General features: G+C 44.3%; 2 protein-coding genes across 6 annotated transcripts; one reads left to right on the top strand and one right to left on the bottom strand.

Moving 5' to 3' along the window:
• The first annotated feature begins 22,460 nt into the window (after window positions 1-22,460).
• RAB1A (RAB1A, member RAS oncogene family) lies at window positions 22,461-52,293 on the top strand. Its single transcript, XM_030557897.1, has 6 exons — window positions 22,461-22,685; window positions 41,767-41,839; window positions 44,513-44,608; window positions 48,603-48,698; window positions 50,514-50,645; window positions 50,988-52,293. Exons 1-6 carry the CDS (start codon window positions 22,663-22,665, stop codon window positions 51,183-51,185), a joined length of 618 nt encoding a protein of 205 aa, XP_030413757.1. The 5' UTR covers window positions 22,461-22,662; the 3' UTR covers window positions 51,186-52,293.
• Window positions 52,294-52,798: 505 nt separating this feature from the next.
• On the bottom strand, window positions 52,799-86,980 carry CEP68 (centrosomal protein 68). 5 transcript variants are annotated; one of them, XM_030557893.1, is made up of 8 exons: window positions 86,904-86,963; window positions 78,652-78,757; window positions 74,853-75,285; window positions 71,152-72,696; window positions 68,473-68,595; window positions 65,996-66,092; window positions 63,844-64,013; window positions 52,799-57,363 (listed from the first exon to the last, which is right to left on the bottom strand). In XM_030557893.1, exons 3-8 carry the CDS (start codon window positions 75,231-75,233, stop codon window positions 57,313-57,315), a joined length of 2,367 nt encoding a protein of 788 aa, XP_030413753.1. In that variant the 5' UTR covers window positions 75,234-75,285; window positions 78,652-78,757; window positions 86,904-86,963; the 3' UTR covers window positions 52,799-57,312. The 5 variants fall into 5 exon arrangements, with proteins under 5 accessions (XP_030413753.1, XP_030413754.1, XP_030413752.1 ...); XM_030557894.1 differs by lacking the exon at window positions 78,652-78,757 and having other exon boundaries at window positions 68,473-68,580; window positions 86,904-86,980; XM_030557892.1 differs by lacking the exon at window positions 78,652-78,757 and having other exon boundaries at window positions 86,904-86,980.
• Window positions 86,981-114,322: the final 27,342 nt, after the last annotated feature.

The raw sequence follows: 114,322 nt of genomic DNA on the forward strand, positions 1-114,322 counted from the left end.
TGGTTGGTCAACAACAGGTAGCAAGTGACTTTTTTCAAAGGGAAAGTATGTAACAGACAATGCAAGAGACAAGCTTCTACTCTTCTGTCCCCTGTAACTGCCTCCAGAACACCCTTGAGTCTGCAGTCCTTCAGATCTTCCAACATTCTCAAGCACAAAATCATACACGAGAAGATCACACACCTTTCTGTGAATGGAGTGATGGAACCAGTGCCTCTAGAAGAGAATATTGTTTTAGTGAAAAGAAGCAACCAGTGGAGGGCAGTCTTGATTTGAAACTAGTCAACAGATGTATGAGAGTGCAAATTCTGGATTAAGGGTCAAATTGAGAACTGGTGTAAACAGATGCAATTTTACTGACTTGGGTGGAATTATATCAGTTTATACTAGGGTTAAATTTGGTCTAGACACTCTAGCATCTATGGTGAGATCAGTCTTGTAAGAAACCCACAGGAAGATGTAGTCCTTGTTCCCAAGGTATGTACTACCTAAGTAATAGTTTCAAGTTACATCTCTTCCATAAAGTATTCCTGGGGGAATTTTGTGCCCCCTCCAAAAAAAAATCTGTGCACAATAGTTTAAAATTCTGCATATTTTGTCAAAACAACACAATATAGTCACACCAGTTTCAATTATTTTGGTCATTTATTTCAAAATTCCTTGCAACAAGTATGTCTGTAATAATACAGACAACAAAAAAGATTCAGGGAATGTTTTTTTACAAATAGATTCCTTACTAGGCATATTAATGGAGAACTTTGAGTAATACTTCATTTAAACTCCAATACAGAAACGTATTTCCCATGCCCTTCAGAAGTGTTCAAAGGCTTGGGTGAGTAAAGGGTCATGGAAGAGCTGAGGGAGAGGGATGTAGTTGCTAGGAAGGAGCCTGGGAGTGAACCTGGAGGGTTGTTGGGTGTGGATGAGAGAAGTATGGAACATTTGGGGGAGGGGTGAAGTGGAGAGGGATTGTTGGTGTGCAGACCCTGGCTGACCCCTGGCTGACCCCTGGCCTCTCCCAATCAGTCAGGCACATCTACCCCATCCCTTGAGTCCCTGCTCCCTGTGCCTCCCATCCATGTGTCCCAGCACTCCCACTCAGCCACCCTTCCCCCTATCCCCATGTATTCCGGCACCCCCCACGCCCATCCCCAGGCACCCTTTTCCCCCTGTCCCCATGTGTCTCTGCACCCCCACTCAGCCACCCCCTGCTCCCTGCCCATGTGTTCCTGCATGCACCGTGCCGATATCCATGCACCCCATCCCCCATTCCCATGTGTCCCTGCACATCTCAGGTCCCCATATGTCCCTGCTCCCCCTGCCCCTGTTCCCATGTATCCCTGCACCCCCACTCATCCACCCCTCCCCCATCCCCATGTGTCCCTGCAACCCTGTCCCCATGTGTCCCTGCCCCTCCTACCCACCAGAGTCTCTGCACTCCCACTCAGCTGCCCCCATCCCCATGTGGCTCTGCAACCCCCACTCCCATTCAGCCCCCAGGCCTGTCTATCCCCCCCACTAGTCTTTCTGAACCCATCTATGTGACACACGCACACCCCAGCAGCCCCGTGTATCCGCTCTGTCTGTTCTCTCCTGTATCTCATGCTTCCTCACCTGGCCCCACAGGCAGGGAGCTGTGAGAAATTCAGCCTCTGCTCTCTCCCTATCAGCAGCTGATTGCTATGGCAGGTGAGTGATGAGCCCCCTCTCTCTGTTCTGATGCCACAGCAACCCCTGGTGGTCAAAAGGTATAACTGCAAAGCCTCTCCAGCAGAATGTATTTTCTGTAGAGAAATGGGACACATGAATTCTGCACATGTGCAGTGGGACATAATTCCCCTAGGAGTAATAAAGGCATGTGGATGACCAAATAAGTCTTGTCATGCTGTCCTCTTGAATATATCATTATGTTTCATCTCAAGTGAAATCTTGTGTCACCAGTATGAAGTTTAAGTGTTTTTTATTCCATTGCCACTTAATGACTCACTTATTTTAGATTTATATTAGTATATTTTTTAAATTTTAATTTCAAAAGTACTTAAAATGTGGCATAAGACGGTTCTTACATTGTGGAATATAGTACCACCAATTGGCTGGATTATATTTTAAACTAATCTCATGCGTTCAAAATATGACCTTTTGATGTGGTATAAAAATAATCTCATTAGTTAATGAATGTAGGCAATGCATAAATTATATAGTGATGGTGTCCTATTAAACTGAACTGTGTATTACTTGATCTTTAAATAGATTTTTGAAAACTAAAAGAATAAATAAATTTAGTAAATTATCTTGCTGATTTTTCACCACACTAGCCAGTGAAAACTCCACAGTTAGTCTTTAATTAGTGATGAATTTATAACTGCTGAGATTAGGTGTCTATTTTTATTCCTTTTGTTTTCTGTCCTAGGGAGAAGCCGGAGCTGCTTAATCAGTACCATTTTATACTGCGTGTGGTCTCAGGGAAAGGACTCAATAGAAGAATTAGTGCAACAACCCTACTAGAGATGAAAAAATACATTAAAAGATAATTCTTCTGTGTCATACTGGGCAGATTATGAACCCCTTACTCGCAATGGTGAGCACTACAATTAGTTCCATTGAGACTCCTGAAAATTCATCTACTTATTTAGGTAGCCCTAAATAAGGATTTTGGAGTTAACTTTATGTAACACTTCCCCTCCTCCCCCTTTTTAAAATCTTGACTGGAATATTTTAGTCCTGAATCATGCTTTTATAGCCGCAATTCAGGAATGTGTGTCCTGCATCTCATTAGCTGTTGGACCTCTGATTATTCTTCATTTTCTGACAGTCATCACATAGTGCCAGTTTGGGGCCCAATTCTGCCACCTTTCCTTCTGTTGAGTAATACTGTATCTTACTCCATTAATAGTCTCAATGAGTAAGGGTGGTGGAATTTGACCCTTCGTTATTAACACTGTTATCTTTTAGCTGTAAAATGAAATATTTATTTTGGCTTTAAGAATTGCATGTTTCATTTTTGTTGTGTATATAAGAATATGACCATCTACCAAAATCCTGCATTTAACTGGTATAGCGAAATCTTTTTTTATTTTTTAATTAAAGAAAAATTGACGCAATCACTGAAGATGTGAATTACACAGAAATAAACTCAGGGTTGAGTTGTTTGTTTAATTTCTTTATAACAGTGATAAAGGATTTACATTTATACTCACCCTTTAGAAATCTTGCAGCTATAACTTCAAAGTTCACAAGTTATTAATTGATTAAAATAGAATTTGAGCTTTATTTGTTGAGTGTCTCTTAGTATATGTTGTACAACAAATTAATGCTAGGTTCATTACATTATTGAAGTATACCATATAGACTCAAGAATGTTTGTGAAGTTCTCACTTCTCAACTAAATTATTCCTATTGCTTGCTGAAGCTACACCATTGAAATTTGTTGAATAATGTATTTTGGATCTTCAGTGGAAATTTACCCTTTATTCATCTTGATTCTCAAAATCTGTTAAGTGGTACAAGTATTAAAAAAAAAAAAGTGTACACCAACAATTTTTCAAGGCTTGGTCCGAAACCATTTTTGCTAGGTCTATGAAGATTTGTTTAAACCAATCAATGTCATCCTCACCAAATAACTAAATCAGGAGCTCTAAATATAGAGAAAGATGCAATATGAACCCAGAGACTGTTTGATTTAACCGAGATGCATACTGAATAATGTATAACCCTTTCTCTGAATTGATTGCTCAAGGATTTAAAATATAGTTATCGACTACAGGTCTATAGGTTATAGCTGCCTAGTATCAACAAATCAAGGGTAGAATAAAGATAATAGCATTACACTCTTCTAACAGATTATCCTAAGGCTGAGTTGTTTTGGGCTTTTGTTGTATCGACCAGACAATCTCATGCTTAACAAAAAATCATAATTTAAAAAAAAATGCATCTGGTTTTCTGTTAGTTTAATGTAGTATATGACTTTGGCCAAGGTTTAGTCTATCAGCTAAGGAAGCTACCCAATTATAATTGTTGATAAGATAAACTAGTTATACAACCTTCTTTTCAGATCTCATTAAATCTTAGAAAAGTTCCAAATCCTACAATATTCAAGCAAAACTGTTGAGATGAAGGTCATCCATGTGCAGAGGTCCAGTAGCAGGCCTATGCATCACTTAGGCCCTACATTTAGGGCTTAAGTGGGACATGCTAAATAGGCCTTGTGCTGGTTTTCTACACAGGATTAATTTCATCCCCGAGACAGAAACAGGCCTGGGGAGCTCAGGGAGAGAGACTGAGCAAGAAACACAGGGTTGAGAGAGAGATTTTAAGGACAGAGATCTTGGGAGGACCAAGGAGTAACAATATAATATAGAGATAAGCATAGTGGAGACTGAAAGATCAGAATGGGGGAAGTAAAGGGGATAGGAACTAGCTGTATCTCTGAACTAGAGCAGTGTTTTTCATCCTAGAGGTGTGTGCCTTGCCAGGGCTCAGACTAATCCAGTATAGGGCACAGGAAAGCAATAACCGAGGTGGTAAAAGTTGCATGACCTCAACTGTGTCCTTCCTCAATACAGATGCACTTCAGTAAATGAGTAAAGCAATAAGTGACTCCTTGAAAGCCACCTACCTTCCACCCCGCTTCTATAGAACTGAATGTACACCTGTTACAAGTATCAGAGGGGTAGCCGTGTTAGTCTGGATCTGTAAAAGCAGCAAAGAGTCCTGTGGCACCTTATAGACTAACAGACTTATTGGAGCATGAGCTTTCGTGGGTGAATACCCACTTCGTCGGATGCATGTGACGAAGTGGGTATTCACCCACGAAAGCTCATGCTCCAATATGTCTGTTAGTCTAAAAGGTGCCACAGGACTCTTTGCTGCTTTTACACCTGTTACAGAAGAAAGTTATATTTACAGAATTACAGGCACAGGTGTATCCCCAAGATGCAAACCTCTCTTTTACTCCCCTTAAACTTAACTTAGCTGTATGAGGATATGTGAGCTTCATGTTGCTCCACTCCAAGCAGGCTCTTGCCTTCTGCTTCCTGGGGCTGACTGAGTGGGGGAGCCAGGAAACAAAGTAGATGGGAAAAAAAGGCAACCATTTTGCCAGGCTATAGTGGAAAGGGATGCCCATCTGCATTCCATCATATGGTGGAGCTTCACCAGCACAAGGATTAGGTTCAGTGAGCTAGGCATATCACTCCTGGCAAAGAGGACAGATATTAGCACAGAAAAGAAACCAAGGGGATATGAGACTGACAAATGGGAGGACAACAAAGAGTGTGAATATAAAAGGCAGAAAATGAGAGGAAAGGGTACTGCTTTTACAAGTAAAGAAGCAAGTAAGAAAATAATGTCAAAAAGGGGGAAATGGCCCGGAGATGGAAAAATAAAAATAAAGGGACAATACAAGAAAACAGCTGCATGCGTTAGTTTGGTGAATTTCATTTTTGCTCCTCCTGGCAGTAGTCCTGTGTTTTGTTTATTTAAAAATGTATTTTCGTACCCTTTGGCAAATACTGTATGTTTATAAAAATCATTAGAAAATACCAGCCTCTGGTCTTAAGGACTAACCACGCATATCCCCATTCCAGAGCAACAACATAAAAAACCCCAAGTCTCAGTATTATGTGAAAGCAAAACTAATTTCAGTGGATTGAGCAAACTAAGTAAAACCCTGTGCCCTGTAGCTAGTGGACTTTAGTGGGGTTGCAGAAAATGTGAGTCCGGGCAGAATTTGGCCTTAGTGTTATGTGCCGAAATGATATCTTGACCCCCCACTTAAGAGGCATTTTTCAAAGGTAGCTCCAAGTGCACTGTGGTACAGTAATCTACGTTACAGTTCACAAAGGTCTGAGTCACTATACCAGGGTCTGCATCGTAAAGAAAGAGGCACAACCTCTGGACTGATGTTAGGTTGAAACAGACACTGTGTCCAGGACCCTGGAAACTCCATGACTCTGCATCCATATAATCTAACCTATGCTGCAAAATCATGCTTCAGAATTTAAGCTTTCATTTAAAAAACCAAACCAGCTAGGTCCTCAGCTGATGTGAATTGCCATAGGGGCACTGAAACACGGGCACTATGATAACTTATGCCAGCTGAAGATCCAGCTCAATATCCTCTTTGTCCTCATGGCTGTGAAAATAACATTGAAAATGTGACCCAAGTGTAACCAATGCAGTGATGTCTGCCTGAATCTGCAGATGATCGCCTGAAAGAAAAGCTCATAGAAGTGTGAACTCATCTGTAGCGGGTAGCAACTCTGAAAACCTAAAGATAGCTTAAACATCAGCATTGTTAACTGAACTGAATATCAAATCAAATAAAACACTAAGTAATGTACTGGTTGTATTGTTTGCTTTTATCTTTCTTTCAAGAAAATCTTCCATTTTCAAATGTAAACTGAAGCTGCCACAGAATTTCCAATCTGCTATTGTACAAAGCCATACAATCTAGGGACCTTGCTGCAAAATTAGGGTCCAAGTTGCTACAGAATACATGGAGCCTTCTCTTTGTCCTAGAGCTGCTACCTGAGAACTTAAGAACTGAGATGGCCCCAATCTCTTGGCAAAAATGAGACATACAGTCCCAAAGGAAAATGCACTAATCACCCTTGCTCGTTCCCCAAAATGATTCACGCCATCTATCATCATAGACCCTGACTCCATGGGTGCTCTGGGGCTGGAGCACCCATGGGGAAAAAGTAGTGGGTGCTCTGCACCCACCGGGAGCCAAGTTTCCCGCCCCATCCCACCTCACCTCCTTGCCCCTTCCCCTGAGCGCACTGCGTCCCCACTCCTCCGCCTACCTCCTGGTGCTTGCTGCTTCCAAACAGCTGTAGCAAGCTCCGAGAGGGAGGAGCACTCAGGGGAAGAGGCAGGACAGGGGCGGGGATTTAGGGAAGGAGTAGGAATGGGGGCAGAGTTGGAACGGGGACTTTGGGGAATGGGTTGAAATGGGGGCAGGAGGGGGTGGGGCAGAGGTGGAGTCAGGGTGGGGCCAGGGCGGGGGGGGGGTCAAGCACCCACCAGTGCCAATAGAAGTCAGTGCCTATGCCAATCATCATTAGTTCTGCCTAAGATCAGGACTGAGTCAAAGCCAGTTTGGAGTCTATCCACTTCCCCTACCCATACACCCCAGCATGCACTGGGAAAGCACAGAATCTGCTGTATCAGGACTGGACAAAAAGAAAATGTAGATCTGAGTGTCATCCACACATTGGTGACACTGCAGGTCAGAATGTTTCACTATCTCTCAGTGGCCACAAGTGGATATTGAACAGGAGGGGCGACATGATAGAACCCTACAGGTCTAGGTCCTTGGAAAGGAATATATATTTGTTATGAATGCATGACCTGCTGTTTCTAGTCTCTGGAGAGCTGTGATCACCCTCCTATATAGAATTACCTACAGTCCCTGGCCCACAATGATACGTAAAGTTAATATAGTAAGATCTCCCAAAGGTATTGCAAGAAATTGCAATGACTGTCTCAAAGCCCTTGAAAGATTAGAAGTCCTATATTTGTATTAAGTAGCATGGGAGAACTCTGAGCACTTCAATAGTGGCACTATATTAGTGATGCACCAAAATCAACATTTTTTCTGGTATCAATCAAATTTATTACAGTATTTCAACTAGTTTTTATGTATCCAGAAGTAAATTTGTGACCTTCCCCATTGGTGGATTATATGCAGGAAAAAAACAACTATTTTCAGCTACTCTGTTTTTATCTAAAGTGCAGGGAGGAGAGAACATGTTGACGTTTTGGGGTATAATCACATCTTCCCATTGCAGCATTAATGTGGGCTGTTTATAATTAGGCACTGCCTTTGTCATATGCACGCTGGTTTGGTTTTGGTTTTCTTATGAGGAACAATTGTGATTCTTCTTCCTTTTTTTTAGTCAAAAACTGCTACTCAGCATAGAAAAAAATACTTCAAGTAATAATTTAGAATGTGTTAACGAAGAAGAACATTAGAAAGTCAGTGCGTGCAAGCCTTCCAGTCACTACATCCATGACAGCGCGAGTCCTTTTGTATTGCTAAGAAAACAACTATGCTGTTTTAAGAAAAGAGGTGGGTAACTCCAATGCAGATTACTGTTTCTGTCAGGCTAAATTCTCCTCTAATTTACTCCCTGGCAGCCACACTGAGTGCAGTGGGGTTGCACGGAGTGTAAGCATCGGAGCCTGTACCACTCATATCAATGGGAACTTTACAATAGGGGTAGACTCAGACCCAAAGTCAGAGCAGAATTCAGCCTTCAAAGGTTTACAAATAATATTTCCTAATTAGCATAACTGAATCCAAAATAATGTATGGCTCCTTCCTTTTTGTGACAGAGTCATATGAATAAGAGATAGACAAGGCCTCTCAAACCATCCAGTGCTGCTTAGTGTCAGACACAAGCTATGAACCCACAGCTCCAGGGGTCATAGCAGGGTATATTGCACATCAATTCCCGCTCAGTTCCAGTTAAGGACACAGGCAGGTGTCATGAGTTGGTTCGTCTGTTTGAATTTATACACAGACAGGGACACACTAGTAATAAACTGACTGTTGAGTTAATTAGTTTCATCAGCCAGGAGAGAAACATTACTACTCATGCTATCATTATTATTATTATTATTTATTTTTAATTATTTTTGTTTGGTCAGTTCAAATACAAACCTTTCAAATTCTAAAGACATAATTTGTCTGAGATGAAACATCCTCCCTATTTCCCCCAGCTATCTCCTACGTCAGGTGTAAATTTAATTTGTCTTGCGTTTACTAACTTCTATATAATCATTCTCTGCTATTGTTGGTTTGTGTGTGTGCCTACTGTAAGCTATCGGGGCAGAATGTATTACAACTTTGTACCACACCTAGCAAAATAGGGCCAAAGAGGATTGTGGTCTGTAGCCCATAGCCCTAGTTTACATTTGAAAACAGTCTCTTCCTACCACTAACAGGTCGGTAAGCACACTACTGCAATATAAATATTAAAGGATAATAATTATAACAACAACAATCAGGATACGAGATAGAGCCTTTAATTTCAGTGGAGCAATGAAAAAAATGGGAGCACAACCTTGTTTCTAAATGTTAAAAATTCCACCCTCAAAATCACTCTCAGTCCAGCAGAGATTAATTTAGCACAAAAACATTACATCTTTTTCTGGCTGACAACACAAATCACTGTCTGCTAAACAAGAATTGCATTGTGGGACACTCCTGCACATCTCATCACCTGCTATACCGTGTATGTCCCATATACATACATAATATATCAACATTTGTTCCAAGAGGTTATGGGGCTATTACAGGAGTGTGTGGGTGAGGTTCTGTGGCCTGCAATGTGCATGAGGTCAGATTAGATGATCATGATGGTCCTTTCTCGCCTTAAAGTCTATGAGAATTCAAGGATTTACAGGGTTTTATAATAACCATTAAACAAGAGGACTGTACTTCCCTTTTATTATTTTGTATATATATCTATATTAAACTCCCTGACTAGTAATACAGGGAAGATCTTGTAAAAAATGTAAACAAATCCAAACCCTTTTAAACTAATGTTCAATATTTTTAATTATTAATAGTACTTTTTACACTTCCTTTTTATTGATTTTCTAGGCCCCTCCCCCCCCCCCGCCAGGCATATAAAAACAAAAGTAAACAGAGAGGTGTCAGATGTGTGACCTTCACTAACTTACTGAAACAAAAAGCTATAGGGCAGGGTGCAGTTGCAGTTCTCACTCGAGACTCACTCCTGTTTTCATTGCTGTCAATAGAAAAACTTCCTTTGACATCAACAGCAGGCCTTGGGTAGTCCCACAGTAGTCAGTATGTCTATTTACATAAATAATGGTTTTCAGGGTTGTGAAATTGCCTGTATCACTTGTTAACAGCTATGTTATAACTGCTGTGGTCACACTGTTAGTTTGTGGTCTGAAGATGGCAACATTACTGCTTATGTTTTTCTACATGGCAAGTTTCAGTGATCTTGCAATCAACCTGTGGATTAGTCTCCCCCTTCTTAGGGCAAGTTGCAAGACAAACTTTGGTCAGCTCATTATAGTATGCCCTTTGTAATGAAATAACGTAAGATAATATGTGTTTGGTGGGGATTTAAATTCCTGAGCTGATTAAAAGGAGCTGTTAAGACTTGCAAAGTTTAAAAATGTCCTAGTAACGATACTTATGGCACTTTTTAAATGGTGTGTTCCGATGGATAATTTTATACAAACTAATGCCTCATTCAAAAAGAAAAAAAAAGATAGGTATCTACAGGGTCAGACATGTAACTGACTTGGGATTTCTTTTAAGAGTCAGAGTAGGGGACTGGGATTCAGGAATCCTGAGTTAATCCAGTTGTGCCACTGACTTACTCTGCAACCTGAACCATATTGCTTAACCTCTCCATGTGTCCATTTTCCCAAATGTAAAATGAGTGTAATGAAATGTCTCCTACCACAAAGGAGATTGTGAGGCTTAACTAATTAATACTTCTAAAGTGTTTTGAGGTCCTTTGATAAAATGTGCTATGATAGTGCAAATTATTATTAATATTATAAGAAAGAGTTCCCGACTTCTACAGCTATGCTGTGTTATCAAACATACTTTAGAGCACGGGTTCTCAAACTGGGGGTCGGGACCCCTCAGGGAGTTGGGAGGTTATTACATGGAAGGTTGCGAGCTGTTAGCCTCCACCTCAAACCCCGCTTTGCAGCCAGCATTTATAATGGTGTTAAATATATTAAAAAGTGTTTTTAATTTATAAGGGAGGCCGCACTCAGAGGCTTGCTATGTGAAAGGGGTCACCAGTACAAAAGTTTGAGAACCATTGCCTTAGAGACTGTAATGTAGCCAACCATCCACATCATCCCTAGTTTGTAGCAAAATATTTTTCCATTTTGCATTCCAGTGCATTTCAATCGGAGTTAAATAGGATGTCTTATTCCCACCCCCTCCAATGCTACTATTAATAACTTTTAAATGTTTGCAGACATGTCTTTGCTTTCAAAGATGAAATGTAACAACTCTCAGTGCACCATAACCTGAGCACGGGCACTCATAAAATATTCATGGCCAATTTTTTAAAAAGTGACTAATGATTTTATGTGCTTCCACTTTTTTGGTGCTCATTTGAGTCATCTTAAAGGTGGATGCTCAGCACTGTTTGAGAACAGGATCTTCTTAAAGCAGTGGTCCTCAAACTGGAACGTTCCCCTAGAGGGGTCTACGGGGGGGCGTGGTGGGGTCTGCGTCGGCCCCCATGGAAGCGGGGATGGAGCATCATCCAGCCTCTCTCCGCCCTCAGCCACAACTCTGCCCTCATTCCCTCTCTAGCTAGGCCAGCTCCACTTGTAGTGCCAGCTCTTCCCTCATCCCCAGTTCTGCCCCCAGCTTCACCTTCAGCCCAAGCTCCTCTACTGATCCAACTGTGCAGTAATGGAGGGGGGTGTCATAAACAGATAGCTAAGGGTTAATGTCTCTTTCACCTGAAGCACCTGACCAGAGGACCAATCAGGAAACCGGATTTTTTCAACTTTGGGTGGAGGGAATTTTGTGTCTGAGGTCTTTGTTTTCTGGCTGCCTGCTTTCTCTGAGCTTTGGAGAAGTAGTTCTGTTTTCTAATCTTCTGTTTCTAAGTGTAAGGACCAAGAGATCAGATAGTAAGTTATATGGTTTCTTTTCTTTGGTATTTGCATGAATATAAGTGCTGGAGTGCTTTGATTTGTATCCTTTTTGAATAAGGCTGTTTATTCAATATTCTTTTAAGCAATCGACCCTGTGTTGTGTCACCTTAATACAGAGAGAACATTTGTATGTAATTTTTCTTTCTTTTTTATATAAAGCTTTCTTTTAAGACCTGTTGGAGTTTTTCTTTACTTCAGGGAAATTGAGTCTGTACTCACCAGGGAATTGGTGGGAGGAAGAAATCAGGGGAGATCGGTGTGTGTTGAATTGGTTAGCCTGATTTTGCATTCCCTCTGGGGGAATAGGAAAGTCCTTTTTGTTTCCAGGACCGGGAACGGAGAGGGGGAGTCACTCTGTTTGGATTCACAGAGCTTGTGTCTGTGTATCTCTCCAGGAGCACCTGGAGGGGGGAAGGGAAAAAGGATTATTTCCCTTTGTTGTGAGACTCAAGGGATTTGGGTCTTGGGGTCCCCAGGGAAGGTTTTTCAGTGGGACCAGAGTGCCCCAAAACACTCTAATTTTTTGGGTGGTGGCAGCAAGTACCAGGTCCAAGCTGGTAACTAAGCTTGGAGGTTTTCATGCTAACCCCCATATTTTGGACGCTAAGGTCCAAATCTGGGAATAAGGTTATGATATGGTGTGCAGTGGTGGGATAGACAGAATCCAGAAGCCAGTAGGAATATTATATTTTTCTTTTCTCTGCTAAGGGCTTTTTAGCAGAGAGAAACAGGTTGGTTTTAAAAGGGAACCAGAGAGAATTTTTTTTTCTGCTCTCTCTGGCAGTTTGTGGCTTGCATGTTAAGCAAGAAGTCATTAAGGTGCTATCACGAGTCTTTTGTCACACAATAGCACTCCCATTGAGAGTCATACCAGCACTATATAAATGCAAATAAAGTGGTTTTTCAGGTTTACTTAACATTGAAGATTAGCTAAAGGCACTGTTGCTAGGCAGACTTCAGGAGGCAACAGAGAGCCTGCAGTTCAGAAGAGAAACACTGGAGGGCACCCCAACACAAGAAAACAGGAACCATGTCTACCAAGGCAAAAATTGAGGCCGAAGACCAATTCAGAGAAGCTGAACACAGGCGACAACTGGAAATAAAACAAACAGAGATGGAAATAAGAGAGAGAGAAAGAGAGGCAGCCTACCAAAGAGAACAGGCAGCCTACAAAAGAAAACTAGAAGAAGAAGAGTTGGCCCACAGAAGGAAGCAAGAAGAAGAAGAGGCGGCCCACCGCCGAGAAATGGAAAAACACCCAAAAGAAATGGAAAAACAACAAAAAGAAATGGAAAAACAACAAAAAGAGTATGAAGAGAAGGAAAAACAGAGAAAACATGAACTGGAGTTGGCAAAAGCTGGGCTGCATGTGCCAGCCAACCCTAACAACCCGGCGCCAATTATTGCTCCACAACACAGAAAATTTCCCACCTACAAGGCAGGTGATGACACCGAGGCCTTCTTGGAAAATTTTGAAAGAGCCTGTCTTGGGTACAGCATCCCCGAAAACCAGTACATGGTAGAATTAAGGCCACAGCTCAGTGGACCTTTAGCAGAGGTGGCAGCTGAAATGCCTAAGCAGCAAATGAATGACTATAAACTTTTTCAAACCAAGGCCAGATACAGAATGGGGATAACCCCAGATCATGCCCGTCGGCGTTTCAGAACCCAAAAGTGGAAACCAGAGGTGTCATTTCCCAAACACGCCTACTACATTGCAAAAAACTATGAGGCCTGGATAACAGGAAACAACATTCAAACCTTGGAAGAACTGAACCTCCTCATACAAATGGAGCAGTTCTTGGATGGTGTTCCTGAAGACATCACACGGTACATACAAGATGGAAAACCCAAAGATCTCGCTGAGGCGGGGGAGATTGGAGCCAAATGGATGGAACTGGCAGAAAGCAAGAAAGCTACTGTCAAGGGGAACGATTACCCCAGGGGGCACACAGACCATAAACCCTACAACCGAGGACAGCCAAAGACCCCACATACCACCCAAGTAAAGCCACAGACACCCTACCCTTCCACCTCACCAGTCTCCAGTAACTCACCTCGGCCCAGTGACCCATCAGATGGAAGATGCTTTAAGTGTAATGAACTGGGACATATCAAGGCCAACTGTCCCAAGAACACCATGCGAGTGCAATTCATTACACCACCATCACCCCAAAGATCCCCAGGCCCGGATGCCTCTCAAATACCCTTGGAGCGAAGGGAAAATTTGAGAGTGGGCGGAAAGAAGGTTACTGCGTGGAGAGACACGGGGGCACAAGTGTCAGCTATCCACCAATCCTTCGTTGACCCCAAATTCATCAACCCAAAGGCCAAAGTTACAATTTACCCCTTCATGTCACAAGCTGTAGACTTGCCTACAGCTCAACTGCCTGTCCAGTACAAAGGCTGGTCAGGAATGTGGACTTTTGCAGTCTATGACAATTATCCTATCCCCATGCTACTGGGGGAAGACTTGGCCAACCAGGTGAGGCGGGCCAAGAGAGTGGGAATGGTTACACGTAGCCAAACCAGGCAAGCTTCCAGACCCATTCCTGTTCCTGAGCCGTCCACAGAGGCCCCGTCTGTGTTACCAGAGACCCAGACAGAGGTAGTGGACCCGGATTCCATGCCTACCACTGAAACAGCCACAGCATCTCCAGTCCCAGGCCCGGAACTGGAACAGCAACCAGCACCAGTAAGTGCAACCACATCTTCAAACTCAACGCCAGAGGGCGCCAGCGAGCCAGAACTGGCAGAAGCAAAAGACAGCCATACCCAAAAGGCTCAGCCAGAGCCTGAAATACCCTCAGGTGCACCAGCGGAGAGCGGTTCACCAGCAACGGAAATAACCCCATCACTTACATCGCTTCCAGAGGGACCAAGCCCAAGTCCACAGTCTGAGGAAGAACTGGTGACCCCAGCCTCAAGGGAACAGTTCCAGGCTGAGCAGGAAGCGGATGGCAGCCTTCAGAAAGCTTGGGTGGCGGCACGGAGCACCCCACCGCCTCTCAGCTCTTCTAATCGATCCCGGTTTGTTATAGACCAAGGACTTTTATACAAGGAAATTCTTTCTGGTGGACACCGGGAAGAATGGCAGCCGCAAAAACAGTTGGTGGTTCCAACTAAGTACCGGGGGAAGCTCTTAAGCTTAGCCCATGATTATCCCAGTGGCCATGCTGGGGTGAACAGAACCAAGGACCGGTTGGGGAAGTCCTTCCACTGGGAGGGGATGGGCAAGGATGTTGCCAAGTATGTCCGGTCTTGTGAGGTATGCCAAAGAGTGGGAAAGCCTCAAGACCAGGTCAAGGCCCCTCTCCAGCCACTCCCCATAATTGAGGTCCCATTTCAGTGAGTAGCTGTGGATATTCTGGGCCCTTTCCCAAAAAAGACGCCCAGAGGAAAGCAGTACGTACTGACTTTAGTGGACTTTGCTACCCGATGGCCAGAAGCAGTAGCTCTAGGCAACACCAGGGCTAACACTGTGTGCCTGGCCCTAACAGACATCTTTGCCAGGGTAGGTTGGCCCTCTGACATCCTTACAGATTCAGGGTCTAATTTCCTGGCAGGGACCATGGAAAAACTGTGGGAAACTCATGGGGTGAATCACTTGGTTGCCACCCCGTACCACCATCAAACCAATGGCCTGGTGGAAAGGTTCAATGGAACTTTGGGGGCCATGATACGAAAATTCATCAACGAATTCTCCAATAATTGGGAACTAGTGTTGCAGCAGTTGCTGTTTGCCTACAGGGCTGTACCACATCCCAGTTTAGGGTTTTCACCATTTGAACTTGTGTATGGTCACGAGGTTAAGGGGCCATTACAGTTGGTGAAGCAGCAATGGGAGGGGTTTACGCCTTCTCCAGGAACTAACATTCTGGACTTTGTAAGCAACCTACAAAGCACCCTCCAACACTCTTTAGCCCTTGCTAGAGAGAACCTAAAGGATGCTCAGAAAGAGCAAAAGGCCTGGTATGACAGACATGCCAGAGAACGTTCTTTCAGGGTAGGAGACCAGGTTATGGTCTTGAAGGCGCAACAGGCCCATAAGATGGAAGCATCATGGGAAGGGCCATTCACGGTCCAAGAGCGCCTGGGAACTGTAAACTACCTCATAGCATTTCCCAATTCCTCACTAAAGCCTAAAGTGTACCATGTTAATTCTCTCAAGCCTTTCTATTCCAGAGACTTACAGGTTTGTCAGTTTACAGTCCAGGGAGATGATGCTGAGTGGCCTGACGGTGTCTACTACGACGGGAAAAAAGACGGTGGCGTGGAAGAGGTGAACCTCTCAACCACCCTGGAACGTCTGCAGCGGCAACAAATCAAGGAGCTGTGCACTAGCTTCGCCCCATTGTTCTCAGCCACCCCAGGACGGACTGAGCGGGCATACCACTCCATTGATACAGGTAATGCTCACCCAATCAGAACCCCACCCTACCGGGTGTCTCCTCATGCCCAAGCTGCTATAGAACGCGAGATCCAGAACATGCTACAGATGGGTATAATCCGCTCATCTACCAGTGCATGGGCATCTCCAGTGGTTCTGGTACCCAAACCAGATGGGGAAATACGCTTTTGCGTGGACTACCGTAAGCTAAATGCGGTAACTCGTCCGGACAACTATCCAATGCCACGCACTGATGAGCTATTGGAGAAGTTGGGACGTGCCCAGTTCATCTCTACAATAGACCCCATCTGGAATACTGTGTGCAGTTCTGGTGTCCCATGTTCAGGAAGGATGAATTCAAACTGGAACAGGTTCAGAGACGGGCTACAAGGATGATCCGAGGAATGGAAAAACTGCCTTATGAAAGGAGACTCAAAGAGCTTGGCTTGTTTAGCCTGGCCAAAAGAAGGCTGCGGGGGGATATGCTTGCTCTATATAAATATATCAGGGGGGTTAACGTTAGGGAGGGAGAGGAATTATTTAAGTTTAGTACTAATGTAGGCACGAGGACGAATGGGTATAAACTGGATATTAGGAAGTTTAGACTTGAAATTAGACGAAGGTTTCTAACCATTAGGGGAGTGAAGTTCTGGAACAGCCTTCCGAGGGAAGTAGTCGGGGCAAAAGACTTTCCTGGCTTTAAGACAAAGCTCGATAAGTATATGGAGGGGATGTTATGATAGGATTGTCAATTTGGGCAATTGATCTTGGATTACCACCAGATAGGTCTGCTCAATGATCTGCGGGGAGATGTTGGATGACATGGGAACTGAGTTACTGCAGAGAATTCCTTCTTGGGTGCTGGCTGGTGAGTCTTGCCCACATGCTCAGGGTTTAGCTGATCGCCATATTTGGGGTCGGGAAGGAATTTTCCTCCAGGGCGGATTGGCAGGGGCCCTGGAGGTTTTTCGCCTTCCCCTGCAGCGTGGGGCACGGGTCGCTTGCTGGTGGTTTCTCTGCAGCTTGAGGTCTTCAAACCAGTTTTGAAGATTTCAATAACTCGATCCTGGGATAGGGGTTGTTATAAAATTGGATGGGTGGGTTTCTGTGGCCTGCCTTGTGCAGGAGGTCAGACTAGATGATCAGATTGGTCCCTTCTGACCTATTAGTCTATGAGTCTATGAGTCTATGAGACTTAACCAAGGGGTACTGGCAAGTACCACTAGATGAACCTGCCAAGGAGAGGTCAGCATTCGTCACCCATGCGGGGGTGTATGAATTCAATGTCCTTCCTTTCGGCCTTCGAAATGCACCCGCCACCTTCCAGAGGCTGGTAGATGGTCTACTAGCTGGACTGGCAGAATTTGCAGTTGCCTACCTCGATGATGTGGCCATTTTTTCAGACTCCTGGCCCGAACACCTACTACACCTGGAAAAGGTCTTTGAGCGCATCAGGCAGGCCGGACTAACTGTTAAGGCCAAAAAGTGTCAAATAGGCCAAAACAGAGTGACTTACCTGGGGCACCAGGTGGGTCGAGGAACCATAAACCCCCTACAGGCCAAGGTGGATGCTATCCAAAAGTGGCCTGTCCCCCGGTCCAAGAAGCAGGTCCAATCCTTCTTAGGCTTGGCCGGATACTACAGGCGATTTGTACCACACTACAGCCAAATCGCTGCCCCATTGACCGACCTGACCAGAAAGACCCAGCCAAATGCAGTTAAGTGGACTGATGAGTGTCAAAAGGCCTTTACCCAACTTAAGGCAACACTCATGTCTGATCCTGTACTCAGGGCCCCGGATTTTGACAAACCATTCCTAGTAACCACAGATGCATCTGAGCGTGGTATAGGAGCAGTGCTCATGCAGGAAGCAACAGATCACAACTTCCATCCTGTCGTGTTTCTCAGCAAGAAACTGTCTGAGAGGGAACGTCACTGGTCAGTCAGTGAAAAGGAATGCTATGCCATTGTGTACGCCCTGGAAAAGCTACGCCCATATGTTTGGGGACGGCGGTTCCAACTACAAACTGACCATGCTGCACTAAAGTGGCTTCATACTGCCAAAGAGAACAACAAGAAACTTCTTCGTTGGAGTTTAGCTCTCCAAGATTTTGATTTTGAAATGCAACACATCACAGGAGCTTCTAACAAAGTTGCTGATGCACTCTCCCGTGAGAGTTTCCCAGAATCCAGTAGTTAAAAAGTGTTCTTAAAATGTAAAAGTCTGTTAGTTATATACTTAGTAGTATATGTAAAGGTGCATGTGTTGTATTAATCTGTTTATTTTCAAGTTCTAGAAGGAAATCGCCGCCAGTGAGCTTCCCCACTGTCTGCAATTTGGGGGGTGTGTCATAAACAGAGAGCTAAGGGTTAATGTCTCTTTCACCTGAAGCACCTGACCAGAGGACCAATCAGGAAACCGGATTTTTTCAACTTTGGGTGGAGGGAATTTTGTGTCTGAGGTCTTTGTTTTCTGGCTGCCTGCTTTCTCTGAGCTTTGGAGAAGTAGTTCTGTTTTCTAATCTTCTGTTTCTAAGTGTAAGGACCAAGAGATCAGATAGTAAGTTATATGGTTTCTTTTCTTTGGTATTTGCATGAATATAAGTGCTGGAGTGCTTTGATTTGTATCCTTTTTGAATAAGGCTGTTTATTCAATATTCTTTTAAGCAATCGACCCTGTGTTGTGTCACCTTAATACAGAGAGAACATTTGTATGTAATTTTTCTTTCTTTTTTATATAAAGCTTTCTTTTAAGACCTGTTGGAGTTTTTCTTTACTTCAGGGAAATTGAGTCTGTACTCACCAGGGAATTGGTGGGAGGAAGAAATCAGGGGAGATCGGTGTGTGTTGAATTGGCTAGCCTGATTTTGCATTCCCTCTGGGGGAATAGGAAAGTCCTTTTTGTTTCCAGGACCGGGAACGGAGAGGGGGAGTCACTCTGTTTGGATTCACAGAGCTTGTGTCTGTGTATCTCTCCAGGAGCACCTGGAGGGGGGAAGGGAAAAAGGATTATTTCCCTTTGTTGTGAGACTCAAGGGATTTGGGTCTTGGGGTCCCCAGGGAAGGTTTTTCAGGGGGACCAGAGTGCCCCAAAACACTCTAAGTTTTTGGGTGGTGGCAGCAAGTACAAGGTCCAAGCTGGTAACTAAGCTTGGAGGTTTTCATGCTAACCCCCATATTTTGGACGCTAAGGTCCAAATCTGGGAATAAGGTTATGATAGGGGGTGCGGAAAGATTCCATTACTGGTAATGGAGTGCAACAGAAAAAGTTTGGGCACCACTGCTTTAAAGTTTCTCAAGCAGCCAAAAAACAGAACGGCCAGAAGAGCACTGGTGTTAGAACTAGCAATACAGCGTATTCACACTTGACGTAGTTTTGGGTGCAGTTTTGCCCCTCGTCCACATATGTACTACACCATCACACTGTTCACTTCTTCCTGGATACATTCTTCCCATTTCTCAGCACAGCTTCCTGAAGCAGTGATTTGTGGGAGACTTTGAAAGGCCCTTCTAAGAGCCCAGAGGAAGTGTCAGAGTAGTGGTCAAACTCTCTTCAATCTCTCAGAATCGCCCATACATTTCCAGGAACTGGTGATATTTTCAAGTCCTGTTCTCAAAATGGAGGCCAGGTGGGGCACTCAGGCCTTGCTTCTTGCTCAGAAAGTCTACTGGGACTTTTGAAAAGCAGTTATGAGGTGGCTGCAGTGTTCCATGTTTTAGTCCGAGAACCTGTGGAGAGTCAGAAACCAAGGGCAGCAGTTCACAGAGTTATTTTTGAAACAGTCTCATAACTCACATTGCTTTGGGAATATGTACATCTGTGTGGAACTTGAGCAGGATGTTCACTGTGGGTGGAGCACTGGGTCTGAATCAGACTGAAAAAACAGTTGTTCTCAAGATCTAGGAAAAACACCAGTGGGAATAAACACCAGAAGGAATAAAATGAAGAAACTTTCCTGTACATCTCTGTTGAAATAGCCTCAACATTGCAGAACAAAACTATGAGGAGGAGAACTCTATTTTCCACAGAAAGGAGAATGGAGATTGATTCTTGGGAGCTAGCTGTTCCAGAGAGTTAATGGATAGTTGAGCACCAGTTTGGGTTTGGGAAGACCACGGTGAGTTCTGTTGTCATGGAGATCTTAATGGTGCTGCATTGACAGGTGGCCAATGTGGTAGCAACCACGGAAGGATTTAAACAATTGCTGTTCCAAAACTCTGCTGCAGATATTGATGTCACTATTCTGTGCCACCGCCAGGCTCAGAAGTACATGAACGGAAAGGGGGACTAAGTGGTGATGCAAGCCTCAGTGGATCGTCACAATAGGCTTCTCACTGTCAACAAAGAAAAGCACGTCACACTAGAATTTTAAAAAATTCTAAATTTTTCTAGTGTTCAAAGAACTGTCTTCCCACAGATCAACACTGGCCTTAATGGTGTGTCTATTCCCATTATAATTCTGGATGACCCTGCCTTACACCCATTTTTGCTCATGAAAACACTCAGATTCCACAAACCAAAAAAAAAAAAAAAAATTCTGCTGTTGGGAGACTGAAAGCAAGATGAGATGAAAGTTCAGTGACTAAAGTAGCAGTTACAATACGGGTATGTTGCATTTTTTATAATAAATCTGTAAGTAAAGGTGACATCTTCAATATACAGTGGAACAAGGAAGCAGTAAGATGTGTAGCAACTTATGCACAGATACGCTAACTACTATAACCGTCTCCATTCTACTGTACTGAATTGCAAGTCTCTTAACTATTTCATGGCCCTTCTTGTCAGTCTGAGTGTTGCTTATCTCAGCTAGACACATGGAACCCCATTCATAAGCCAGTATGTTGCAAATGGTTCAGTTCCGCTTGATCTGGATTTCGTTACTACCCTAGGTAGTGACCAGTGCTCCCACACAGCTTCTGATCATCTCGCAGCATGCTCATCGATAGCATCTTCTGAGACAAGCTAATGATCAGAATAGAACCAAGGAGCCCCATGTTGAAGACTCTGATGCTGGCAAAATAAGTATCATGGTGTGTTCAATGCTATGTGTACAGGTAAGTGGCTCTGGCATCTCAATGTTGGTCAGAAACCAAAGGAGACGGTGATATAACAATGACCAGTGCATTATGGCACAGCAGTATTTAGTATTTCCCTAGTGGTTCCCATCCCAGATGACCACATGCTGGTTAAGTTTGGCACAGAAGAGAACTGTGATAGTTGGCCTTGCTCAAAACCACACCAGTCCAAACGGGTGTGTAACTGCCTGGGCACTGCTAGGTGCATTGCTGCATGCAGGTGTGTTCCACACTGCCGATCCCCCACTCTATTCCCAAATGCCGACCATATTCCTACTCTTCCCTTGCTGCCCCAATCCCACACTCCCTACCCTGCTCCTCTCTCCTCTGCCCACTGCAGCTCCTCTACTGCCAGGCCTTCCTACTCCTGCTTTCCCCCCCCTCCCTCTGTTGGCCTGCCCCCTCAACCCACTGCTGCCCTGCACTCCTGCTGCCTCACCATCCTGCCTCTGCTCCCTCCAACCCACTGCTGCCCTGCCCTCCTGCCCCCTCTACCCACTGCTGCCCTGCCCTCCTGCTGCCTCACCATCCTGCCTCTGCTCCCTCCAACCCACTGCTGCCCTGCCCTCCTGCCCCCTCTGCCCACTGCTGCCCTGCCCTCCTGCTGCCTTACCATCCTGCCTCTGCTCCCTCCAACCCACTGCTGCCCTGCCCTCCTGCCCCCTCTACCCACTGCTGCCCTGCCCTCCAGCCCCTTCTACCCACTGCTGCCCTGCCCTCCTGCTGCCTCACCATCCTGCCTCTGCTCCCTCCAACCCACTGCTGCCCTGCCCTCCTGCCCCCTCTACCCACTGCTGCCCTGCCCTCCAGCCCCTTCTACCCACTGCTGCCCTGCCCTCCTGCTGCCTCACCATCCTGCCTCTGCTCCCTCCAACCCACTGCTGCCCTGACCTCCTGCCCCCTCTACCCACTGCTGCCCTGACCTCCTACCCCTGCTGCCCTGCCCTGCCCTTGCTCCCCCTACCCACTGCTGCCCCGCCCCTCCGCACCCCGCGGCCACGCCCTCTTCTTTCCGTCCGGTTAGTGAGTCGCCCGAGCTGCCACGTCTCACGGCTGACGTTACCCGGCCGGCTCCCTCTCAGCCAATCCACTGCCTGGACAGCAAAGCCGAGTCAACCGGGGAGAGAAAAGAAAGGCTCCAGATTGCGCATGCGCTGCATGAGGCGCGGTGGTTGCCGGGAAGGCGAGTTCCTACCCCTCTAAGTCTGCGGCAGGATGTAGGGAGCGCGCCCGTGGCTGGGAACTCGCTTTCCCAGCGTCCCCCGCCGCTGCCCTCCCACCATGTAAACCCTCCTTGGGGAGAGGTTTCCCTGTTTCCTGGTTCGGGGCTGGCAGCCATTTTGGGTTGCGGAGCTCAGAGCGGAGGCTGCCGCCTGCGAGGGGACGGGGGAGAAGCTGCTGCCTCCGCTGCCCCGTCGGACGCCTGCATCCGCGGAGCTCCCGCTGCGGGGGTCTGGCCGCCGCCGCTGCTCCTCAGAGCGAGCTCGTTCTCCAGAGGCCGCGGGGCCCCCACTGATATGTCCAGCATGAATCCCGAATAGTGAGTCCGGCCGGGGGGGCGGTGCTGCGCTGCGGGGGGGCGCTCGCCCGGTGCGAGGGGCGGGCGGGCGGGCGGTGGGCCTCATTGTGTCCGCCTCCGGCGAGGGGCGGTGCGAGCCGGGGCAGGGATGTGGTGGGGCTGGGAGCGGTGGGGGTGCTGGAGGAGGAGGGTGGGGCTGGCCAAGGGGTATGAGGAGGCGACGTGCGTCCGAGGGGCTGGTATCTCCGGCTGCGAGAGCTGCCGTGGGAAGCGCTGTGCAAGAGCCAGGTGGCGGCATCCTCCCTCCCGCTGGGGTGAGTGTCCCCGGGCACCTCATTGGCCTGCGGGCTTGGCTACAGCTTTTTTTGGTAATAAACATCACCTGTCTGCCTGCGAGGGGCAGGGCAGTGTCTCCTGGGCCTTAAGAGAGCGTGTACGTCACAGGGGTTTGGGCGAGGGGGATGAGAGGGGAACCGGAGGTCACCGGGCTAAGCTCTGGGTCGCTGCAACCTGTCAGACCCCAGGAGTGATTTGTGTACAGCCCTGGCAAACTCAGATCCGTCTTGATTGGTTATTAACAGGCTGTAAAGCAAGTGATCACCTCTTCCTGTCAATCTTTCAAGTGGATTTTGCTCCATACAAAATGTCACTGAACACACAACTTAGAGGAATGCAAAGAGAGGCCATTATGGACTTTTATGCTCTCTGGAGAGTTTGGGTTACACATGGCATTTCTCACAGATGGGAGTGAGGAGATTTCATGACTTGTTATGAAAAGTTAATGGAATTTTCTCCACTGACCTGAGGAGCAGTAGACCAGACATTCATAGTAAACTTTGTTTTTAACTTTGATCCAGGTAACCATTACAGGAGAAGGAAGAATTTAAATTTGATTTTCAAGCAAATCTCACTGCCATTGTATACTTAAGACTCTGCTAAGGCTTGTTTGGTCCTTAGAATATTAAGCTTCTCTTGGAGAGGAAGAGGACCAAGGTTTAAAAACCTGGAAAAAATCAGTTCTTGTGAAAGTGACTCTTTCTGTTGGCAACTTTAACATTCAGAAGTCCACCCTTCATTTTAGCTGCAAGTCGTGTGTGTCACATGGCTCTTGCAAAACACATTCTTGCTTATGTAGATTTTGCAATACTGTGGCTTGATAGTGAAATATTCCTATAGGTCAGGGGATCTCAACCTTTTTCTTGCTGAGGCCCCTCCAATATGCTATAAAAATTCCACAGCCCACCTGTGCAACAATAAATGGTTTTCTGCATATAAAAGCCAGGTTTGGCATCAGGCCCCCCACAAAGCTACACTGCTTAGGCTTCGGCTTCAGCCCTGGGTAGCAGGACTCGGGTAGCAGGGCTTCAGCCCCATGCAGTGGGGCTTCAACTTTCTGCTCTGGGCCCCAATGAGTCTAATGCTGGCCCTGCATGGTGGCCCCCTTGAAACTTGCTTGTGGACCCCTGGTTGAGAACCACTGCTACAGGTGATGCCTTGAACTGGAAATGAGGCATTTATGGATGAAAAGATTGTATATTAGGTTATAATGGTACTATTATTAACTAAGTGAGAGTTTATTTGATCAACTGAAGTTGGTGGTTTTTGTGTGTTTATTTTAGTAGTCACTACTTTGGGAGTAGAGCTGACTGAGGTCCCTAGTTACTGTTTCCAGCAGGCTACCTGATTGTTAAGAGTAGTGTGACTTTGCCGCTTCTAAAAAGTCAGACAATAAATCCTTTTTTTTTTTTTCTCTCTCTAATCTTGCCAGTGTACAAGAGAACAGAATCAGTGAAAATGTGAAAACGAGCTCTGTTATTTGTTGCTAATACTGTAGATACTGAAGTGAATTTTAAAAAGCCTTTAGTTTTTTCTGGCATTTTTTTGCATTTCAGATTGGGATAATGATGCTAATTTACCTTGCTTTCCATTATCACAAAACTGCAATGTTTTGGATATTGGAAAGCAAGGGTGATTCAGTTGTGGACTTAGTCTATTGGCTGTGTCTAGATATTTCTTAGTAAAGTTAAATATCAGTAAATCCAGAAACAAATCTTTCATTGTTCTAAAGGTTTGCTTTTATATAGTGAGTGCTGCTCTGTGGGTATGTCTTCACTACTGGCCGTATCAGCGGGTAGCAATCGATTTCTCGAGGATTGATATATCACGTCTCATCTAGACGTGATATCAATCCCCGAACACGTGCCTGTCGACTCTGGAACTCCACCAATGCCAATGGCGCTAGCGGAGTTGACAGAGGAAGCCGTGGATGTCGATCCCATGCCGTGAGGATGGTAGGTAACTCTATCTAAGATACTTTGCGTATCTTAAATCGATTTCCCCTACCCCCCAAGTGCAGACCAGCCCTGTGATAGTGGCTTTTGAATTCCTTACTTGACATATGATCACAACCTTGTGTTTTTTGTGCTGGCTAATTAGAAGCAGCCTTGAAATGAGAAGCACTTCAGAAATCTCCTGATAAATGGTAAAAATCCTTTGAAGGGTAATTAATTGTTGAAAGAATTAATTTAACCCCCAAATTCAAGATTAGATTGGTTCTGGGTCAGGTTTAATCTTGGACTTCAAGACAAACCAGGATGTTTGGCTTGTTTCTGTGAAGCTGACTAGCTTTGCTTCTTGATAGGATTATGTAACAAGTTTTAGAGTGGCTTCAGCAAAAAACACTTCTCAAACAAGGTAGTGATTTAAGTACCATCATTGAGTATAAAGACTTGCATATTATCAAAACATTTTTGCAATCATTTGACTTTCTAAAATATTCAGTAATCTGGACAACTGCCTACAAGATCTTAAAAAAAAAAAAAATAGGCTAGAGCAAATGCTATAATGAAACCTTGTTAGTGATTCCAACTATTGGAGAATTTCAGAAACATTTGACTAAAACGTAACATTGGGGGTTGGGGGGGGGAAGGATGGAAGGATGGGAAGTACTTGCACAGACTGGCTTTTCAAATAAAACAATTTACACATAAATATTTGATCTTAATATAACTAGTTTTCCAGTGACTAAGGGTCTCACTGAGAATTACTTGCCAACTTGTAAAATTTAGTAAGTAAACAAAACAAGGAGGTAACATTACAGCTTTAATCCTAATTTTAATTATAAGAGATTTCCTGGAATGAATGCTCTGCATTACTGAGACCAGTGGGCAGAAACTATATAATACAAAATCTCTACTCAAACATTTAATAACAGAGTCAGTGTTTCTTGCAGGGAATTATGAGGTGTTAGATGTATTAACTTTCATTCTGGTTTTGTTCTGCTTGTGGGAGCAGTTGTTGGCAGACCTGTATGTATCAATGTGGATGTAAATCTACCTTTTCAGAAGAATAGCATGTCTGACAAATCCCTGGTCTATACTGGAGGAGTGGAGGGGAAAGAATCAATCTAAGATACACAACTTCAGCTGTGAGAATAGTGTAGTTGAAGTTGACATATCTTAGAGCGACTTAAATGCGCACAAGATGCTACAGACCTGTAACATGCATGATTTCAGCTTTACGCGGTCAGCAAAAAAGAGACAATTTTAATACTGTACCTGTAGTGCAGGCGATTCCGCCTGCCATTCAACCCAATGTAATTTTTACTATACACGGTTTTTGCTTTACGCGCTAACTGCAGAATGGAACCACCACATAAGATGACTCTCCTTTTCTTCACATCCTCGTGGTGCAGAATCAATGGCCGTCGCTCCCCCGTCGACTCCGCTTCTGCTTCTTGTACTGGTGGAGTTCCAGCATCAATAGGAAGCGCATTCAGGGATCAATGTGTTGTGTCTCATCTAGAGGTGATACATCGATTCCCTGATAGATCAATCACTACCCAGCAATCTGGTGGGTAGTGTAGACATACCCAAAATGAGATCTTGCATACTTCAGTTTGAGAAACTGGCATTTAATATTAGAATTAGCTAGCTTCAATATGGAAAAAACTTGTACAAATGGACAGTTTAGATTAGATAAACTGGTTCTTTTTGTACTATTCAAAGCTTTTCTAAAATGAAGACAGATGCAAGAGTCCATTAACAGCAATCCGTAGTTTTATTTTATCATAGAAATTAGTTAACCAGATATAGCACTCTTCACTCTGTGGCAGGGTTGGAGGTTGCTGTATACTACTCTTTGGCGAATAAAGGATTTTCATTGACTTCCAAAGTGACCAAACCATACCACTCTTAAATTAGAAAGTAACCATCTCTGAATGGAAAAGATTAAAGGGGAAGAGTAAAACATACCCCTTACAGGAAATACAACTTGAATCATGAGTGTTAAGTTCCTTTCTGGACTTCTACCAAAGAGTATATTCTAGAGACTTCACTAATCCATGGCTTAGAAATTGCTTACTCATTACTTTTCTCCTATGAAACTTCTGATACTTTTAAAACTTAAACTGCCTTTACTTTCTTTTATAAGCTTATTAAAATGGTCCATCCTAAAATTTCTTAGTCCTTAAACAAGTTCTTTCTGTTACTGAATTTCAGGTCTGCATAAGCAGGTATTCTTGCAAGTTAGAAAAATGCTGCTTTCTCCAGTGCAGGGCAAGTTCATGTTTAAAGTGTAAATATTGTGGGTTTTTCCACTTACTGTTGGAGTGCAATAAATAACTTTAATCAATCATAAGTTGATTTAGCTCTGTTTTTAATCTTCCTTGAAATGAGATTTTCATCTTTTCACTTTATTGTACTTCTAAACAGTGCAACTCTTCTCTTGCTGCCATGGTAGAACTAATGGTACCTCATCTTTCAGAGTAACTTTCACATTATCTGATAAGTAAAATCAGAGCTTAATGATACTGTAAAAGAAAACCAACCAAGATCGCTTCCTAGCCAAAGGCTGATAGCAGAATAAAGAGAGTTTTGGGATTGCAGTAGGTGTATATCACCAAGAATAAATCTATTCTTTTTATAACAAAAATCCTAAAGAACACTTTAAATCAGGACACAGATTTCCACTAAGTTATCAATTTTGGCCTTAACATAAGGGATCACGTAGCCCCATGTTCTGTCTGCATTAATTGTTATATAACCAGTGTGCCTTTAACTTGTGTGGTCAGGAATACTCTTGTTGTGTTGCAAAACTGATCTAGACAAACCATGTCTTATGCATCAGTAACCCCAAGCCCTCCTTCCCAACTGCCTTGGTCTGTCACTTTAAGCATGGAAGGACCAAAGAATCCTACTTACACACATTTTTGATGTGCGTATGCTGGATGAAAACAGATGCTGGCTGATTGGAAGTCTGTGGTCCACTCTTTTTTTTTCTTTTTTTTTTTTTTTTTTAATACTCCATTTGTTGCTATTGAAGTGCATAAAACTCTTTGAATTAGCTCCTGAAGGGCATCTGAGTAGGGTGCTGTGTTCCTTATGTCTGGCTAAACTCTCTGATTTCTACAACATTATGGCAAACTAGAAATCTGGTAGCAGGCTTTTAATGAATCAAATATGAAAATGCATAATGTCAGCATAGTATTGTATTTTTTAGATGCAGTTACATACCCAAACTTTGTGTTGGGCTTTTGTAATGTAAATATATAATGACATTGAAAGTAGGGTCAGAAATTGGATAGGGACGCTTTTTGAGAAGCAGCCTTGATACCTTTGCTACTGAGGAGGAAACTGAGGTTCTTGGACACGGAGAGGGTAAGCATCTCCTTCCCCTCACCTTCTTGGCAGGAGGAGATTGGCCATAAACTTACCTTTAAAGTAAGGTGGATTCAAAAGCCTTTGTTCCCTTCAGCCTAGTAATCCTTTGGCAGGGATACCTGTACTGTTGGGGTATGCAGAGGTCTCCTGGGGGTACATCAACTCAGGAAAATATTTGCCTAGTTTTACAACAGGCTACATAAAAAGCACAAGCAAAGTAAGTACAAACTAAAATTTCATATGGACAATGACTTGTTTATACTGTTATGTACTTACATTTCAATATTCCAACTGATTTATTGTATAATTACATGGTAAAAATGAGAGAGAAAGCAATTTCATAAGTGTGTGACGCTGTTTTAAATTTTTTATTCCTGATTTTGTAAGCATGTAGTTTAAGTCCGGTGTAAATTTGGGGTATGCGAAACAAATCAAACTCCTCAAAGGGTACAGTAGTCTAAAAAGTTTAAGAACTGCTTTATGGCTTGGAGCTGCCATGCTACACCTCCCCCTACAACTTGCTATATCCCACAATGGACAGTTACATTAGTTTGTTTATTTAAGGTCCAGCACTGAAATAGTTAACAGTGAACTTGGATTTAGCATTAACTCCCCATCATGACTGGGAGAAGTTCACGCTTCCCAGCTGCTTCAGAATGTCTGCTGACATCATTTCATCCACTTACATTCGGTACACTTCATGAAGGTTCTTTTCAACCATAAGGGCTAGACTTAACTTTCAAAAAAAGCTTCCATTACAGAACAAATTATCCAGCAATTGCATATGGGGCAGTCATAGGGCTATCTGTAGCTACATGAAAGCATTATGCACAGGTTAAGCTATGGAATCCCACATAACCCATCTAAATACAGAAATTCACCTGTAATGATGTTAAAGATACTCCAGCCCGATGTGTTAGCCAAAAATCAAACAGATCTGGCAACCAAATATTTTACTGTAGCTTGCTAGGATTTTGTTGCTGATCTTCCTCCAGAATTCAGAAAAATGATAAACTCCAGCTGTTCTTCCGGGGCTGTACAGGTGCTCTAAGTGTTAATGGAAACTCTCCCGTTAGCCATGTATTTGTCATAACAATCATGTTAGGCTCTTACTTTTAATCCAGATTCATTCATATAGAGAAACAGTCTTCAATTCTGTTTATGGCTTTGTGTCCATCATAGCTATAGATACAGAAGTCACTTGAGGATATCTGTGCACTTCCTTGCATACAAAGAAGAGGTTCTTCAGGTGTCCTGATGCTCCCCTTTAGAGCACAGGGGCAGACCTCAAGTTTATATCACACCAAATTCCTTCCATATGAGTTGCATCAAAATGCATCTTTCTTTTGATAGTTTGATGTAAGTATCCAAACCTGGACAACTTATCCCTAAGGAAACTCTTGGTGTTAGTAACATTGTCACTCTTTCACAGTGACATTAATTCCTTCAAAGTGTAGTGGAGGCGGGCGGGGGTGGGTGGAATACACACTTTCACTTTCTTTTTTTTTTTTTAATTGAAGTAATGCCTTGAGGCCTCAGTGTGCTTCCCTTAAGACTTCTTTCTCTACTAGGCAAAAACCAACACCAGCCCTGACTCAGTTAATATAAGCTAAAGAGGGAAAACACATAAAATAGAAGCTGGCCTGACAAAAGGAAAGGTCAGCTTCCAGGCACCACAAAACATGGAAATGCACAGCGAAAGTTTCCCAAAGAACCTTAAATCTTTCCAATTCCTGATGATTACAGCCCTGTGTTGTTCCCAAATACAAAATAAAACACAACTTAGAAAACATGATAAACTCACCTGCAGCTTGGCACCCTACCCTGGAAGTTGAGACCTCACATGCAGGGTCACAGCACCACTCAGGTTTGGCGTGGCCTACCCCATTATGGGGGAGGAGTGGTTGCCAGGTCAAATTTGATAGTAGCATTGTGATCAGCAAAAAGCTATTACCTAAAAAAAAATTATAGGGCTCCATGGCTGACCATGAACGCCAGCATATGAAACGGAGGCACTTTTAAAGGAGCTTTTGGTACTGTGTGCAGCCTATTCTGGCCATCTTAATGTATGGTGACTAACATGAGGAACGATCCTAGTGATGACCAGGCAGCTAGCAGGTTGAGGTATACACTAGAGCTTAATTTACCTATGCCTGCTAACACATTAATTTTACAGCTGTCTTGTTGTCTTTTAGCTTTTAACTTGTTAGCTAACAGTTAGCTTGTGTATTGCTAGAAGTACCTTGCTGGCTTTATAGAGGAGAGAAGACAGTTACTCACCTTTGTAACTGTTGTTCTTCAAGATGTGTTGCTCATATCCATTCCAGTTAAGTGTGCGCGCACCGTGTGCACGTTCGTTGGAAGACTTTTTACCCTAGCAACATTTGGTGGGTCAGCTGGGTGCCCCCTGGAGTGGCGCTGCTATGGCACCGGATATATACCCCAGCAACCCTTCAGTTCCTTCTTGCCGGCTACTCCGACAGTGGGGAAGGAGGGTGGGTTTGGAATGGATATGAGCAACACATCTCGAAGAACAACAGTTACAAAGATGAGTAACTGTCTTCTCTTCTTCGAGTGATTGCTCATATCCATTCCAGTTAGGTGATTCCCAAGCCTTACCTAGGCGGTGGGGTTGGAGTGAGATGTGGCAGAGTGCAAAACCGCTGAGCTAAAGGCTGCATCATCTCTAGAGTGTTGGACCAGAGCATAGTGCAAAGCAAAGGTGTGGACCGAGGACCAGGGAGCTGCACGACATATCTCCTGGATTGGTACATGGGCCAAGAAGGCAGCTGATGAAGCCTGAGCTCTGGTAGAATGTGCAGTGAGATGGCCCGAGGGAACATGAGCCAGGTCATAGCACGTGCAGATGCACGCTGTCACCCAAGAGGAGATCCTCTGGGAGGAGACAGGTAGGCCTTTCATCCGGTCAGCCACAGCAACAAAGAGTTGGGGTGATTTCTGGAAGGGCTTCGTCCGATCGATATAAAAAGCGAGCGCCTATGGACATCTAAGGAGTGTAACTACTGTTTCCACTGAGATGAGTGAGGCTTCGGGAAGAAGACCAGAAGGAAGATGTCCTGATTGGTATGGAAGGCCGACACCACCTTAGGGAGGAACGCCGGATGCGGTCGCAACTGTACCTTGTCCTTGTGAAAGACAGTATACGGTGGGTCTACCATTAGCGCTCGGAGACTCGTCTGGCCGATGTAATGGCTACTAAGAAGACTGTCTTCCAGGACAGGTATAGCAGGGAGCAAGTTGCCAACGGCTTGAATGATGGAAGCATAAGCCTGCTTAGGACTAGATTGAGGTCCCAGGTAGGGGCAGGGCAGTGTACCTGGGGTAGAGGTGCTCCAGGCCCTTGAGAAATCTAGTAACTAAAGGATGGGAAAACAGAGTGTCCACTCTCCCCTGGATGGAATGTGGAGATGGCCGCCAAGTGCACCCTCAGAGATATCATCGCCAGGCCCTGCTGCTTAAGGGACCAGAGGTAGTCCGAGATAGTGGGGATTGAGACCTGAGAAGGAGTAGTATTCTGCATTTCACACCAGCAGGAGAAACGTTTCCACTTGGCCAGATATGTTGACCGAGTGGAAAGCTTTCTGCTACTCAGGAGTATATGTTGTACCGGACCGGAGCAGCATAACTCTGACCTGTTTAGCCACGCAGGAGCCACGCCGTGAGGTGTAGGGCCTGCAGGTCCAGGTGGCGAAGATTGCCGCAGTCCTGTGTTATGAGGTCCAGGTGGAGAGGCAGGGTAATTGGGCTGGCTATGGACAGGTTGAGCAGTGTGGTGTACCAGTGCTGTCTGGGCCATGCTGGCGCAATCATAATTAGGTGCGCTCTGTCCCTGCGGAGTTTCCTCAGGACCTTGTGAACCAGGAGGAACGGAGGGAAGGCATAGAGCAGCCCGTGCTTCCACGACATGAAAATGCGTCTGAGATTGATCCCGGTGAAAGACCCTGGAAGGAGCAGAACGCTTGGCATTTCCTGTTTGGAACAGGTCTATGTTGGGAAAGCCCCACTTCTGGAAGACTGAATGAATAACATCTGGTCTTATCAACCATTCGTGGCAGAGGAAGGATCTGCTCAGCTGATCCATTAGAGTGTTCCAAACCTCTGGGAGAAAGGACGCTATCAGGTCTATCGAATGGGCTATGCAGAAGTCCCAGAGTCGGATGGTCTCCTGACAGAGGGGGGAAGATGGAGTCCCTCTCTGTTGATGTACATGGCCGTTGTGTTTGTAAACACTGAGACACAACGGCCGTGTAGATGCTGCTGGAATGTCTGGCACGCCAGGTGGACCGCTCTCAGCTCTTGGACATTTATGTGAAGTGTCAGCTCCTGTGGTGACCAAAGGCCCTGGGTACAAAAGTGTCCAAGGTGAGCCCCCCCATCCGAGAGATGACGCATCAGTCATCAGGGACAGTGTGGGTTGTGGCGGATGGAACGGTAGCCTTGCACATACCAGGGAGGCTGTTAGCCACCTGTCGAGGGAGCATAGGGTGCTTGGGGGGGAATGGTGACTATTGTGTCTATCGGGTCCCTGCCCGGACGGTAGACTGAGTTGAGCCATGTTTGGAGGGGTCAGAGGCGGAGCCTGGCATATTTGGTCACAAGTACAGGCAGTCATGTGACCTAGGAGACCGAGACAGGTGCAAGCCAAGGTCATCGGGAAGTTCTGCAGACCTTGAATGATCATTGCCATTGCCTGGAATCGTGGCTGGGGTAGGTAGGCCTTGGCTAGATTGGAGTCCAGGGTAGCTCCTATGAAGTCTAGCCTTTGTGTGGGGACCAGTGTGGATTTCTCCACATTGAGCATCAGGCCTAAGCATGTGAATAGGTCCCTGACAATGTCTATATGCTGTCTGACCTGTGTCTCGGAGGTCCCTCTGAGCCAGTTGTCCAGATACAGGAATACTTGTTTCCGACATCAGCGGAGGTGTGTGGTGACTACGGCCATGCACTTTGTAAACACCCTTGGGGCCATGGAGAGGCCAAAGGGGAGGACCGTGAACTGGACGTGCTGGTGGTTGGCTACAAAGTGAAGGTACCTCCTGTGTGGAGGAAAAATGGCGACGTGAAAGTATGTGTCCTTCATATCGAGGGCAGCATACCAGTCTCCAGGATCCAAGGATGGGATAATGGTCCCTAGGGAGACCATGCAGAACTTCAACTTTATCATGAACTTCTTGAGGCCTCGCACGTCTAGGATGGGCCTGAGGCCTCCTTTCGACTTGGGGATCAGAAAGTACTGGGAGTAAAACCCTTTGCCCTTCTCGTTTTGCGGCACCTCCTCTATTGCTCCTATGGCAAGGAGCGTCTGCACCTCTTGTAGGAGGAACTGCTCGTGAGAGGGGTCCCTGAAGAGGGACCAGGTGGGAAAGCGGGGATGAAACAAATTGGAGGTGGTACGCTTGTTTCACAGTGCGTAGGACCCATAGGTCTGAGGTCAATTGGGACCACACCAGGAGGAAGTAGGAGAGGCAGTTGGAATGCAGCGAATTCCTGTCAGGAATCCGGGGGGGAGTAGCTCTGTATATCTCCCAACTTCTGCTCAGATGTTGTAGCTATAACGGCTCAGTAGAGCCTGCTGATTTGCCACCTGGAGCTGTTGGGTACCTGCCAAATACACCTTGCGGCCGAGTAGGTCCATTTGCCTAGCCTCCTTTGACTTTGGGGCTGGTGCCTGTTGGCCATGGCGCTCCCTCTCGTTGACCGATTGGACAACCAGGGAGGAGGGTGGACATATAGATACTCGTACCCCCGAGAGGGTACCACGTATTTGTGCTCGACCCCCTTTCCCGTAGGGGGGATGGAGGCTGGGGACTGCTATAAGGTATCTGCATTAGCCTGGATGATCCTGATAAAGGGCAAAGCCACCCTAGTGGGGGCATCTGCCGACAGGATACTCACTACAGGGTCCTCGACCTCCAGGACCTCCTCCACCTGGAGGTTCATGTTGAGCGCCACTCTCCTGAGGAGGTCCAGATGGGCTCTTAGGTCTACTGGAGGTGGCCCCGAGGAGGAAGTCCCTGCCACTGCCTCATCTGGCGAGGAAGATGATGAAACGCCGGGGACCAGCAGGTCTTGGGACCAGCAGGTCTTGTATGGTCTTAAGACCTGCTGGTCCCCGGCGTTTCATCATCTTCCTCGCCAGATGAGGCAGTGGCAGGGACTTCCTCCTCGGGGCCACCTCCAGTAGACCTAAGAGCCCATCTGGACCTGGAGCATCTGCAGGATCGTGAGCGGTGCCAGTCAGCCGCACCGACAGAGGGTGGTCTAATCAAGGTCGGCTTGCCTATGGATTGGATTACCCTCGCCGGGGGTAGAGGCAGTGCAGAGTCTCAGGGCAATCAGGTCCCTCGCCACTGAGAGCGCCTCCTGCGGGGATGGCATAGTGAGCTCTACTGCAGCACACGCTTGGGAGCTAACAGGTGCCGGACTTGACGGCCCTTGTGGGACCAGAATTGACGGTGCCAATTTTAGTCGGTGCTGCGGTGGGTGTCAGCGCCGGGCGGTCTGACTTAGGTGTACTCTCTGGCTGCTGTGCAGTTGGTGCCAAAGCAGCAGGAGTCTTGGCCTTTCTCAACCTCGGGTAGAGGCAGTGTCGTTGAGCCGACTTCGGTGCCGTGAGTCCTTGGGTGTACCGGTGCCATGGAAGCGCTTCTGCTCACCGACTGACCAGTGCTCGGTGCCGAAAGTGGAGGAGTGATGGCCGCCTCCATGAGGAGCTGCTTAAGCCTGATGTCCCGCTCCTTTTTTGTTCTCAGCTTGAAAGCCTTGCAAATGGGGCACTTGGCTGTCAAGTGCGATTTCCCCGAGGCACTTCAAACGAGTCGTGCGGATCTCCTGTCGGCATCGGCTTGTGGCAGGCCAAGCGTGGTTTGAAACCGGGTGAGCCGGGCATGGGCTCCAGCACCAGGTGCGGGGAAGGGGTTAGTCCCTGAACCCCACTAACTATTACAAAACTAACTATACTAGTAAAGAAACATAACTATATAATATAAAGGATTATAACTTTATACTATATACACAATAACGAACGAGAACTATGAGTAGCTAAGGAAGTGGAGGTCAGCTAAGCCTCACTCCACTGTTCCAATGACAGACACGGGCAGTAAGAAGGAACTGAAGGGTGGCTGGGTCGGCTGGGGTATATATCCGGTGCCATAGCGGTGCCACTCCAGAGGGCACCCAGCCAACCCACCGAGTGTTGCTGGGGTAAAAAGTCTTCCGACGAACATGCATGTGGCGCACGCACACCTAACTGGAATGGATATGAGCAATCACTCGAACTACTGCATGGTTCACTTTACTGTTCAGTCTAAATTAGAAATGAGCAGAATTACTCCAAAGTTTCTCAGTTGAGCTGTTGAGTCAGTCTCAAATTTCATTTATAGTTGCTGTTTCTCTTCTTGGCTTACAGCAGGGCCCTTTGACCTTAAGGGCCTGAAGGCCTGACCCTCATGGTCAGAGGACAAATAGTGGGCCACTTGTCATGTACTTTGTCCTCCACTCCTCACTGAAACTGCCTGCCTTTCTGCTGCTTCAAACCTATTGCTAGTAGCAGTACTTCTCTCAGGGTATGTCTACATCTACAATTTTGCACCGCTGGTTGTTACAGCTGTATAGGGCCAGCGCTGCAGAGTGGTCACACTTACAGCAACCAGCGCTGCAAGTGGTGTTAGATGTGGCCACGCTGCAGCGCTGTTGGGCGGTTTGCAGGGGGGTTCAGGGAACGCGACAGCACACCGCGGGGAAGGAGACCTGCTTGCACGGGGGTTCAAAAAACACCGGAGCAAACCGCTGGGAAGGAGACCTGCTTGCCAGGGGGGTTCGGGGAACGCGAGAACAAACCACGGGGAAGGAGACCTGCTTGATTACCAGAGAGGCTTCCTCTGGTTTGCTGGGATACCTGTTTATTCCACGGAGGTCAAGAAAAACGCTGGTGAGTGTTTACACCTGATGACCAGCGCTGGATCACCAGCGCTGGATCCTCTACACCAGAGTTTCAGCGGGTGTACGGCCAGCGCTGCAAACAGGGAGTTGCAGCGCTGGTGATGCCCTGCAGATGTGTACACCTCCTAAGTTGCAGCGCTGTAACTCCCTCACCAGCGCTGCAACTTTGTGGTGTAGACAAGGCCTCAGAACAGCTGCCTTCAGGTGGCTGCCTGCCTGCCTAATCTTTTTGCATGTTCCTCTTGTTTTGATGGAGCATGAGGCAGAATTGTTGGGAAGGCTGGAGGGAGAGGCAGAGGCTCAGAACAACAGGATTGATATAAGTAAACATTGAAACAAACTCCTGAACCAGTATGACTTTTTCTCTTTAAAATGTCTAAGTCAGTAGTTCTCAAACTTTTTTTTGTGCTGGTAATCCCTTTCACATAGCAAGCCTCTGAGTGTGACCCTCTCCCCCTTAAATATATTTAAGTGTTTTTAATTGATAACACCGTTATAAATGCTGGATGCGAAGCAGGATTTTGGGCAGAGGCTGACAACTCATGACCCCCCCCATGTAATACACTTGTAACCCCTTAAGGGGTCCCAACCCCCAGTTTGAGAACCCTTGATCTAAGTCCTGGTCAAGGAACAGAATTTAAAGCTACTCTGACCATTTTATGGTCAGCATGCTAGCCCTAAGCAGGATACTGTAGCTAATAGTCACATTTCCAGTAATCCAGTCTTTAGAGAAGTCAGATTTAGAACTTGTTACAAGTTTCAGTCTGTAAAACCTTAATTATGGCATCTGCTTGGTTTACTTGTCTCCACTTCCAAATTGGTAGAGATTTTTATTAAAAAAAAAAAAAAAAAAAATTTGGGGCAACACTTCTGTAAGCAGGTACTTACTTATCTCTAGCTACTATGAACACATGACTTGTGGATGACATAGAAAATGCTGAGAACCCTTGAACTGTAAACTCCTGCTTCCCTTTCCTGACCTAGAAACTTTTATTAAAAATCTTAAATTTCCATATTTGTAATCTTGATTTTAAAAACAAATCCCTAGATTCTCCCAAATTTATATATGTGCTAAACCTTAAAAGGGAAAACTACACCACCTTGTACTTCTAACTTGGCTTTGGAATGACTAGCCTTTTCATATTTAGTTCATAAAAAAGAGATATGAAGCCTTCACCTAGCTATCATACACTTGCTAATCCCTGCTAGGGCCAAAGTGGAGTTTCCTAAGCCAGTGGTCTCCAAAGTGGGGTGCCCAAGAGGGTCCTTGGCAGTGCACTGGAGGAGGAAGGGGTTTTTTCACATCGGCTGTTCAGGTGGGAGTCCAAGCGGCTTTGCTTTGGCAGAAATGGTAGAGCTGGCGTGGCAGGAGGTGTGTGCTCAAATTTACTGATGGGGTGTGCGATCAAAAAAGTTTGGAGACCACTGTCCTAAACAACACACAGGGACAGCAAAGTGCTGGAGATCTTAATATCTGGATTTTACCTACAGCTTTTTCCAGATGTTGTGGAGATGGAGGGAATGTTTAAACTTCCTCCAGCTAGTTGGTGTCTAGCTGATGAGCAGTACTAAAAATTCATATAGGTAGTAGCAGTCAAGCTAATAAAGTTAAGACTGTCCTTGACTTGTCCACTTGAGAAGATTTCAGATGTCATTTCTATATTGTGAAACTCCTGTGGCTAAGTAAATGAGTGGTCAACTTCAAGTCTGTCTTCCTGTCTCCAGCAGCTTAACTTACAACTTAGCTATGTACAAGAGGCTATGCTAGAGTAATGTCATCTCAAGTTGATGGCTCTAAAGGTAAGAGCTCTGCCTCACCTTACTAGGCTGTGGTGAGCATAACTCAGTACTCACTTTTTTTGTCTAGAACACGCTTACTCTATACTTCAGATCATTCTAGAGTAGTTAGTCTACAGTCATTTGTTGGTAATCTAATAGGCAGTTTCAGTTAGAGGGCTATTTGATTCACTTGTAAATACTGAAGGAATTCATCTCCATGTGATTCTTTACTTGTTGCTCAGCCGTGAGATTAGGTCCCATTGTGTTCGAGGCTTTACAGACTTGTAAGCTTTTTGGGAAAAGATGATTGATTACTATCTAATCGGTGGGAGGTCAAGTATCTGATCTTGGAATAGAACCCAGGTCTCCTGAGTATCCATCCATGCCCTATCCACTAAACCGTGGTGGAGGTTGTAAGAGAATACCTTTTTGTGTTTCACAAGGGGGTCTGATTTTATTTTATTTTGTCTCCCACTGATCAGGCTGGAATACTAACTTCAAAATATAATGACATTTTAAACATTAAGCATTTTCTTCCTGCTTATCCATTCAGCAGATGAAATGGAGGTGAGGTGGCACTACAGCCCATAAAGATGGGGGATCTGGGGATACTGCAAGGAAAGAAATGCAGAGGGAAGGTAGACAGATGAGAGAAGCCGGCAGAAAGTGGTGCATCTGTTTAAGCATAACTGATATTTGGAAGGCTGTAACCTTTTTTTAAATGAATGCTTAAATTCTACTGAAGTTCATGTCATTTCACCCTCAGTGGTCAGGAATATCTTCTGGGCAAGCGGATTGTTCAAACAGTGGTGTGAAGAGTATGACCAAGCTAAATGTCCATTCAACTTAAAGTATTGCAGTATAAATACTGCCTGGTTCATTGCAAGTTATTAACTGTAGTTTAGGCTAGTGGTTCTCAACCAGGGTACCTCTGGCAGTATAGAGGTCTTCCATGGGGTACATCAACTCAGAAAGACTTGTCTGCTTTTTACAACAAGCTACAAAAAAAGCGCTAGTGAAGTCAGTACAAATTAACATTTCATACACACAATGATGTTAACTGCTCTATATACTACACACTGAAATGCAGGGACAATATTCTAAATGATTTTATAATTATATGGTAAATGAAAGTAAGCAATTTTTCAGTAATGTGCTGTGACACTTCTGTATTTTTGTCTGACTTTGTAAAGCAAGTCGTTTTTAAATGAGTCATAACTTGGCCATCCACAAGAGAAATCAGTCTCCTGAAAGGGGTACAGTAGTCTGGAAAGGTTGAGAGCCATTAGTTTAGGCTGCTATAATACATCATGGCAATATCAAGCAAACTGTGTATCACTTAAGTTTAATATCTTGATGTTGAACAGTTCTCATAAGTAGGTGTTCCAGATTTTAACTTCAAATTGTTTGCTGTAGTGATTAACTTTAGTACACATTTCCTTACACCAGCATCAGATCTGTATAGCTGAGAAATTTTAATGTTAGCAGATGATAAAGATGTTTGTTAGAGTATAATTGTCATAAGGTCTCACATAATTATATTTCCCTACACTTAGTCTCATTTAAAAGTAGTCAAATGACTTGCAAAAAGTCTCAAATGGCACCTCCATACTTTAAAAAGAGTATTTTAAAGTCTCTCCCTGCCAGAGTATAGGAATGACCAATGTACAGCTCCAGATGTACCAGAGACGAGCAGGATGTCCTCCTATGCTAGCAAACATTTCATCACATAAATAGATATTTGAAAATCACTGACAACTGTGTCCCAAAATATAGTTCTATACTTCAGGGGTGGCTTAATGCCACTGCCCTATAATCTTCATGACTGTAGGTTTAAAATAGGGCATTATCAGTGTAGACCAGGGGTAGGCAACCTATGGCACAGGTGCTGAAGGTGGCACTCACACTGCCTGGGTCCTGGCCACCGGTCCAGGAGTCCCTGCATTTTAGTTTAATTTAAAATGTTTAAGAAGCTGCATTTAAAAAACCTTATTTACTTTACATACAACAATAGTTTAGTTATATATTATAGATTTATAGAAAGACCTTCTAAAAAGGTTAAAATGTATTACTGGCACGCAAAACCTTAAATCAGAGTGAATAAATGAAGACTTGGCGCATCACTTCTGAAAGGTTGTTGACCTCTGGTCTAGACTGTTCAGGAGAGAACAAAATGCTATTCTTCAGTACAATGCATGTCTCCTAAAGAAGCTTTAATCTTAGCATTACGCTGTCTTATTTGTCTTGAGTCATGACTGACTTATATTTGGTTCAACAGACTTAGGCTGATAGTTCTAATGAAACAGAATCTTCATTTCTCTTTAAGTTGAAGCTTATTTAAACAAATAATGGTATCTTACATTCTTTGCCAAAGGGAGAAATCTCAGAACTCAAGGCTTTAACTTTTAGTTGAATACCAGACAGCTGCCACTTACAAGCAATCTTCAGTATAGTAATATTGGCATCAATACTTTTTTTTGAAAAATGTACAAGTTGTAGTTAACTTCATTTTTCAGGTTTGAAGCCTTAATATTGCTGGTTTCAAAAGTAAAATACCATAGAGCAGTATTAATTCCACATTCCATATTTGTCATTTTGGTGGCTGGGGTCTTTAGCTAATAGTTCTGACCTAATACACTTCGCTAACAAGGGGCAGAGTAAAGAGTTAATATTTGATTACTCTGTGGAGCTGCCTAGAACTAATGTCACATGGGACACCTTTGTGAAGCATGAAAATCTCTGTTCTGGTTTGCCAGTAGCAAATGTTCTCTGTCTAAACTAGAAGGCAACGAGTGGAATGAAATGGATAATTTTCTGTCCTCTCTAGCTCTTACTCAGTCAAGACTATCAAATACTCTTGTATTCATTAAGACACTGATAATACGATCACTTACATTTCAGTGATGGCTATAGCAAATTTTTTCAATTGCACCCTACACTGTTAGCCTTCCTTCTGAGGCTTAAAGACAAACTTCAGCCAGTTTAAAAAAAAAAATTCATTAAGATATCTGACAATGTTCAATTTTTTTAGCAACAAGGGTGTAATTTAGATAGCACAAATCCAGTTTTGGTACTGAGTAGGTACATTTTACTGATTCCAGAAAAGGAGGTGGAATCAAACTTTACCCTGTCTAAATTTAAAAAAACTGTCAGTTCCCAGCTTTTCTTTCTTCTGTGACCAGGTATTTTGGTGTACAGGCTTGAGTTGGCTCTTAGATCTTAGCAGCAAGTGTTAATCTTTTTGCTAGTTGACTCATCCTTAGTATAGTTGGTGGTAGGATAATAAATCCTTCCATCTGAGAATTTATGCTATTTAGAAACATGAGTATACTGACTGACAATTGACTAATGTATTTGACTTGAGTGCACAAAAGAGAATAAGGTCTAGTTTAAAACAAATCGTGTTTCTGGTGCCTGACAACTTTACATGAGTACTGCATGTATGAAGAACATACTTCAGACACTGAATCTTCCATTCTAACATGTCAGTTTTTATTTCTATTTAAAGAAAGTATACTGTAAAGAATAGTAATCCTCGTGAGGGAGGAAAGTACTCAAATTTCCTGACAGTCACAGTAGCAAATGGCTATTTCTTTGAAATTGTATTACTCAAACCATGTAGTTTGGTGTAATTCAAGTTCTTGAACTATCAGATTAAATTTCAGTGGTATATAAATACTAACATATATTTCTCTTTGCAGTGACTATTTATTCAAGCTACTTCTGATTGGAGACTCTGGTGTTGGGAAGTCTTGCCTTCTACTTAGGTTTGCAGTAAGTTCAGTTATGCTTTCAAAGCTATTTTATCAATGATACAATTGCTTGAATGCAGCTTGTACGTGAGGAGATGGTTTCCATTTGAGGAGACTGATACTTGACTTTCTGGGAGTTGGTGTGCCAAGGGAAGATGGGTGGTCCAAGAGGGTACTTGGCTTATTCTCTTCCCATATTTTACTGATAACAGCTAATTGGATTGTTCTGTCACAATGACTTATGAATGGGTAAGAACTGAATAAATCAAAATGGCAACTATAAGTTAAGGAAATAACTACTTGATCTAGTCTACTTTTCACTTTAGAAAACAAGGTATTTGGTCTGTCAGACACAGTTCTTATGTTAAGGTTGCATTCACAAAGGAAATAATCAACAATTATTAGAAATCAAGGAACATGCCAGTAAAGGCAATAGTATCACAGCAATCTAAGGTCACATCTTAGTATTTGTATGGTAGTACAAATACATTTGAACACTTACCTGTTAGATTACTTTTCATGTCCAACGTACAGCCGCCTACAAACGCATCCAATTAATCTAAACTGTATGCTTTGGGAAGACTGTGTTGAAAAATGTTTTTTTTCAAGTTTGTTACTAATACCTTAAAACTCAACATAGTTGTATCTTTGTCCCCAGAAGAAAATGTTAACAGACTTTAGAACAAGGGTTCTCAAACTGAGGGTTGGGGACCTCTTGGGGTCACAAGGTTATTACAGGGGGTTGTGAGCTGTCAGCCTCCAGCATTTATAATAACTATATTAAAGTGCTTTTAATTTAATGTATAAAGCAGGTTGCACTCAGAGGCTTGCTTTGTGAAAGGCGTCACCAGTACAAAAGTTTGAGAACTACTGCTTTTAGAACCTGTTGGATATATAGCAGAGCTGTGGAATATTGAACTATCCACAGGCCAGAAAAGACTGGATACCCATCTTTGTAGTTACTATGTAACTGGGCTTGTACACACCCTTGGTAAAAGGTGGCCTTGAACCTGCTGGGAATCTGGCTTACGATAGACAAGACAAACTATCATTCTAGCTACAAGCTGTAGCAGGTCACTTCAAGCACTACCACAGTGGGGTAAATCTTCTGGGTGTTGACTGACTTGGTGCCTTATAAGAGTTGGTTAAGCCATTTAGCCAATATTCATTGAATATTGAACTAGGTTCAGTATTCATTGAACCTAAAACACGTAATTGTGATCTTCTGGTGCTCACTCTACAGGACTCCATTTCCTTAAGGAAAGGACACTAACTGCATTGCTCCTCCACACTGTTAGTGAAAACTGAAATCTGTTTTTGGTGTTTCGGTACACACACACAAGGTCTGCCTTGGGATGATAGCTCAGAAGTCACAGTATGAGATGTATTTGGTTAGCATTGGGAAAGCTGAGGGACTTCCTGATGCAAGAAGTCGTCTTTGCTCTCTGGAAGAATGTGGCAACTGCCACAATGTCAAAGAAGTAGAATAGTCACAGACCACTAAAGACAGGGGCTGTGTTTCTTCACCATATTCTTGCCTTAAGCCCAGACCCACTTCATTTGTAATAGTGTTCATGCCAAAACATTTGACATTTAGAGCCTGTCACTGTCTAATTCAAGTGTGCAAAAGCCTATCTGTAAGGGTTCCAAGTCACTGACAAATTAGTAATTCTCCAGAGTTGCATAGCTTAAGTCAATTTATGTGCATAAAGCTAGAGTTCAGGGTAAGGAGGCCTATTCAGGCAAAATACATAATAAAATACTGAGCCACAGCAGCAAATGAAGCTAAGGTGCAACAAATTCTTCTTGGAGTAATCTGTCTAGCTTCTCTCATTGTAAGTTTCCACATGATATTTATCTTGGATTCTTAACTTCTATTCAATGTATATTAACTTCACAATGGAATACTATACCATATATACTTGTTCATAAGCTGAATTTTTTTAGTTTTGAAAAAAAAGGAAGCACCAGAGAAGGGGGTCGGCTTATGAACGGGTATAGAGAGGGAGAGATGGGACACAGCCCCTCCCCCCAACAGAACACACCCAGAAGGGAAAAGGCGGGGCCAGAGTCTCTCTGCATCTGGCCATGGTGCTCTTCCCCCAGCCTCTGAAGCAGCCCAGCTCTGGGGCTGGCACGCTGCGGCTCCAGCCAGGCCAGAGACATCCTATCCTGGCCCTTCATCTAAACATGTTTAGAAAATGAGTCTTTCTTCTGAGTAACCTGAAGAAGTGACTCCTAAACAGGAGATGTTAAAAACGAACTTCACTATTCAGACAGGGATCCTAATAGAATGGCGTTAAACTGTTTGTTTTTAGAATTCCCCATTTCTTAATGAGACCAGGGAAAACTTTCAAAAGTGACTTGGGTACCCAAGTCCTAATGACTTTTAATGAAATCTAGGCTCCCAAATCTGTCAGTGGGACTTAAGTCAGTTCCAAAAATGGAACTGAGTACCTGTAGGGAAAATTTTCAAAAGCTCCTGTTAATATGCTGGTAGTGTTGAAGGGGCCTTGTTCATGGACCCCATTGTACAAAGACTCCATTAACATAATGGAGTAGTAGAATGGGGGCATTTTATGAAGCAAAATACAAGGCTTGATTGTTTCTTCACCATAGGTATCTGAGATTCCTACAGGAGAGAGTTAAGATTTCATTGGCTTATCATTAAATTAATTCTCTTCTCTGGTTCTAGGATGACACGTACACAGAAAGTTACATCAGCACAATTGGTGTGGATTTTAAAATCAGGACTATAGAGTTAGATGGGAAAACAATCAAACTTCAAATAGTAAGTATGTCTTAATTCTTGAATAATATTCAGAGGCTATTAATAGTAATCATGTAAATTCTGATTAATGTGTACTGTGCCAGACCAATAAAGTTACACATTTCTGTATGTTTAGTAAAATATTGGGAAGATTTGACAAATGTTTCAATAAGCAAGTATGAACTAAATTTTTGAAAACCAAGTTGCATAGTTATTGGTACATTGTAAGCAAGCATATGCTTTTGACTCTAAATCTTAAGATTTCTCACACGAATATCTCGCTTAGCTCTAGATAGGATTGTACCACCTGCACTTATTACAATAGCTTGTAGACAATTTTATAGGATGCACAGAGGTGCCTTTCTCTAAGTCGAAAGGTTAAATAGCATCTCAGAGTTGCAAATTGCTTAGATTATGAACAAAAATGAAGCATAAGGAAAACACTTGAGCTAAATCTAATATCAAGATGGTTAAAGAATAGTGGAGGACATGTCATTTAACAAATGCAGGTTCAGGTACAGATCTCTTAAGACACAAATAGCCTGAAAATCTACCTTACATTGTAAGGGACTGCTTTGTAGTAAGTATCTTTGCTCTCTGTGCAAATGGCAGTAACTTCAAACTATTGAATATAAATTGCCCAATACGTACATTCTTTGCTGGTACTCTTAAATGCAGCAACCTCAACTTGGTTAGTGTTTGGGAAACTGATCATTGGTCTCTAGTGTACAACTAGGCCTCATACTGCAAGATGTGAACTGGAAGGTTCAACCTGAACACTTGAAGGTAAACACTCTTAACCTGCATTGCTAAAATTCTTCATACTAAATTTTTTCTGCTAGCAAGAATGTTCAGATTAACCTTACACCTTGGGTTTGCTGAAACACAGACTTGGGGATGTAGTATTAACACTTAGTCTTTACAGGCTTTACCTTTCGATCTCAAAGCACTGGAAAACTGACACAGGTTACCCACATTGGTATAGTAGAGTTAATGTTTAATTTGCCAAAGTCAAGTAATAAGTAGGTAGACCTCAGTACCTTCTGTTGCCAATGGATGTCTATCAAAATACAATGATCAGTGCTATAGCAGTAGCAAACCAAACACACTTTTGGGGGGGGGCGGAGGAGGGGGAGAAGCATTCTTTACTTTGCACTAAGAGCAAAAATGGCCTCTCTTTGAAGTGTGTGTTAGGGCTTTGAAAAAACAACTTGTTTAGGAAGAGCAGAAACTGTGCAGAGTAGATTGAGGGAACGGCTATCCACCCCTCCGAGTGGGAAAGGCAAGGAGAAGAATGGCTCAGATATTACTGATCCTGCAGGAGAAGAGGGGAAGGAAAGCAAAGTGGCCTGCGAGCTGTAGCTCTGTAGAAAGACAGATGCAGAGGGAGGAGTTGGCAGCTCAAGGACCAGCATTTGCTGTGTGCCTGAGGGCATCCTCTGTATATGAGCTGCATAAAGAAGGGGTGGGAACAGAAGTTTTGGCAGAGTGTAGAAGAGAAGATGTAACAGTGTGAATTGTGTATATACAAAGGGGTACAGGTATCTCTCTTTTTTTACCTGGACTCATAGGCTTAGTCTTTGTGTGAGGAGGTATTAAACACTCTTAAAACCCTGCCTTTATATCAAGCAATGTGTGTAAATTACACTTGTTTCTACCAAACTGCAGCTTCTCCACTCTGACTTGGACTTTGCCATAGTTACAGTAATCTAGCTAAGGTGAAACCATATTACTCTGCTTAGAACTGAAGGTTCTGGATGTTCCTCAAGGACATCTGGGTGCAGATGCAGCAGCCTATCTCAATTGCATTTTCCCCCTATTGGCATATAGAACATGTATTGTACTAGCCACTTATTTGAGTAAAACGTGAACTTCATCTTTAAATCCCTGAATGGCCTTCAGCTGCCTACCAGGAAACATGACTTTCTCCTGTGTTTTTTGTGACACTTACAAGCTCCTTTGGTTTCTGGAATAGACCCAGTTTTCAATAGGAAGCTCTTGCCTACAAAATTTGTTCTCTTGTCCACTTTAGGACAGGTCAAGGATGGCCTGTCTAGCAAGATATTTAATGGCTACCATAACATGGCATGCATAGGTAGGGCTAATAAATGGTGGTAACTAATTTTATTTGGGATAACTTAAGTATTCTGTGTAAAGTGCCCAGATTCTGTGGGGATAGGAGCCAAAAATAGTTAAACTAAAACAGTTGAGTTTGGAATAGGCCTAAAGCAAGCATTAGCAATAGTCCATGCATTTCAAGCTCTGGACTATCTACAGCATACCTTCCTTGCACTACAGTCTCTGCTCTTAGAGTGCCAGTAGACAGGGGACAGTGACATCAATTCAGATTGGAAAGTAAGTGCATTGAGCTATGCTACTCTGCAATAATGGAGTTAGTACTACCATGACATGGGCACTCCTAATATTGATCTTAAACTTTGAACTGAAGTATTGCATTAGTACTGAAAAAATTGAGGAAAAGGCTTAAATCTGGAAGCAGCTCTTCGAGTGAGAACAGGAGCCTTTTGGAAACTCACTCTAGCCACTTACGGTCAGAAGTTGTCTAGAACACTTCAGGCATAGTTGGAAATAGAACTATTGTAGGTGGTGGTTTCATAATTTAATTTTCCCATGCTAAATGTACAAAGGTATTTGTAGATGGTTTGCTAAAGTTAATGACTAATACACTTAGACAAATGGATTTGCTTCTATGAAAACCCTTGAAAACCAAAAGGTACAATTGTTAAGGCCTCATCTATACTAGTAAAACTGTTGCTGAAAAGGAACTGTTCTTATCCCTGCACTGAGGGGTGGGAGGGTTTACACTTCCCTTTCTTGCAGGCTGATGCATCCTTCTGTGCAGTTTAGGTCAGGTCTTGCCTTATTGAGATGCAGGATTGTCTTGGTCCTGTCCCTCCTTCTCCTGGCCTGAGTCTCCTCCCCCCCCCTTCCCAGGAGTGGTGGCGCTGGGTCTGCCCTAGGTGGGTGAGCCTCCTGAATCAAGGCTATTACCAGGGAGGTTATGGCTGTCTAGGTGGGGCTGCTCTTCACCAGCCTAGCTGACATTTGAGCATTGTAGCAGAACAGTAAATCTAGCCCAAGGGGTGTCAGTAACAGTTGAGAGAGTTTGAATCATACATTTTGACAACTGCTTCCAAAATGATGCTAAACATAGCTTATTTTGGGGGTACATCTGCAGTTCAGCTGCACTTCTGCTGAAACAGTTGACAATGGTTCTTTGCTAATGTAGACAAGGATTTAGTGAAGTAGCCTAACATGACTTCAGCTGCCTTCAGTGGTATGCCCTTGACCTATTATGATAGAAATTGGCTTTAAACTAGTTTCTACCTGCTTTCCAGCCTTGCCTGTGCCTCAAAGGCAATCCAGTTTTAACATTTGTTTATCTTACATCTGGGAAGCAAAAGGCTTGACAGCTATTTTTTGAGTGGGCTGGGATAGGTGTCATTACTGCTGCAACTGATCTGTGACCTAAACACTGGATACCAGTTGAAGGTGATTGCCTCAGTAGTCTTAACAGCGTTGTGTTGGCTGTGGGTGGTGAGTTTCTTTGGCTATCCTACTTTCATTCAGTTTCTTAGGAGGAAAGAGGATGCCTGGTTAGCATCATCAAATTGTAGGAAGGTGCAAGTTTTTTTCTGTCTACTTGCAGTAGTACTTCTCATGGACTTGCAAGGATCATTTTAGAGTCTTGTTCCACTGCAGTAATCTCTTGTATTGGGGAGGCTGCTTCATCACACTGAAGTTCTAAAACATGTGACCAGACTAGTGTTCAGTGAACAGTTATTGTAAAGCGGTGGTCAGATGACTGACGTGTCTTATCTAAGGGTGTTAAGGGATGTTTATAGTCCAACTGATTGTGTATAATTGGGGAGCGTCAGATGTTATGACCATTAGATAGTCTTAACTGGATTATAAAAATCCAACTTTAGTCTCTCTGGTACAGTTGCACCTTTTTGTTTAGACCTCTAACAATCTTAATTCTCACACTTTGCAGTGGGACACAGCAGGCCAAGAGAGATTTCGAACGATCACCTCCAGTTACTACAGAGGAGCCCATGGCATCATAGTTGTGTATGATGTTACAGACCAGGTAAGGTCTAAATTAGATACTCGTGTAGTGTTTTACACCTTGAGAAACAACTTAGGCCAATATACATACCAAGTCAGTTCTTTCAGATGTTGTAGATTTATTTGGCTCTTGAATTATGCTCAGACACCTTAAGCTATGAATTGGCATTTCTAAATGCTAAAAATAATCTGGTCACACTTGCTGAATATCTTTAACTGATAAATTTGTGTAATCTTGGTGCAAGTCTGAAGAAAACTGAAGTTAGACACAGCTTCAAACTTCTTAGTTCTGCCAGACTTAGTCTTATGGCTGATTCTTCTGGGCATCAAGTTGGGGGAATGGCACCAGGTGAAAATGGGAAAAACTTTCAACAAAACTTGACAGGCATCTGAGACGGATGCATCAAAATGTACTGGTATTGGCAGCAGGAGCAAACACCAGCATGAAAGGGTTAAAACTACTTATACTTTAAGTTAACTGAAAGAAAACTCCTACTTTCCAAGGGCAAATGCTTCTGCTTTCTTCCATATGTACTCGAGCTTTGTGTGGTCTAGAGTCAGAATTGCTGTAGTAGGATTTACTACTATCTGATACTCCCAGGGTGAGAGCTGTCATACTGTTTTATGTTCCTTCGGAAATAAAAGCTAGTTGAGAATCGTTAGTGACATGGGATTTATTTCCATCTCCTAAATGAATAGGAAACACCTTAACATCAGCAAATTTACTTCCATCACACATGCATACATTATCTTGGCAAACTCTTATAATAGGCTTTCCTGTAGGCTGCTTGTCTTGTAGATTTAATGAGGGCATCTAACACTATGAAAACCAACTTCTGTAATATGCATATTGCCCTCCTATTCACTTAACTCTCCTTTGAATTCAAGTTACTGCTCATGGCTGGTTTTTGCAGAATGGGTGGTTCCAGTGGAATGGCTTTTTGCTGGGAAGGCAGCTGAAGATGGGGCCTCTGGGGCCCTGTTAACTGAACAGCGTATGATTGGCTAACCACTCCTCAGTACCAAGTACAAACCAGCATTCTCTGAAGCTTGCCCTGAAGGAACAACTCAAAACTCACTTGTCAATGTTTGACTCTTTAGTAGTCCAGTGTCTGCCTGTTTTACGAAGGTGAAAAAGCATCCTTTTCTTTAGCTTCCACTTGTTTCAGATGGTACTTGGCATATGGCCAGTTTCACTTTTGTGTACTGCTTTGACAGCTCAAACATGCTACTTGGAGTCCAGGCTCCTCTGCAGAGCCAGTGGAGGACCTGGGGCAGGAAGCTCTCATTGGTCCAGTACATAACCTGGAGGAAACATTTATGGATGGGTGTACTAGAGGCTTCCATAATGCTTGGGATAGAAGGTCGGAATCCCCAGGTCTTTTTAGGGCTGAGGGAAGCACTAGGGCCAGGCCAGAAGAACCAGCATACACTAGTGCGGGCTTGGGAGAACATAGGATAGTCATGAGGAAATTTTGCACCAAAAAATTAAATTCTGTGAACTTTATTTTTCAATAAATGTGGAGGCTCCAGCATGGCAGTGGGGAACACAGGCCACTGGCTGCACAGATGGGAGATCACCCTGCAGCCTCCCCCCCCCCCACCCCAGGGACACTTATTCAGCAGTGAGGCTGCACCCAACCCTGGTAGTGCAAAGGCCAGACCTGCCTCAGAAACACCCTCATTTTTGCTTAACATCAAGGAGCGAGATACATGAAAAGCATCTGAAATACAAACTATCACTGGATATGCAGATGATGTATTTTATAATAGTGCACTTGCTAAGGCTGTCTCAGTTTCTGAAAACAATGAATGGCACTGGTGTCTTATCTTCCAGGAGTCCTTCAATAATGTAAAACAGTGGCTGCAAGAAATAGACCGTTATGCCAGTGAAAATGTTAACAAGTTGTTGGTAGGAAACAAATGTGACCTGACCACAAAGAAAGTAGTAGACTATACAACAGCAAAGGTATGTCAACTGGCTTATTAATGGTCCAATCACATAAATGGGTTACTAAACCCTGAACCCGCTTGAATGCATCCTACTTAAGTAAACAACTCACTTCTATTAGTCCTCAAATGTGCTGGTGCTAGAAAATGCAAATCCTGGTGTGTCCCCATGTGTGTTATGAAGTGCACACGACCAAATTTAGGGGTTGTGCTGGGGAGAGAGGGATGGTGGTTTGAGCCAGTAATAGTTTTCTTGAACACTCATAAATCTATTTTTAATTTAAAGTAACTCAGGTGAATCCTGAACTTTCTAGTAGCAAGTATTAAGGCTTATTACTCTTTGCTATTTCTCAATTCACAGGAATTTGCAGATTCCCTTGGAATTCCATTTTTGGAAACCAGTGCAAAGAATGCAACAAATGTAGAACAGTCTTTCATGACCATGGCTGCAGAGATTAAAAAACGAATGGGTCCTGGAGCTACAGCTGGTGGTGCAGAAAAGTCCAATGTTAAAATTCAGAGCACTCCAGTCAAGCAGTCTAGTGGAGGTTGCTGCTAAAATTTGCCTCCCCCTTTTGTCTCACAACAATGAATTTTGCAATCTGAACCCAAGTGAAAAAAATTGCCTGAATTGTACTGTATGTAGCTGCACTACAACAGATTCTTACCGTCTCCACAAAGGTCAGAGATTGTAAATGGTCAATACTGACTTTTTTTATTCCCTTGACTCAAGACAGCTGACTTCATTTTCAGAACTGTTTTAAACCTGTGTGCGCTGGTTTATAAATGTGTGTAATCCTTGTTGCTTTTCCTGATACCAGACTGTTTCCCGTGGTTGGTTAGAATATATTTTTTGTTTTGATGTTTATATTGGCATGTGTTGATGTTGGGTTTAGTCTTCTGAAGATGAAGTTCAGCCATTTTGTATCAAACAGCACAACAGTGTCTGTCACTTTCCATGCATAAAGTTTAGTAAGATGTTATATGTAAGATCTGATTTGCTAGTTCTTTCTTGTAGTTATAAATGGAAAGATTACACTATATGATTAATAGTTTCTTCATACTCTGCATATAATTTGTGGCTGCAGAATATTGTAATTTGTTGCACAATATGTAACTAACAACCGAAGAAATGTTTAATAAATATTGTACTTATTGGAAGTAATATCAAACTGTATGGTGATAAATATTGTCTTAATTCTTACGGCTAAGGGGGAAATTAGGCTTGCATTGTGCCCAAAATGTATCATGTGCAGTAATGGCACTCTAGACCCTCTAGTAGACCAAACACCCTTCCCAAAACATGTAACTAAGAAGTATGGCCTAGAAGACTAAGTTGTCATAGTCCTTCAGGCACATATACTGTACTTGAAAGACAATTTGAGACATGTTCATAGAAGCATAATGCATTCTGAATGTACAGTATTTTTTTCCCATCATAGTCTATGAACTTTAATTTATTTCTGAAGGACTTCCTTTAGAAATTCTTGTCTACTTTGCTCTGTATTAGAGGTGGAAAACATTTTTCCTAACATGTGAATGACTTAAAACTAACAACTCAAGGTGATGTAACTCTGCCAGTATGTCATGTCTTTCTATATACTGTTACTTCCATATTCTTTTAATCAAATACTGTTTTGACTTATTTAATAAACTTCGTGCAACAACGTAGTTATTATTCAATTCTGCACAAGGCATCAGTAGGATGAGACTGTGAAGTGATACTAAAACAGTTGAAAGGTCAGTAAGAATCCACCAAAAAATCGTACCTTAAAATTAAAGGAACTGATTAAAAAGACTTCAAAATGCAGTAGCAGCAAAGTAGCTGAGTCAATTAAAACCAAATGCCCATGTGATCTGATCTTTGTACAGAAGAATTAATCAAATTAGTGCCTGAGGCAGGAAGCTAGCCTGTAGTGCTTCCTGTAAAGGTAAAATTGTTCAGGTTTATCTAGAACTGCAATTTTCAGTTTACTTTGTAAATATCTCATGTTTAAAATGACCATCCAGACATTCATTGCCTCCTGGGTAAAAATACACATGTGATTGCAAAATATAACTTGGGTATGTTGTGAGATGCAAACTATAAAACAAATTGGTGCAGATCTGCTTTTTTGAATATGGGAAACAAATTCTGGGGCAACAGCTCTTTACAAAAAACTTATTACAAACTTTTATTTGTGTCTATTTAACAGGCAGTCATAATACATGGTACTAAAAAAAGTGTTAATAGTACTGTCATATCACTGAAATGAGTTGAACTTTCCATCTGAGAAACTGTCAAAGTGGTATACCTTGTATTATAGATACATGCTTGTTGGATCAATTTAGGCTAATGTAAGGTGACCTGCTCTTTTATAAGCAGGAGTGGTGGTATTTGGGTGTTGATAACTGCTAATGAAATCAGAAAATGGGCAGTATATTCTGAAAGAGGGTGCTCTCTGAAGAAGGGGGGGAGGGGGGACTTTCAAATGAGTTTGCCACACAAGTGAATTCATTTATTTCTAAATGTCAAGCTGTCTGCTAAATGCAATCCAAAACTCAACTGTTCATATATAGTAATAAAGTCTTGCAAAACCAACTTGGGCTACACCATTAAGTTGTCTTTTGGTGTTTTGCTAAATCATGCTGCAGTGAACTTTGTCTTCATGGGGTGGTGCATCTGTGCATGCTACAGTTTAAGGAAAGGTCTGACTGTGGAGCTGTCTCGGGCAGGGAGAACAGTGAGTCTACTGTTCTTCACTCCTATCAGTTCAAATTGTAGGAGTCAGCCATTGCTTGACACAAGCTTCCTCAAAACCAAAGTTAAAACTACCAGTACATCCCAGGCCTGCCCCACTGATCTGTTTTCTGAAATGTGTGGTTAACATGATTCTAACAGCATATAAATTTTATGATCTTGTACTGCTTCCCTCTTCAAATGCTGGAAGGGATGGAATTCTAATCCCACCACTACCAGATCCAGCTGAATTGGTTTCCTAGCTAGACAAATAGCACAAGAAACTTGAAAGTCTTTATTAATATGGGACATAGTTTTGGTAGGAGAAGCTGCCTAAGGATAAACAGACATTCCTAGCTGTTGGACTGTTGAATTTGATTATTTTTGTAGGCTTTTAGCAGGAGGTATAATGTATCTGCTGTCTTCTGACCACCTGACTCCTAAATTGAAGTTTTGGAGGCAGGTAGTCTCACTGTTCCTTGTGGATCATTGCAGTGAAACTTGTGTACCATGGAGGATTGACAGGAAATGAGGGACACTGGCTAAGTGTTGGCTCCACACCATGCTGGCTAAGGCCCTCCTCATGTTCACACTGCTTTTGTGAGGTGTTTGGGGATGGAACATTCCAAATTAATTTGACCACTCTCCACATTGTGGGAGGAAATGATTAGGCCCAAGTCTTATCAAACATTGCAACAATTGTTCCACTGACTTTCTGGGAAATGATTTGAGATAGGAACAAGAGCTGAGGTTGCAGAGATCAAATTCCTTCTAGTTTCCCCACCCTTAATGTGTCATAGGCAGCCCTTCTTTTCTGCTCCTGTCTGGCAGACATCTGACACAGGTTCTTCCTTACTCCTTGGAGAGTTAAGCTGTTCCACACACTGGGACTCTCTTCAGGCCTGTAGCTACTGTCATAGCAAATCTGAAAATAAAATAATTGACTGGCCTTGTCAGCAACCAAGTGCTTCAAAGGGCAGGCAGAATTTTTTTTTTTAAGGCTGTAGATAACTTTGAACAGGAAGTAATTCAAAAAGTCTTTCCAAATCATACATTAGAGGCCCATGGTGAGACAATTTGGTGGTGTCTATATTTGTAGGTAGAGGATTTGCCCCCTTGTGCCTGTCTCTTTTGCAGAGAAGTTTCCCTCTTCCTACTAGAAGCTGCTCTGCATCTTGATGCCCCACCTTCTGCACTTTAACTGTAGAAATTGGCCTGCAAGTGACTAAGTTTAAATGTTCAGCAGTTGTAAGTATCCTTTTCTTGTTCCATTTCCATTCTGAGTTTTGGTGCTACTTGTATAGCTTGTTTCTCTATCATCCTCTGAGTGATTACCCCTACACCTCAACAGCCACATGCCTTCCTCAGCATAAACTGAGGAAAAAGCAACTCTACTGATTAAACTGCTATTCCAGTTGTGTGGTAGCCACCTCCTTAGGCTGCTTCAGAGACCATAAGCAATATATCTGTGTTGGTCAACAGTCCTCTTGTCCATTGCACTGCCTCAATTTCATCTTTCTATTTATGAAATTCTTACTCTCTAGATATTTGCTTGATGAGGAACATATTCATGGCTTAATAAAGATTAAACTGAACAGCATGTGACTTTTCTTCTTCCTTCAAAGCCAGGCCAGTTACCAGCCAACTTTTTACTAAAACGTTTTTTCCTGAGGGTGCTCTAATCAGGAGCTCAGCCCCAGTTCTTAGTTTGGAAGAGCTTACTGTAACCTCTGGAGCATAAATATATATGAACCCATTTATTTAATATTCACTAAATGCTGTATTTGCCTGGCCCAGGGTAAGCACAGATTGTACAAACATCCTCTGCCTTAACATTTTCACTATTTAAACACAGTGCTACTGTTTAGGAAACAAGAAATTCTTAGATGTTTTCAAGTACACAGTGTAGTTTTCCCTACTACTAATGTATGAGCCACATAAAAAAACTTCCATTCTGCATAGTATCCTCACAAGAATGGAGGATGGGGAACTGAAGCAGATTAGTTCTGAAGATGGGTATATAACAGCAGGCCATTTGTTTTAAAAGCAGTTGAATAACAATGTCAGTGTACATGGTTGCAGCCTGCTTAGAACCACTGACTTAAAAAACCTGTTTTGGAACAGTATCAATAGTTGAAATCCTTCTGGACATCTTGCTGCACCTGTTAACAAAAGGTTTGTGCAAAAGAAAAAAGAATTGATATTTCCAAGAAGGAAAAAAGCCACCACCTTTGTGGGGAAAGAAGGGAGTCCCTTTCAGGACTACTTTACCTGTTAGTTTTACACCCTTTTTCATAACATTGTGTTCTTTGCTGCTCACCTTTGTCTCAAAACAGAGCTCATTAAAGTACTTGATCAAGCTAAGGGAATTTGTGTGCTCTTCACAAAAGGTCCAAGATGCTTTGTGATGAAGCTCTTTGGGTACCTTTGCTAATTTTGCAGATCATTAAGGCACTGAAGATTGTTATACAAGATTACATCTTTTTTGGGCTTCAGGGCTATAAAAGCCTTTTCTTTCTGAGCTGGAGTTACAGACCTTCAGCTTATGGGACTAACTTTACCTTGCCCTTTTTACCATTCATAGCATGAAGTTTTCCAACCGAGATGATGAAACCTTCACAAAATCAATGCATTCTTGTGGGGTGCTTCTATACCTACCGCTACATACTGTACCAGCTGATTATCAGGGGCTGCAAGGGGCAGCTATAGGGAGACAGAGTTTGAACAGACCCTAAGGATGCTTTAACTGGTGCTGAGGTACTCTAGCCTAGAATCCAGGTAAAGCAAAAGCATCTTAAATTCACCGCTATCCACCCTCCTTGCTGCTTAGGGGGCATAGTACCAAATCTACGCTTCGATGTTTGTTTAGTGATCGCTTCATTACATTACTTTAAAAATATGAAAGAAAACCATTCTCCTCTTATAGGGTAAGTGAAAAGATCTGTAATATTCAAGGTGGTCACTTCATGCCATCCTCTTTACTTCATGCCACTGCCAAGAGTAGCATAAGGATTACTCAATCTTGATATCTGCACCTGCTTCTTGTCAATTCCATGTTAGTTCAGTAAAGTTGATAAACAGGAGACTCTTTCATGGTACAGTGCACCTAAGCAGCCTTAGAGAAACATTGTTTTTGAATATACATTCACAGGTAGCTTGGTTCTCAGCAGCCAGTTACAGTGGAGTCAACTTTATTTACTTCAATTAACTACCATCAACCATTGCCATGTTCAACGAAAAGGAGAAAAGTATCAAATTGCTGAATGGAAATTAGTGCAATGGTTGGTTAATTAATTAACAGCTGTGACACTAGCCCTCACTGTCATGGTGTTTTATAAACATCAATTTGCATTAAGATTAGCAGATCCAGAAGAACTACTCAAAACTTTTGGCATATTTAACTATGTGTCACTTAGCAAAGGGCTTTTGACTTCAGACATAATGCACTTAAACTACATTTGCTTCAGTGGTTGATGAGAGAAATAGGAACTAGAGTGTTTTAGTATGATCATGAGAAACAGGAGAGTTGGAGAGGGTCCTACTACCACTAGATCCCAGTGCCAAATTTTAAAGTAAAAAAATAAATGCAATAATAAAATAAACCACACAGCTTTACTTGAAATGAAGTATCACAAGTTATGTGGGTTCTGTGTTTGGAATACTCATTTTAAAAGGTGGTGGTTCCTGACAATTACACACTGTTACATAGAACAAGCAACTTCTAAAAGGGAAAAGCAACTGAAAACATGCTCTTCAACCAAGCGCTGATCTGTATACCTGCTACAACAACAACTTGAACTGCAGGACTAGTTTAAATAAAAACACAGTAACAGCTCTTTCTTCACAAACTGATGAAAGGCATCCCAGTATTGCCAAGTCGCAGTGTACTCAGTGATCAGTTTCACGTGGACATTTCTATAAAAGTTGAAAATGTTATTGCTTAGAGTGCCTTGCTGCATCTCATCCTTCATGCCTCCAAAGATTGGCTGACAAATTCCAGCTCTGCTAGAGGTATTACCTGAAATATAAAGAGAGCTAGTTACCACTAGCTGGCTGCAGTCCAGGTAAAGAAAAGCCATGTTTGTATTGCTTAGTAATCTCAAGCACATCTTTGAGGAGTAAAATGGTATAACTTTTATCACTTCTTCCTTGCTAAGTCACGGGTGTGGTTCTCATTCCCTAACAGCTTTCAAGGAAGCAAGTTCCTGTTTGCAACTAAAGTTGAAAAGGAAACAGCAAAAGTAGGTTAGGTTAAGTTAGCTATCTTCTTATAGATTAAAAGCTGAGTTGTCACTAGCTAAAGAAACGCATCTCTTAGCATGAATGTCACCATACTGTGCTGCAAAGAAAACAGCTTGAAGCATGTCACTGAAGGCAAATGATTCAGAGCCATGTGTGTGAAATTCAGGCATCAACTGAACACTACAGTAGTATGTGCATCAGAGCAGCACCAAGCGTAGGTCTAAAATACATTATCAACCCAGATCCGGGACCTGGGCTTGTGGTTCCCAAGCCAGCACTTGAGCATCCACACTGCATTGTAAACCTAGGTTTTACAATTGCGCTAACAAGTCCATACTGTCCACACCAACCTTCTGACTCGGGTCTGTAGCTTGAGCTGTGCGAAACGCTTAAGTGAAAGGGCTTGGACCCAAATCTCCGTGGGACTCAGGCCGTGACATACCCTCCCTTAGTAGGGTCCTAGGACCCAGCTCCTGAGTTCTTGCTGACCCGAGTCAGACTGATGTGTGTGTAAAGGGAGGGGGCTTGGTCTCAAACTGGAGTTGGAGACCAGGCTTAGTGTGCAGCATAGACATACCCCAAGTAGTCCCAACTGAAACTGAGGCTCCGCTGTGCTAGGCGCTGCACAAACACATGGCATGGAACAGTCTCTGCCCCAAAGAGTAGGCAAATAGAGAACCCTCCTTTACAGATGGGGAACTGTGGCACAGGGCAAGTGTGACTTGCCCAAGATCCTACAAGAAGTCTCAGGCTAGTGCCTTAACCCCAAGATCATGCTGACTATCCTCTACAGTTTAAGGCTGAGATGTCGATGTACTGAAGAGGCTAAGATTGTTTTACACAGGTACCACCTACACCCACAAAAAGAACCTACCACGTTTGGAGCCTCAGAATTGGAGCCAAATTTATTCTGAGAGTCATTTGGAACAACAGCGTTCTGCCAATAAGAGCAGCCTCAACATCCATTCATCTCAGTCTCATTTCTGTGCCTTTTGCAAGAAGACCTCCTGACCCCCCTGCTCAGGAATCTGAGATGCTGCTCCCTATTAAGGGAAGAACAGCAAAGAAGAAAAAGAGAACAGTATTGCCAGATTGCCAGAACATCCCCAGTCCAGTAATCAATTTGCATTATAAGCATATACACCTACAGTGTATTTCAGCATCGCCACTTCTGCGTCACAGAGTCGCTCAGTAGGTCTATGAAACTTATTTCCTTCAGTTCGCTGTGTAGATTCAATCCTTTTTGTTCAAAAAACTGATCGTAATTTTAGGTCAGTGGCATATCCACAGGTCAAATGTTTCGATAGACATAAAAGCACCAAGAGAGCTAATGAAGTAAAGGTTATAAAAAAAAAGAGGGAGCGTGGCAGGAGGATGGGAAAACAAAGGAGAGAAAAGGGAGCAGCGAGGCGAAAGGAGAGCAACATCTCAGTTTCTGCCCACTATGGAGTTATCAAAGATTTCTAGAAAAGTTAGACCAAATCTTTTCATGTTGGTCTGAGGTCCCTCTTCACCAAAACGTTACTCACTCTTTAGCTGCTAGATCAGCCAAGTCCATGCGTCATGCTTCTAGAGGCAACCTGTTCTTCCACCTACATCCATGTCTACCCTACAAACATCTGCTGGTATAGATGTGTCAGTCAGGGGTGTGAAGAAGGGGGATCCCTGATTGATAACTGTGCTGGCAAAGGACCCGAAGGGTAAATGCAGCTATATTGGCAAAGTGCTCCTAGTGCAGACATGGCCTAAGCAATATCAGCTGTCTGGCTACAAGAACTATCTAAAGAACCAAGTTTTCCAGGAGCTGGAGAGTTTCCAGAACATCAGGGTATATCCCAGAACAGAGTCTGGTTATCCACACTGGTGCATACAGCTGGCTGGGCTAGGCTTCTGGCATCCACCAGAGCTCTTTCCAAGCCGCCTTCGCTCAGCTCGTCTTCTGCTACCTTGTGCACCCAGACGACAGGCTCCTCTCCGCCCAGCTAGGAGGCCTGTTCCACATGGGATGCACCAGGGCCAAGGCAGTCCAGACACCTGGGGAAGTGTGAGTACCGGAGAGCAAGCCCTCCTCACCCGAGCCCTCTGACCCAGGACTGCCATCATCCTCCCAGGGCAGGAGGGAGCAGGCTGCTGAAAAACACTCAACAAGAAAGCGTGCTCAGGATCAGAAAACCAAGTGGAGGAAAGTTTCTTCCCGACACCGCACTTCTGGCAGCCATTTGCTTCCAGCACAGTGCTGCTGTTCACCTCACAAAGTAAACACTGCCCCAAGGGAAAACCCGCATCTCAATCCTCAGTCATGCTTAAACAATGTAAATTCTAGATTAGATAAGACACAAAGGTTTGTTCCCCTATGCTGCAGCATGGTTAAACTGGACTAGCAACAAATATGTGTGTGTCCTTCCAGCTCTAGAATGGACAACTGTGTTCGTGAACACCTCTTAAAACCTGACTGAAAATTCAGTTGTCCATGTACCCTCGGAGAAGAGCTGTGTTTGCTGTCATCACTTTTTACTTCAGAGTCCTAGCACCGACAGACACTGAAATGCTGGATTCCAAGCATTTACTGAAAGTCACCAGGGAAGGATTTAATATTAAATCCCTAGTCGATTGAATAATATATAATTTTAGGACTTCTAGTGTGAGCACTGCAGGCAATAACTCCACCAGCACACAAAGTGTTTGTTACGCAACATGCAGCAAGCCTCTCTTGTAATGTTTCAAGGCTGTTAAAAAGGACACGTGTCAAGTTTTAGGGAAGGGTACAATAATTACCACCCCCACATACATACATTTTCCCAAACACCACAAAGGGGGCAAAATAGGGTTCAACTCTCTCGTAGCCATAGAACTTAGTTTGTGGAAATAACACATGAACTAAAGCAGAAATTAGCATGGTGTGATGTAGTGGTGGGAGACACCACACTGTTTTGGGGAATGCTTGATTCCTACCAGCTCCACCCACTGCAGGGTTACCCTCTTACAGGCTGATTCAGGACAGCATTTAAGTGCCAATGAAGTCAAGAGGAATGGTCTCCTGAATCAAGGCCACAGTAACTTTTCTCCTAGTGCGACCCTTTAAATTGCTGCATCTCCCTTTCTCCCAGCCGGTAAATATTCTCCACTCCTTTTCTGCTTCTCCCTTCTTATTCGTGAGGAGATGGCACATCCTCACACAGGAACAGCAGAAGGCCACAAAAAATAGCAGGAATTCTGCTCAGACCCACTAGTCCTGTTAACAACCAGGACCAATAATGAGGAGACAATCCCACCAGGCTGCGTGGATGTTGTTAAACAAATGAACTGAACGGCTCTTGGGATGGGGTGTTTAACACAGTTCTGGCCACACAACATCAGGAGTCACAAAGCTACATCCCATATGCTGCTGTGAATGTTTATCCCATTCTGTTAGCATAAAGTGGTGATGGAGAAGAAAACACAAAGGATGTAGGCAAAGGAAGAGTCCCCTAGAGAAAGTTGTGTACTGCTGCCAAGCTGGAGAGCTATTATCTATTCTTCAAATCCCCCTATGCTAGCCGCTAATGCTTCATTTTTAAAAGGCATGTCATTTATGCTGGCTTTGGGTTACAGCCTCCTAGGCAGAAGCGATGGGCAGCTTCCTCTGGTTCACACCTTTGGCAGCCCGCGTTATTGTAACAATGAAGTGGCTTAATCCTCTCATTCACTCTGGATCAAATCCTGCAGCCTGACTCAGGCACAGCTCTGTGCGACTCTTAGCTGCAAGATTGGACCAGCTTAATAAATAGTTCTCTGAAATCTTGGGCACTCTTGTCATGCTGTATTACAGTAACACATTGTAGAAGTCAAGATCAGGGCATGTTGTGCTAGGCAACGTACAAACACCTCGTGAAGCCAGTCCTTATTCCAAAGAGCTAACTCAGGCACAGTGATTTGCCCAAGGTCACACAGCAAGTCGTCATCAGAGCTGGGAATGGAACCAAGCTTTCCTGAGTCCTGGGCCAGCAGCCTATAAACTGACCCATCCTGCCTGACTCATGAAAAAAATGCATCTTCCAGAGGGAAAAACAGGATACTTCCCAGGACAAGGAGCCACTGACCAGCATCTCTCGCACGCTGCTAAGACCTCAACCTCCCTGCACCCTTGACAGGGTTAATTCTATAAAGATAACGATCTGTTGGACTCTATACTGGAAGAGGCAAAGAATTTCATAACTACCAGGGAGATAGATGACTGGGAGAAGAGACCACGTTCTCTAGCTGTTCCAGAGCGTATATGCACGCTAAAGCCTTTGCAGAGACTCTGAAGGTCAGTGCCTATAAGTCGTCTCACACGTTTTTAATGTTTGTTAGGTAAAAGTCTCATGAGTTTACATTTCAGTGTTCTACTCACAGCTGTCACGGATAGTGCTTGTTTAAACACCAAGTCCTACAGAACAAGGATAGCTCACAAGTCTTACAGAGAGAAAAGTGTATATATGAATGAATCCAAATCCCTGTAAACTAAACAAAATACTTCTTGATTGTCCAGCGCTGATCTTTTGGCAATACCGCCCACAGCGAAAGCCCTCAATGTTTCAGAGCATAAGCTGCTTGCTGCTCATGAAGCTTTACTTTGCCATCCCAATAGGAAACAGTAGTTTGAAATCCCTTGAGAATCCAACACATTCTCCCCTCCACCGATGAGGGCCTGTAGCAGCTGCTCTAACTCGGCACAGTCCAAAACCCATGGTGAAGTCAGGCTTTAAGCCTGTAGAAGTTGGGTAATTCGCAAGGACAAAGCAGCTCACAGGCCCCTCTGCACCTTCCCCACAAGGAACACAACTTACTATAGGCTGTGCCCCGAATGTCTACCCCTGTCGTGTCTGAGCCTTCCCTCCCCAAACTCCAAGGGGTGTAGATGTTGGGAAGGGAGAGATAATGATCCTGTGAATAGCATTAACTTCTGCTGCCTTTCCCAGCAGATTTTTGGCCAGGCTTGGGAAGGAGCATGCTGTACCTAGCAGTGGCTTTCCCTCACCACCCAAAACTAAACACATGGTAGCCCCAGGGACGATGCCATGTGGCCCCCACTCATGAAGGCCACATGTAGAAACATAGAAATTCCCCTTCCTGCTCAGACCAGCAACCCATTCTGTCCTATGTCATGCCTCTGGCAACGACCACTATCTGGTGCTTCAGAGAAAGGTGCAAGAAACCTTGCAGCCGACAATCATGGAGCAACCTACTCACAGGTTCCTAGCTCCAATCTGTTAAGTTTTGGAATTATGCCTTAAAATGTTGGGTGTCTGATCTAATGTAAGTGTGGATATTCTCTTTACCCACACAAACGTCTAATGATTTTCTGAAGACTATAATTGGCCTCTATGATATTCTTGTGGCAATGGGTTCCACAGGTTGGTAATGTGTTGTGTGGAACACTATTTGCTTTTATCACTTTGAAACCTGTCGTTTTTCAAGTTAAGAACAAGAGAACATTTAATTGTCTTATGAGGAAGGGCACACAAGAGCGTCTGATTTATTTCTCTAAGCCAATCATCATTTTTGTGCCTCTCTAACACATCTACTTTTACTGGTCCCTTCTCTAAACAAAAATAATCCCAAATCTTTTCCATCTTTTCTCCCACAGAAGTCTCTCGATGCTTGTAATCAATATTGTCATTTGCCTCTGAACTACTTCTATGTCTGCTGCCAGTATGTTGTTTGAGAAACACAGTATTCTGGTTTAGGGTGGACCACTAATTTATAGAATGGCATGATAATATTTTCTATACCATACGTTACACATACTGCCACTGTTTACTTTTTTAACTGTCATTACACATCAAGCAGAGTTTCATTGAGATGATGTCCAAGTGTTTTTCCTAAGTGGTTTCATTAGCTTAGCCTCTAGCATACAGGTAGCTGACATTACTCCTTCTAGCATGCATCACCTTTCATTTGTCAGCAATGAACGTCATCTGCGGCATTCTGCTGCCCACTCACCTACTTGTTAAATCTCGATCTTGTGTCATTGGCAAGTTTTTCCACCATTCCCCTCTCATTTGCTGCATTCCCTTCAGCAAAAGAGTGCAGGACCCTTTGTGATTTCACACTTCAGAATCCCCTTTGGGGCTGGGTCTAAGGTTTTGGAATTTCCAAAATAATGTGGTCTTTAATCATACTGATAAGTCTAATTTCCAGAATGGGCTAGTTCAAGTGTTTATCCTGAGTATTACCATGTCACAAGAACCAATGCAAGAAGGGATATTCTTTCACATTTTAGTCCTTTGCTTACCCACTTGGCTTCTTTTGCCTGGGCAATCGTTTGCTTTGTGTCACTGTCCTTTATCAGGCTGTCACCCCCAATGGTATCCGTAGCTGCCAAAACTGATTCGTACAAACGTTCTGCATGGCTTTCAAGTTCTTCTGATTGTTTTGCAATCAATCCAAGGGTGTCCTTTAAAACTAACAAAAGTATCATTTTTATTACCATGGAATTTCTAAATAGTGAAGCCAGCACAGAAAGCAGATGGGAGTGTTCCATCTACATTTTATCAGATTTATTTGTAATGCAAATCTAAGCATGCATTTCTAGAAATCCTGCCTCCAGGTGCAGTGGCCGCCTTTTCAATGCCACAATGCAATGTTATGATAGAAAAAAGTTTGGGGACCCCCAAGTTGAGACTCTCTCTCTCTCTCTCTCTCTCTCTCACACACACACACGATCTAGAGATACACATGTGGTAACTGCATGCAGGTACACATGTACCAAACGTTACAGCTAGATTTCATTCCCCCTGACAGTGGATTTTTCAAAGATCGATTCACATACATGTCTGTGGGCATAGCTGTTAGCTCTCTACTTAGTTCACTCCCCAAACATATTAAAATTTTAAAAGTGCTAAGTTTTACAAAAACAAACCAATAGAAAATAGAATCCAAAACCAAAGGTCCTGAAGGCTTACATGCCCTGACTTCTATTCCACAGAAAAGTGGATGATGCAGCAGCTACTAGATCCTCCTTATAGCAACCAAGTAGCCCTCTTCTCCCCCACACCCACCCCAAGCCTTTGTCTGGAGCCAAGATAGCTCCAACACAAGCTGACTTTAAAAACCAACTAGTCTCTCTCTCTGCATATCTAATCAATGTGCGATCAAAAAACCAGGGTCCTGATCTGGCCCCTGACAGCTCCACCAGGGAAATCCACCTGACACAGGTGTGTTCTCCCGCCCCCACAGGCACTAGGCTGCCCTCGTGCGCAGCCCCTAGGGGCACGCTCCAGCTATTCTGAGCTGCTGGAGTGGCCCACAGGTGTCTATTTAAACAAGTCCTTACGTAGCACAGGCTCGGGTGCTGCAGCTCTAAGGTGCACCAGGGGCCGTGTCTAGAATTCAAAGGGTGCAATGGAGGCTTAAAGCCATCTCTGCTCCTCCTGCTCGTGTTAAATGGCCCCTTCCTAGCACAAGATTTACACTCCAGTCCACAGGGAGTTTGCCACATCAGGGTTATCAAATCCTTAATACAAAAACCGAAGCATTGACATGGAAACGGAGGCAGAACCAAAACGATGATGTCTCCTGCTGCTGCTACCGTGTATTGGGGAAGGGCAAAGAGCGCTCTATGCCTGGAGCAGCTCGGCTGCACTACCTGCCAGTGCTGTTAGAGGAGAGGAAGGCGCAGGAGCAGTCTAGAAAAGGGAAAAGAGAGCGGCCAACCCTGTGACCTTATCATTACAGAAGAAATAAAGCTCTGCTACGGTCTGTTATCAGCAAACTTCACGACAGGAAGGGGCGTTGCTGTGCGGTAACATCTCCAGCTGAGTAACGGCTGGAGGCAAAGTTGGCAAGTAGCATGTTTGAGAGACAACTATACAGAGGTACAGGAGAGAAGCATAAATATGTGGCTCTCCCATTAAATATCTGAGAAAAATCTGACAAATGCCTTCTGATTTGAGGTAGAGCAGAGGTGGCTTGGGGAGGTTTTGACACTAGTTTAAAAAATTGTCAGCTCTAAGCTAGCCTGTAAACGATGGCTTAAATGGAGACAAATAACTAGAATAGTCTTCCATCAATTGGAGTCTGAACTTCAGTTGAGGGGCCAAACACAGATCTCAGATTGACTTGCCATGGATTTCACAAGACTCACACCTTCACCTTACACCTGCATCTTCAAGGGCAGACTTTAGTCCCCAGACTATAAGTAAAAAGCTATTACCCTCCCCCTAGGGCTTGCTGATAAACAGCCTTGTTTCAAGTTATCATCAGCCACTTCCCTTTAAAGCTGCCACTAATTTTGACAAGGTTGCCGAATCTCTCCCTCACACAAAGCGCAGCTCAGGACATGAATCTCAGAGTCTGGCTGCAGCTGGATGTTGACCTCTTGCAGGTTTTGTTGTCTCACAGAAAGAGACATTCTCCACATCCTGTCCAAAAGAAAGTCCCCTTACCTGGTGAATTCGATGCCATGCATTTCAGGAGGGTTTCGCCCCTTCGTAACACGCTCTCTGTCAGCGTGTGGTGATCAGCTATATCTTTCTTGAATTGCTGTGAAGAAAACAGGTTTTGATTTTACAAGTGTTTTGGGGACCTTATACCAGGATAGAAATGTACCACTAGCTGCTTGCATCATGCTGCCTAGAGGGAGACCTACGATTGAAAGGACCTCAACATTCCTGATCCCCTGGCCTATGGGAAGCAGCCATTTTGGAGGTGTGATATGCTTGGTATTTTGGGTAGAGGTGGGCCCAAAGGTGTCCTCTGGATATGAATTTTCCCTTAGTTTTGGGGGTGCTTGGATCCTGTGGTCTGACTCCAGATCAGATAAAGTAGCCTCACAGAAGGCTCTGACTTGGACCTACTCATCCCAGGAAATCTGCTCACACAGTTTCCATTGCAAAGGGTACACGTGCATCCCTCTTGCTGAGCTATAGGGTACCTTACACGTTCCAAGCACTTTAGGTCCCACCGTAATCTTCACAGTCACCCTTGGGAGGTAGATGGGTAAGTATTATCCTCCCCACTTTACAGAGGGAAGAATAGACGGAGCTCAGGTGATGTGCCCCAAGGCCAGGCAGCGACTCTGGCAGAACAGAACTAGACTCGAGTTCTGCCACCACCCTGAGAGCTACGCGCTAAACCTGGGAGCACACAGCCTCCCAGAGTCCTGGGCACCTCCCCTGGGGAGGAGAAAATGAATAAGTCCCTACACAGGTAACCAAAGGTAACTAAAAAGATTACAACTAGTAACGGTCCATTCATTCTACCGCTCTGATTTCTCATCACATGCCAACACAAGTGGAATATTGCTCACTGCCCTAAAGAGATACAAAGAAAAGTTATACTAACGTCTAACTCGTCGAATACCTTGATCACCTGTGCCCCACACAGGTAAGGAAAGAGACACCTGGAGACAGAGGGCAATTAGTGGGCCAGGCCAAGCAGAAGATGAAGCCCAGCTGGGGAAGAGCTGAGCGGAGAGCACAAAGGGAGGAAGCCCCTGCTGAGAAGGTGGCTGCAGGGAGAGAACGCCACAGTGCCTGTCTGGTTGTTAGAGAGTGGAGGAAAAGCCTTGAGAAGCAGAGGTACAATAAGCCCAGGGCGGGGCTGCGGGAAGGCCAAGGAAGGCAGAAGTCCAGGAAGGCAGTGAACAGTCTGAGGCAGCAGTGGAACCAAGAGAGATGCCTTGTTCCCTGACCAGCCACAGGGATGGGTGGGATTGAAACACCCTCACACAAGGGGGAGGAGGACTACTGAGTGTGGAACTGGGAGAAAGCCCTGGGAGGCATCACTCTGCATGTTAGGAGGACAACAATCCTGCAGAGCCCAGAAAGGGGTGAAGAGCCTGCAGCGGAATACGGAGAGTTATGTTTATTTGAGCTGAGTTTATTGGAGGCTTTGTTTACCCTGGAAGGGGTGGGGAGGGAACTAAACATGACCAGGCTGGAGGGGCATGTCCTGAGGAGAGGCAGAGCACTTGAGCGCTGGAGGGCCTCAGCTGTAATCAGGAGATGCTAGAAGAGACGAGCCTGAGATGCCACACCCAGCCATGGGGGAGCTCACCAGTGGTGAGTCTAATCTGACACTTGTTTTATTCAGAAGGGATAAAATGGCCTACGCATCACTTAACACCTTCACATGGACTCTAGGTGAGCTGTGGGACTGACCCCACACCCGGAGTGGATATTCTATGGCTCTGAGTCCAGCACATCTCTGAGAGGAAAACAGAATGGTAGTGCAGATACTGTCCGCAAATGGGCAGGGCCCACCCCTTTGTGCAGGAAGATACAGCAGGTAACTGAAGAACATATCAAGGAGAAGTACTAGAGGATGTTAATAAAATACAACAACGGAATATAAGGTTCCTTCCCCCAACCACACAGAGAAAGTCTAAATAAAAACAGTTAGAGCTACATGACACTATCACGCTGACCAAGATAACCTCCTGCCCTTGTTTCAGAACACGCTCTACTGAAGTATGCGGAGAGAGATTTTCAAAAACGCTCCCAGCACTGGCCTGACTCTTCTACTGAACTCAACAGGAGCAGCCATCTATCTTAGGTACTTACCTGGCCTCCATTATTGTAGTACCTGAGCATCTCACAAACTTTTATCTATTTATCCTCAGAACGGCCCTGTGAGGTGGGGCACTGGTAGTATCCTTACCTGATAGATGGAACTGAGGTACAAAAAGGCTGAGTGACTTGCTCAAGGTCACCCAGGAAGTCTGTGACAGAGCACAAATTGGATACAGGTCTCCCAGACTAACACCCAACAACTGACCCAAGGCCAACACTGAGTCTTTTTGAGGGGAAAAAAAAAACCCCACCCTCCTTAAGTATAAAAAAAAAAAAAGAGTTTTATGCAATATTTCCTACTAAATATACATGTCTGCGGTGAAAAGAAAAAGATCAGCAAATATAGTTACCAGGTAACGATGTAAGGAGGTCTTCACACTTCCAACATCTGGTTCGGGTGGAATCCAGTTGTCTGTAACTTCTGCTACTTTATACAGCCAATGAATTAGCTCTTCTAGCTGACAGCAAAATATCTACTTAGATGAATCACAATAAAAGGCATTACGTATCTATTTTTCCGTAACAAAGATATAATGACATTAATATGTGGCCAAAGGATGCTTCATAGAATGTTTATTCCATGCTGGCTTAGAATCACTGCTCTTGAAGATCCTTGTTTGAATGCTGATCTCTTCCTTCTCTTCTCTCCCGCTCCCTTCCGCCACACAAGAAAGCTATTAATTTATTTGGGTTTAACACTCTTGAAATGAAAATTAGTGTCTAAAAGCCCACTGAACAAAATTAATATTGCGAGTTAGCTTGCAAGAGCATAGGATGCATCTCAGGGCACAAATGAGGAGGGAAGGCAGAGAAAGATGAAAAATTACCAGCATACCCCAAAATGTATTCAACATGGCTAACATGTTACTAGTGTTATTGACTTGACTTTCAAATGGCTATTACAAAAGGCCTTTTAGTCAACACAGAGTTCTGCACAGGTATGAGGGTTTGCTTGCTCGTGTCTCTCTGCAGGAGCGGAGCCCCACTTTTTAAAGCACCAGAGTTATTGAATGGTTTTGCCATGAATCTTCCTAAAGGTCTATTTTTAAATTAAGGGTACGTCTATATACTACCCGCCGGATCGGCGGGTAGTGTTCAATGTATCGGGAATCAATTTATCACGCCTCGTCTGGTCACGATAAATCGATCCGCTAATCAACACCTGTATTCCACCTCGGCAGGAGGAGTAAGCGAAGTCGATGGGGAAGCCGCGGCAGTCAACTCGCCACCATGAGGACGGCCAGGTAAGTCGCAGTATCTTAGAAACACCCCTCCTCCCCCCGCTAGTGTAGCCTAGGCCTTAGTGTGTGTGGGGGGGTGGGGGGGGGGCATTTTCAAAGCCACAATAAGGCCGTATTTCTGCAGGGTGCTGAGGATCCTCTGTACGAGCTAAGCATCTTCCACTGCTTTGAAGATAAAGATCTGGCCCTAATTCACCTAACTCTTGTCTACACTAGAAAGTTGTAGCACTTTAACCATACCAGTAATGTTAAAACAGTACCACCACCCCCTCCTCCCCACCAAAAGGATGCAGTTATATTGGTATAAAGGAGCTTTATACTGGTATAACTAGCCTTGTACAGGAAGGGGAATAAGCTATTCTGGTAAAAGGCACCTTTGTACCAATATCTGCATCCACACTATGGCTTGTACTGGTATAACTATGTCAATAAAAAAACCAAACCCACTCCCCTGCCTGAAACACTTATACTGTTACCACTTTCAGGTTTAGACCAGGCCTAATAAGAACTTATGTGGTGCAAAGTACAACCAAACACATACAGAGATGAAACTCCCCGTTCGAAATGCCGAGGCTGGGATCTGTGGGCCTAATTCTGATCTCCCGTACAGCAATGAGTTAATCCTGCGCCTAAGAACAGCAAGTCCTCCCTACCTGTCTCTGTAACTGGCATTAGCCATTAGCAACACAGTCACTTATTTGGAATACTGACAACCATGTGACCAAACCAACGCAGTGTGACGCTAGGGACAAACGCACTACTTAGGAAGGTCTAGACCCAGCTGTAAATAAAGGGAGCAAAAGTCCAACAGAAAAAAAAAACAACCACCCCTAACCCCTGCCCCCCTCTTTCAGAAATGTCATCAAAATGCAGAGAAATGCAACCAGCTCAACGGCGAGTCAAAAAACTGTGTGAGGGGTAGGAAAGTACCAAAAGTGTTTTTCCTTTCCCCTTCCCACCATCACATTTCAAAGCTGGATAAAATGTTGATCAATCCTAGGAGTTACAATGAAAATTCTGATTTACAGCATATTAAGAAAAAGAGACTCCCTAAACTTTTCTGACAAATATCTACCTGATTTCATTACGCACTTAAACAGGAGACAACTCACTGACAGGCTCACTAACTTTCCAGCAAACTGGGGTTCCCCCATTGTAGTTTGGGGGAAGAAAAGCCGACAATTTCACAGTGTCACTCTTGCTGTGTCTACCCTAGACTGTTTCCCTTAAGATTTCCCACTAGGGCAGCTTCACTTTAGTGGCAACACAGGCAAGAGCGCTTGTGTAGACAAGTCACCAGAACCACCAGTGTTTCCACCATCCATATCTAACCCTGCTCAGAGAAGGCCTATGAAAAATGGTGTTAAAAATGCCAGTGCCTTGTCTATACTAGAGCTCCTACTGATGGAGTTGCACTAGTGGGAAATTTTGTAGGCGAAAGTCCAGTGCAGACACAGCTTTTGAGCTTTTCAGTATATTCAAACCTGAAATTCAATGTGAACTCAGCAGACACGAAACCATAGTACTTCACGAAACTGCAGGAAAAAACTCCTGTTGCAGGCTAGGCTCTGCACTTTAGCCCAGGTGCCACAGACAGCAAGAGTTATGTGGCATTCTGGAACCTCAAGCTGGCAGAGATGCCCTCCCGCAATCAGAACCAGTCTGCTCCAGTGAAACGGAACGTATAAATTAGTAGCAGCTGCAGGAAATTTAAACGTCATGCAAAAAGAATTGGGAGGAAAACAAAAATACACAGACATCTTCCATTAATTTCTGGTTTCAACCCACCTTAATACACTGCGCAAGTGACTCTTTCTGTTGGTCCTTCCCTTTTGTTAGATCCTGCCCTTCACTCTCCAGTGCACCTAGGTATCTCCCATCTAGCATGTCCCTGATGGAGGGCATTCCCAATCTGCTTACAGATTCCCTGTGGTCCTGGCTACTCAGGTTAATATTTTCTGTAGAGGGCTTCTGAGAGCTACATGCATGGCACAGAACACAATCCTCACTGCCCTGAATTCCATATTTGTTCTCTATGCTGCCTTGATCTTCAACCAAGTCAGATAAAAGGTGACTTCTGCTGCCAATGTAGCATGGAAGGTCTTGTTGCACCTGGTCATGCCCAGGTCTCCCTTTAGTCAGCGAAAGATCAGACAAATATCGAGCCAAACCTTCTAACTCCTTGATTCTGGGAGGCAGGGAAAGAAATTCTTCATCATTCTCCCATGCTTTTTTCAGTGGCAGTATTTGCGTAGTGGGTACAAAATGACTGGCACCGTTTTTCTTTACCTGACACTTTGAAAAGTCTTCATCTCCTCTACTCCCCCAGCCTCCCCCATCTACGTGAGTTGGATCACAGGAACTTAGTCCAGCACACTTAGAAGGAAGGAAACTGTTTGCAAACCCTCTAACGGGATCTGCTTTGGTGGCAGTAGCAACACATTCTGCAAAGGACACTTTTGTGATGGGTGAAGGTCCATAGTAAGGAACTGCTCCTAAATACCCTGGCTTCTTAGACAAGGGAATTGAAAATCTTTCTGCCGAGATTCCACACTCCTTACTCTGGCTTACGTTGCTCCATGAAACATGTTGATTTTGATCAGGTGCACTGATACCCTTCAAAGTGCTCTCAGGTGAAACAGAAAAGCTGTCAAGGTCTATACCAGAGTCATGGAAGAAGGGATCAGGCATCACAGACTTGATGTTCTTCGCAAGCTGGTATTTTGGCTTCAAAGGGTAAGTGTAATCAAGCAAGTCCTCGTATTCTTTATTAGGGTTCCAGTGTGGAGACTGCCGGTCCGGAGACGGAGGTAAAGAATCAGGTATTGCGCATGCCCAGTAATCAGCCTGAAAGGACGACCCCTTTTTTCCTTGTTCCACAGCTACGCAGTCATCAAAGAGAGGATTTAACGGCCTGCGTGTGCTGTGCACGGGATCTCCTACTGGAGTAGAGCGACTGGGCAGATACCGGGAGGGGAAGACTTCAGATGAAGGAAAAACCCTTCGAGCTGGTAAGCTTCTTGATCTTATCTCCTGCTGTTCAAACTCATCGTCTTCTGAAGGTGGTGTGGAAAGGCTCGATCTGGAAAACGTTGGGATTACGGTATCAAAACTGGGGAGTGTTCTGTTAGGCAAAGCCTTCAAAGTCGTTGAAGAAAGGGAAAGTGAGGCCTGGCTCCCACGGTCAGCATTTAGGGCAGGAAGGGACTCAGAACTGGAGATGTAAACATTGGCGTCCATTGCTGAGCTCTGAAGCGTTGGTTGATGCTCAGGAGCATTCGGAAGGTGCTCCTTACAGCCAGGACATTCCACCATTTTCAACTGCTCAAAACACTGGAGGGGGGAGCGGAAAAAAAACAGAGAATGAAGCAATCGTAGTTCACACATTAAAGGCCTGCGTAGTTCGTGTATGGCTTTGACAACATTAAAAAGGCGTTTCGCCAATGGGGAGAATCCCTGCAAACAGAAACAAGAAAACAGAGGTCTAACTCATAAGGAATTCTTTGAGCAAAACAAGTAGCAGAAGTGCAGATAAAAGCCCCATTGTGTTGTCAGCAGGGCAGGAATATGAGATTCAGGGCCTAATCCAGGCCTAGTGTAAGCAAGTGCTCACATGTCGAATCCATTGCTTTCAGGGGAGTTGTACCCATTTACACCAGGACTGAAATGAGCTGGTAATGTCACCGTATCTGCGGCGAGGCAAGCTAGGTACTTGAAGGCTGTATGACACGAGACACCATTATAAAGTCAGCCAGAGACATCATTATAAAGGATGTGTTGTGGGGAAAAGGGATGTGAAGTGTCATCACACTACATTTATTTATTTAGAGTGTTTAAATACAACACACACCCATCCAGTGCTCTGAGCCTCTCTCCTATAAACTTACCATCATCACAACAAAAACAAAGGTCCGTGCAGAGAGTAGCCAATCCTCACCTGCTTTAACGAGGAGAAAGGATGGGCTTTGCAGCATGCCCACAATGTTACCAAGTTTGGGTTTTTGTGGACAAAAGGAGTCCACAACTGAAGGTCCCTCAGAACATACCACCAGCTGCTCCCTCTCGTTTTTATTGAGGGAGCTCAAGCATCTCTGCCGATCTGAACAGTGGCAGTGTGTGGCAGGGAGAGGTAATCTCACAGGTAACCAAGTCTCTCACTGTTTGTGGCTTTCCCAGGTTAAAGCCAACATTTTGAATTCCACCCAGAAGCTTATGGGAAGCCAGCACAGATCACCAAGCACTGGTCAGATTTGCTCCCAATGTGCAGCACACTAGGCTGCATCGGCTTGTGATAGAGTATGTGCCCCACACAGTTGACAAAGGAGTTAACTGGAAACAGAGAACAACTAGTACACAGGGTTGCACCTGGAGGCTGGGCCAGACCTAACTGATGATGAAACCCAGCTGGGGGAGGTGCTGGGTGGAGAGCATAGAGGGAGGAAGCCCTTGAGAAGACGGCTGCAGGGAGAGCGGGGAAGGACACTGCAGTCCCTTGTTGGCTGCTAGAAACTGGAGGAAAAGATTTGAGAGAAGCAAACATACGGTAAGTCCCGGAAGTGGCTGTGGAAAAGGCTATGAAGGAAGGAAGAAGAGTCCAGGCAGGCAGAGAGAAGTCTGACAGAGAAGACTCTAGCTGCTTGCCACAGGGTGCCAGGACTGGAATGCAAGGAGAGGGAGGACCTGGGTTTCCTGACCAGCCACTGGAAAAGATGATGCAGACACACCTTAACGCAAAGGGAAAAATGACAATGGAGTTTGGAAATGGGCCTCTAGGGAGAAAGCCCTGGGGAGGCATCCACCTGTCCAAGAGTGAGAGGCCAACCTCACAAAACCTGGGAAGGGATGAAGAATCCGTGGAGGAGTGAGCCTGGGTAGAGGCAATGAGTTACGTTTATCTGAGTTTAATTTACTGGACTCCATTTACTCCAGAAGAGGTAGGACTAAATGTGATCTGGCCGCGGGGCTGATCCGCGAGAAAAGGCAAACCATCACAAGGCTGGAGGAGCTACTTACAGGGGGTGCTAGAGGAGAAGAACCTGCTATCCCCTGCCCAGCCCCAAGAGGGCAAGTGATGAGTCCATTCAAACACTGATCTAATACAGCGTTTAGATGCACATCACTGGCCAGGTCAAGTGAAAGAGACTACTTGCAATCATCTGGAGGAAGGCTCCAGATTCATGCTCCGAGACGCTTACCAGGAACAGAAGGATTTACCAAAAAACAAATTACTCTGAAATGCTTTGTTAAAATCTTTCCAGTAGCCAGGCTAAGGGCTAACGGAGGAGGATGTCTGCACTGAACTTCATAACCAACAAGTCTACCTCAAAGGCCAACATTTACAAACTTGGGGGCCCAAAGTCAGGCTCCTAAATAAGCGAGATGGGGCTTGGCACAAGTGAAAAATCAAGCCTAGCATAACAGATCTCCAATCTCATCTGGGGGGTCTTTTGCTGAAAATGTAATAAATAAAATAAGTGAAATCTTCTCACCTGCTGCCCTCCGGGATGGGAAAGAGTTCTGCTAAAGCGATGGGGTAAATAGAACCATTCATGGTAGCAATCAGTTAATGGCTGCCTCTCCATGTACGTTGTTTTTACTTTTGCTGTGGAAAACCTGGAAGAAGGTGTTAAAGACACTTTATAACAGCTGGGCTTTCTCTGGGAGACACCAGTTACTCTGTGGCCTGTTCCATCCATTGCCACATCCTCAGTTCCTTTTGGGGATGACTTCACTTGCTTTGCTTCTAAAAGCTGATGCACACTGCTAACTAGCTCAGGGCTGTCGGTCTCTAGTTCTGCGTAGTTCCACCTACCATAGGACTTAACATTCAGTGAGGCTTCAGAACCTGATTTTCCCACATCCAAGGCCATTCATGCAGAACTCCTTCCCTTCACAGACCATGTGCTCGTAGTCTTGAACTCTCTGAAAGAAACAACAAAGTGACCCTCTTTCCCCATTTCCACACAACTAAAACAACATGGATTTGCTTTACCCTGTCTAAGTACGGAAAAACACTTTAGCCTGTCCTGAGCAAAAATCATTAGATCACATAATCTTTGTGCACCTTCAACCACACGAAATAATGGCACGTTTGCTTTCATTCTTTCCAGCACTTTTCTGACTTCACATTACAAGTTAGTATGCTAAAATCATAGTTTTGCTCTTTGGAGAGTCACTTTTACTCTAGTGGTACATTGGGACCAAATGCAGGTTTTGTACCTGCTCTGACAGCTCTATGGTTGCTAACTAAGGACCATGATCCTGAGAGCACTTTTGCACATGAATAAAATTACTGGGCCCAAATGAACAGCCACTCATTTCAACAGCAGCTGTGTATCTAGAGTGGCTAGACAATCAAGCCCTAAAGAACTTCTGGAACAGGTAATTTCTTTATAGGGATACATGAGGGTTTCTCTGCAGGTCGACTTCTCTGAAACGGAGATGTTAAGAAACAGATATAAAACAATCATCTCAAGGCCTGATTGTGCAACTTCTACCTTGATGAGTGATTGATTACTCATGACTAATTGCTCATTGATAGGAGGGTCAGGCAGTGGGTGCGCCAGTCATCCCAGCTTTGCTAGTTTAGAAATAAAGATCAGTTGCAGTGACAGGGTGGCATAGATTACTTCCACCCTGGGCAAGGAGTGAATTGCGATTGAAGACTGATCTAACTTAACATTTTAGGTCAGCCTAGGTACACGACTCATGGATGTGGAAAATCCACTACCCCTGAACAATTTAATTAAGCCAACCCAACCTCCAGTGCAGATGCCGCTAGGTTGATGGAAGCATTCTTCAGTTGACCCAGTTACCACCTTTGAGAAATCTATTCATTACAGTGATGGAAAAAACCCTTTTGTCGCTCCAGGAAGCATCTACGTTATACTGCTACAGTGGAACAGCTGCAGCGCCGTACCTGTGCCATTGTAGCGTCTGTAGTGTAGACATAGCCTGAGTCACAATTCACTTCCTGATTTGCTCCTGAGCCATTGCACCTACATGCTGCCTGTTACTCAGGGCTTGTGGAAACTCCATGATTGAGCCCAAAGGGAATAAGTTTCCGCAGTCCCTGAGTAAGATTCCGCTCACTCTTGAGGAGATGCTCGTCCTTCACACCAGTGGGACACAGTTATGGATCTTCCCTGCTCTACCCAAGTTGCCTTTTATACATCTATAGGGTCTTGCCACAAAATCCTATGCACGCACCATTAAATTCAATCATTCTTAGAAAGTAAAGACTGTACCAATACAACCTGACAGTACAATTCGCAATGCCAGTTATTTTTACACCAGGGATCGGCAACCTTTGGCACATGGCCCCTGGCGGGCCAAGACGGTTTGTTTACCTGCTGCATCTGCAGATTCGGCCAATCGCAGCTCCCACTGGCCACGGTTTGCCGCTCCAGGCCAATGGGGGCTGCGGGAAGCGGTGTGGGCCGAGGGATGTGGGCCGCCACTTCCCGCAGCCCCCATTGACCTGGAGCAGCGAACCACAGCCAGTGGGAGTTGTGATTGGCCGAACCTGCAGATGTAGCAGGTAAACAAACCGGCCGGGCGTGCCAGGGTGCTTACCCTAGCAGGCCACGTGTCAAAAGTTGCTGATCCCTGTTTTATCCTATCCCACTCGAAGGTTCAGACCCAAAAGCAGCTACGTGATTTGGATACGTTTCAGACAGTTATAGAAAATGTCACTTTGTGATAGCCCAAAAAGTCTTGCAAACAAATTACAGATCCCTGTTAGCAAAAATGTTTACGTAGAGCTTTAAACTGAACTTCTGATCTCTCAGAAAAACACTGTTCAATGACAACACTATACACTTTGAACCCATAGTCAGTATAGGTGCACCCCAACTGCGCAAACACTAATCCAGTAACAACCAGCGTGGTAAAATAATGTCAGCCATTACTGTCATTCTGTTTCATTTAACATGTCAAAGAACACACCTGGTGACAAACATTTTCGCTCAAGATCCTGTGTACTTGAAAATCCAATAAAAAGATCACATTATCTATCTTGTCCACAAGTATGTTACTAAATAGATCCTCGGGCATCCATGGCAGCAATGCTCTATAATCCCCCAAATAGAAAGTCATAACAAAGGCTTGCAGATGACAGGGCTAATTTAAGTTAACGAGTATGTGGAAGGTTTTAAATAGCTACTAATTAGTTTAGCTGGATCTGAGCTGATCCAGGAAGATCACCACTGTGCGGAACAAACACTCGTAGAATTTTTCAACCAATAACTGAAGGACTTTTTTTTTACTTTTTTTTAAAGAACACATGGAAATAATTGTTTTTATATACATGAGATCAGGAAATCAACAATGTTGTGCTCAGGTTATTGCACCTGGCTTCCGAGAGAAGCCTGTTATAATTAGAATGGGTCAAATAATATTCACCAAATTAAAATCTGGCTAATGTTGGCTTTACCAACCATTCACAAACCAGTGCTGTTATTTGCTAATTTATTAGGTAGTTAAAAATATTTATAGAATATTACAAATGGCATTTTTTTTTGGAGTTTTTGAAATACCAAATGTTGGTATTTGAGCTAACAAACTGATGTTGCCAGTATTCTGGTGAATAGTGCACATCTTACTGTGACAAATACAAGTACTCACCAGTCTCAAAGTTTCACAAACATGAAACCACTTCAGCTAGGTCAAATTGATCTGATGCCCCAGCATTAGCTAAATATTAGTGGAATGGCTTTTTTGCTAGTCAGTTAGCTCAAGCTAAAATAGTAAGGAATGAAAGGAGACCACCCGAGGCAAATCAATAGCAAATTCAAAAGGTGGAACAAAATTGAGAGCCTTTTGAAACTTTTTAATTAACAACCTCCTAGCTCAGCGGTTCTCAAACTGTGGGTCAGGACCCCAAAGTGGGTTGCAACCCTGTTTTAATAGGGTCACCAGGGCTAGCATTAGACTTGGTGGGGCCCGGGGCTAAAGCCAAAGTCAGAGCCCCACCAGCCACATCTGAAGCCGAAACCCAAAGGCTTCAGCCCTGGGCGGCGGGTCTCAGACTTTGGGTTTGGCCCCCCTGCCCGGGGTGGTAGGGCTCAGGCTTCAGTTCCCCTGCCCGGGTCCGTGTAGTAATAGTTGTTGTCAGAAGGGAGTCTCGATACAATGAAGTTTGAGAAACCCTGTCCTAGCTGGTTCTGTCTGCAGCAACCACAATTATGACCTGTCCCTGTGGGACAAATCGGGCATGACCAAATCAACATTCAGCCACGGAACATTCGTCAGATGAGAGAAATTCTTTGCAACATTTCATAAATTTACCAAACATCCTTAAAAAAGTCAACTGGTATCAGATCGCTTTGCTCTGTAAGTTCCATAAGGAGTTGTAGGGATGGGATGAATCATCAATCTTGAAATTTTTCACAAACTAATAATAATAAATAATATATTTTTAAAAGTAAGATCTGATAAATCAAAACATTTTATTTTAAATTTTGACCTTTTTAAGTTTTAGTATAAACTAACAAATTTCAAACTTCACCCCCAAAATTGGGAGGATTTGTTGCAACTGACTTTCCTCAGGAACAATTTTTCCTTGGAAAACTCCGTCCCAGCTATGGTCACCCTCCCTTTGCTGGACATCCAAGTTGTAACTATTTATCTTCTAACTATGCACCTCCTGCCAGCACGCATGTGTGTGTGCGTGCGTGCGTGTGTATTTTCAAGAGTCAGATTCTGGGTCTGGGTATGCCTCTGTTCTAATGGCAAGTGTGTCGTGGGCAAAAGTGCAGAGTCCTTCCCCAAACACACACTCCACAGTGCTGCATACAGAATCCTGGCATCCGTGCTCCCTAAATACAAGACATCCTAGGGCCTTGGCCATACTATGGTTGCAGTGATGTCACAGCAGCAATTCTCAGCCTTTTCCAGACAAAGATCCCACATTAGTGAATACATGTAAGTGAGATCATGGGCAAAGCAATTCTATATCCCACATATTCTCTTCACTCTACCCAATCAAGATGTTTTTGCTTAAGGTCAGACCTGATTGCTTAATTTTTCCTTTAATTCATAACCTTAACTCTGACCAAAATAAATACTATTGTTGCATCAGGAGGATCACCCCATCCAAGAGGAGAGCTAACAGGGAGGCTCTCCTGTAACTCTTCTTCCCAGCTACTGACTAACAAAAGAAAAGAGGTGAAGCCACAAGCAGAATGACTGGGATATCCCTATTCCATGCCAATTGCTGGTTGGCACCATTGTAAGTTACCGCAACCTTCGGGCTGCTTTAATTCAGTGCAAGGGGGAGCAGTGCTGCACGCAGATGCAGCAGGATCAGGGTGTCAAATGTGGGCTTTAAGCCATCTCTGTGCACACACCTCTCCCTGAATTGTGCAGTTCATCCATATATTTTGTTAATTCCTTCAGTGGCAAAATCCTTCAGGATTTAACTATGGATCCCAAAATATAACAAAGATACTAAACTGGCATCTACTAGACAATTCCATTCTCTCCTTGTTGTTTTCACACTTCCAGTACTATAGCCCCCTCCCTTGACTGTCGCTTATATAAAGGTGTATACAGAAGGTCTGATTCAGACCTGCTGTAAACAATGCAACTTCACAAGTTGCACCTGCTAGTATCTGTCTAGACTCCTTAATAATTTTTATCATGCTTTCTTGAATTCCTTCTGATTTGTCAACATCTTTCTGATACTAAGGTGCCCTAACATTGAACGTGCATTATTCCAGCTGTGTGTTACCTCCCTGGTCCATAACATGATCTCCCTGCATAGGCAGCCCCATGTCAAAGCTAAACAGAAAAGGGAGCTGTTAACAGTAGGAGAAGTAAGGGGAAGGTATCCATTTAGCTGTAATCTATGCAAGGAACAGCTTGAATCTCCAGTGCTTTAAATTTAAGCCAGCTCCTTCCTTGAGTCTTAGCATGTCTGAAACACACACACTTTATCCTTTCATTCTAGTGTATGAACAAGTTACTATTACTGTCTATTCCACAAGCACTGAGACTTCTGGAAGCTGTAGTTTAGGATACAGAATAACTGTCTATGACTATTTTTGCTGTTGGATAGTTCTTGCATTTCTTTAACCACAGGCTTTGAACTCTTCAATTTAAAACATCACCACTAACTTCAATATAAGCTTCTTTTTGGGGGAGGGGCTGAGGGGGGGCTGTCACTGTGCAAATCCTAAGAGATGATGATCCCCTCCACAACTCCCACTGAACTCAATGGGCCTGATCCAGGTCCCATCAGGATGAAGAAAAAGCAATTATTTGTAAACATTTCTAAATTTAAATCAGAATTTTTTAATTCACTTTTTAAAAGATAACCTGTTTATAATTAACTTTAAAATCACGATGACCCCTATAAAGGCCCAAACTGACTCATCTTTTAAAAACCAATAAATAAAAATATAGTGCATCAGTGAACCCTCTCCATATTAGCAAGTTAAAGGGTGATGCTTTTTAATTATATACGGTATTGCAGGGGAAACATCTTTAACTTCTGAGGTTGACTCATACTTACAAACATGTCACAAGCAAGTATTGCACTGGGTAAATATCTATATTAGTTTCAGTCTTTACAATGGCGTGACTGCTGGTATTTGCACTTCTAATGTAAGTACTTCTCAGTTTCTGCTGTTCAGAGAAGATTTGGTCTTAACATATATAGTTTCAGTTTAGCTACAAGGCGAAGAGAGAAATGAAGAGAATATTCTTTGGACCACTTCATTCAAAGCTGAGAAAACAATTGGAAGCTGAAAAAACAGGAAAGCTTGTTTTCCTGATGAGATCAGTTTCTGAAAACTTGGAAGGTCATGGGGCCAGATTTTCAAGGCACCTCAAGATGCAGGTAGGTGCCTAGTGAGACTTTCAGAAGTCTAAATACCACTAAAAATCTGATCCATGATGACCAGATCGTCAGTTCACTAACTATATTTAATACTTCCTTTGTTTAATAAATCAGTTTTAAATTAAAACGTGTTTGATAAACTTTTCTTTTGTATACAACACATTTTAAGGTCATTTTAGTTAACGGATAAACAACTTTCAAAGGCTCTTTTGACACATTTTTAATTGAATTCCAATTTCCATCCAAATGCAGCTTGACAGAAATCACAAGTAGAAATAATCTAAGCCAAAAATGGTGAGTGTTGTATTTCTTAACATAAAAAACAGAAAAATGAAGAATCTGATTAAATGTATGTTTAGCTGTATAACTGTGTAAATAAGTGTGTATAGATACAGCGTATTCTCCTGGTAACAAAAAGTTACAACCAAATATAGTCTTTACATTTTGATAATCAGCATGTTTTAATGCTTATACTAGCCAGAGAGAATGTTTCTTTAGGGAAATAACTAAAGTACAAATGCAAAACAAGATTAAAATCAAGTACCAGGGGGTAGCCGTGTTAGTCTATAGATATTCAGGCCTGTCTGCAAAGGCCTATATTTTAAGAATTTAGGTGTATTCTTATCACTTAGCTAGTTATAGAGGTATAAAAGAAAGAATCAAAATCACTCTCTGTGTAATTGCCTTCTCTTACCGTGACAGGCTAAGGCCTTCAGCTAAGATGTAGTTAGGCAGCCATAAGCTGGGAAGTGCATGGTCACATCCTCACATTCCAAACTAGTCACACTGAAATAAGGTGCTATTAGGAATACAATCCTGTCCTGATATTCCTATTACCTCCAGAGAAGGGGAAGAGCCTAGAAGATGTAAAAGAAAACTTAGTTTAATAGCATCCTGTCTGGCAAGAACTGACTTATCAATAGAGGGCTGGTCTACACTAGGGGGGGTATCGATCTAAGATACGCAACTTCAGCTACGTGAATAACGTAGCTGAAGTCGAAGTATCTTATATCGAATTACCTACCGTCCTCACGGCACGGGATTGACGTCCGCGGCTCCCCCTGTCGACTCCGCTACCGCCGCTCGCTCCGGTGGAGTTCCAGAGTCGACAGGAGCGTGTTCAGGGATCAATATACCGCATCTAGATGAGACGCGATATATCGATCCCCAAGAAATCGATTGCTACCCGCCGATATGGCGGGTAGTGAAGACGTAGCCAGACACAGCTGGAAAACCCTTATGTCTGTATAGATGTAGTTGTAAAATACTCACTTCTGTATTGTTTTGTATGTTTATTTGCATGGTCTCTGTCTGGTTTTGTGATTGTTTCTGTCTGCTGTATAATTAATTTTGTTGGGTGTAAACCAATGAAGGTGGTGGAATATAACTGATTAAATAACCATGTTGCAGTATGTTAGGATTTGTTAGTTAAATTTCAGTAAAATGATTCGTTAAGAAATAGCTAAGCAAAACTCAGATTTTACTATATAGTCTGCAGTCAATCAGAAAGGGGGGGAAAATGGGAACAGGGACTGGGGATGGGGGAATTGGGATCATGTTTTGCTAAAGGGGGAATGGGAACAGGGGATGGGAACAGGAAAAGGGACACAGGCTAGGCTCTGTGGTGTCAGAGATGGGAAGGGGGACACTAAGGAAGGAAACTGGAATCATGCTTGCTGGAAGTTCACCCCAATAAACATTGAATTGTTTGCGCCTTTGGACTTCGAGTATTGTTACTCTCTGTTCATGCGAGAAGGACCAGGGAAGTAAGAGGGTGAAGGAATAAGCCCCCTAACAGTCTGTATCCACAAAAACAACAAGGAGTCCGGTGGCACCTTAAAGACTATGGGCTTGGCTACACTCGAAACTTCAAAGCGCTGCCACGGGAGCGCTGCCGTGGCAGCGCTTTGAAGTGTGAGTGTGGTCGCAGCGCCAGTGCTGGAAGAGAGCTCTCCCAGCGCTGTACGTACTCCACCTCCCCATGGGGATTAGCTTGCAGCGCTCGGAGCTGCGTTCCCAGCGCTGCGGTACTGTTTACACTGGCGCTTTACAGCGCTGTAACTTGCTGCGCTCAGGGGGGTGTTTTTTTCACACCCCTGAGCAAGAAAGTTGCAGCGCTGTAAAGCGCCAGTGTAGCCAAGGCCTAAGGGTATGGCTACACTTGCAGCCGTACAGTGCTGCCGCGGGAGCGCTCCTGCACCAGCGCTTTGAAGTGTGAGTGTGGTCGTGGCACCAGCGCTGGGAGAGAGCTCTCCCACCTCTGCAGGTACTCCACCTCCCCATGGGGATTAGCTTACAGCACTGGGAGCCCCGTTCCCAGCGCTGGGGCACTGTTTACACTGACGCTTTACAGCACTGTAACTTGCTGCGCTCAGGGGGATGTTTTTTCACACCCCTGAGCAAGAAAGTTGCAGAGCTGTAAAGTGCCAGTGTAGCCAAGGCCTAACAGATTTATTTGGGCATAAGCTTTCGTGAGTAAAAAACCCTCACTTCTTCAGATGCATTTAATGAAAGTTACAGATGCAGGCAACTTTCTGTAACTTCCACTCCATGCATTTCAAGAAGTGAGGTTTTTTACCCACGAAAGCTTATGCCCAAATAAATCTGTCAGTCTTTAAGGTGCCACCAGCACCAGACTCCTTGTTTTTAAGATTAAAATCAATTATTTAAATCCAGGTTTCCTGCTTGCTGATTTAACTCATGATTAAAATCAACAATTTAAGCCATTTAGCCTTGTTTACATACAATTTTTGTTCTCCAAAATTTCCCACTGTTGCATCCACCAGAGGTACCTACAGCAGGAACACTAGTATCAACTGGCACTTCAGCCACTGTTGTCTAGATCTTCTATTAGCACTGGATAATTCCATAAAAAGTCAGTGGGCTCAGAAGTTTTGTCTACACTAGTGTTCTTAATATTGCATGGGGGGCCATTGGTGGGGGGCAGGGCAGGACTTTAGTCCCCTCTCCACGAGTTTTATAGGGGAGGTCTACTCACCCAGCCCCAGCCGGAGCTATTAACTGAGTGTTCGGAAGCTGGGAGCAGCACAGCCTTTGCAGCGAGTTTGTTTATAAACAGAGGCAGGGCGATTAAGATAACAAAAGGCTTATCATTAAAGTAAATTAAGGATCGTTAGATGATCCTGAAAGCACTGCCAGGCACTTCAGTTAAAAGATAGGAAACAAAGGGTAGAAATAAAAGGTGACAATGAGAGAGGTAAATAGTGGTGTCCCCCAGGGGTCTGTACTGGGACCAGTCCTATTCAACATATTCATAAATGATCTGGAAAAAGAGGTAGCAGTGAGGTGATAACATTTGCAGATGATGCAAAATTACTCAAGATTGTTAAGTCCAAAACAGACTGCGAGGAGCTGCAAAGCTGGGTGACGGGGCAATACATTGGCAGAAGAAATTCAGTGTCGATAAATGCAAAGTAACCCACTTGGCAAAATATAATCCCAACTATACATACAAAATTATGAGATCTAAATTAGCTGAACTCAAAGAGATCTTGGAGTCATATGTGGATAGTTCTCTGAAAATATCTGCTCAATATGCAGTGGCAATTAAAAAAGCTAACAGAATACCGGGAATCATTAGGAACGGGATAGATAATAAGAGAAAAATATCATATTGCCTCTATATAAATCCATGGTACGTCAACATATTGACTAGTGCATGCAGATTTGGTCACCCCATCTCAAAAAAGATATACTGCATTTGGAAAAGGTACAGAGAAGGGCAACAGAAATGTATGAGGAGACATTAAAAAGACCGGGACACTTCAGCTTGGAAAAGAGAAGACTAAGGGGTGATATGATAAAGGTCTATAAAATCATAAATGGTGTGGAAAACTTGAATAAGGAAATGTTATTTACTCCTTCACATAACACAAGAACTCGGGGTCACCAAATGAAATTAATAGGCAGCGGATTTAAAACAAAAAAAAAGTATTTCTTCCCAGTCAACATGTCGAACTCTGCCAAGGGATGTTGTGAAGGTCAAAACTATAAGAACTAGATAAGTTCATGGAGGATAGGACCAGCAAAGGCTATTAGCCCAGGTGGACAGGGATGCAACATCATGTTCTGCATGTCCCTTGCCTCTGTTTGCCAGAAGCTGGGAGTGGGCAACAGGGCAACCTGATAATTACCTGTTCTGTTCACTCCCTTAGAAGCACTTGGCATTGGGCACTGTTGGAAGACAGGATACTGGGCTAGATGGACCATTGGTCTGACCAAGTATGGTCAATCTGATGTTCTTATATAGAATCCAGATGTATCTGCTCCCCACTGTAACCCACTAGACCCCACTCTCCTCCCAGAGCTGGGATAGAACCCAGGAGTCCTGACAGGGCCTCTCGTTCCACAATTAGTAATAGAGTAAGAATATACATTAAAATTTTAAACCTAACCAGTGTCCCTTAAGTGACTTGCCACAAGATATCATAACATCTTGTTATTAGAGCTGAGTGGGTCTAATATTTATTTAATTTTCTTTCTTCTATAAAAGAATTAGATATAGGGTTCCTGTCAACTAATTGCTAAAGTATCTGCCAAAAAAAAAAAAAGAGTTTAATGCCTAAGTAGCCCCAGGAATCATGGTTAAAGCCCTATCCCCCCCCCCGCCCCAAATCTGAAAGGGCACCCCTGACATTGTTCCCAGTGGTAGAGCTGAAGTGGATTTAGGAAAAGGCTAGCAGAAACAATGGAAATTTCCCCACCACTTGGGAGCAGGGGCAGGTCCAATGGAAGTTGCGGGACCTCAGCATCTCTCAGGAAGTGGCCCCCACACTCAACATTTGCCACTGAATGGTGTTAAAAGACCCTATTTGACAAGCAGTTTCTTTTTGACTTACATCTGGATAGAATTAGAGAAAAACGACTTTATCTAAACAACTGTGTCCTAGCTCCAACTAAGTGCAATTGGCTCACTCTAGACTTTAAACACCGTTACTGGGCACTGGCACGTCCTGACACCCAATAAAGACTCTAAACAACTTTAAAATTAACATTAAAAATCAGGCCGTGAGCTCCACCAGGCAAGGATTTAACTTCTCGGTCACTGAGCTGAATCCACTATAGAGCACCATATATAGCAACAAGGCTGCCTTAAGAATAACCAACCAAAATGAGAAGCCAATGCACATTTGCACTTAATATTCTCTAAGTGCCTAGCATGCGGTGAGTGACTGGTGAGGTCAATAATAATAGTACTGCTAAACACCACATTGGTAACAGGCAGCAGCAGATTTAATAACCACAGAAAGATTATGATCCTCCCCCTCGTCTAAACATCTGGTCAATCCCAAAATACTTTTGCCATTTGGCAATGGAGGAGAATGGATCGCTGCTCAGCCAGCAAAGGCAACAGCTCTGGTGCTTAACTTTTATCACAAAAAAAGAGCGCCAAGGCTGGATACCATTTTTGCAAGCTCCTAGGGCTTGCCACTGAAACCACTGATTTATCCCCCCCCCGGCAATCCTAGCCTCAGTAGAGCCTGAAGCTCAGCCCACACCCAGAGAGGCTGGCACTGATTCTGCGCTCCCTCGCAGCAGGCCAGTTTCAGGCTGGTGTGACTCCACTGGAGTCACTCCGGATTGGCGCCTGTTGGAATGCAGAGCAGGATCCAGCCCACACCCAGGGCTCTCTCGGAGAGCTCCCCTTACACACCGCACCGGGGAGACTGGCGCCTACCTGCCAGGCGGAGGGACAGCGGCCACGGCCTCCCCCGCGCTCCATCAGCCGCCGCCGCGGCTACGCTTCCCCCGCCCCTACAAAGAAACCTCCCTTCGCCGCTGCCAATCCGCCCCCCGCCCGCTCCGGCCAATGGGAGCCGCCCTGCCCCGCGCAGCCCCTCGCAATGGGAGCGGGCAGAGTGACTGGCTGCGCCAGGGCCGAGGGGCGGGAGCGCCCCCTTGGGTTCGTCGTAGGGTGCGTGGGGTTGCTGGGCGGGGAGTTCTTTGCTGGCAGCAGCCGCACAGAGAAGTTGTAGCCAGAGACGAGCCTGAAGCACAAAGGGCGCAGCCGCGGACGCTGTTCAGAGCTGGGTCGGATCGGGGCAGCCCTGTAACGTGCTGGCCTAGCCCCATCCCAGAGCCGAACACGCCTGGACTCTGGGAAGGGGGCAGATCAGGGGCCTTTTCTCAGGGGTACTGCGGCCTCCCGCTTTCCAGGGTGAATTTACACTGTTGACATTTCAGGGGGGCAGCCGTGTTAGTCTGGAGCCGCAGAAAGAACCAGGAGGCCTTGTGGCATCTTAGAGAGTAACAAATTTATTTGAGCATAAGCTTTAATAGGCTAAAACCCACAGCTTCTGCTTAAAGAAATTTGTTAGTCATTAAGGTGCCACAAGGACTCCTCCTTCTCATTACTGTTGAAATTAGCATGTGTGAGGTGGCTCATCTAACTCCCTCCCTCCCACACCCATCCGTTCCCAAACTACGGGGTGCTCGGAAATCTCCCGGCTGTAGAAGTTTTACATTTCCCAAAGGGCTGTTCTTGAGCTGTGCCAGCAAAATGGGCAGGTGCACGTGCAAGCAGATGACTAATTGCACATGAAAAACACACATTTGCATACCACAAATGAGCAGTTACTTGTACATGTAAATGCCTTGCTGATTAACTTTTTTAATTGATTTGTTTGTGAAATGTCTAGGACCAACTTTTTGGCCTGAGGGCTACATCAGGCTTCCAAAATTGTATGGAGGGCGGGTTAGGGGAGGCTGTGCCTCCCTGAACAGCCAGGCATGGCCCAGGCCCCTCCCCCATCTGACCCCCTCCCCCTTGCTTCTTGCCCCCTGATGGCCCCTCAGGACTCCTGCCCCATCCACCACCCCCCGCTCCCTGTCCCCTGACCACCTCCAGACCCTCCACCCCTGACTACCCCCTGCTGCACCATCCAGCCCCTCCTCTCATTCCTGACTGCCCCCCAGGACCTCTGCCCCACCCAACCACCCCTTCTCCCTGACTGCCCCCTACCGCCCTATCCACCCCCTCCTCTCCTTCCTGACTGCCCCACAGGTCCCTGCCCCCATGTTCCCTGCCCTCTGACCTCCATGACCCCTATCCAAACCACCACCCACTGATCACCACCTCAAAATCCCCTGCCCTCTATCCAACCCTCCTCCCCTGCTCCCTGCCCCCTTACTGCACTGCCTGGAGCACCAGTGGCTGGCAGCACTACAGCAGTGCTGCCCAGAGCACCAGGACAGGCAGCTGCGCTGCCCGGATGGAGCAAGCCACGCCACCAGGCAGCACAGAGCAGCGGGTCAGGCTGCGGCTCTGCAGCTGTTCTGCCCCAAGAGCTCACAGCCCCACCTCACAGAGCATTGCTCTGGTGGCTCAATGAGCTGAGCCTGTGGGGAGGGGGAACAGCGGGGACCGGGGGCTAGCCTCCTGGGCCCGGAGTTCAGGGGCTGGGCAGGAGGGTCCTGTGGGCCACATCCGGCCCACAGGCCATAGTTTTCCCACCTCTGGTCTAGGGTGTGGGAGGAAAGACGTACACGGACCGCAGAGCTGTGAACCCAATTAAGTCCAGGCTTAACAAATCTCACTGATTCAACTTCATTGAGAGCTCATAGAATTGTGCTTAGCATAAATATTTTCTATAGCCTCATGGTTCAGTATTTCTGATACAGATGATTCACTGTGTGCATGGGAAAATGGTAATTGTGGGACTAAATCTGGGATACCACTAATGATACTGCGTGACAGATTAGAAGATTCTGGTTGCCATTAAATATGGACAACTAGCCATGTGTTAATATCTGATGAAGAAATAAGATTTTCTTCCCAGGAAATTAAAATTCTAGCAGCTGTATTTTTGGCATGGATTTTTATATCTTAGCCAGTGGGCATATGTTTCTCTGAGGACTGAAATCTAGCCTGCAAAGTCATTTAGCTGAGGAGTGAATTTTTTTTAGACATCTCAGTTTGAGCAGCACATACCATGTGAAATAGTCAACTGCCAAGTCCAAAAATTAAAAGCTTGTTTTCCTGTAATAGACCTTCATGACTTGGTGATATTTAACCTCCTCTGTAATGGGACTGGGCCATTCATCCAATCCACAAGGTAACACATTGTAATTGCCTACAATTTGGCTATAGGGGGTCCCCGGTATTCATCTCCCCCTTATCCATTGTTTCAGATATCTGTTGCTCATCATTAGGGGAACGTGTTCCAATTTATGTTAGTCCTAATCCGAATAGCCATTGTTTGCATGGATCGGGACCGACGTGAATTGTAACACATTCCCCTATTGTACAGTACTGTGCTATACTTGCATCTGTCGGCCATGTTCAAGGCTTATTACCTATGGAGGATATTCTCCATGTTGATTGAGCAGACAGCAGCTGAAGGAAAGCCCAGTGTAAAGAAGTTTTGGGAGTCCTACAATATCTTGAATAACATGGAAAACACTGACGCGTTGTGGGAAGAAGTCACTTTGCAATGTATGAACGGCATTTGTCACCGTGCACGGCCAGATGCTTTCCACAGATTCGTGGGATTTGATGCTGTTCCTGCTCTCGAGCAAGAAATTGTCAAGTTGGCAAAGGATGTCGGCTTCGAGGAGGTGGAGGAGGAAGAGGAACAGAAGTTATTGGAGTCTCACGTTGAGCTACTGGCAAATGAGGAACTAATTGAGCTGGACCAACCACAGATATCCGAAGAAATCAAGGACGACAATAACGATGATGTTGAGCAGGAAGCCAGGAGTCTGATGACAAAGAATCTCTCCCCTTTCTTTGGATTGTTGGATGAGATGGTGGAAATCATACAGAGCAGTGATCCTTTCTGTGAACGGTCTGCCAAAGTCTCCAGGACTCTCAATGATGCAGTAGCTTGCTACAGGGAGATCTGTCATTCAAAGATTCATGCAGGAGAGCAGATGTTGATAAAATCCTTTTTAAAAGACTTCTGCAACCAAAAAGCCAACCACGGAAAAGCCAGCCCAAGAAAATCCAGCCGCCACCTTTACATAAGTTTAGCATAACACTGTTTTATACTGTAGTACTGTACTGTATTTACTGCATCAAAATGTTCTGTGTGTTGGAATAGTGTTAGTAGGGGTCTACATTATTTTATTCAATGTTTTATGTGTAAAATGTGTACTGTATGACCTGTCATTGTAAAAAGGTACACTGTTTTAGCTGAAAAGAGCATTGTCATAGGTGAATGTGGTGAAATAGTAAATGCATTCCCCTCCTCCCCCCACCCCCTTATTCCATTATTTCTTATGGGGAAAAATTTCAGTATCCATCACCCTTTTCAAGAATGCAAACCCAATGTATACAGGGACTCCCTGTATTTTATCTGACAAATTTTGTTGGACTAACGCCATCTCTGACATACCCCTGACCCCCCCAGCCCAGCCTCTACACAAAACTTTAGAAGTTAGAGGAATGAACCAGCAAGGAAAAATAAATCTTTTACAGTCAGCAAAGTCGTCTTCTCAAGGCATTGTGTTTATTACAAGAAAGTAGAATAAGTTAAACAGAGTAACTCTCCAGTCTGAGGCCTGGTCTACGCTAAAAAATTAGGTTGACTCAGCTATGTCACTCAGACCTGTGAAAAATCCATACTGCACTGAGTGACATAGTTAAACCAATCTAATCCCCAGTGTAAACAGCACTAGGTCTCTTGGGAAGGTGGGTTACCTATATTGACAGGGGAACCCCTCCCGTCAGTGTGGGTAGTGTCTACACTGAAGCGGTACCGCTGTGCCACTGGAGCATTTAAAGTGTAGACAAGCCCTGAGGATCATGTCAGCCTTATGACATGTGGGCGTGGCACTCCCTACCTTTCCAAGGGAATTCTCCCAAGCAGCCACTCTTAACATCCTTTCCCTGAGTAAGGCAAGAGACATTCGAGAGTCCTTGGGCTCGTACTAAAAAGTTTGCAGCACCACAGCTCTCTAGGGTTAGGCTCAGGGAGCCCTTTAGCCACATGGCTGCTGGCTTTCTGGGTTGAGGAACGTTTAACAAATAACAATAACCAGAATTCAGTCAAACACAGCAGGGAGCAATTTATTGGACCAAATGTTTGACATGCATATATCTTAAAGATGTGACAATTCCTCCTCCTTTGTAATTAGCAGACACTAAACTGTCTTTCTCGCCTTTGGATAGTCACAGGAACAGGTCCAGAGAATCAGCAATTACGTAGCCTTGTATTCCTTGCCTTAGTTTGTTCTAGCATTAAGGTATTTCCTTTCTGCTTTTTCATATTTATTTTTCCTAGCTGCCACATTCTTCCATCTGTCTTCAACCTCCTCCTTAACCCATCCATATGCTCAACCTGCCTAGTTTCTGATGAGATTCTTTTCTAGGCTCTTAGCCCACACCTAATACTGTGATATGTGAGTGCCTTCCAGATTACAACACATACAAGATGAATTACACTGAAAAATTAAAGTTACCTCTCCCCCTGTCCATTGTGGAGAGTAAATTGTGTAACAGCAAATAGGTTCCAATATTCCAACCAAATGAAATAGAAGGCTTTGCCAACAGCTTCAGCTAGCAGCTCCTTTGGGGTATCTTCTTAGCAGGAGCATTGCTTTGTGGATAACACGGTGTGTTTATACATGTCTGGTACCATAGTATGTCTGTCTTCCTGTGAAATAACTATTTCCAAGAGCGAGAGTTGGTTAGTAGGATTCCAATGTCCTGCAATGACATGTCTTTCTAATGTCTGGCCATCCAGGCACTATTACTCATTTAAGACTTTCTTTAGTTCATCCTTTTTGGTTGTCTCTAATTTCTGTTGTTTTGTGATTGCTTGTTGGAAGATACTAGCGTGCAATGTATGTCCATTTCTTCACCAGTGTTATCAGTACCTCCTACATCTCTTCTGGCATAATGTCAATGGGGATATTGTATGCCAGATTCTCAGCCGCTGTAAACTGGTGTTGTTTCATTGACCTCAATGGACCAGATCAGTTTACATCCATTGAAGATCTGACACTACATCTCAGTAACTAGACAATTACCCTCCGTAGTGTGAGCAGGTCTTCAGGAGTGCTTCAAGTGGGTCAGCTGTTACACTGCAGCCAGACACACACTCTTGGAAGAATTTACAGTCAAACAAAATTGCACGTTGTTCTTCTTCTATTTTTTATAATATTCTTATGTTGCTATGACTTCGTTTGATGCATGATACAGTGGTTAGTCTTACTGGAGCTGCACAGCACCATGTCTAATCTCTGATGCGTGCTTTTAGAATCAGTTTTATATCAGGATCAAAGCTGGCAAATCCTGGAGCTGTTTCCATTGTGAACAAATCCTTGAAATTCTGGAAATCAGTAGTTTGATGCTTATCCTCCAGGAAATCCATTGTCTTGCTTTGGCAACTGTGTTGATTTCAGACAAGTTCAAAGGTTGGTGCAAATGTGGTCATGTAATTAATCATACCGAAACGTATCTAAAACTGTTGAAAGCTATTTGTGGGATTGCCAGTCCTAGTTTTCTGAGCTGAGTTCTTGTGTTCCTTTGTCATGTGACCTCTATCAGGAAGGTTTGCATCCTGATCCTCCTCTGGTCAACCAAACGCTAGGCTGTCCTCAAGGATTGTTCTAACTCTATTAACTCTTTCATATCTCATCAGCCTTGCATCAGAATTGATCTTGTGCTGAGAGGAACCCAATGGTAGGCAAAATAAGCTGGGCCAGATCTTCAGCTTGTATATTGACTTCAGTGAACTTACACCAGCTAGAACTGACCCTCTTTATTTGCCAAAAGTGCTGCTGAAAATTTTAAATTGTTATGCCTCTTCCGAGAGTTCAGCTGCCCAATATGTTGCCCTAAAACAGAGTTTCTCAACCTTCCCAGACTATTGTACCCCTTCCAGGAGTCTGACTTGTCTTGTGTACCCCCAAGTTTCACCTCACTTAAAAACTACCTGCTTACAGAATCAGACACAAAAATATCAAAGTGTTACAGCCAGACTATTACTGAAAAATTGCTTCCTTTCTCATTTTTACCATAGATTTATAAAATAAATCTATTGGAATATAAATATTGTACTTGCATTTCAGTGTATAGTATATAGAGCAGTATAAATGAGGCATTGTCTCTCTGAAATTTTAAAGTTTGTACTGACTTTGCTAGTGCTTTCTTAGGTAGCCTATTGTAAAACTAGGCAAATATCTAGATGAGTTGCTGTACCCCCTTGAAGACCTCTGTGTACTCCCAAGGGCACCCATCCCCCTGGTTGAGAATCACTGCCCTAACACTTAGGATTCTGATATAGTGAGCTCAGGTGCACCTTCAAGCCCTGCCTGAATGTAAGGTCTCCAAGGATTGGCAAAGGGTAATTGTGACAGAATGTACCATGTCCTCACCCTACACACTGTTGTATTGTAAAGTACACCTTGTGAGAGAGCATTTCAAAACTCATCATTTGCTGATTAATAATATCATGACAAAAAGCACATACATGAAGTTATAAACATAAGCTGAGATCATGACTAAAAGCATGTTTTCCAGAGAAGTCTGGGGAGTGGCCAAACCAGTTCCTCGCAGACAAAGGGCAAGTAGATGCCTCAGCCAGGTGTAAACAAGGCTGCTGGGCCATTTTTTGGCAGGAAAAGGAGCAGGGGCAAAACAGCCTACATCTTAGCAAAGAAGCAGCATGGAATTCCCTTCCCAACTGGAAATGCTTCTCAAAGGGGGCACAGGACTATAAAAAGAAGGGGCACACACCCCAAGGCACCCCTCCTCCTCCCTGTCTCTCACCATTGATTCACTGCATGAGAATGGACAAAGGAAGCAGCCATTAAACAGAAGCCGGGATCCAGGCCTGAGAAGTTTGGTCAATAAGACTGTTGTGAGCATATGGTGGGAGAAATGGCCGGCTTTAGGCCGATTCAGCCGATTCCCAGGAATCGGGCCCCGTGCCTAGGAGGGCCTTGTGCCAAGAGCTGGAGCCCCAGCTGGAGCGCGGCAAGCCACCCTGCAGCCCCGCTCTCCCGGCTGGAGCCCCGGCCTGAGCGCGGCAAGCCGCCCTGCAGCCCCGCTCTCCCGGCTGGAGCCCCGGCCAGAGCGCAGCAAGCCGCCCTGCAGCCCTGCTCTCCTGGCTGGAGCCGTGGCCGGAGCGGGGCAAGCTGCCCCGCAGCCCCGCTCTCCCTGCTGGAGCTCCGGGCCCTTTAAATAGCGCCCATAGCCCTGGGATAGCGGGGGGCTCTGGGGGCTATTTAAAGGGCCAGGGCTCCAGCTGCCTCTGCCACCCCATCCTTTAAATAGCTGCTGGAGCCCCGCCACCCCCATGTATTCTCCAGGGCTCTCGCTGCTATTTAAAAGGTCCGGGGTGGGGTAGAAGCAAGGGAGCCCCAGGCCCTTTAAATAACCCCCAGAGCCCTGGGATAGCGGGAGGCTTGGGGGCTATTTAAAGGGCCGGGGCTCCAGCTGCCTCTGCTGCACCCCCTGCCGTGCCCCCAGCCAGCTCTGCCCCCAGCCAGCTTTGCACTCTGTGTCCACAGCCAGCCCCTGCCAAACCCCCTGCCCTGTCTCCAGCCACTCCCTGCCACACACCTGTGGCCCTGCCCAAAGCCAGCCAGCCCCCACACACCGCTGCCCACACCAGCCCTGCACACCCTGCCCACACCCAGCCCCAAACCCCCTGCCCTGTCTCCAGCGAACCCCGCTGCACTCCCCTGTGTGAAGCGAGCCAGTTCTGCACTCCTCTGTCTCCAGCCCTCTCAACCCCTGCTGCATCCCCCTGCAGCCCTGCCTGAAGCCAGCCCACCCCACACCCCCCTGTCTCCAACCAGCCCTGCACCCCATTCCCTGCCTGCAGCTAGATCCTACCTCCAGTCAGCCCCTGCCCTGCCTCCAACCAGCCCCATGTCCACTGCTGCCCTGCAGTTCCCAGGGCAGGAACCCTGCACACCTGCTTCAATGAGAGGGGCAGGGAGCAGCTGGGACCCACACACATGCACACCCGCAGGGAGTGGCAGGGACCCACACATGTGAAATGGCGGTCATTAATAAGCAATCAACAGCATATATGATGCAATGTACATAATATATAATTGTATTATTTATATAGTTATGGAAAGTAAATAATACATGGAAGAAATGAAAGGCTTTTTTTTACACTTTTTTTTTTTTTTCAGTCATCCCTGCCAGGGCCCTGCCGAAAATGTTCGAATTGGGCCCTGCACTTCCTAAAGCCGGCCCTGGTGGGAGAAACTTGGCTTTGAATCTAACATAGTTTGTTAAGTTAGGCATTAGTTGCTCTTTATATTTATTTTTCCTGTGACCATTTCTGACTTTTATTTCTCATTATTTGTACAGTAAAAGTTGTATTATCCAGCCCTGTACCAACCAGAAAGCTCTACAAACCAGCATTTCTAATCTTCATAGAAAGTCCAGTTGGTGCAAGGCCGGCAGGCTGCCTACCTGGCTCCACGTGGCTCCCTGGAAGTGGCGACATGTCCCTGCAGCTCGTAGGCGGAAGAATGGCCATAAAGAGTTTGGAGTGGGGGGGGGGATGCACGAGGGGGTGCAGGGTGCGGGGTCTGGGAGGGAGTTTGGATGCAGGAGGGGGCTCAGGCAGGGGGTTGGGGTGTGGGAGTGGTTTTGGGGTGCCGCATCCAGGTGGCACTCACCTTGGGGAGCTCCCTGGAAGAGGCAACCTGACCCTGTCCCAGCACGCCCTCTGTTTTCCGGATCAGCTCTGGTGACAGGCCTGTCTGTTCTTCTGAGTAGGGAGTCACAAAGCACATAGACCTGCCTTTTCCTGATGATGGTGCGATTTCCTGGCCTTCCTCCTGTTCTTTCTGGCTGCAAGTCCTTTTGGCTTTTATTCTCTCTTCCAGTCTTTTGAGTGTCATCCTGTATCATCCTGGGGTTCTGAACTCTGGGTATCTCCATTGGCTCTTCTCCTCTTCATACAGGACTAGCTGCTCTTCTCTTCTTCCTTGCCCTCCCACATTCAGTTACTGCCTGCTGTGACCCTTCTTCATTTTCCAGCTCAGCAAACTTGTTCCTGAGCTCTACTTCTCGTCCACTAGCCAGTCTTTTCCTCTACCTCAGTGTTTCTCAAACTAGGGTCGCCGCTTGTGTAGGGAAAGCCCCTGGTGGGCCAGGCCGGTTTGTTTACCTGCCCCGTCCACAGGTCTGGCCGATCGCGGTTCTCACTGACAGTTCCAGTCAGCAGGTTGGCTTAGGCACTGAGGGGTCAGAGAAAAGAGAACTTCAGGCTTCCAACACCTATAATGGCTTACATTTATAAATGGATATGATGGATGACCATCATGACCCCAAGATCTACCACCATCCATCAGTAATGGGAGCCCTAGAAGAAATATCTGAGAGAGAGAGAGAGAGAGAGCTTCTCCATCACCATATCATCACTAACGCTAACAGCCTGATACTTCTGCTGAATTTATCAGGAAATAATTTACCATTGGAATTATCATTGATAGGCCTCAGAGTTAACAGTTCCATGTGGACAAAAGGGAGCAGTTCACACATCCCTCAGAGCCATTGTTTTAGTTCATCTGTCAGCAGCTTCAAAAACACAGTCCTACATCAGTTCACATTCATAAGTCTATCTTTGCAACCATAGGATCTAGAAATGGAATTTACAAATGAAATCTTAAATTCTGCATAATCCCAATATGTTGCATGGGCTGGATGTAAACATCAAGCAGGTGGGCATTGGCCCACTGACAGGGTTGCCAGTTCTTGTGATTATCATGAGTCTCATGGCAATTTAGTGTCTTTCTTAAACCCCCAGCTCCTACAGTCAAGTGATTGGCAGGAATCTCAGCTTTTTTTGTTGTTTTTTGGCCTTTAAAAAAAAAATTCTAGCCTTCCTGGTGGTAATGTTTTCAAGCTTTTTATCCAAAGTGCACCCTAAAAGCACAGAAACCAGAAGCCCAATAAAAAGAACCAAAAATTAGTGGCAGGAAAACTCCAGTTTTTCACCATTCAACTCCTCAGCTGAAGGGAGAGGACAAGAATGAGCTAAAGAAAAAGAGAATAAATAAAGAGATTGCACTTCCCCTGTCTGGCCACATGGTGTACCCCTTGCTCCAAAGGCTGCCTGGTCGCCTTGGTGATTAAACACAGAGTTTGGCTGTCTGGTTTAGAGTTTTCCATTTGTTATTGCTAACTGCTTCCTTTTTGAGTTGTGTTTTAAAATTCCCAAATACACAGATTCAGACAGGGCCAACACTGACATTATGAGGGCCTCTGGTAGTTACAGAGCAGGAATAGGGGATACAGTACATACCAGTATGGATGAGATTGACACACTCTTGTGAAATGAAAGGGATCAAAGCAGGGGGAAGTGGCAGATTTTAATCTATGTGAATGTTAATAGACATGGGATTGGTATCTGCAAGTAAAGGCTTGGATAATAAGTGACATTTTAATTTTTTTGAATGGGCAAAGCCACAAGGTTTTTTTGTTGCTTTTTATTTGCAACACCAGTTTGACAATGTGTATTGGTAAGCAGGGCTGGCCTTCCCATGAGGCGAACTGAGGCAGTTGCCTCAGGTGCCAGACTCTGTGGCGGGTGGGAGGGCACCACCAGGACCAAGAATGTAGAAAATTGTGTCTGCTGCTGGTGCATATTTATTCTCTCTGCTCTAGATGCACAGAGATGGTGGAGTGCTGTGCTGGAGGAAGGAGGCACAAGAGACATAACAGGCAGGCAGGAGAAAAGGTGAGAGGGAATAACAGAAAGCAGCAGGATCTGCAGAGAGAGAGAGGAGGAGGAGCCTCTTATGTATCTCATCACCCCAAGGAGCCTGGACTGATTAACACGAGCTTCTCAGGGAGCTTCCTGTTCCTGCTGCTTCCCTGAACCCACTCAAGGAGAACAGGCAGTCAACTGAAGTAGTAGGAGCCAGTTATGCTCTTAAGACCCTGATATCTTCCCTCACTCAGGCCCAGCTACCAGCCTACTTATTTGTCCCCTTCAATTGAGTGTTGAGAGCCACTATAGCTGGCACAGAACAGCAGCCATTAGTGAAAGAAGAAAACGCCCCTCTGGGGCAGCATTCGGAAAAAGAAAGAAAGCAAAGGAAGCTTTTCTATCTAAGCAGGAAGGAGCTCTCCTGAGATACATAGACACAAATGTTCACGGTGAGCCTTCCGGCACTAGTGAGGACGTGAGTGGTGAGGAGATGCCTGATCTTCCAGTTAGTCAGAGTGCAGGTGACCTAGCAGCTACTGCAGCATCCATATCTCCATCTCAGATGGATGTAACCATGCACATTCCTGTAGAAAAGTGTAGATCAGAGAAGAGTGTGGTGGAGGCGCAAGAAACAGCTGCTGCTGAGTTTAGTTCCGTAAGTCTAGATGATCTAGGACTGTGGACCCACTTGAGCAGTAGCCTGAGGGACTTCCTTGTACTGCATGGGCCACAGCAAGTGAAAAACCTCAGGTTCCCCAAAGACAATGAAAATAGAAGTTTCCATCCAACACATTACTGACGTGAAATCCCCAATGGTGAAAAGTGGGGAGGCCATGACTTATGTACTCAGAAACCCAGAATGCTGCATACTGTTTTTGTTGCAAACTCTTCCAATCTAATGTTGAATCCACATTGGGTTCTACAGGAGGAAAGGACTGGAAAAATCTGGCTAGAAATCTGACATGCCATGAGAAGGTAGCAAATCACCAGAGACCATTTCATAGGTGGAAAAAGCTTGAGATGAGTCTAAGGTTAAAGGCCACCATAGAGGATCAGCATCAAGAGAAGATTGCATCAGAGTCTCTTTACTGGCAAAATGTTCTGAAAAGGCTCATTGCCATTGTGCTTGCTACCCAAAACCTAGTACTGTGTGGCACTTCAGATCAGCTGTATATGCCAAACAATGGAAACTTCCTTAAAATTGTGGAGCTGATGGCTGAGTTTGATGCTATACTGCAGAAGCATCTAAGAAGAGTCACCACCCAAGAAATGTACACACACCATTACCTTGGAAAAACAATTCATAATGAGATCATACCCTTACTGGCAACAAAAGTCAAACAGAAGATTATGGCAGATCTGAAGTCAGCAAGTTATTACTCTGTTTTTCTGGACTGCACACCTGTCATAACCTATTCCCAGATTTGGACCTTAGCGTCCAAAATATGGGGGTTAGCATGAAAACCTCCAAGCTTAGTTACCAGCTTGGACCTGGTAAAGCTGCCACCACCCAAAAAATTAGAGTGTTTTGGGGCACTCTGGTCCCCCCAAAAACCTTCCCTGGGGACCCCAAGACCCAAATCCCTTGAGTCTCACAACAAAGGGAAATAAACCATTTCCCTTCCCCCCTCCATGTGTTTCCTCCCTGGGTTCCTGGAGAGATACACAGAAGCAAGCTCCGTGAATCTAAACAGAGGGATTCCACCCTCTCTATTTCCAGTCCTGGAACCAGAAATACTTCCCTCTTCACCCAGAGGGTATGCAAAGTCAGGCTAGTAAATCTAACACACACAGATATCCCCCTGACTTCTTCCTCCCACCAATTCCCTGGTGAGCACAGACTCAATTCCCTGGAGTTCCCCTCTAAAGAAAAACTCCAACAGGTCTTAAAAAGAAAGCTTTATATAAAAAGAAAGAAAAAGTACATAAAAACGGTCTCTCTGTATTAAGGTGACAAATACAGGGTCAATTGCTTAAAAGACATGAATAAACAGCCTTATTAAAAAAGAATACAATTTAACACATTCCAGCAACTACACACATGTAAATACAAAAAAACCATATAAATCACTATCTGATCTTTTGTACTTACAACTGGGAAACAGAAGATTAGAAAGGCAGGAGATAGAAATCCTCTTATAGCCGAGAGAGCGTACAGGCAGAAGACAAGAACAAAGAACTCACACACAAACTTCCCTCCACCCAGATTTGAAAAAGTCTTGTTTCCTGATTGGTTCTCTGGTCAGGTGTTTCAGGTTACTTTTTTCCAGGTGTAAGAGACATTAACCCTTAGCTATCTGTTTATGACAACACCTGACATCAGTCATACATTAATGAGGCGTTTTGTAACAATAACAGAACCTAGTGAAAATATCCCTGCAATAGTGACTGTCAGAGAGCATTTTCTAGAATTTATTGACATTGATGATACTACAATAGCTGGTGTGACAAATGTGCTTCAAAAACTGGAAGATATGGGAATTGTGATAGCTGACATGAGAGGTCAGGGCTATGACAATGGTGCCAACATGAGAGGAAAGAACAGAGGAGTGCAGACATGGATCCGAGAGTTAAATCCTCGAACTTTTTTTGTCCCACCCAGTTCTCATTCATTGAACTTGGTGGTCAGTGATGCAGCATCCGCTTCTAGTGAGGCTGCTGAATTTTTTAATGTAATTCAAAGCATCTATATATTTTTCTCTGCATCAACTCATCGATGGCAAATTTTGAAGCAACATCTGGGAACATCCTCTCTGACACTGAAACCACTGAGTGCCACACGATGGGAAAGTCGAGTGGAGGGGATAAAGCTTATCAAACACCAAATTGGGAAGATAGATGATGCCATAGCTGCCAATATGGAGGATAATGCTGTGACAGGAACTGTTTGTGGGAGAACAGTAGCAGAGGGAAATGGAGTCACCAGAAACGTACATAACTTCAAATTTCTGTGTGGCTTAGAGTTGTGGCATGACACACTGTTTGAAATAAATGTTGTCAGCATGAGACTCCAAGGTGTTGACTTTGATATATCTGGAGCAATGGAACAACTGGACAAAGCAAAGTCATACCTATAGTCTTATCGGTCAGATGCAGGATTTCAAAATGTTCTGAAGAGTGCACAGAAGTTGGCAGAGGAACTTCACACTGAAGCTATTTTCCCACCCATTGAAAAATACAAGAGTCACTGAAGAAGAAGACATTTGATTACGAGGCATGGGATAATCCCATAAGAGACCCCAAACAACAACTCAAAATTGAATTCTTTAACCAGGTGCTAGATTGTGCAATACGGTCAGTTGAAGAATATTTCATGCAGCTCAAGGAACACAGCAGTATATTTGGGATGTATGATATTCCAAAACTCCTCACTATACTTGAGGAAGACATACACCAGCAATGCAGGGCTGTCATGGTATAATTCCCCACTCTGAACCTTAGCGTCCAAAAGATGGGGTACCAGCATGAATTCCTCTAAGCTTAATTACCAGCTTAGAACCTGTAGCGCTGCCACCAACCAGGAATTCCAGTGCCTGGTACACTCTGGTCCCCCCAAGAACTTGCCCGGGGACGCCCAAGACCCAGACCCTCTGGATCTTACCACAAGGAAAGTAAACCCTTTCCCCCACCGTTGCCTCTCCCAGACTTCCCCTCTCTGGGTTACCCTGGAAGATCACTTGATTCAAACTCCTTGAATCTTGAAATAGAGAGGAAAATCCACCTTTCCCCCTCCTTCTCTCTTCCCCTCCCAGACTCTCCCTGAGAGAGAAAGTTAATCCTAACACAGGGAGAAAATAACTTTTCTCTCCCCCTTCCCTCCTTTGAAGTACAAATTAAAATCTTTTCAGCAAAATACCAGTTTGAACTCCTTCCAACCAAATACACATTTGCAAATAAAGAAAACAACCATAAGCCTAACTCGCTTTATCTACCTAGTACGCACTATTCTGAACTTATTAGAACCTGTATTGGAGAGATTGGAGAGAAACCTGGTTGCACGTCTAATCCCTCTGAGCCCCCAGAGTGAACAACCACCAAAAAACTAACAGCACACACAAACTTCCCTCCCTCAAGATTTGAAAGTATCCTGTCCCCTGATTGGTCCTCTGGTCAGGTGACAGCCAGGCTCACAGATCTTGTTAACCCTTTACAGGCAAAAGAGATATGAAGCACTTTTGTTCTATTTACTCTTACTTATTTGTTTATGACAAGTGCACTAGAGACAGTGTTGAGACATGATGACTTGCACAATATTGATGCAAGTTATTTAGGTGATGAACTGAAAGCCCTTTCAAGATACATTCCAGGATCAACTCCAAAGGTGGTTCTGGAATATATGTGCACAAAGATGACCACCCCCTTTCCAAATGCTTTTGTTGCTCTGCACATACTTCTAACACTTCCTGTAACAGTTGCCAGTGGAGAACACAGCTCCTCCAAGCTGAAGTTAATAAAAACACATCTATGCTCCACAATGATACAGGAGAGGCTGGTCGGCCTTGCAACCATCTCAACAGAGCATGGCCCAGACTGTGGACCTTCAGGAAGTAGTTCAAATCTTTGCAACCAAGAAGGCATGGAAAACACCACTTTGATTATTCAAACAGATAAAAATGCCAGTGTTTACTATACAGACAAGACAAGGTACATTTGCTGTTCAGGCATTTGAAAGTTAAATGTTACTTAAAATTTTTGAACAAGGCATTTGAAGTTGTTAGTTCTCCTCTATTGGGGTAGGTAGCAGAGCAGTATCATGAGAGGAGTAGAACAGAAAGAAGGCAGAATTGGGACCTTTCGAAGTTTTGGCACAAGTGAGGGGGCATGAGGGTGTCATTTGAGCTCCCCTCCTCAGGTGCCAAAATGTTGTGGGCTGGCCCTGTTGATCAGGAAGGTTATTTGCATTAGATTTTGGGTCTTACATGCTTTTTTTGGATAGAGCTGAAGAAGAGGAACAGGCCCTGAAAAAGAATTGTGTTCTAAAATACCCACAAAATACAAGGCCAAAGAGAACAAAATCAGAGTCTGGGGGAAGCGTACTCAGTTGAATTATTTTGATCAAAGATGCACTAGCAGGAAAACAATGCTGATTCGTCATGCATGACCTAGATCAGTCATTCTCAAACTTTTGTACTGGTGGCCTCATTTCAAATAGCAAGCCTCTGAGTGCGAGCCCCTCCTTATAAATTAAAAACACTTTTTAATATATTTCAGACTATTATAAATGCTGGAGGCAATGTGGGGTTTAGGGTGGAAGCTGACAGCTCGTGACCCCCCATGTAATAACCTTGTGACCCCTGGAGGGGTCCCGACCCCCAGTTTGAGAACCCCTGACCTAGATCAATCAGTTTGTGATATTCAAGGTACACATTTTATAGGCCTCTCCCTTAATCTGGTGGCTTCAGTTGCCTTCATCCATAATATAGAACAATGGCTATAATGCTTCATGATTGTATATATTTGTGTGATCGTCTGATGATGATAGTAACTCAGCACTTCTGAACACCCTTCTCCAGAGAAGTATCAATCCTATTATGGCTGTGGGGGCTTAATGCAACATGGATGGCCCTGGATTCTGGAGCCAGCTTGTATAATCAGCCTGGTCCCTGGCATAAACTGCAGCAGCCTAGCCTGCATGATTGTGACTATAACATTCAAAGAGTGAATCAAATGTAAACCAAGGTAGTGATGTCTGCCTGTGCCTGCAGCTGCCAGACAGAAACAGTGGGTGTTCCTGTGCATCTCAGAGTTAGGTCAGACAGTGGTGATTTAATGATAACCATTGTTAACTATTTTCCTAAAGATCAAAGCACGCAAAACAAGGGGGACAATTCTATTATGAAGAGCTGTATGATTTACTCTGAGTTGCACCTCACCTGCAGAATCTGGGAGTACTGTATTAGCACTTATTTAAAAAATGGGACCCCAAGGCCCATGTTGTTTAACAGGCTGGTGTAAAGCAGAGCAGCTCTGTTGAAATCTGAGGTTACACTGATTTACACCTGTGTAGAAGCTGGCCCTAAGAATGGGTCTGAGACTCCCCCCTGCTGCCTGAGGAAAGGAATGTTAAGCAGTGGTAGAGATGCTTCTTATCTTGTCACACCCATCCTCCTTCTTCTCCAGTTCTCTCCATCTCTCTGCCACACGCACTATCTTGGACATTAAGATAAAGTGCATCCATTTGTTTTCTGTATTGGAGAACCAGTGCTTAAAAAAAAAAGAAGAAGGGGGGAGGGGAGGAAAGGAAACTCTCAAAGGGCATCTGTCCTTTCAGGAGGATAAACTGCAGCCACATAAGCCAGACAGCATTATAAATCCACTACTACAGCTCTTTCCTAATAAACAGACTTGAAAAATAAACACAGATGCTAGCAAAAGAAAAATACAAAGCAGGAGCGTAATTTTATTTTTAGTAGAAAAGCAACAACCTCTGTTGTCTGTAACTTTCATGATTCCATAACTAACTGCAGAATTATACCAAAACCCGTTTTAGAACCCAGCCATTAACTTGGCAGCAAAATACAGAGGAAAAAATATGGAATGTCTCTCTTGCAATCATTTAACCCATCAGCACAGGAGCTTCATAGAGATCTGAGCTGAAAAAAGACTGGTTCGTCATCCTATCGAACCTGGATATGGCCTCCGAACAGAGGATGTCTCAGAGATTCAGGCCTTGGCTACACTTGAGAGTTACAGTGCTGTGGTGGCTTTACAGCGCTGTAACTCACTCCCTGTCCACACTGGCAAGGCACATTCGGTGCTGTATCTCCCTGGCTACAGCGGTGCTTGTACTCCACCTCCACGAGAGGAATAAAGAGTACAGCTGCTGCTGCAGCGCTGGGGTGCCGGTGTAAACAGGGAATAATCTTACTACGCTGTGACTGACCTCCGGAAGCTTCCCATAATGCTTTTAAGTAAAGATTACGCTTTTTGTTTTGTTGTGAACGCCGGGCTCCCAAAGCTGCTTATCAAAAAAACAAACACAGCTACTGTTTGCTGTGAATGAGCTCCCTTTGGAACGCCCATAGCTAGTGTTTGCTTGAAGAGAGGGGGCTTGAGGAGAGAAGCAGCATGGCAGGAGGGAGGGTGCGGGGGATCTGTTTCGGGGAGGCTGCTTATCTGGTCTGTGAGGAAAAAAACAAACAGCTGTTGTTTGCTTTCAGTGAGTGAGAGAGGGGTGGGGGAGAGGGTCGGAACTTGCAGCTGCTGACAGAGTGTCGGCTCCGAAAATCCACTCTCTCTCCCCCGCACGCTCCCTGTCACACACCACCCCACCCCCTCCTTTTGAAAAGCACGTTGCAGCCACTTGAACGCTGGGATAGCCGCCCATAATGCACCGCTCTCAATGTCGCTGCAGTTGCTGCAAATGTGGCCATGACAGTGCACTGGCAGCTGTCCGTGTGGCCAGATTGCAGCGCTTTCCCTACTCAACTGTACGAAGACAGGTTTAACTCCCAGCGCTGCACAGCTGCAAGTGTAGCCATACCCTAAGCTATAACCGTGGCAGCTGCTTTTGTTGTAAACTTACAACAAATGTTGCCCTTCACATGAGTCAGGGTATGGCTACACTTGCACTTCAAATTTTCGAGTGTGGTCGCAGCGCCAGCGCTGGGAGAGAGCGCTCCCAGCGCTGCACGTACTCCACATCCTCTACGGGTGTAGCTTGCACCAGCGCTGGAGCACTGTTTACATTGAGGCTTTACAGCGCTGTATCTTGCAGCGCTCAGGGGGGTGTTTTTTTCACACCCCTGAGCGTGAAAGTTGCAGCGCTGTAAAGCACCAATGTAGCCATGGCCTCAGTTAAGTTCTCTGTGTTTTTAGAGCAACAACTTGAGATGGTTAGGAAGAATAGAAAAAAAAGTTACAAATATTTTCTCAAAACTTTTTTCCTTTGTACTTAACATTTAGAAAAAAAATCTCAAAAATTTCATTAACATTTTTTCAATATTTTTTGTTTTAAAATTTTTACAAATGCACCTCTGATCAGTGTCTCTGAATTCCTGTCGTCCTCCCCACAAACAGTGGCTGTCCCAAGAAGCACCCTTAAAGAAGGGTGTGACATTGTGCAGTCTATATGGTTTTATAAAAAAATAATAAGTGAATATATGTAACTGAGATATGCTTCATGCAAAAGGTCTCTTGTAAGGTATCATTACAAAGCTTGTAATCTACTGAGTGTAATCATCCTATTTGTATAAATATACCACTCTTGTATCCGGGACTAGAAATATGAAGTATCACTCTGAGGGCCTATTGTAATTATGTAAAGTGTGGGCCATTAATGGTGGTTTGGAATCTTGATGACTCCCATTAACTAGGACCATTGTCTGCGGATGGGTGTGTTTTACCTGTAAGTCTTCCTGTATAGGTGTGTGCTGGCAAGTGGGTAATGAAGTCTTGCAGTGACATGTGATCATGTCACCTGAACTGGAATCCATCTTTAACCTGGTGTCTTTCCATTGAGGAGGAGGGAGTGGGAACTCAGAGAGGGACAAAAGGATTCCCGCCTTATGCAAAAGATATATAAAGGGATGGAAGAGAACAAAGGAGGGAGAAGAGCCATCATGAAGAATCCCCTAGCTACCACCTGAGCTGGAACAAGAGCTGTACCAGGGGAAAGAATTGTACCCAGGCCTAGAAGGTGTCCAGTCTGAGGAAAAAAACTTACTGAAGCATCTCTGAGGGTGAGATTAGCTGTATTCAGTTTGATTAGACATAGATTTACGTGTTTTATTTTATTTTGCTTGGTGACTTACTTTGTTCTGTCTGTTACTACTTGGAACCACTTAAATCCTACTTTCTGTATTTAATAAAATCACTTTTTACTTATTAATTAACTCAGAGTATGTATTCATACCTGGGGGAGTGAACAACTGTGCATCTCTCTCTATCAGTGTTATAGAGGCCCAACAATTTATGAGTTTACTCTGCATAAGCTTTATACAGGGTAAAACGGATTTATTTGGGTTTAGACCCCATTGGGAGTTGGGCATCTTAGTGCTAAAGACAAACACACTTCTGTGAGCTGTTTTCAAGTAAATCTGCAGCTTTGAGGCAAGTAATTCAGACCCTGAGTCTTTGTTGGAGCAGACTGGAGTGTCTGGCTCAGCAAGACAGGGTGCTGGAGTCCTGAGCTGGCAGGGAAAACAAGGATAGAAGTAGTCTTGGCACACTGGTTGGCAGCTCCCAAGGGGGTTTCTGTGATCCAAGCGTCACAAAGGGTTCTTGCTGCCGTGGACTGTGCAGAAATGTAATCAGCTTTGGGCTGCCCAGAGATACGTGTGGCCAACGATGGGCAGAATGATGTGCAGCTATCATCACTGATGTATCTCTGAACAATGTATGAGCAAGGGTTTAGGACCTGAGAGCAGCTGAATACCAAGATCTCTACTCAGTTTTCACTCTGTCCTTAGGAACACTCTCAATGAAGTCAATAGCAATTTTCTAGAGTAGAGATTTTAGGACTGGGACTTTGGGGGTTCAAACCTGCAGTCCCCTGCTCAGGCCTTCTGGGAGTTTTGTCTGAACAAGATCTGAGATTAGGAATGTAGGCCTGGTGATGTGTTATGTTTTCTACATACAAAGAGCAAACTCTGTCTAGATGACTTTTATTTCAAATTAAGGAAACCACCAAAGAAAGAACAAATAACGTTCAATTCAGGCACAATCATCTTGATCTGACCTGCAGCACTATCTACCCTGCTAGACAGGCAGGGGGATTTTTTTACATTTAAAGGTGCAGTACACAGAAAACAGAATCATAGCTACCCAAAATTCCCTTAGCTACATATACAATAATAAGATCCTTTCTGCATGTGTGCGCACACATACAGATCTGAGCTAGATGGATAATAACTAGGCTTTTATGGCGTCACAAGGGTCAAACCAGAGAATATCTTTAAAATACTATTAGTTACAGACATTCACAATGTGTGCACAACAGCACTCTATAGATAGATAGATAGATAGCTGTAGCTATATATATATATATATGGAGTAGTTATTATTATTATTATTATTATTTTTAGTACAAGCAACATTAGTTTTGGTCTCAAGGCAGATACTTGTATCTAAGGGATATTAGTTCAGTCACCACTGAAAAGCTCTAGTACGGATGTTGGAGTTTTTTGTGTTTTATTTTATTACAGGAATTAATCAAATTACTTAACATATAAAGCTCAGTGGTTTGGGCATTGGCCTGCTAAACCCAGGGTTGTGAGTTCAGTCCTTGAGGGGGCCAGCTAGAGATCTGGGGCAAAATCAGTACTTGGTCCTGCTAGTGAAGGCAGGGGGCTGGATTCAATGACCTTTCAAGGTCCCTTCCAGTTCTAGGAGATTGGATATCTCCTATAATAATATAACCTGGCCCTCCTAAATAGGGACAGTTTGTGTCTATGTAAAGAAACAAAACCCACACACGCAAAGGCAGAAACATTAACGACGAGAAGTTGACAGGGTAAAGGAAAGAAACTCACTTTTCCCCTCGCCTTGAATCAGGTTCCACTTTGATACCAGCTTGTCACATACTCCTCTCCAGTGTCAACTGAGTCACTTACCTGTGGGTGCATAGTTATAGTCAACAGCCAGACAGTGAACAGGGAATCCGGCCAAAGCACAATAAGGCAGGTTTCATAGCTCTTGTTTAGAATTAGACTCTTTATACTTGGTAGATGTGGCTGATGCCCGAGTCGAGCTGTTGATCAAACTCCCCAAAGTATGAGTAGGTCATGATCAGTATCCCCTAGACACGAGGGTCTCCAGAGATCTGGCCCAGCAATTCGAGTTTCTGTTGGTACTGATGTAAGCTCCAGTGTGTACTAGTTAATATTTGGGGATATTTTCATGGTTATACAATATGAATACTGTTCTTTTTGCGTGAATGTGTTTAATACTCAAGGGGGGGGTTGGCAATGTGTATAAAATGTCCTTGTAGCAAAGCATTCTGGAAAGATCTCATATTTAGTTCTGCAATTTGTACTGCAGTTAGCGTAGGTTTTATGTACACATAGTTCGTCTTTGTTCATAAAGTAAATATTAGCTAAATAGGATGTTGCTCTGATCAGCCTTATGCGACCATGTGATGAAAGACCTTGTCATAACGCAGAGTTGCAAAAGAGCAGAGCGAACGTTATCCTGAGACCCTTCATGCATTATTTCTTGGCCTCTGTGGGTTTAAAACCATAACATTCATGTTGCTTTAATACAGGGTTACCTTTGCAGTTGTTTCCTATGTAATGTTTCTGTAGCAGGTTGACCTTTTGTATGAATAGGCCAGCCTGCCTTGCAGCTGGAAAAGCCCACTGTGGGTTTTGGTTGAGTGAGGCATATGGGGTCTCACTCTCTGAGGATCCTCAGCTCTCACTGAAATCAGTGGTAAAATATGACTAGCACACGCTGTTGTTTGAGGATGCTCAGAACCTCAGAATCAGGCCTGTTGGGACGTAACCAAGGAACTATGTGTCGAATGAATGAGACCCTCATTTCATGTTTCTTAGCTTGTGGGAACTCCATCTCAAAGGAAAGATGAACCGTTACATGTTAACTCTTCACTTTTAGTTTTCCACCCAGTATAAACCAGAGTCTGTGACATCTTTCCTCAACCTCAAACAGCAATATTCCCTGCTCAATTTATTAACCCCAGAATGATGTTTTGGATCCACTACATATTTCTTATTTTGAGTGGAAGGAGAGTCTTCTAGCTAATGCACCGGACTGGAAGTCAGGAGAGCTGAGTTCTATTCCTAGCTCTGTCTCAGACTTTCTGAGGGACCTTTGGCAAGTCAGTTCACACTGCTGTGTGTTCATTTCTGCACCTATAAAATGAGACAATAGTACTTGCCCATCACAAATGTCCATAGCTATCTGTGTGTGGGCGGCACAATGGATGCGTGAAGAATTCATACCAGTGTGAGCTGTATAACTTCTTCAGGTATGAAGATGGAGTTATTGTAACTAGACAAATTCTGAGCCGTTTTCATCACGTGGAATATATAGAGAGCAAGCTCCTTCGATGTGCTGTCCAATATTTGGAAATTTCTTGGAATCGTTCCCTTGCCGCCTTCTCTCCTCCATGAAAATGAAGTGGCAACTGAACATGGTTCTCATCAATACACTCAACAAACTCCTCTTTCTGTTTATACAAAAGCTGATGTGCATTATACTGAAAAGCTTTTGCCTCAGCAATTCAGCATATAGAAAAGTGGGACAGTCAGTGATCCAGAATTGTACTGTTATTTCTCTGTGTTAATGGCTAATAGCTAGTAGTGGTTTATCAGAGGCCTGAAATTGGCATACTCTGTCTGCTTATTTCTCAATAATTGTATACCAGAGAAATCTCTGCACTTTGCCCGCCCCCGCCCCCCATATGTTTGCCAGAGTGCAGGGATTTGCATTTCTTCAAGCCTGGAATATGCAAATTCCTGCAATCTTTTCTTATAGCCCATATAAGTTCCTGTCCATTTGCCCATAGCAAACATGGCCACCTTTGCTTCTCAGCCCATTCCCTTCTCTATCACTCCCCACATTCTTCTCAATCTCTTCGCCCCCCACAGCTCCTCTTTCCTCACAAGCAAAGAGTGTCCCCCCTCCCGCATATCTCTGATGGATTCCTTTATTACCTTCACAGTTGTAAAGCTTCTACTCTAGCCTTTGTCTAATATCTCATCACCTCTTTGACCTTGGGAGTTTGTTTAGTGCAGACGTTCTCAAACTGGGGGTCAGAACCCCTCAGGGTGTCATGAGGTTATTACATGGAGGGTCGTGAGCTGTCAGCCTCCAACCCAAACCCCGCTTTGCCTCCAGCATTTATAATGGTCACTTGCTGGAGGATTCTCTGCAGCTTGAGGTCTTCAAACCACAATTTGAGGACATCAATAACTCAGACATAGGTTAGGGGGTTGTTATTGAAGTGGATGGGTGAGATTCTGTGGCCTGCATTGTGCAGTAGGTCAGACTAGATGATCATAATGGTCCCTTCTGACCCTAAAGTCTATGAGTCTATGAGGGTATATATATAAAAAAATTATAAGGGGGGGGTTTGCACTCAGAGGCTTGCTATGTGAAAGGGGTCACCAGTATAAAAGTTTGAGCCACTGGTTTAGTGTATTGTGGTGGCTATTACCTAGTACACAGGAAGTCCCTCAATGTTTCATCTAATCTTTCCCTCCAGTGAAGTCACAGCTCATCCATATGTAATTAGAATGAAGAGACACGAGAGCAGGATTTTATTTTTCCCAAGCTTCCCAAAAGTGTTTATATAACTTAAACCATCCAGCCACTGCCCTAAATCTCTATACTCCTTCACCAGCGTTAAGATGTGCATGGGGACCCTTACATTAGCAGATATATGTGGGGCAAATACATTTCCTCAATACTTATTCTAAAGGAGCCGCAGTTATTCCACCTGATTTGGCCTTCATGTAATCCAGTGTCTGTCAGGATGGAGGGCTGTGATTGTGTATTGCACTCCCTTGTTTGACATGCCAGCAAATCTGAAATTGCCCCACAAGCATCCACTGAACTAGCACAGTGAATCTAACCTGTAAGAGATCGATTCCTTTATCTGTCAGATAAAGAACACACTGCCCCTTGTACACTGCACCAGTGACTTGAATTGCTGCACAACAGATTGATCATGTTTAGTCTTTGCCTAATTATCATGTTTTATTCATTGTTATTAATATTTAGGGCTTGGCATCTTCAGAGCACTTGACAGACATTTTAACTCCTTGCTCCTCACGCTACCGCTCTCAGGTAAGTATTGTTATTCCTATTTTACAGATAAAGAAACTGAGCGATGGAGGATTTCAGTGATTTGCCCAGCTCCATACACTGAATCAGAGGCAGAATTAGAATTTAGGGGGCAGACCTTCAGCAGGTGTGAAGTGGCAGAGTCCCACTGAAGTCAGTGGATCTTAGGCAATTTACACCAACTGAGCATCTGTCCCTAAATTTCCCAACTCCCAGTCCTGTGCTTGTTCCTTACTCCTTCGAGAGGAGTTATTTATAAGGGCAGCACCTGTCGAGACCGAGAGGCAAAGGATGGATTTCAACATGAAGAACATTGTCAGTGGGCTGTGCCGGACAGAACTGGGATGAGCTTGTGAACTGCTGTGAATATAGATTCAGCCCCACGAAGGTTTCACACAGTTCCTGAAATTGCCAGAGTGTTCTCCAACTCGACTCTCCCTGCAAAAGGCACCTTGTGTATCTGTGCCTCTCAGAAGTGTGGTATGTAACACATGGGAAGGACACAGCGCCCAGTGCCCTAAAATTTTGGATTTGGTGTGTGGACTGCCTGACAGATGAAGCTCTTTCTTCAATAGCTGCCTAACGCTCCATCCTTTATTTGCATCCTGCGGCATACAACATACGTTTTCATAAGAAAAAGGGATTCACCAGATAAGCAACTCTGGCATAGGAGCCGAATTATCCAGCAAGAAGGTGGCAGAGGTTTGGTTTTATCAGTTGATTTCGTCATGGCTAGCAGCCCTTGTTTTTAATCACAGCGCTGTACAATACACACCTGTAAACACAGCCCCTGGAGCTTTCCCTCCAAAACTATTGAGCACCGTTCATCCTCGGTCTAAGCTTGCGTCTCTCAGGCAGGCACAGCCATTCTCACCAACCGTGGGGGATGTCCCAGGAGGATCTTAAGTTCTCACAATTACTACATTTCATGCAGCCTGATGGCACCACCACAACTCAACTACTAACAATACGGGGTGATGTATATTGACACTTCCTCTGCTTAAAACAGAAGATGCTTGTTAGGCAACCCCATGACACCAACAGGGGAAAAAGTCCCCTTTCCCAGGATAACCAGGGTACGGCTTCATTTCCAAAGCACAACATTTGCTCAAATCGCTGCCCCAACAGTAACTAACTAACCCTCACAATGCCCCTGTGAGGTAGGTAGGTAGGCAGGCAGGCAGGTATTATTAGCATATGGCTGGGAACAGACTGTCCAAAATCCCATTCTGACTGGCTGGTGGGGCTTTCTTTGCCTATGTCACACCAAACACCAACATCCACCTGTGCACAGCTGGGCACTAACCACTGATACATTCCAATAACCCTATGGGGATGGGGAGGATGAGTTAATACTGGGATAGATAATACATGTGTGGGAGGCATTTGGCTGCATGGGGGGAGCATGAAGCAGGACAGCTGCCAAGGGAAGTGAAGGTGTCAAGCTGCCCTTTTGGTAGCAGTTCGGGGACTCCAGCCCCTTCTGTTACATTATTATATTATAGGGCCTAGGAGTCAGGACTGCACTATGCTTAGTCCTGTACAACTCAGATAGAAAGACTTTTAACCCCCTTTCTACTGTAAACTCTACACTGGAAACTGAACCACCTTCTAGCTTTAGCATTTATACCAAAGCAGCCTTGGAGCCAAACTCTTGCTTCAGGAAATATTTTTAAAAAGAGCATATACACAAAGTGTGTGTGTGTGTGTGTGTGTAGTGTTTATAACCACTTTGCTTCTTTCCTTGTCTTCTCCTAGGAACTATTTTTCACAGAACAAGGAACGATACGTGGCACACCCCTTTCTAGAAAATGGACATTTACAATGACCGAGCTGTTCTCTCACAATGCTAAGCCTCGGCAGACTGTGCATCAGGAGGCTACTGGAGCACTTCATGTGTTGAAATTGTGTTTCAGGCTCACTCTTTGCAATGCTTCCGAGGTACGAGGCACTAACAGCGACTCACACACCCAGGTGTGGCTTTGTGCTGTCTCCATTGCAGAGGGAAACGAGGAGAGAGGGACAGATTCTCTTTTTTACCCTAAAGCCTCTTTACATCATGCTGGCAGTTTAAACAGACATTGAAGTCCCAGTGCCAAACTGCTGTCAAGACATCTTAGGGCAGATTTTCACTACCCCTTGAGTCGATGTAACTTATGTTGCTCACTCACTCACTCACTCATGCCCGTCACCCCAATCGGGGTATGGGCAGCCAACCACAGATCTCCAGAGTCCTCTATCCTGGGCCATTCGCTCTAGCTGGTTCCAGGTATAGCCCATTTTTTTGCTATCAGCCTGAAGGTCGCGTCTTAGTGGCTTCCTCATGGCTTTTACCACCCAGCGTTATGCATCTTCGAGTTGAAGACCATTCTTTTTCCAGGGTAAAAGTCTCTGTTGTCTCTATTGTTGGCGTTTCTGTAGCAGGTTGATTTTTTACGAGGTGGAGCTGCTAGCCCCACGCCCAACCCTCCTCCTTTATCCTGACTTGGGACAGGCAGATGGCCCCAAAGGACCTCTCTGGTGGAGTTAATGTTGCTCAGGAGGGTGAAAAAGACACACACACCCCGCCCGAGCGATGCAGATGACAGCGACCTAAGCGCTGATGCCGACATAGCTTCCACCTCTCACAGAAGTGGAGTAATTGTGCCCATGGGAGAGCGCTCTCCCACTGACATAAAGCATCAGAGCTGCCCAGAGAGTGGGGGGGGGGCAAGTGGGGCAA

Source organism: Gopherus evgoodei, chromosome 3 (assembly GCF_007399415.2).
Source record: "Gopherus evgoodei ecotype Sinaloan lineage chromosome 3, rGopEvg1_v1.p, whole genome shotgun sequence".
Classification (NCBI taxonomy): Eukaryota; Metazoa; Chordata; order Testudines; family Testudinidae; genus Gopherus; species Gopherus evgoodei.

Bases quoted from the DNA above. Each gene is read 5' to 3' on its own strand.
- RAB1A (XM_030557897.1), top strand. From the start codon at position 22,663: ATGTCCAGCATGAATCCCGAATA. The intron at 22,686-41,766 runs GTGAGTCCGGCC...TTCTCTTTGCAG, and splicing joins TCCAGCATGAATCCCGAATA to TGACTATTTATTCAAGCTAC. The intron at 50,646-50,987 runs GTATGTCAACTG...CTCAATTCACAG, and splicing joins TAGACTATACAACAGCAAAG to GAATTTGCAGATTCCCTTGG.
- CEP68 (XM_030557892.1), bottom strand. From the start codon at position 75,233: ATGGCCTTGGATGTGGGAAAATCAGGTTCTGAAGCCTCACTGAATGTT. The intron at 72,697-74,852 runs GTGAGAAGATTT...TCCCCCCTCCAG, and splicing joins CCCATCCCGGAGGGCAGCAG to TGTTTTGAGCAGTTGAAAAT. The intron at 68,596-71,151 runs GTGGGTTGAAAC...TCATCTAAGTAG, and splicing joins CACTTGCGCAGTGTATTAAG to ATATTTTGCTGTCAGCTAGA.